This window comes from Mya arenaria, chromosome 12 (genome assembly GCF_026914265.1).
Source record: "Mya arenaria isolate MELC-2E11 chromosome 12, ASM2691426v1".
NCBI classification, from domain to species: domain Eukaryota; kingdom Metazoa; phylum Mollusca; class Bivalvia; order Myida; family Myidae; genus Mya; species Mya arenaria.
The window spans coordinates 12938259-13082437 of NC_069133.1; the positions used below are offsets into that span (position 1 = coordinate 12938259).

The 144179-nt window shown below is 36.9% G+C and overlaps 2 protein-coding genes across 3 annotated transcripts; one reads left to right on the plus strand and one right to left on the minus strand.

Annotated features, from left to right (window-relative positions):
- Window positions 1–17915: 17915 nt before the first annotated feature.
- Window positions 17916–81843, minus strand: LOC128212300 (uncharacterized). 2 transcript variants are annotated; one of them, XM_052917688.1, is made up of 5 exons: window positions 80624–81843; window positions 52545–52599; window positions 40121–40421; window positions 34408–34511; window positions 17916–21637 (listed from the first exon to the last, which is right to left on the minus strand). In XM_052917688.1, exons 1-5 carry the CDS (start codon window positions 80662–80664, stop codon window positions 21266–21268), a joined length of 873 nt encoding a protein of 290 aa, XP_052773648.1. In that variant the 5' UTR covers window positions 80665–81843; the 3' UTR covers window positions 17916–21265. The 2 variants fall into 2 exon arrangements, with proteins under 2 accessions (XP_052773648.1, XP_052773647.1); XM_052917687.1 differs by lacking the exon at window positions 80624–81843 and adding an exon at window positions 60956–61658.
- Window positions 81844–119120: 37277 nt separating this feature from the next.
- LOC128210457 (uncharacterized) lies at window positions 119121–120142 on the plus strand. The gene is made up of 2 exons (XM_052914807.1): window positions 119121–119528; window positions 119561–120142. The coding sequence occupies exons 1-2, from the start codon at window positions 119121–119123 to the stop codon at window positions 120140–120142; spliced, it is 990 nt and encodes a 329-aa protein (XP_052770767.1).
- Window positions 120143–144179: the final 24037 nt, after the last annotated feature.

Below are 144179 nucleotides of genomic sequence, written 5' to 3' on the forward strand. Positions count from 1 at the left end.
CGAAGAACATATGTCAAAATAATAGTTTTTTGAGGTTTTTTAAATTTATTTTTAATACGTTTACTGTCTCATCGTTTGTCATAAACAAATCTTACCGCTAATTACGGTAATGCTTATTCTTTTTTCAGTCATCTTCCTGAAGCTGAATGTGATCGAATAGATGAGTAACATTTATTTCAGAGAAAGAAAGTAATATCTTTTCAAACTGCATGCCTTTGTAACACTGATCTCCATTAACAAATGCTCTACCATGCAAACAACGTACCGAGTTGTGATATATTTTGCACCAATTTTTCTCCTTGTTAAAGCAACACTCTTACAGATTTACCGTTTTAACAACTTTTTTAGTTTTTTGTCTTGAAATGAGCAAATTTCTACGAACATATCTGCGATCTGATTTTCGTCAGTTGTCTTATAATTATGGTTTCCATACATTTTCGCATAATTTGGCTAGTTCCAAGACAAAAAATAAAGAATTTGTAAAAATGTTCATTCTACAAGAGTGCAGCTTTAAATCTCAACTGCTTCAAACACAGGGTCAAAAACTAGATCGAACGTAGCTTAGCATTGATTCCATCAGGTCTGTTAAAGATGTTTTGCTAAATGTGTTTGCATACGTTATGTGACGTTTGTTCAATGTCTGTTAGGTCCGATTTCACTTTTCCTTTCAATAGAATCAATTGATGTGTTCATATGACGAAATATACCCTGGGGAGGGAGAGCAAAAATGTGCATATAAAGGCAAATACTCACGGAGGTACATCTATTCTCGGTGGCAAATTTACCCAAAGTCAATATCTGTAGGTATTTTGATATTGGCAGGGTAAAATAATTAATAATTTACACATAAAATCAAATTAAGGAAGGCGTTTATAAAAACATTTTTCTAATATTTTCAACTTTGTTTTAAATTAGAATGTTTCTATAAGGGACTTAATGTAATTAATTTTAAACACAGTCTTGATTCTTATTACTATATGAATGAAACAAACATGAAAACGTACAGTTTAAATGATTTTTATCAAACAGAATGACACAGATCCTTATAATGTTCCTAAAATTACTGTAACATAGTATTGTTAAGTAAAAACAGCTGTATTAAATGCATATATTGATATCTTACGTTAGAAATATTACCTTCTTCATAATTGCCACTTTAATCAAAACGTGGGCCAGTTTCACAAAAAAAACTAAGACAAAAAATCAGTTTCTCGCATGAAATACTATAATTTGCTTACATAGTTATAATAACAATCCAACAGGTGGTTGAACACTCTTTGCTTATTTTGTTAAGCTTCTTTGGGACTTTCCACAGTGCATAAGTTGGTTTGAAGGACATAATCAGGATTCAAAATTTCCTGTTTTTATTTGGTTTTGAGGTTCAATATTTAGCAAGCGGTATGCATGCATCCTTTGCAAAATGTGTACGTGTAATAAGGAGTTGCTTATACTTTATGAAAACATATTTTTTTGTCAGAATTTGGCCTAAAAATCCATTTGTACTTTTCCCAAAATTTTAAATTAATAACAAATGTGTATTGTTCATTTTACAATAAAACAGGATTCAATGATAAATCAATTCAATTCTTGAAAAACTTTTTTGCCAGGAGCTGATGAGACTCTTACCACGAGTACGTACTTAAAGCAAAGGAAAGAGGGTTAAAACATTAATACATCTCGAAATATAAACAAAACAAAAACTGTATCTTTGTTGAAATCAATAAAAGACTGGATTATATTTCACTTGTCACCATAGAAACATAATTTGACAACTCTGGAATAAAACACAAAATTACACTGACATTAAAGTCAAGGCCAGTTCACAAAAAAACAAGACAAAAACATTTTCTCGCCTGAAATCAAATAATTTGTTTACATATCTAAAATACCATCCAACAGGTGGTCGAAAAGTCTTTGCTTAGATTGTTATGCTACTTATGGGATGTTCGCAGTGCAAAAGTTGGCATGATAACAAAAAAAAAGTTTTTATTTAGTTTTGAGATTAAGTATTAAGCAATCATTATTCATATTCCCTTTCAACATATGAAGGTGTTATAATGAGATGTGCAAATTAAACGAAATCTTATTTTATCAGATCTATCTATACAATCATCGATCAAATTCTGGCATAAAAAGTCAAGTCTTTCTATACAATGATTAGTTTTTGTATCTCGATTAAGAAGATTGTTCAGCAAATCTAAATAAAACATTTTAAACCTTCGAAACATTTTAGTTTTTAGCCTTCCCCGCCCACTTGTCTTCTTTGAAATGCCTGAAATAATATTGTTAAACGAGGCTCTGATGTTGTGCACATTAAAAGAACAAGTACTAGTTTCCATACCGAGGTTGCATGACTAGGTTGTTTACTTTTCAAGGTCTAGACATTTTAATTGAAGAATAAAACACAAGAAATGCACTATTTTAGAACTCCTTTTATTAAAACTGATATCATATTTACAATGAAATAGCTAAGCAAAAGCAATCTGCTTCTCCAGTTTCCAGTTTCATTGAAACGCCCTGGCCTTTTAAGTCGGAACTATTTTTGTGGAAAGTCGAGACTAGTTTTCAATATTATAAATGGTTGACGTCAGATGAAGACATTCTATCTTTTGTACACATAGTTTTTAAAATGTTTGCAATATTTAGATGGAAGGGTTATGTCTGATATTTTATGGTTTATTTTTAATCATAACGATTAGTAATTAACATATATGGTTTGTTTTTGAGATAAACCCTTTTTATATTAAAATATCATTATTAAAGTGATACTCTTATTCAAAATCAATACATACACATGTATAACAAACATTCATTTTGAGTGATAGACCTTAAATTGCTTACTAAATAATGCATTTATGGAACATATTAATTACTGCTAACAAGATTATAATCATGTATTTAACAGCTGAAAACGCAAAAATATTTAATGATTGGTGAATGCTAAAATATTAATTGTGATCTACTCTTGTCTCATACGGTAGAAATACTGTGATTTCTGCATTCTTCTTTCATATTAAACTCGGTATTCTTCGTAAGAACCATTGTTTTCGACATTTATTCACCCTCTTTAGTGTAATAAAACAATTGTATTAATGGTGGTACTTGTTACTTGGGAGTAAGAGTGCATCTTTAAGTAGATAATGGGATAGCCGCTTTGGAACGGTCAGTGTACCCACTGGGGATTTAAACCGAATTACCATATATGGTTTGTGTTTGAAATCAACACTTTTTATATCAAAATATTAGTTTTTACGTTAATAACTCGCAACCACATGCAGGTATCCCCAGCAAATATGTAAACCGTGTCGAAGCAACAGTGCCAACACCTCCGAAGAACGGTGCAAGCATGAATAGACAACCATAAAAGCAATGGTTTAACATAAAAGAGTAGCGGAGCGAACACCAACACTCGCATGTTTTATGCAGTCGGTAAGGGGGCATAACTTAATGAGTATTATGGCCTTGTTATGAGCCTTGCTATATATGTGAGTATCGTCTCTTACAACATTTGTACACCATAATAGTTGAATGTATTAAATGCGTTGTTAGATGAGAGCTTAGTTTAAGTTTTGGCAACACGGTCACGTCAACAATACCAAGGCCATTACAATCCCTTGACTGTTTCTTCTAAAAACATACATGCTGAACATTCTGTATTGATTGATGGCACTGTTGAAACATATGGGTGATAGCCATTTCGGGTACAGCACTTTGACTTCATGATTATTTATTGTTTGTGAGGAGAGTGAGTTGGAGATTTATCCATTTTGGAATTACATCGGTGCTATAGAAGCAAACAGTAAGAAAAACAGCGGCCGTCGTTATATTGGCCTTGGGTCGTCTTAGGTCAACTCACTCCAAGTTGCTAGCAGGTGCGAATGATTCCTAATTTAGAAAATTCTTAGAAATACGGTGAAATTTAATATATATTTAAGAAAATTAAATCTCATTTTAAAAGTATAATGTATTTTCTTTTTTATTTAGTGTTCATGTAGATCTTTTACTACAAGTAAACTAACTGAAGAAACCACTTTATTTTGTATTTATTATGAGGTAAGCATTTGTTTCCGCAATCACTCAAAACCATTTTAATAAGGAACTGATTAACTTCATCCATACTTTAATAATACAAAATTCAAATTGAATGTGAAACCGATTAAATTGAAATATTCTTAAAGCCATATGTTCATTTAAACGTGTATTTGTAATTTGATTGGGAAAAACAACAAATTAAATAACTTAATACAGAAAAAAGTTGTACACAATGAAAACAGAATTAAACATAAATATTTATGCGAAAAGCTACAGAAACAAGCTCAATAGCATAAAGTTTAAACATAAACCCTGTTTAATGGCACTGGGTAAACGCCAAAGACATATAACATAAAATCACAAACAAGAAACATGGAAGAACAGCACAAAACTCCACAAGCAGCACAGTGCATACATACTATATATATAAAACTAGGTATGTTTATCAATAAAACACAAAAGGCGATTTTTTGGTCGTGTCTTGATAGACGAAAGAAACCTTACACACTTGAATTAACATGTGTTTCTGGGAAGGCACTATAACTCCTTATACTTTGTCTACATTTGTCTATGTTTTTTGAGATATACTTAAGGTCTAAAATCTAAAGTAATATATTTTTCTGAAAGTGACGATCCTGTAAAGTTAACTACAATTCATTAATTCAAAAATCAAAGATTCATTAAGATGTATAAATATGCAATCTTAAGAACATAACATGTCTACACTTTGCCACTTTCATTTCGAAAGAATGTCATTACTTTTTACTTGTTTGTCGGAAAGCAACATTTTGCTTCAAATGAAAACTTAAAACAAAGAGTACCTTTCTTTTCCTCACCATTTTAAATGTAAAAGGGCAGTTTATGCGGCTTAAGGAGCCCCCCTTCCATATTATTACCGGAGTTTGATTAGGTGATTCGTTTCTTCACGCCGACAAAGCCTTTTCCAAAATACTGTTTTGTCAGTGCTCAATCTGGTGGCGGTTTTGTGAAAAGGTTTGTCAAAGTGTTTTAAAAAAACTACACTCAATCAAACTCTAGGAAAAGAACAAAAAAGATGGGGCTCTGTAACTGTCGTAGACTGTGCTAAGTTTAATTTAAAGGGCGAAAAAATATTATAGTTATGTTGTTTAAAGTCTGCGTTCAGAGCAAAATATTGCCTTTCGACACAGCATTTATATGAAGCAATTGATCACGTGGTATACACACACTGTAGTACAAAGATTTGTGTAACTGTCACTTGCTCTCCATACCATGTGACCTACGTCATTATATAGTTATATAGTCATGTAAAACAGAGGGTAGATGGGTGATTCAGACATTTATCAGCCGGACATGAGTTTGTTTTTACTTAATAACATGGTTTTTGGGATGACTTTCGAGGATTTTTCAAATTTTCTGTTCATTAATTTTACGAAGATCGATTCCGATGAATGCACGGAAAAAGTTTCATAGAGTTCATTTCAGTCAGTCACCAAGACTAATTTGTTAAACTATGGTCAGTAGTAAAAGGTAGCATATACACATAGCCATCACTACTATCAAACATGAGATTTTAAGACGTTATGGTTCAAGTAATAGGAGTGGTATTCAATATTCATCTTAAGTAAATCTTATGGTCATACATCATTGACTTCATTAACTCTATTGGCAAGTTATTTATAATAAGTAATCCGATTAGCTACATCGTTCTTAGATCCAATTAAGACCAATATTGAATACCAGCCCTGCAGGATCTCTCTATTGGTAACCCTCAGTAGGATTGACAATAATAAATAAATACTAACCCTGGTGTAATCCTTTTTATCCAAGTGATCATTTTAGTGCAAAAAGTCATGTAAGTACAGCTAAACATTTAGCCAACCGAACCCGTCTTCACTTACTATACGTACAAGTTTGTTAAAAGCATTTGAATATCCTCATACGGTATTATTTACAGATTGATTGCAGTCAAACCTTGCTGCCAGACGGAATGGTGAAATTTTAGTCCTCCGTTTTACTAGATAAATGATGCATTTAGACCAATCTAGAACATTATGTTGGTTATGACTATGTCACCTTGTGACCTTTGAGTGTCCGTTTTGGATGTTTTCCACTGCGACCAAGTCGTCCAATTATAAAGGCGATTTTAAGTCATACTTTGAATCCCGTTTTGAGCCAGGACCATAAATGGAATGTTAAAGGAGTTTGGATTGGGCGACGGTTACGAGGGTTTTTTCGAGCAGAAAAGTACGCCAGTTTCACCATTGTCGGAATGAAGCATTATGAGGTTTTCGAGAACAACATCAATGAGACAACAACCTTTCCAGTGGCGTGTTAGCAACTTGCAATGATTCCCTGTGGAGCCTCAAACACCACGCGAAATGTCCAGAGGAAGTGACTATTACATATCCCTGAATATTTATAATAACAATGGAGGCGTCAAATACGAATCACTCTTTGAATGGACTTAAGTCAATACACGGTTCCAAGGCGGTACTTTACAATCTTTGTTAAATATACCTTGTTTCTATTTAGTATATATGCACTGTGCTGTTTGTGAAGTTTTGTTCTGTTGTTTCATGTTTCGTGTTTGTGACTCTTTTGTTTTGGTGTTCTGTCTTTGGCGTTTACCCTGTGCCATTCAACGGGGTTTATGTTTGAATTCTTGGCTACTGAGCTTGTTTCTGTAGTTTGTCACATACATATTGTAAATAACAATGCAGATCAACGTCTTTTGATGTGCTCTTACCTAAAAAGAGAATATTTTACTTCAGAATATAGCACATGATGGTAACAGCCCATTGTCGGTGGTCCACAGACCTCGAAGTAGGCAGAACATTTCTCGGACAACCGCGAGCGTGACGTTGAAAGACAGAATACTTCCCGGACAACCGCGAGCGTGACTTTGAACGACAGAACATTTCCCGGACAACCGCGAGCGTGACTTTGAAAGACCGCCCAAACCAGCTCCCCGGTGATATTTGTTTCTAAAATGGAACGAGAACGCTTCTATTTCGACCTCCACCATCAGGGGACAAATATATTTTCGATAGGAAAATAATATGAATTAATTGCACGGTATTAGGCACTTTACTATGCGATATTAATGCTTCTTTGTCGATTTTTTCCAGAAAGTCACCAAATTGCTCTAACGTCTAATAATACCAAAAAATTCAAGCACTATAACTGCAATAAGTATGAAACTTCAATGTATAGTGTTTTTATAGTCACGTTAACAAATGACTAATGATTATAAACATTAAATGTTTCTTTTTGATGTGTTTGATAAATGTTTTCTTTTTATATTGACGTCATGTTTGACGTCAGTCCCCTTTTTAACTTCAGACTCAATCTCAGGAAAATATATTTTTTTATAATGTTTCAAAATAGCATTAATATACATTTGTTTGACAAATGGGTGTGCCTGCATGCGTGAAATGCAGGTTATGTGCAACAAGTACAACATTTTGTTATCAGAATCTTTTTAATGAGAGGTTTTACATTTTAAATTAAATTACATTTCGGAGGCCTCCCTTCAAAATGTCGAAGCTGCATTTTTCTGTTTCGGATTTTTTACATCACTAAAATCATAAAGGCGAGCCGCATCTAACTGCAATATACCAAGGTAATAGTCAAATGAAGTTGCATCATGTGATCAAAATGTCGAGCAATGATTGGACATCTCTCAGAGAAGCAAAAATGCAGAACCTTCAGAAAATGAAACTTCAAATAATGTCACTTCGGCATTTTGTAAGGGAAATGTGTGATCAAATTAACTTCATTAAATACTAAAAACGTTGCTACTAAAAACATGGGATTTTGTAGCCTCGACATTTGGAAGTGAGGCCATCGTATGAAACAAAGTGGAGTCTTGATTCGCAAACTTACCTTTAATACGTTAATGAATACGGACCCAGTTCACTTGATTCTTACATTTTTGAAAATATTAGCATTTTGGCCAAAACTGTCTGCCTAGAATATTGTTGCAAACGTATAAAATAATAGTTTATTTTCGAAACAACCATAATAGCTGCAAAGCAATTTTTTACCTCCGTCCTTAATATTAGCGCTTCACGTCAGATAGATCGTTGCGTAGTACCTGTACCAGTGCCGGTAAACACAAACAAAAACCATGTCATTTTTTAACGTAGGTTCTTTTCCTGATTTAAGTATTTCCTTGATCATATGGTATAATAATTTTGTTATGTCAATAACATACTTTATGTTTATAATATTCATCAAGTAAGTTCATTTAAATAAATACATATAATATATTTTAAATAAAAGATGAACATTTAAGTGCATCGACTTTGATAAGGGAAAATACTAAGAATAATTTTGGAATACTAGTCCAGAACCCTGGACAGAACCCAACACTACATAGTGGTATATAAAACAAAACAGAATTTTATCACATTACAAAAAATCAAAAATAGTATTGACATTTCCTTACCAATTATGTTTCGGCTGACAGCTTTAAGTTTTGTCAGCTTGAGGAAACAATTGAACAACAAACTCATGATTTTATAGCTTACGTCCCCCGAGAATCGAGGAAGTTTTAGAACCGTCTGCCAAAAAAACGAACGAACAACCGATGGGTAACCCAAATACGTATCACCCAGATAAGGATTGTAGCGTAAGTTGGGAAAGGATTTCTCCCAGGCACTTTCGTAAACAGGTGGGTGTCCAGAATAAATATAACCCAGATGAGGATTGTTGTGCATTATGGTTGAAAAAGTATTTCTCACAGGTAATCTCGGTTTACCATATTGCTCATCAGCTGAAGTCAAAATACGAACATACTGCCTGACAGGTCTATGGACGGGGGTATTGTCATATTCAGAACAAGCACATGTTTGCAGTTCCAGGATTTTGAGCGACAAGGAGCTTACGGTGTGCGCTCCCTTCACCAGAACCAAACCAAATATATGGATTTTAGAATGGTCAACTCTCAAGAAAAGTTCATATTCTATATTCTTTCTCCCATACAACGTTTGATATTAAAGCTTACTGTGACAGTTTGAAAGTGAATGTGGACCGGGTGAGTCCCCCCCCCCCCCATCGCACCACCACCAGAGGACAGACTAGTGTAAGCGTATGGAACGCCGGCACTGTCTTTCGTAGTCCAAAACCTTTATTATTGTGTTTGTTTCTTATTACATTATGTACCAAGTACTTTACATGGTGTACAAACATAGTTATGTTATGTCAGTTTATCTTTCTATGTTGTGGTTTTGTATTTATATTATGACAGTTTTTATTATATTATGCGGATACATCTTTATATCATGTAGACATTTTATTACGTCATGTGCATACTTTATTATATTATGTCCATACTTTATTATATTATGTGCAAATATCATTATATTATGTCCATACTTTATTTTATTGGGTGCAAATATCATTATATTATGTCGTTTTAAATATTTCAAGAAAATGTAAAAAAAGGATAAAAATAATAATATAAACAAAGAAACAAATTAATAACACATATATAAATTAAATAAGTATCACTACAGAATATTCATTAAGCAAATGAGTGCATACAATAAAGCATTAGAACATCGCAGAAATTGCGATATTCTCATTTTGCCAACATATGTCCATGTGATGAATGCAAGGTATCTGACCTTATAAAAAAGAAAACAGTGGTGAAAGTTTCTTTTTCAATTTGCTAAGTAAAACTTCCAACCTGTTAGAATGTCGAGATTTCAGTTTTCTGTATCCTGTTCAGCAGTTAGACAGTCGGTACCTAGTTCTGTTTCCTGTTCAGCAGTTAGACAGTCGGTACCTAGTTCTGTTTCCTGTTCAGCAGTTAGACAGTCGGTACCTAGTTCTGTTTCCTGTTTAGCAGTTAGACAGTTGAGCTCTAGTTCTGTTTCCTGTTTAGCAGTTAGACAGTCGAGCTCTAGTTCTGTTTCCTGTTTAGCAGTTAGACAGTCGAGCTCTAGTTCTGTTTCCTGTTTAGCAGTTAGACAGTCGAGCTCTAGTTCTGTTTCCTGTTTAGAAGTTAGACAGTCGAGCTCTAGTTCTGTAAACTGTTTAGCAGTTAGACAGTCGAGCTCTAGTTCTGTATCCTGTTTAGCAGTTAGACAGTCGAGCTCTAGTTCTGTATCCTGTTTAGCAGTTAGACAGTCGAGCTCTAGTTCTGTAACCTGTTTAGCAGTTAGACAGTCGAGCTCTAGTTCTGTATCCTGTTTAGCAGTTAGACAGTCGAGCTCTAGTTCTGTATCCTGTTTAGCAGTTAGACAGTCGAGCTCTAGTTCTGTATCCTGTTTAGCAGTTAGACAGTCGAGCACTAGTTCTGTTTCCTGTTTAGCAGTTAGACAGTCGAGCTCTAGTTCTGTTTCCTGTTTAGCAGTTAGACAGTCGAGCTCTAGTTCTGTAACCTGTTTAGCAGTTAGACAGTTGAGATCTATTTCTGTATCATGTTTAGCTGTTAAACTGTAGAGCACTAGTTCTGTATCCTGTTTAGCAGTTAGACAGTTGAGATCTATTTCTGTAACCTGTTTAGCAGTTAGACAGTTAAGCTCTAGTTATGTATCCTGTTAAGCTATTAAACTGTCGAGCTCTAGTTCTGTATCCTGTTTAGCAGTTAGACTGTTAAGCTCTAGTTCTGTATCCTGTTATGCTGTTAAACTGTCGAGATCTAGTAATTTATTCCGGTTACCTGATACACTCCTATATCTTGGTTGCCTGTTACACTGTCCAGCTCTTGTTTTGTATATATGTTTCACCTGATACTCTCCAACTCTAGTTCTGTTACCTGGTTACCTGTTCGATCTTTTATCATGATAACCTGTTACGGTGTCCAGCTCTTTTTCTTTATTTTGGATACCGTAACATTGTCGAGTTCCAGTTCCGTTTCATGGTTACTTGTTGCAGTGTGGAGCTCTAGTTATGTGTAATAGTTACATATTACAACGTTCAGCTCTTTTTCTGTACCTGAGTTACTTGTTACCCTGTTCAGCTCCAGTTATGTATCCTGGTTACCTGTTACACTGCCAAGCTCGAGTTATGTATCTTGTTTACCTGTATGATGTCAAGTTCTCCATTCTGGTTACCTGTGACACTGTCGAGCTGAAGCTCTTGTTCATGGTGACCTTTTACAGTGCAAATATTTTCTTTTAAATCATGCTGACCTTTTATATGGTCGAGTTCTAGTTTTGTATCCTTGTTACCTGTTACACCGTCGAGCTTTAGATCTGTATCCTGTTTACCTGTTACACTGTATCCTGGTTACCTGTTACACCGTCGAGCTTTAGATCTGTATTCTGGTTACCTGTTATACTGTCGAGCTTTAGATCTGTATCCTGGTTACCTGTTACACCGTCGAGCTTTAGATCTGTATTATGGTTACCTGTTACACCGTCGAGCTTTAGATCTGTATTATGGTTACCTGTTATACCATCAAGCTTTAGAACTGTATCCTGTTTACCTGTTACACTGTATCCTGGTTACCTGTTACACCGTCGAGCTTTAGATCTGTATTCTGGTTACCTGTTACACCGTCGAGCTTTAGATCTGTATTCTGGTTACCTGTTACACCGTCGAGCTTTAGATCTGTATTCTGGTTACCTGTTATACTGTCGAGCTTTAGATCTGTATTCTGGTTACCTGTTACACTGTCGAGCTTTAGTTCTGTATTCTGGTTACCTGTTACACCGTCGAGCTTTAGATCTGTATTATGGTTACCTGTTACACCGTCGAGCTTTAGAACTGTATCCTGTTTACCTGTTACACTGTATCCTGGTTACCTGTTACACCGTCGAGCTTTAGATCTGTATTCTGGTTACCTGTTACACCGTCGAGCTTTAGATCTGTATTCTGGTTACCTGTTACACTGTCGAGCTTTAGATCTGTATCCTGGTTACCTGTTACACTGTAGAGTTTTAGATCTGTATTCTGGTTACCTGTTACACTGTCGAGCTTTAGATCTGTATTCTGGTTACCTGTTATACTGTCGAGCTTTAGATCTGTATTCTGGTTACCTGTTACACCGTCGAGCTTTAGATCTGTATTCTGGTTACCTGTTACACCGTCGAGCTTTAGATCTGTATTCTGGTTACCTGTTACACCGTCGAGCTTTAGAACTGTATTCTGGTTACCTGTTACACCGTCGAGCTTTAGAACTGTATTCTGGTTACCTGTTATACTGTCGAGCTTTAGAACTGTATTCTGGTTACCTGTTAAACTGTCGAGCTTTAGAACTGTATTCTGGTTACCTGTTATACCGTCGAGCTTTAGAACTGTATTCTGGTTACCTGTTATACCGTCGAGCTTTAGAACTGTATTCTGGTTACCTGTTATACTGTCGAGCTTTAGATATGTGTTCTGGTTACCTGTTACACCGTCGAGCTTTAGAACTGTATTCTGGTTACCTATTATATTGTCGAGCTTTAGTTCTGTATTCTGGTTACCTGTTATACTGTCGAGCTTTAGTTCTGTATTCTGGTTACCTGTTATACCGTCGAGCTTTAGATCTGTATTCTGGTTGCCTGTTATACTGTCGAGCTTTAGATCTGTATCCTGGTGACCTGTTACACTGTCGAGATTTAGATCTGATTGTGGTTACCTGTTACACCGTCGAGCTTTAGATCTGTATTCTGGTTGCCTGTTATACTGTCGAGCTTTAGATATGTGTCCAGGTTACCTGTTACACTGTCGAGCTTTAGATCTGTATTCTGGTTGCCTGTTACACTGTCGAGCTTTAGATCTGCATCCTGGTTACCTGTTACACTGTCGAGCTTTAGATCTGTATTCTGGTTGCCTTTTACACTGTCGAGCTTTAGATCTGCATCCTGGTTACCTTTTACACTGTCGAGCTTTAGATCTGCATCCTGGTTACCTTTTACACCGTTGAGCTCTTGTTCTGCATCCTGGTTACTTTTAGCACTGTCTAACTCTTTATAGCTTTTTTAAACTAGTCACTGCCGTAAGTTCAGTGTAATTGTCCTGATTGTAGGTTGTATGTGACCATACCAGGTATTGCTGGAATAAGTTGACACGTTCTCGCTACAAGCCGTTTTATTATAATAGTTGTTATCATTTTATTTTCCATTGTTTCTTCCCAATGCTTCGACATAACATGTATACACTGTCCGAATATATATCAATTAAATTGTAATTCAAATGCATTACGAATCTTTGATATAATTGTTGTCGCTTCCATGACTCTGTTATTGCCTTATAATGTCAAAGAGCTTTAAATCATGCTGTCCAGCGTCGTCGTCGTCGTCTTCCAAGTTTAGTTACAGTGTTCATTCGCATAAAGTCATGACCGGGTTCGATCACCAGCCAGATATTTCAAATCACTTTGTTCGCTCTACAACTTAACTCTGGGGTTATATATAAAGGCCATGTTTTCATAATTTACCAATTCACTTTGTCCAACCTTTGGCGAGCATTTCTTATCCAGTAATTACCAAATTGTGGTTACAATGTTTACTTTAATCATTATATATTTTACAACGATTGTCAAGGAAGCCATGATAGCATATACTAAGTCACTCTCGTTGGCACGATGTTGCGCGAGAGTGTGGTCTTGTGTTGTGGGGGAAACCGGAGTACCCGGAGAAAACCCACTGGTCCGGCTTGGTGACCACTAATCGAACCCTGGTCGCCGGGTAACAATGTTTAGGGGCATACTTTCTCGATTGAGTTTGATAAACCGTCAGATCGCATCATAATCTCTTGAATCCCTTGAGGTTGTTGTTTTTACCAAATTCATGTTCACCTCTATCTTACTAGGGTATCTGTTATCCAAGCATTAATGCAATTGGTTATAATGTTTAAATGCATTATATCTCAGAAAAGTTTGATATGGCTTGTAAGTTATTACTACAGTTCAACCCCGTTGGCTCGAACTCCTAGGGACCGGCGAAAATACCTCGAGCCTCGTAAAATTCGAACCAAGCGGCAATTCTTACTTTCAGTATAATGAAATGAATTCTTAATATCCAGTTCGAGTCAACGAGGAATTCGAGCCAAACGAGTTCGAGCCAACGGGGTTCGACTGTACTTAATTTGGATCGGCAATGATGGGCGCTACCAATAGGCGACATATCCGATACGCGGGATTTATGTTATGTTATTGACTTTTTTGGTCCACCTTTTCATCCTCAACTTCCTGTCTTTTGTCCATTCAAGTTGGCTTCATCACTGTGCCTGGCTGTATTGCGGAAGGTTTCTTGACTGTTTGGGTGTTACCAGGTTGCCCACTAGGTTTCCCTAGCACAGCATGGGTCTGGTTCCCCTTGTAGTAGAAGATTGAAGGTCTTCATAGCCCTTCATAATCGTTCTACTTCTCCACCCAAAGCCGTTCTGGCCGTGTAATCAGTGAAAGGGTTTTGGCTACTCCGCAGGGAGTTTTCTAACAGAGAGGCAGCTATCTTTCTAGGTGAGGTAAGAAATAATATTGACTAACGGCAATGCCAATACATGGGTAAATGGGCTGCACCATATGTTCTAATCAGAGAGTGTCTGGAATTCACGCACGAGTCTTTTGATTTGTCTTAAACTGCACTCTTAAAGATGGACCGTTATGACAACTTTTATTTTTTGTTTTGGAATGAGCCCATTTTTGCGTAAAAGTCTGACAACCAGTGATATAGAATTGTTGACAAATGAACAGATCGCATCTTTTCATATTTACGTTCAAAAATTTATGTTTTATGCCGAAAATCTTATGTTTTGAAAGCAAAAGTAACGCTTTAAGCCACTGGTTTCAAGATACGGTTTACGCAAAAAAAATTGGCTCATTCCAAGACAACAAATAAAAAAATTGTTCAGTCGGTGAAATTGTGAGAGTGAAGCTTTAAATAAAGACTCCTTGAAGCATTTTAAGCGAATGAAAGTCTGAGAAACCATGACTTACAGAAACAGTGCTACGACTCGATGGCGGGGATGCTTATGCATCCTTCTAACCTCGAAATTACAACTGTGTTTGGGTGGTTCGGGGTCCACCAAGAGAATGTTGCAAACTAAATATATAAATAAGACATACTGCTTGGTAATTCCACTATGTAGAGCTTATTTGTTTGTAATTCATGAACAGGTCTATTTGATATTTTTGAGCACGATTGATATCGATCTGGAATAAATACATCAGTTGACCTTCGGCCTAGGTCAACATTCGTTTACATATCGGCGTTTTCATTTCAGGAAAAAAACAATCAATTCTATTATTTTTGACCGGAGGTTGTAGCACCGAAAAAATAAAAAAAAAATATCTCAAAGTCGATAGCAACGGGGGAAAAAGAATTATCAATATAAGCCTGAAACTAGCTTCAATTTCTTAATCAAATTCTGAAATCTTCATCTCGAATCCAAATGCATCAGTTGATATGCATATATTGTATTTATATAAACAAATATTGCATTGTCATTATTTTCGCCCTTCTCAAATAGCAAAATTAAATATAGCCTTATTAAATTACTAATTATTCACGTCGCCTCACGTTTTACTTCATGTACATGATTTATGTCCCTCGGGGTCACTCGGGGACAAGCTCTTTTTAGAACGTAGCCGATTAACTGCGTCGCATTGTTACCTCCCCAGAGTAGCTCTTCATCCCATGAAAGGAGGCGCTGTTTGAAGCTGTGTGAATCTGACACCTCTTCATTAATTTGACCGCGTTTTTTATAAATGGCTTTCTGTCGTGTTGTTATGTCCACTCAGTGGGTACTGGTCTGCTAACAACAAGTGATATATGGCTGAAATACCACGAAATATTTGAATCATAACCACATTTGATACATTTAAAAGGTTAGTTTTGACGTTTAATGCAAACCTGAATTGTTTTGTTCTTTTTATTTCACTTATACCGTTCCGCAAAAAAGAATCTTTAAGTAGTATCGTACGAACATATTAAAATGGCCAATATTCACTCACGTGTTGAGGTTGAGACTCAGGCTCAGATAAATGAATTGGTAAATATTTCAAAAGATCTATAATAAAGATTAATTTTGACAAAAGATGTGGGCCTGATTCTAGAACTGTATATCTGTAAAAGAGCAATGTTGACCATGTTTGCTTCTGTAATAGCATTTTGACATCACAATTCAAATTTGGATTTTCTGAGTCTGGGTCATGAACGAAAACTCCAGATGTAGGTGGAAAAAAAATAGAATAAAACTAAATAAGTAAAAAATGCTTTGTATTATACTACGCTTAGTGTTCGAAATTATAGTTTGTCCAATTAAATGACAGTATTTTTAAAGCTACTTACATTCATCTTGGAAAATCAGAAATCAGCCTTGATTGATTTCAATCATGTGAATCGGTAGATTTAATCAAGGGCTGGATCAGTAGACAAAATATAATCAAAAACACCAATATGGTTAAAGGGGGTTATAAGTACGAATTTACCAAATTAATGGGCCAAACGTCTGCAACACTCCAACACCTTTTATGTTGTTAAATGCAAACTAATAACCTTTCACCATCGCATACGAGTCACTCTTATTTAGTCAAGCTTATGTGTCGTACACTTAACGTTATACACTGGTCATTGACATTATATCCCATCCCATCCAATGTCATGCCATCCCACCCCATTCCATCCTGTCCCATCCCATCCCATTCAATACAATTCTATCCCATACAAATCCATTACATCCCATCCCATACCACCCTATCCCATTCCGACCCATCCAATCCCGTCCAATCCCATTCAATCTCATACAATCCCATCCCATACCATCCTATCCCATTCCGACCCAGCCAATCCCGTCCAATCCCTTTCAATCCCATCCAATCCCATCACATACCATGCTATCCCATACCATCCTATCACATACCATTCCATTCCATCCCATCCCATACCATCACATCCCATCCCATCTTATTCCATTTCATCCCATTCCATCCCATACCATTCTATCCCATCCCATCCAATCCCATTCCACCCAATCCCATTCCATCCAATCCCTTCCCATTCAATTCCATCCAATCCCATCCCATCCTACCCCATCTCATTACATCCCATCCCATCCCATCCCATCCCATCCCATCCTCACCCATCTTATTCTATCCCATACCATCCTATCACATCCTATTCCATGCTATCCCATCTCTTTATTTTACATGCCATGCCATTCCATCCCATCCCATGCCGTTTGATCAATCCCATCCCGTGCCGTTAGTGCCGTCCCATCACATCCTCCCTCCGCCTGTCCCTCACACTCTCCGTCCCATCCATCCTCATATTTATCGTGGTCAAGCTCTAGGTATTGCGTTAAACAATTACATATCATTTGTGTAACTTCATTACATGACGATAAATGTACATTCAATCACCAAATTGTGGTAATACACGGACGGGCGGTCATACCACCGTATTGATTCTTATACTAGTATTCCCCATTTATTTCGCAGGGGTATCGGTTTTAATAAAAGTCAGGTCTAAAAGTATGCATGAACTAGAATCATATGAACATTAAGGAGGTTAAACCAATATGTTTTACTATGTTCAAGGCCCTCCTTCACGCATAGACAGCGTCATTTTCAAAGTTCTTGTGGTGATAACATAACATGCCTGTTATGTGTTTGGATATCATCATCATCATCATCATCATCATCATCATCATCATCATCATCATCATCATCATCATCATCATCATCATCATCATCATCATCATCATCATCATCATTATCACAATCATCATCATCATCATTATCACTATCATCAGCATCATCATCATCATCATCATCATCATCATCATCATCATCATCATCATCATCATCATCATCATCATCATCATCATCATTATCATCATCATCATCCATCATCATCATCCATCATCATCATCGCTTGCGTGGCATTAACAAAAGTACGTAGATTGTGTATGTTTGCAATTGCTTCGACAGTATTGAATGGGAAAAAGAAGAAAAGCAAATGTCGTTATATTAAAGTTACAATTTATTTCATATTTAACGCGATACTTCGCCTTCGTATGCATAAATAAGTACACTTTTCGAAAAAAGAAGAACTATTTACATCTTGATTCAATAAATACTATCTTTGGCATACACAACAGAAATGGTCTGTAATTATTGTATACATACATTGTCCTTAAATACACTAACAGACCTATGTACAAAGATTTGTCTTCAATTGCAGAATAATGTTTATGTGACAAATATTCACAACTCAACAATGCACAACAACAGTTTTAACAACAAAACAACATTAACAATAGCAATAGAAAAACGATACTTTAACAAAAGTATTGGATATACTGGTATGTGTCAGAGTGGCTTTCGTGGTAGGTTTTGGAATATTCGGAACACGCCGGCCCTTTTCCACCGAAAACAACCTCGGATGTATATGGACGGTTTACCATGTCAGAAATCTTTACAGGTTTATCTACGCTGCACATAGATCGCGTAGTAATATCAGTTTAGCTGTAAAGCTTAATGAATTTACTCTTCGGAATCTTAATTACTAATGCATTGATACACTTTACTGGCAATAAATTGGAACTAGTTTATATAAATACACGTTAAAACACTAACGAACTATTTCACCAGATGTACCGGCATACATCCGAGGTTAATTTCGACGTAAAATGGCCGAAGTGTTCCGAATGGAAAATGGCCGAAGTATTCCAAATGGGTTTGGAAGTGTCTTGAACAGGATGACAAAGTTTCATTTGTTTGGTTGATATGGATCATAAATGAGCAGAGTAAAGACTTAACATTATTTTTTAGCTTGACGAAAAGATGATAAAATTACAAAACAAGATTAGTGATTTTATTAAAATAGTATGTTTTTATTTTATTAAATCAATATGAATCATTTAGTTCTCATATAGTATATGATTAAGAATATGAAGCAATATATTGTTTTATATTAAACAACATATTGGTAAAAAACAATAGAGGTTTGAGATTCGAAATGGTACATTTACTGTTCACATACGGATGTAACGAACCGCAAAGGATGAAGAAATGGCAACAGCATATTTCTGTTCAAATTAACACAGCTGTGGAATACACAATGTTCATTAAGATGTTATGACGTCATCGTTTCAAAATTTTAAAACTCTTATCTTTCTGCCTTAAAAATCAGTATACATAAAATGTAAAAAGTTTAGTATTGTTTTATGTGCCTGAACTTAAAAGCAATAGGTTGAAAATTGCATTAGATCGAAACCCAAAAGGCAGATTACACCCTTGGGACACAGGGTGTATTGAAAATGACATACACAGTTTAAATATTCCGGAAATACATAGAAATAAGTATAGTGACTTAATAACGATAAAAGCTACTGGCCTAGAATGATATAATTTAAAAATGGACATATGAACGGAATACTCCTTTGACAATAGAATATAAAATGAATTTACATGACGTCGCTGAAATTGTGTCCCAGCCCTATGTGCGCTGACGTTTGATTTGGAACTGAGAGCGGGTTAAAATTTCAAAACAGTTAAAAATATCAATCTAATATTTTCACTGCTTGAAACAGTGAAATATAAAATAAATCACTGATAAACCACCGGAAAGCATATAAAAATATTATATTAGCAAAAGTTTGGCGACTATTGTACTGGCGTTATTTTTTTTTTGAAAACTGGCAATATAAATTGAATAACTAAATAAGCAAAAACGATAGATAAATTGTCGAAAGTGACTGGCCACATTTGGACTTCAAAGGAACATTCCGCATATGTAAGTAAAAGCTTACCGAACGTAAGCTAATAAATAAGTTTGTAGACAAATGATTTGTAGAGTTTATGAGTCTAGTGCAATTAACTGACTGTCATGTCTGTTAAATAAGAAAAGGTCGATTTAGCGAACGGTCCTGACATTTTATATTGAGTCTCTTCTTTGCGTCTGGAATTTAGCTTCTGGTATTTAGATAATTTGTAGCAAACAATCTTTGGACATAAACATAAAACTATGGCCGGATCGTTCAGAACTTTGTTAAAGTAAACAACGTGAATTACGACATCGTTACGACACTTTTTCAACGTGAAATATTTGTTGATCGATTACATATAAAAATATAAAAAACAGAAACAATAAGAACAGCTCAAATCTTTTTAGAAATACAGTAGTTAGTACGTGTATCCATAATTATTAAAACGTTAACGATTTGAAAGTTAACAACGATGAAGTTAGCAACTTTGTTAACTATAATAAAGCTGTGAACAATCGGGCCAATTCTTTATAGATATTTCATAAATTGATCATGATCAGGAACCGTAAAATAGTAACGTTTTTTCTGTACGTTTTTGCCACTACCCTGTCCTAGCAGATCAACTTGAATTGTTGTAAGATTAGGATAATGCCATCAGATATCAAGCGACATTGAACTATCGAACCCCTCGATTTCACAGCTGGATCACGAGATATTCGAATGCCCTAGATTTTAATTACAATTATAAAAGATCCATTACTTTACAATTTTAAAAGATCCATAACTTCTATTTAAGCAATAAGTAAAAGTCAGGTCATCTTCGACAGTTATCGACCATTGCACATATATAGTTATACAGGGAACCGTACTAAATGCGCGTATTGAAGCACCATTATCATAGAGAGCTTGCGAAACACTATGTTTGGTGTACGTCTACGTGTAGCTACACGTACGTGTAAAAGTTGCAGTTGAATTTAAAAGTCGATTGCGAGATTTTACGGCTAGCTGACATTCGCAAAAATCATTTTTCTCGTGTTATTATACATGACATTCAAAAATTGTTTATAGTACACAATAAGCGATGACGTAGTGCACAGGAAGTAGTCCACACGTACACGTACCCGAACAAATAGTGTTTCACGACCTCAACATTGTAAGTTTTACTCCACTAGACTCGTTTTTGTTCGTAAAATCACATAAATTATAATAGTTACATCATGTACCAAATAATGAAGTGTTTTTTGTGTGTCATAAGTACGATATGTGTTATTATTTGCGTCCTTTCGTCCTCTCATTAGCACCTGTCTACATAATTAGACCATGTGTCAAATCTCGTGGACATTGATCCCACACAACGACCGCCGGCCCCATGTCAGCAGGGGCGGGCCAAGTTTCTTCCCCCCCTGAAAGCACTCCGTTACTGACCAAAGATCAACATCTCATTGACGCTGAGGTAATGTTGAACACGGTTGGTGATTACTTTGATCTCTCAGAATTGTCCCGCTGATGGGACGACTGAGGTCACCTATACATGTGTCAGGTTATTTCGTATTTAAACACTTTAACCCTAACAACTGAAAACCTAAATATTGCCTAAAATCGTTCAGCCATTCCGGTGCTTTTTGTGATGCCGTTTTCGCCGAATTTTATTTAAATCGAAAAAAATGTTTTCAAAGTTGTTTCTATCACAGTTATTCATTTCAAGGGGCCCTCTACCGGGCTTGGGCGTACACCGTTCAACGTTCGACTCTCTTCGAGGTAGGTCTACCTTTTTAAAGGTATAACAGTCTTTCTTTGAACGATTTTTCAATTTCTTAATGTCTTTGCCTTTTAGGGCCTTCCCAGATTTATGGAATCCGAGATATCGCTTCTGCTTCCGTGTTCCCGCTGCTACGTAATGTGTGTGCTCGCGATCTTCCGAATAAACCTCTTCCCATTCACAGGTCCGCAAGTTTTTCTTCTTTTTCAAATCGTACTGAAAATACACAAAAAGACATTCTTTTAATTGTTCTTTGTAAAGTCAGTCATCATCGTTACGAGTCTGAATAACAGCATGTGTTTGCACAATATCAAAGAAAACTTTAGGGACAAGAACAGCAGTTTCAAAGGTAACAACTAGCAGTATTTAGTGCCATCAAAGACTCCTACATCTCCTACATTTCGATTCCAAGTATTTAGTGCCATCAAAGACTCCTACATCTCCTACATTTCGATTCCAAGTATTTAGTGCCATCAAAGACTCCTACATCTCCTACATTTCGATTCCAAGTATTTAGTGCCATCAAAGACTCCTACATCTCCTACATTTCGATTCCCAGTATTTAGTGCCATCAAAGACTCCTACATCTCCTACATTTCGATTCCAAGTATTTAGTGCCATCAAAGACTCCTACATCTCCTACATTTCGATTCCCAGTATTTAGTGCCATCAAAGACTCCTACATCTCCTACATTTCGATTCCAAGTATTTAGTGCCATCAAAGACTCCTACATCTCCTACATTTCGATTCCAAGTATTTAGTGCCATCAAATACTCCTACATCTCCTACATTTCGATTCCCAGTATTTAGTGCCATCAAAGACTCCTACATCTCCTACATTTCGATTCTCAGTATTTAGTGCCATCAAAGACTCCTACATCTCCTACATTTCGATTCCAAGTATTTAGTGCCATCAAAGACTCCTACATCTCCTACATTTCGATTCCCAGTATTTAGTGCCATCAAAGACTCCTACATCTCCTACATTTCGATTCTCAGTATTTAGTGCCATCAAAGACTCCTACATCTCCTACATTTCGATTCCCAGTATTTAGTGCCATCAAAGACTCCTACATCTCCTACATTTCGATTCTTAGTATTTCGTGCCATCAAAGACTTCTACATCTCCTACATTTCGATTCTCAGTATTTCGTGCCATCAAAGACTCCTACATTTCGTTTCCAAGTATTTAGTGCCATCAAAGACTCCTACATCTCCTACATTTCGATTCCCAGTATTTAGTGCCATCAAAGACTCATACATCTCCTACATTTCGATTCCCAGTATTAAGTGCCATCAAAGACTCCAACATCTCCTACATAGTAAGTTTCAAGTAGGTGCTCCTACATTTCGACTCTAGTACTCAATGTCAAGTAGGTGCTCCTACATTTCGATTCTAAGTATTCAGGGTCAAGTAGGTACTCCTACATTTAGATTCTAAGTATTCAGGGTCAAGTAGGTACTTCTACATTTAGATTCTAAGTATTCAGGGTCAAGTAGGTACTCCTACATTTAGATTCTAAGTATTCAGGGTCAAGTAGGTTAGACTACTATCGGAAACAAGTAGAGCATAATAACGAAGCTATAAAACTCAGTCAATTATTCGGAGGGACTATGTTCTGTCTAGTTTTCACGTTTTTAATGAGGAATGTGTCAAAATTTGAACATGCACTTTTTCAGGACGTTAAACAAAAAAAAAGTACATAACCTCACTTCCTTCTGTCAGTTTACTATGCAAACTAAATCGTAAGAGTTTCCAACTATCGATACGTGTTATATTTCATTCAAATTTGAATATATTCATACCATGCGTGCTAAACCTTTGTAACGAAACACTGCATGTAGGTCTCGTCATAACTGATGGAATGTTCTTGCGTGCAAAAAATCATCTTTATCAGCAACTATGTAAATTAGAGAAAGGTCCCGAATTTGGTGTTAACTTTTAAGCGGTGAAACTCGAAAATTATCCTTATTTCTGCTCGCACTTCGGAACCCTGTGACAAAGCCGTATATTTATTTCGACCACACGCTTCGAACTTAAATAGGGATGGAGAGGCACAAAAGAGTTCGATGTAAATCTTCATTTAAAATACAGTTCACAGGTGTTGATGGCTTCGTTGAAGGTAAAAAACCGTTGACCATCTGGGAAATTACAGCAAATCTTAATTTGATAGTTTTCGTCACAGTATGATATTATTGCATAAGATTTTTATAAAAAAAAAACAATGAAAATTGCATTTGCATATTTGGTTATGGTAGTGGTAAGGAAAAAAAGCTATGTATATGAAATAAATTGTTTATTACCAATGTTCTGTTGTTTTTACCAGGGCTGGGATTCAATATGGGTATAAATTGGATCAAAGAACGATGTAGCTAATCGGATAAATTGTTATTATTAACTGGCCAATATAGTTATGTCCTGTTTTCCAGGGCTATTATTCAGTAACGGTTTTAATTGGATCTAAGAACGATGTAGCTAATCGGATTACTTGTTATTATTATTGTAACTGACCAACAGAGTGAATAAAGTCCGTGATGTATGACCCTAAGATTAACTTAAGTTGCATATTGAATACCACCCCTGGTCACAATTCCTCAAGCAATTTAATGCCCTTATAAACAGGATCAACCTATGCACACTAACTTCGTTTTGGTTTTATTTCTGTAATATTTTCGCTTGAATGACTTTTGAGATTATATAAAAAGAAAATCATGTTTAAGATTGTCACTATAAGCCATTTTTTGCTTTCAAAAATCAAGGTAAGCTTATAGAAATAAGATAAGTCTGTCACGCTTTATATCTTTGGAGAATTTTGTGTCTGATATGCGCAGGCTTCATTCACGTTTCTATTCTAAAGTGATACCCATAAAGGTGTGATATTTTCTTCTAGCTTAAAGGAATGCTTTATTAACTTAATTGCAATTTTATTGCTATATTTATAAAAATAACATACTTGTTGACAATGTGATAAAATATTATAATTTATTCTCTCACATTGAGCGTACTAAAATCTGAAACACGAGCCACATGGACATTGTATGAAGTTCGGTCCCCAACGCCGTAACATCAATTTGTCAGATTAAACTATTCGAACCAAATAACACCTGTGTTAAGATCGCAAAGCCGGTTGGCTCAAATGTGGCTTATAAGTCAGTTTTTGCTCTCATTGATCAATGAGGGAATACGAACTCTCTGATTACCGCAAACCGGCTTGACTACCCTCCGCGGTTTCAACAATTTTTACTAACCCTTTCAGAGTGGTAACCCCAACACAACTGTATTGATATAAATGAAATTGAAATTTCAACGCATTTTCACCGTTGTCTTATGTGCTTCATTTTTTAGTGTTCGTTTTGGTCATGCATGTTTTTGTCATTAATAAGATGATTTTACTCTGGTGTTTTGGACTTGAGAATATAACGTACATTTTCAGCCAATGAAATTGCAGATTGGCAATCATTAAGAATTTCATCTTTCGCGGGTGTTTTCGCTACGCTCACTCCGCCCATTCTTAATCATTAAAATGTTACTTCATGTCATCCAACTATTACTTAATTAACAAGCATTTTAAGTAAGGTAAACAAATAAGGGCTCACATTTTGGATCAAGGGAATACGAGCACAACATTCACTGTTGTACATTCATTGGACAGGTGACTTTTTACTGTATGCTGAATATGAGAAAAGCGTGAACTGTGTGTGTGCCTGGTACGTTTCTGCGCGGATTAAGAGATGTTTTAATATATCGCACACATCGCATAATATATGACATCTTGTGAAGTGAGGTTTGTCCCGACGGTAGGTGGCGTAGTGTTTTCTGTGCCAGGCAGGTTAAAGGCACTTGCAAGGTGTTAAAACTGACATATATTTGATAACCAGCAGGCCGCCGCCCAAATACTAAGTATTTGCGTGTATTTCGAAAGGTGAAAACGAAAATATTCCATCTGCCTCTACAGTTAATGTCCTTTAGAACCTCCTGCTTTCGTCCTCGGGGAAACACGCACAAATTGTGAGGTATTTAAAGCTGCACTCTCACAGACTGATTGCGTTAGAATATTTATGTTTTATGGCTAAATGCGTTACTAACACTTTAAGAAAAACGAATTTTATTGGCAGTTTACCAAACAATTGAAATCTGCTCTATTGTGAGTTATCTTATATGACTGAATTGAAGACACTGATGCAAAAACGAGCTGATTCTGAGACTAAAAATAATAATAAAAAAGTCAAAACTGTCAATTTGTGAGAGTGTTGCTTTAAATTATTTCTATTTAAAGCGAACACTCATTACCTTGTGTGGTTTGTCTAATTGATTATTTCAATGTCTATTTACCTGATATATGAAACAAAAGACAAGGCCCATTACCACCTTTATAACTAAGTTAATCTAGCAGAAATTATCTGTTCATATGGGAATTTCAACCTATTCCGTGTACTGCTCTTAGAACAAAGAAACTTTCAGAAAGTTAGAAATCAGATTGTCATATCAGCGCTGTAATTCAACTCATTTTCATAAAAATAATCTGACAGACAGATATATACGAGTGCAGATTGACAGGTGTGCCGATCAGACAGCACAATGGATTTACCCACGGACGGCTTTGGTTAGGTATACAGGTGAAATGAAGCACACACGTGTTAAATACACGCCTCAAATAGACCACGTTTTTTCCACTTTCATTGCTAAATAAATACGGGCTGATTTTCGAGAACGATATTTTTGGCAAAATTTTGACACAATTTTTCCAGGTGCTCAAAAAGAGGTGTTCTTTGTAAAACACACGATTGTAACTTGGTGAGATTATCGAATACATTAACAGCAAAACGACGAAAGAATTCACCCTGTCATTTACTGAGATTCAATACCATAATTAGCGACTAATTAACATATTGTCCTTAACAATAATGAGCCCATTTGTATACCCCATGACCCTAAATAGTAACCCTATCAGATAGAAAAGAATGATAGGCATTCGGGGAGGGTCGCGCACCCGACGCATTAGTGCAAGAAGAGTCAAGCATATTATTACTATTGCATGAGTTTCCGCATTACTTGGCAAATGAACTTTTAATTATTATTTGAATTATCAATATAATTGTTACTGGCTAATGCACGATGGTATTTAATTAACTCGTACACTAATGCATAAGGTATGTTTGAAAAAAGTGAGATTTCAAGATCAGAAAATATAAAAGTACTATTTGTTAAGCTGAAATTTGAACAAGAGCTGAGTTTATTTTCGCGTTCGAAAAGTAATACTTTACCCACGATAACACAGTATAATTTAAATTGTTCAATTATTTCGTGAGACTGAGTATAATTAAAATGCCATTAATTATTCGACTCTCAATCTTTTTGCATGACATTCATTATGATTATAATTTTAATTCGGCTGCATTTAATACAAATAAAAGCCACCTGCATGTTGGTCACACACCTAAGTAGAAATAATCACGTCAACATCAAACAGGAGTTTAAAACACACAAATCAAATGAAGGTTTTGTGTAGGTTAAAGCGACTCGCTAATGGTTGGTAAAATGTACTTTTTAAATACGAAATAAAGTGTGGCAAATCATAAGGAGAGTTGAAACAAAAATACCAAAAGCTGGAACACTTCAGTAAATGTTGATATTTCCTCGAATGTCGTCTTTGAAGACCACAAATTTCGTTAGCACGTGCTGTTAACAATGCATCCTTAAAAGGTCAACATATCCAGCATTTTAATTAAGTCACGGTGGCCGTGTGGACTAGCCGGCTGTTTTGCATTTTATTCTTGACTTAACCGGCGTGGGTTAGAACCCCACTAAAAACAAAAAAACACTTTCTACAATTTCGATATCATAGAGTAAAATAATGATAAAATAAGTGTTTTCAGATGCATTACACCAGGAAAACTAATTTTTGGCCCAAAAACATGAGCGAGTCACTTTAAAATATACTGAGACATGTAAATGCTCATTCGATATGATCAATTATCCCCTGATTGGTTCTGTGATTTAATTGCAATAAACCCAACAATTTTCTTTGAAGGACATGATTTAGTAATGTGATGAAATGAAACATTTTTAAGATTTTCAATTATGCAGATATTACAAAAACGTGTTAGGTGAATGTGCGAATTATATTGTGTTTCAGATTACAGCAATCCTTCGCTAAATCAAAGAAATACCAGTGAAACAGCGGTGTTCGTATGAAGATGGATAGTGTACGTCATACTGTTTTCATTTCATATTTTTGATATACGAAGGAGTTATTTCCAAATCCCAAGGTCAATATTCTCATTAGTATTACTTATTGCGTGAGTCATCGTTTTGTCCAAAACGAACAAACCCCTACATTTAGGAGTTCGTAGCTACTCTAGAAACAATGGTTTATGAACTTGTATTCCCTCCGGTAATGAGAGGAACATTTAAAGCTGCATTCTCACATATATGGAAATATGTGATATTTTGTCAGCAGTCATATGTTACTTTTTTCAGATATTTAATAAATTGGCTCATTCCTAGACATTTTTTTTCCAAAAATCTAAATCTGTGAGAGTGCAGCTTTAAAAAGAGTATCAGTCATTTATTTATCTTTATCAACGCTCCCTGCCCCACCCCACCGAGTATCAGTCATTTATCTATCTTTATCAACGCTCCCCGGCCCGTCCCACCGAACCCCAACCCGCCCCACGCCTGATTTCTTCAATTCCATATTAACAATGTTACAGCATGTGAGGAAAATCGTGTTAAATACCACCAGGTGCTGTTTTGTGAGGCATGGAGTCCCTATGAAATCTGGATTAAGACGTTATATTCAGTTCCATCTGTGTGTAAAATTGACAACAGTCGCTGTGAATTCGTTATAATATGACAGTTGTAGCAATGGTACAAACCCGGTCCATTAAACTCGATTTGAAATGCTCGGACCAGCACGGCACACAGGTAAGTACGACAAATTGTACGGCGCGGCCAAAAGGTATGCAAATTGAAATATTCTTAATTCCTATCTCTATTGATATCTTGTCATGTATTTTCTCGCCTCTCCATATTGTGAACTTAAATATGACACTTTCACACATTTCACAGCTAATACGATTGCCATTTGGTTCTTTGGAAATCCGCTGGGTCCCTGCTGTTGTGTTACGCCCAAACCTGATCCTGTCTTATGTTCATATGTCACAAACCCGACTTTTTTCTATTTTTCATCCTGCATGCTTTAACTATTAATAACAAGATTAAGCTTAAGTTTCATAAAATTTGTTTCTTATTTGTATACAAAGAATTTCAAAATGTTAAGAACAGATTCTATCACGGCCATGGGAATCTTCGCTAGGAATTCATTTATCAGCTTCAGCGTTTTCAGATAGAGTTATTGACCCTTAGTTAAGATTGTTGAACCAGAATTCTTTTAAAACTAGGTCAGGTAATTCAGACAATCATTTATGTTTCCATTTGATCCTATTTTAGTACTCTTTTGAAAGCTACGTCAAGTAATTTAGACAACCATTTATATATATATTTTTTTCCATTTGACCAGATTTTAGTATTCTTTAAAAACTACGTCACCGCCTTCATAAAAGACAACTCAGACTGAATAATACACTTCCATTTGCCCCGGTCGCCTAACAACATTTGTTTCAAATTATTTAACTTATGCAGGGAGACGTTTAACATGACACGTGCTTCAAGGGACATCTGATAAAACGCTTTTAATGTGAAAAGTTGTAAAAACTCGTCTGAAAATTACAATTTATAACTTATAACATTACATTACACAAATTGTTATTTACGACAGGCCAGATCCATTGTTTTGCACTTTTATGTGATGTTTCTAAATATTTACTTTTGCTTACAATCAATACACAATGTAAACAGAACAAGAGGCGTTTCTTATCAGGATTAAGTCTGTGACATATATCTTTATTAACCTTTCAACCGTTGTCTTACATTTTCATTTCAACTTTTGCACTGAACAATTTTAGTCCAGTCATCATTAAATATATTAAATTCAAGTGTTGTTTGTTGTTCTTGTGTATGCAAATTAAAGTTTAATGTTGAGTGAAACGAGCAAGCACGAGAACAAGCATTTAAAATTCTTATCTTTATATCTATTCAGACATATTAAACAGTATTTGTTTTGTACATTGCGGTTAATATATTTATGTTTTGCATTGCACTATAACAAGTAAAAGTGTTCAGGCCTTTACGTCCTCCGATGAGAATGTCGGAAATACTGACATTGAACCATTTAAAAGAGCTCTTGACAAACAAAAATCCATTAAGTAGGACTTCTTTTAAGTAACGAAAACAACCGCCAAATTCCCATTTAATCATTTATTGGTTTTATAAGGTGAGTTACTTAAAAGCTCGCGCGCTGACAAGTATAGAGACATTCGCGAGGTATTTGTTGCTGAACACTAAAAAGTCAAGTTTAATCTTCATGGTCTTCGAAACTATCAGTCGGCACCAGGCTGCGCCCGGCTTACTGACTTAATCGCTTAGAAAACAATAAAAATAAACACTAATTATATAACTTATTTGAGCTTATATGTAAAACGTAAAATATCCATTTTTGTCATAAATTTCAAGTTTGAGGACACTGTGTTAATCTATATCTAGTTTGTTTCTTTACAAATGGAAGAATTGCGATACATCTTTTTAAATGGCCATACTTGCCACAGAGGGACTATCTTTTTTATCGTAAATAGGCAATAACAGTTTATCATGTTGTTCAAATTACTGTTCTTGTAACGAACTACGTAATAATATATGGAAGAGATAATCACGTTCACGAAGACTCGTAATAATATATGGAGGAGATGGTATTCAACGTAATCACGTTCACGAAGAATATAAACATGTCAAAGAATTGGACAAAACTGGAATGGCATTATCAACGACAGATAGTATTATGAGTATACAACGTAATACATTGAAAGCAACATCATTACTGATAGTTTAGGAGAAAATCATGACTAAAAAATGTCATTTTGCGAGGGAGTATGAAACGGATTCTTGCATAGTTGAATACCTTAATTCGTCTGAAATTTGCTCAGGTCGTGTTTTGTTTATCAAAGCCGACCAAATTTGGTTGTAAAATGTATTTTGAAAGAACGAAATGATCAAAGTGGTGTTCGATTTCACAAAAGAATGAGCAACTTTATTTCCAAATACCTAAGCTGAAATACAGAAAAAAACTATACATCTCTCTTGCGGATCCAGGAGGAGGGCGCACCCCCCCCCCCCCACTTACCCATAAAATCGTCCAGGTTTACTTTTTATATCAATATAGGAGCGTGACAGTAATTTAATACGCCCATTATCCACCATGTCGGACAAGAAACGTTATCATTTTCTTGGGGGGATACCCCCCCTCCCCCCCCCCCCCCCCCCACACACCGTCTAATCTCTAAACATATATTTCGATTCGGAGGGAGAGGCGCAAGTCCAAAGCTTATTCTAAGTTTTGCCCCCTCTAACGTCCAGTCCTGGATCAACCCCTGTAATCTACCAATTACTTCCATACATTGGACAAACAAATTAGATATAAACTATATGGTAAAGATATAGTTCAGCAGAGAAATTGAATGATTTTATGGTATATAAAACTACTTTATATTTTATGGCCTTAAGCAAATGTCTATCTAAAAGTGGGCCACAATTTGATTACATGCGTATAAAATCCAACATAAAACAGGATAGGGAGCCTAAATGTCCGATAATTAAACCCATCCGGGGACTCGTATCTAAATTGAGCGACAGTAAATCATATATCTGTGTTTATTTTGATTAGATAAGAGACTTTGATCATATGCTTATAATTTATATTTGTAAACAGTTAATAAATGTCCGTATTGTTTTACACTGGTCTAACCAAGTTTGAAAAATACTTTTTTCTTATGAATTGAAGTTTAAAGCTATACTCTCAAAGATGAACCGTTTGAAACTTTTAAATAGCTGTCTTAGAATGAGCCAATTTTAGCGTAAATGTCTAAGGACCAGTGATATAAGACTGCTGACAAAGGATCAGATCGCAGTTTATCATATTCACGTTCGAAAAGTGATGTTTTATGCCGAAGTGCTATTTTTTCTTAAAACGTTAGGAACGCTTTCAGCCACACATTTTCAATTTTTGAACGTAAATACTAAAAACTGCGATCTGATATTTTGTCACCAATCTTATTTCACCATGTTTCCAGATATTTACGCAAATTGATTAATTTCAAGATAAATAATAAAAATAAAAAGTTGCCAAAACGGTCATTCTGTGAGAGTGCAGCTTTGAACAGGGAAACTTATTAATCATAACACTAGACAAAACTGATGCATTTATACACCTGATGATATATGTGTTTAAATTGATCATGCTGTAAGTTCATCTGCTGAAAAATGTTAATTTATCAACTATCACAAACTAAATGATCATAATTGTATTGCGTGAATGACATTTACTCCAAAAATTAAATACTTTCGATTTATCAAAAGACGACTAATTTTCGATGACATTTATTACTTGCCATTAAAAATATGAGCTATTGTACTGCTGTAATGGTAACACATATGACATAAATGGCATTTTGCATTTATATGTGAAGCATTTACATTTGTATTCACTTTAAAACCTACTTTTATGACTTAAAGGGACACTCTGTCAGATCGAGTCCTACTAAGCTTTGGAGGTCATGGATGAAAAGAGACCAAAAATCCCAAATCCGAAAATTTAGTTTGAATATGAAGGATTCCGGCCTTAAGGAACTAAACGCCCTGTGGACATGGTTCAATCATCTTTAAATTACTAAGATTGCTATTTATTTACTGTTTTTTCTGTTACATTATTTTTAAAACTTGAAAACAACTTTATAAGACATTTCATAACGGACTAAAACGAGAACTTGGGTAGGTCGAAATATTGGATCATTCGAAGGTTTTGCTCGGTCCCGCGACCTCGATCGGTCGTAGTTTACTGTACTTCTTACTAGTTTTAATGCAAATACCCAGCAAAAACATACATATCGAATTAACGATTCTTTTTCTTAAACCTTAATTCAACCATTCTTGACAGATAGCTTGCTTTATTGTGTCTACTGGTCAGAAAACGCTTTTTTTAAAGTGTATGCAAGCTTCAAAATCCCTTGAACATGAATACCATCAGACTGAACTGTTCATGCAAAGTTAAGTGTATTTGACAGAAGCCATGAGTTTTGCCAGTCCATTATCTTAAAACCAGTAGAAGATGACATACAACAGTTCTGCTCTTAAATACCCGGACAAGAGCACTAAGCAATTAAACTGGAATGTGTCGGTATCAGTGTTATATGACCGTACAAATTAAGAGGAACATTTTGGGTCACATACACTATACATAACTGGATCGTGTTATCAAAACACTGTTATCAATGTATCATATTTCCACGAATGCGGGGACGAAACAAAAAATAGCTGACAAGAGTCCTTACGTCTTTTTAAAATCCAAAACCCGAGAACAAATGTCTGTATTGTATAATTATGATAGAACATTATACGGGTCGAGTTTTCAAAATCCAAAACCAGAGAACATATTTCTGTATTGTAAATGATAGCACATACTAAGGGTCAATTTGTTTAGTATGGAAGCGTATTTCGTATATACTGATCAATTTGACAACATTTGGTGTAACTGTTATAACTCATCAAGTCAACATAAAACAAGCCGACACAACTGTTTGATCACATAAGCAGTTTATACGATGTATTATAAGCTTCCTTTCAGAAGTGTGATATGACTGTATTTAAGTAGTTTGGTGAGTGTACTTTTTAACCGTATTTTAACATTTATAATTATTTTTTCAAAAACGTTAAAAGAATGGCGCGAAAATGGGACAGGCACGTCACAGGAATCTATTTTTATCTCACACCACAGGGTATTATGGGATACATTTCCGGTTTAAGTACTTTCGATTTAGAAAAGGATCTCAAAATCAGAATATACGCGATTCGAGTGTATGCCGACACCAAATACTATAGACAAGATATTCAAAGCCTTGACGAAGCTTACCCGAAACCTACGTTTTGGCTACGTTCAGTCTCTGTAATGCTGGTCGAATACAAAGAGTATTGTCCATATATCGAGGAGTCAAGAAGAAAGGTTAAGTGATATCAAATAAACATGCATAAAGATCAGTTTGCTTTCAACGTTATAGCAAATAGGCAAGTATGCAGGCATGAAAAGACCTTGGCCTTTCCACCTTATCATATCTCAGCGTCGCCAACCTTTATTATACAAATTGGTTTATACGAATGCTATTTCAACAGTAATTCATAATCTTAATGATGTTGTAATGACGGAGATATTTTGAACGTAGGTGGGACCAATTACTATAGAACTCGACATTACATACATGTTTAAATCAGCTTTAGATCATTATGTTATTGCCATGGGTGAGTCTAAAATAATTCTTTGTAAAAGTCAAGCTCTTAGTAAATTTCAGACGACTTGGACAAATTAACCGATAAATTATTTGCAGAGGCAATTAAATTTCCAGTAAAAACTGACGTCCTAGGAGCACAATCAAGAATTACTGACAATTTGGTCAAAAATAGACCTTCGTAGAAGTCTAGAATAACATTAATCACTGACGACGATCAATTAGTTGTTATAAATACAAATACTATTTCTAGGCAAGACGCGTGAACAGATAAACCATTTTCCTTATAAGATTTTATGTCAAAAGATGATACTCTTAAAAACGTGATTATTTTAAGACAAGAAAACAATAAAAGATATTCGGCTGTATTCAAGAACCACCTTAGATTTCACTAAAATTTTGGCCAATGGATTGAATGGAATCAGTGAGGAGTATTGATCTTATCCTTAGACACGCCTCAGTGATTCCACTCATCCTATTGGTTAGCTAAATATACAGACCAATCAAAACACTTAGATTCTATTCTTAGATTTAAGTTCAATCTAGGATGGTTTTTGAGTAAACTCGGGTTGTAAATTTAAGATATGGTACTTACAACTGCGGTAGGCTTCCAACGTTTGTTGAAACAAAGGTATAGGCCGCTGGATTGCGAGAGGATATTGATGTGCCCGTTTGGCAACGAAACGAACGTAAGGTAACCTGAAAGTACAAACAAAATATATGCATATACGTTACACATATATCACACGTATGGTATAAACGTATAACACGTGTGTATGTAAAGCTGCGTGAAATTTGACACAACTCAGGAAAAGGTTAAACAAGTTCATCCAATGACTATTGAAGCATGTGAGTGTTTTCTTTGTTTTCGGCTATACATTATCCCCCTTATCGGAACGGTAATAATAAGGCGGAGCTTAACCGTGCAATAACTATTGTGTGGATAAATTGCAGCGCTTTTCAATTTTATCGCTGACTAGTTATTGAACGTTTCCCTTGACAACAGTGTACGAAACATTTACGTTACCCAACACCCTCGTGATTGTAATTACATTATCCCACTAAAGCACTCGTGTATACTTTCAATAACTTATGCTGTCGGAGCCGTTATACTCCTTATATTCATATAATAATAGATGAAGTATTATATAATTGCGTGTATATAATAACCCGTAAGTCGTGGCTATGCAGATAGCCATGCATATAATCATTTTCTTGTTTTCCTTGAATTGTAAATACGCCTACACATTTAATTACCATACGTATAGTTGTTTGATCCAGGTTTATATTATTGCTGACTTGGGATTCTATATAGAACACAACTATGCCATGGTGATCGACAGTTTACGGTCATATTGTACAGAATAAAAACTCATCAAACAATATTATGACAAAATCTTAAAGACATCATTGTGATTATTGACAGCCAGGCCAACAACTGTAGGGTTTCCAAACCGGGAGACTTGATCAAGATACTGTACATACGAACTATTAACTATGTCAGTGTCACTGAAAAAAGACACTAGGTGTTGTCGACTTTAAGGCAAACAGTCATTAAAAGCGAATAAACGCAAAGAAACGATTGCTTTCTGGCTTGTATCTTGAAAAAGCGTTATAAATTAGCGTTACTGCTAAATTGTAATGAAACGAGCGAACAACCTGCCAATAGACTTACACAGCATAGTTGTAGCGGTACATAATTGTTAGGCAATTTATATCCTACTGTCATAGCATGCTTGTGAGATCGTGGTAGTTTTGCTGTTTGCTTTCTTCGTTTAACAAACATTTATAATGCAGTAATGGGCATGGTGCTTCCATGTGTCTTTGCTATGTTTTGCAAAGATGATATTTGCGGAATGGCAAAGGACGCATAATTTTCTTTCTACTATACTTACAATGAAACATGAGCCTTTTCTGTGCCAAGTTTTACAAAGATGATATGGTTGAAGGGTCAAGGTCATGGACTATTCTTACTTACAAACTTACAGTGGAACATGAGCCTGTTGTGTGCCATGTTTTTTCTAAGATGATATGGTGGAAGGGTCATGGTCACGAACTGTTCTGAATACCAAACTAACAATGAAACATGAGCCTTTTGTGTGCCATGTTTTGCCAAGATGATATGGTGGGAGGGTCAAGGTCATGAACTGTTCTGAATAACAAACTAACAATGAAACATGAGCCTTTTGTGTGCCATGTTTTTCTAAGATGATATGGTGGAAAGGTCATGGTCATGGACTGTTCTGAATAAAAAACTAACAATGAAACATGAGCCCTGACTGTGCCATGTTTTGCTTAAACGATATGTAGGAAGGGTCAAGGCCAGGTTCTATTCTTAGTAACAAACATACAACAAAACATGAGCCATGTGCCATGTTTTGCCAAGATGATATGTAGGAAGGGCAGAGGAAATGGACCCTCTGATTTTTGCTATGTCCCAAATGCTGACCATCTACCAATCTGACAACAACACACATGAACTTGTTGATTGTATCCCTCTTTACCGTCTCCTTTTTTTATAACCTACGATGATTAAAATTATTTCTGTAAAAAAACATCAGCTTTCATTTCCTATTGGTATTTTTGGCGGAAAAAATTGTCATTATAATAAGATTATTAAACTGCCCCAATCGTTTTTGATAAATGCAAAGGTTCCCTGATTAATTAACAAATCTGGACATGAATGACTTTTGCTAAAGCCACTGTCATTATGAAACTATGTTCCGTTTTGACAAATCAAGGCATTGACATAGATAAATGTAGATGGAAATCCCAAAAAGCATTAAAATACCTGTACAAATACGCATGTTTCATTTTATGGCCTCGTTTAACTAGCCTTTTGCATGCAAATGTGGGTGTTAAGTGTCTTACAAAACTGCAAAATGCAATTGGAACGTTTGCGGCTTTGCACCGTGTATATGCCATGTTATATTTAATGACATACTTTAAGTATCACATTTAAAATAAATGGCGATAGTGTTGGGCTTGAATATTATTAATTCAGCACATTAAACTGACTTTTACATGCTGTTTTAGACAGAATTCTCATAAGTTGGTTATGATTACGTCACGAGCGCTAGAACGTCCATTTTGCAAAATTGTGTGAATCTAATACATTACAAATTTATCTTTTTAGATAAATCCTGATTGATTTCATATTTATATTACCACATATTAAGTGTCAATATCGTAATGCTAATAATATTGAAGGATAATGATATAACATGAGTGTAAACGAAAAAGCCACCAAGTCAAATATTTGTCTTCGCGATTTTCCGAATTAAGTTAATATTTTTAATTCCAAAATCATCAATAGCGGACTAGAAAAGGCCATTCACCGGGTTGCTCGGTCGGTGTTTTTTGTGAAACAAAATCTCCACATTAAAGAATAACATTGTTTACATCGGGATTCTATGATCATTTGATCCTGGTTTAAATCATAATGGGTTAACAAAGAATCTAATGAGCCATCTATAGGCAGAGGTTACGAACTGGGTATGTCAACAACTTCAATCGGATGACCTCGGCAATTATCGGACAGATATCCCGAAACTTGCCGGAGATGTCCGAGTTGTTACGATTGAACGAACTTATGTACATTTTCATTGACATGAAAGATGTCATGTGGTCTTTATAAGATTTAGATAAAACGATACGAAGCATATTCGATTTAATTTGTTGGACTGGCAAAAAAAGTACCGATGAAATGTTCTATACTCATCAAAAAGACTGGCGGAATTTTCATTTAAAGATTCGAGTCCTTACTTCAAAAGTCGTAAATCTGTAGTAACATCAAAAACGGCAAACACTTTAATTTTGTTAACATTGTGCTTTTTTTACTCAAAAACGGGCTAACTTTTTTATTATTATTTTTTTTACAAAATATCAAAAAAATTGTCACTCAGATAGTTTCAGTTTACGAACTGGCTCTTTAAAGGAAGCGGGTCCTACGTCAATGTGTGAATACCTAAGCGAGGCTACTTCCTTTGTAGGAGTGTAGCAGACGGATTGAACCTGCGCTAAGGTGAAACACCGACTGATGCTGAGCTTTGTTTTTAAACCTAGAACGTTATATAACTTAGCCTGAACATATCCTCAACATAAAAATAGCATGCCATTCTGCACTATACATTATTATGATAAGCTTAACCTTGTGAAGGATTAACACAGTATTAAGCTTGAAGGCTACAAAGGTATTTTTCGTCCACTTCAGTCTCTTGCCTAATCATTCAGTCAGTTGTATCTTGTCACTTTGTATATTTTGTCATTTCGTACAGTCGTCTTCCGAAGGCCATGTAATTTATCTACTGTTTTACATCGAGTAAATCAAACTACTGTCAATAAAAGACATTAATACCGCAGTTTATATGGGAAATGTCAAGATGCTTATATTGAAAATTAATGCGAAATGAACAACGTTCATTTATTACCGTAACATAATAACACAGTTTTACGTGACTTGACGCTAAACTTGCTGACGTTACGTTGCGTTGTTTGCCGGAGTTAAGCGTTGGATCTCATTGTTTATAACGTTTGAAATTGATGAGGGCTCAGTTATTTTTTTAAACTTGCGTAGTCATATGGGCAACTCTTGGACGTATTTCCTACAAACTAATTATTATTGTACTATGGCCCCTTTTAAAGCTGCACCGCACAGATTGACCGTTTTGACAACATCTTTAATTGTTTGTCTTGGAATGAGCCATTTTTTGCACAAATGTTTGGAAACCAGTACTATAAGACTGCTGACAAAATATTTTTTCATATCTAAGAAAAATGTTTTTCTATCAATGGAAATCTGTTCTATTGTTAGCTATCTTATATGACTGAATTAAAGACATTGACGCCAAAATCAGCTTATTCTAGGACAACTAAAATGTTAATACTGTTAATCTGTGAGAGTGCAGCTTTAATGCAGATTCATGATAAAAGATCACTAAAGTAGGCAAAACACAAATAATTATATAATTAAATATACTATTGGTGAACGACAGGCATTTTAACTGGTAGTTGATTTGACCAATGTCCTAGACAAGTTCATTTTGCCGCTCAAGATGTCTCGCCATGTTTGCTTTTCACACAGACGCTCGTCCGTGTGGCCGTCACCGATCAACGTGTTAATGAAGTTTTTATTTTGTTTGATCAATCAATGCTTTATTTGTTGGTATTCGGCGGTCAACCGTCTAGATATCTATTGATATCTACAGATAATTAGCCTAAGATCACACGAGATGACAAGATATCTGCCGTGAAATCATCTGTGTTTTTGCGAAATTTTACATATTGGCCTTCAAATAGATTTCCATTCGAAATCAAATCGTCAGAGATAAAGAAACTCGGTCTTTAATGTTATCATCAGGTAATTCAATTAAATAAGGGGATCATTTAGAAAGGCTTTAATTACATGACCAAGAAATCCTATTTTCATCCGCAGCAAATCTATAAAGTATCAAACAGACAGATGTGGTTTAAGGGGGCTTAAGTTGATTATTATAATGCCGTAAATGGTCTATTAAATTCAAACAACTGTTAGGATTAAGTCCGGTTTATGGCCATGTTTAGACTATGAAAATTGATGGCTACAAGCCGGACCCATCTCCGACCGCGGCAGCCGGGTTTGGGCGGCCTGTTTTATGACTCACCATATCAGACTTTTGGCCTGAATAGAGGTCACTTGAGCGAGTCGCGGTGAACAATGATCAAGTTTAAATCAATATTTTCATTTTTAAAATATTACCTCCATTGCTTGACATAAATCAACGCAGATACTCACAATTCAATACCCTCGTTATTCCAAATAATAACTTTTTGTAACTAAAGGTATCTGATGTACAAATAAGCTTGTTACTTTCATCGAACCATTGGTTCTAATTAAAATACAAAATTGTTTATGCCCGATGACCCCATATGATGTCGGTACCATTCAAAGAGTCTTGCTTGCTGCATGATCACTTAAGTATCTTGCGCATAGTGGTCACAAATTGGCTTAGGGAGAGCAATTTTTGATAAGCATATAGAAAGCTGATTTTTCTACCTTATGTACCTTGTACGTAGGAGTGAAATTCCAAAAACACATTAAAAAATAAGCTGTTTTGCAGTTATGTAATGTTTTTGTTGTTTTTATTTCATCTGAAATCGGCTATTTTTGAAATATTCTAAAGCCAAAAACGCTTGTTTTCGATATTGTTTTACACATTCTTTCTTTCCATATCAAACGCTGTCAAACTGATACCAACATCATATGGCATCACCAAGCACCTAATATTCAAACCAATTTTTTATCGAATACCGTAAACAAATATACTCACTGAAGTTCGTGCTTCGCTCGTCGTACGCTCCGTCAGCACGAATGAACTTCTTGCCCGGTTTCATAATCTTAACGAACTTTTTATTGCACAAGTTAATGAGTCTATGTTTCCGTATTTGGGTTGTGATTTCTCCTGTCGGAGGGTCTATCCCACCACCCTGTTTATGTATGTCAATTATTTTGTTGAAATTTAGAATGCTATGAATGGGGCTTGAACGTTTTTCAATCCTGTTGTCACTCTTTGATGACTCTGTTTCGTCTGATATCTGTGAGTTTACTCGACCAAGACTGGCACCATTCACCTGAAATGTAACGCAATACCTTTGTACATGTGACATCGGAATGCAGGGATCGCATAACTATTTTTGGAAAATGTGCATATAATAATGGAACTTATTCTTAAAGGAAGATCATTCGAAGCACACAAAGGAACCATAGCGGTTGAGAGGGTGTATGTTTGTGTGCGAAGGTGGGTGGGGGTGGGGAGGGGTGTTGCACCCTAAACATACATCACATCAGAATGCACTGTTTTAGTCTAAAATTATCCAGAATGTTTTTGCGAGAGGACCCCCAATCCCTCAAACCATGTTCCTGAGGAAAGGAGCTCACGAAAGGAGCTCACGTCCAAGGCGACCCGAAAGTACGCCACTTCTAGCGTCAGACCCGCCCCTAAGTACAAAGTGCGCTCTAGGTTTAACTGATACTGATATTTATCACCAATGGTAGACATAAACATCGCCCCTCCCAGCGCACCCAGCACCCCCTTCCCTCCCCCCAGCACTGTATCAATAATTTATTTTAAGAATCAGTCCGCGGGTGAACAGACGTGACATGCTCAACTGTCATCAACATCGTTGCGTAATTGAAAGTTTAACAATACGTTATGAGAAAATAAAAGTGAATAGATTAAATCAAGTATATAATTATAAATATATACAATGTCATAACTATATGATATTATGGCGCGACAAAAATAGGAGGGATGGAATTTATGATGATGTTGATAAAAATCATAAGTTACAAATATATTGCATGAATTTGAAGATGTAATAACATAAAGAACATATCACACAAGTTTTTTAATGTGTTTTTTTTAAGGTTATGTGAATATTATAATATGAAAGTTATATCCTTTTATAAAATTAATTAAGAACTATAAAAATAAGTACTCCATTTAAGAAATATTTGTTATGACAATTTATCGGTAGATAAATTCACCTGATAAAGTCAAACAGACGACTTTTCCACGGTTTTTGGTAATATTTGGTCAGAAGCTAAATGCGAATGTAATCGTCTGTAAGCAGACGACAATTTGAATTCTGAAACCGAGGCTTTGAAGCTTAATGGAATTTCATTAAGGATGGATATAAATTGTAAATTGGAAAAATATCAAAGAAGTACTACGAAAGCTAAAACCAATTAAGTTTCGGCATTAACCTTTTTTCATATCCCTTCATATAAAGGCCTTCAGCAATCTAAGAATCTACTTAAACAAGTTAAAGATTGAAATTATACATTGACAAATAAACAACATACAAAACAGAACAACCATTCGCGAGGAGGACGGTAAATGATACTGCCATGAAATATTTCGTTGATGAAAATGCTCAATAAATACAATGAACCCCGTTCGCTCGAACACGCTTGATTCGAATTCCTTGTTGGCTCGAAGTGGATGTAAAGGATCGCTTTCTTTATACTCAATGTAAGCATTTCCGTTTGGCTCGAATTTTCCAAGACTCGAGATATTCTCGCCGGTCCCTGGGAGCTCGAGCTTACGGAGTTAGACTGTAATACATTATTTACTTAGGAAAACATATCAATTCGGTCGCGGATTAAAAATATTCCGATGTTGCGGTCATGTCGTTTATCTTTACACACAAATGTCTGATATCAGCATTTAAATTCGGTAAACAATAATAGCCAGACACATCTCGGAGGTAGACGTTGTAATTGAAATATTTAATTTTTAGTTCGTACTTGACTCCTGTTTGTCTATTTATTGTATATCTTATGGAGTCATTAAAGACAAGTCGTTTGCATAATTTTGCATAAAGGCGCAAAGTGTTCGCTTCTTATTGTTAATGTGTAGATGCAGATTTTAAATACCAATTTCTGTTTATGCAATATCTTGGTGACTCAAAACGCATAAACGGCCTCTCTGTACCCTGATATTGCACGGTAAATCAAGACATTATGATATTCAAATAGTGTTAATCAATGGTCACTTTTAGAAAATATCTCGATATTAAAATATACGGTTATGATATAGAACTAATTTGCTGCCAAATATGTCCAAGGCCTTGTGGGGGTCAATTGAGACAGTGTTGTATTTAACTCAACAAAAAGCGTCCCGATTTCTACCCCCCCCCCCCCCCCCTCCCATCCATTCACACCCATTTAAGACGTTTCAGTATAATATTTAACCCCGTTTCGGTATCTTGAACAAAACGGAACCAGCGTACGCCGGCCTAGGACCGCCTAAGACCCATTTAGTGCAGTAAATGCATATCAATATAAAAAGTAAATGCATATCAATATAAAAAAAAAAAAATCTGCACTTTAAAATACTTGGCTTCTTTACCAATGAAGTGTCGTTACAAATGTAGCTCTCGTGTGAACAGACCATGTCAATGTTAAAATAGAGACAGTTTATTCATTTTTTGCTTACACAACCATTCTCCGTACGAGATGAGTATCTTATACAGTAATTGTAAAATGTCATTTTTAGGATGATAAGACATATTTTTCATATCGTTTTTATCTCGAGTAAAACTGCTTTTAAGGCAAATATTTATTTCCCATCAACCGAATTAAAAAAACTCGGTAAATGCTAGAACAATTAGACGCATTCCTCATTCAAGTATGGCAAGTTCCTAGTGACTTAGCCATACATACTCATTTATCATAATTTAAAGATTTACACTGCAAATATGCATACAGATTACTGGTAGCAGCGACTGAGCGGAGTAACTGTCAACACTCTAGTTATGCGACGTAAAAGTGTGTCTTTTAACTAGATTAAGTTTGCCTTTTACAACTATTTCTTTTACAACATTGTATATTTCAAGTCTTAGGTCTTAATTCACCATAGTCCACCATATCTTTAGTTGTATCATATTTCAGAGAAATTCCTTTAATTTCGTCCATACATTAACTCCGATATCGGAACGGTAATCAAGTAGGCGGAACTTAACCGTGCTATAACTTAGTAGCGTGCGGATAAACATTTATTCACTTATACGCACGGTAGTTATTGAACGTCGCCATGGACAACGCGGTACAACATAGTTAATTCACCCAGTAACCCCGTGAATGACATTACACTCGCCTGATAGATATAGCACGGTTAATCTGTGCCGTTTAGCTACCACTATGAAATGGGAGTTATTGTAAAGACAAAAAAAGAAGAAGAAATGCTCTCGTATATAGAAAAAAATATTCATTTATAATTTACCAGGAGAACTTTATGTAGGGCGTGAAAAAAGCGCAGTTGGGGAAACCTGCTCTATTGGAAACGTCAGAAAGGAGTGATGGTTAATTAATTCACCATTTACATATACAAACAAAGAGTAGCTCTTCTTTAAATATTTACTCGATTCATTCATGTCATTGTTTGGTTTACATTTTTGCCCAAGCCTTGCGTGACAAAGTACAGACCCCTTCCAAGGTTTGCTAGGCTATCGGAGGCTATCTTGCACCAATTAACACTTTATCAGAGAGCACAGAACTCCTGGAAAGGAACCAAAACACCTCGGTGTTAACAACGAATTAATGTCTTTAAATTAAGCAAAGATTTTCTCAATGAATTCAGGCATGTAATTGCGCCGTAACAGCCTGGGCTTGTGGATAAGATAGCATTATAGCAAGGGAGATTAATCCGATAAATTCAGATAGGACAGGTGGGCGGGCAAAAACATCTTTCCGACATCCATTCATGTCTTAGGAAACGGTGCAACCTTGATAATTAAAATGATTCAAAATGCACCAGTCTTAATCATAATGAAGTTGATATGTTATTAGGTACAGTCGACCCCCGTTGACTCGAACTCCTAGGAACCGGTGAAAAAAACCGATTGAGCATCGGAAAATTCGACCTAAGCGGTAATGCTTACCTTTTGAAATACAAGAAATCAGTCCCAAACATCCAGTTCGAGGCAACGAGTATTTCGAGCCAAGCGACTTCGAGCCAAATGGGTTCGACTGTACTTACAAGCAATGTGCGAGTAAAATGTCTTTAAAATATCTAATCAGTATGATATTGCATGCATGCGCCCACCTCATAGCAGACAATGACCTTGACCACCACCGTCACGACTCGTAGTTATTTTAGTCGGATCTTACAGCTTCAAACAGACTTGGAATGCCTGTTTATATTAGATATCTCATAAGATATAAAGTCTATGAATTTCTTACATTTTTGTCAGCGTCTAAGCGTTAAAACCATACAAAGCATCTAGACATATTTGACGACATGGTCTTGACTAATTTCATGATAAAAGCATATCATAAATCATAAATCATGTCTATTTACTTCGACATGCTATACTGAACGGAATACAATATAGATAAATCGACCTTAGTGGCCTGCGTTATTCATTATGCCGGGGTGGTTTCGAAGCAAGTGCCAAACTTGAAATACGATAGCTCCTTTTTGGAAACTTCATTAAGTGAAGAAACAATTATATCATAGACCCCCTAGGAGCAACCTTGTTTAAGGTGTTAAAATTGATTTCGCAACTCAACATTGTACGTAGTAATGAACATGCCATGCTGGTTGTTTTCAATACTAAATCAATCTGGAAAGAAGATCTATGTTCCGCATTTACGCCGACGGCAGAAAAGTCTAGAACCTAAAATATACCCGCAAGTTTAAGAGAAATTAGCCTTGTCGCGTTTTGAGCTAACTTGCAGTTTCTTATTTCAAGGCGATAGATGTAGGCAGGTGAAAACAATGATGCCAATAACTAATGTCACAACAGGGAATGACCCATGATAAGATAGACCACAGCCTTTATTTAAATGACAGAATTCTTGAAAAGGTTGTAATTTGTTACTAATGTCTTTCTTGAAAGCGGCGTCTTTATCTTGTGTTTTTTCCTATGAAACATCACAACCGATGTATATTTTGTGAGATTAGGCGTGTCCTTTAGCTTCAAATAAATTAAATTTAAAGTTTTAAATGCATAGATCTGCCTCCAGCAGTAGAATAAATCAAATTAAGCACGCATTTCCCCAAGTAATCATATTTGTACAATAATGTCGTTTATTCAAAGTGTTGTACACTCAACATTTGTTCAGCAATAGAAACAGATTGTTTAATTCATAAATTGTATTTATAACGATGAACGTATTTGCAGAATTGAGTAGGACGACAAACCGAAACATTTCGTCGCTTAAATACAAACATTGAAACGTCGGTAACTACATGAACAAAAATTGGTATACGAAACCTTAAATACTTCGTAGGGTTAACGCCATTAGGTTCCAAGCGACATAAATTGTGGAAGGTGTTGGTAGCTTCTGTAAATAACCCCTCATGTAAGGTGTAATATAACTTCATCGGCATCAGACAAACGCTCTGTTTGAGAATCAGATACAAGCTAAAGGATACCACGTACGACGAAACAACGTACGACGAGACCACGTATACGGAGACGAGACCACGTACTACGAGACCACGTACGACAAGACGAAACCACGTACGACGAGACGAAACCACGTACGACAAGACGAGACCAGGTTTGACGAGACGAGACCACGTATGACGAGACCACGTACGACAAGACGAGACCACGGAGAACGAGACTAGACCACAAACGACGAAAAGAAACGAGACCACGTACGACGAGACGAGACCACATACGACGAGACGAGAACACGTATGACGAAACCACGTACGACAAGACGAGACCACGTACGACAAGACGAGACCACGGAGGACGAGACGAGACCACGTATGACGAAACCACGTACGACGAGACGAGACCACGTATGACGAGACGATACCAGGTACGACAAGACGAAACCACGGAGGACGAGACGAGACCACGTACGACGAGAAGAGACCACGTACGACGAGACAAGACCACGCACGATGAGACCAAGTACGACGAAACACAAACATATTTCATAAATGGAGACGTAACAGTAACAAGCCATTAACTCCATCATACTCGTTTGGTCTAGATACCCGCTCAGTCCATTTACCTCTTCAAGCTGAAAACGATCTCTTAGCTCACTTTGCAATGCTCTTAAAATTAACAATCTCATCTAATACTACTAAACGTATAATTTTATGTCCACAGTCAAACAAGCATCCTAACAATCAACAACCTTCTGGCTATTGTGGTTAAAATCTTGTTACAATTTTTACACATACCTGTTATTGTCATCAGCCCCTTGAGACACTGTTTGAAATACAATACAATGTTTAGTTTGCCATTTTAAACCTTTATTTATTTCTACACAGGTATTATTAATCATAGCCACAATGGTTTTGCGGAATAAGTTTCTGATTTCCGCGGTAAGCGGAATCAAGTTTCAAAACTGTAACAAAAGAAGGAAAAAATATCTCATGTCGATCGTTTAAGGATATGGCTGGGCTTGCGATGAAAGAGACATTGACTATGGTTAAACCCGAGTACATTTTAGTGTTCACAATTTCTTCGCCCATGGAAAATGTGGTAGCACTTTTATTCATATAATTTGACAAAATACTACCTAAATGAGCTGCAGAATGTCTTTGTATAACATGATATCACATTGCAACATGATCGTTTCTATATAAGACAGCCCAAGCGCAACGCATCACATCGGGGACCTGGAACAAGGCGTTTTTGTCACAGTTTTGAACGAATAAATGACCTTTTTCTCTCTCAAGGAGCCGGATGACTTGCAATTCCTTTTTTAATCTACATTTTTTTCTATATCACTATTTAAATGAGCAACGAAACATTCCAAACTGATTTACAAGTTGCAGTTAGTCATACTCAATCGTTAGGTCAGAGAACAGCATGTATTGTGTAGAAAAAAACACATAACGAATTCCATTTCTCAAACCTACTAATGTTTCTAACGACAGTCATACAGTACCAAACCATATGCATTTTACGGCAAATTATGTCCGCACGTTCACATGGGGGCCAAAATTGCTCGTATATTAGTCTTAATACTGTCGAAAAGCCTCGGTATGCGATATACAATACTGTTCTAACGTTCCTTGCAAAGCTTATTTAAAAGTTAAAGTGGTTCCAATTTGCATTTTAATGAAGATGTTAAGAAACTCAATCTTGGCTTGTTGACTGAGAAAAGACAAATCTTTCTTTGAAGTCAAGAGGCCAAGCGACGAAGTCGGGCCAATGGCTTTGAAATCTACCAGCCAGTGACTAGAGGCAATCCATGTGATGTTTGTTTAAGAATTGAAGTCAATGTCGCCGAAGTATGCATGTTTATTGAAAGAGGTTGGTCAGAATGTCAGTCGAGGTGAGCATCGTGGTGGGACATCACAGGACGGCTTAAACAGCTATCAACAAACTGAGCCCGACCAACGTGGGCATTCGCTTTGCTGTATAAAATGTATTGTCATCAGGCGATCATATTGTCACAAATGTCAAATTAAAATCCAAAATGGTCTTCATTTGAGTTGTACACATTCACTCTCGTAAATCGTTTTAACAAATGTATGAATGATATGAGTCTAACGGTCATTGACTTATATGGACCCTCACAAATATCAACCTGGGAAATGAGATTTATGTTAATGCCTTAATGGTAATACAAGCCGTAAAACTCTCTTGGAAATGAACGAGTTTTGCACATCGATGCGTACAATTAAAATGTAAGATACGAGACATCTGTCTAGTTCAGGGCTAAATTAATCTTTTCCAAAAGTTGCACAAACTTTGACAGCATTTTCCAAGAATTTCTTCACCTGATGAACTTCTCAATAAATTATTTACTTAAAAACTAATCCGTTTACATAACAAGCCTTGTCAAGATGTCTTTTCACTGCCAGGATAATAACTCTATTAAACAATGACTGATCATGCCTTTTGTGTTCTTAGTTTGTAAACAAATCGCAAAACATCCAATTCATAAGTATGCGATTGTTTTGGCCTTTCTATTTTCAAGAATTTTACGAAATCGTTTTTCTTTAAAGTTTTTCAAAATATCTTTCTCAATTGAACAAAACGCCGTTGTTACTCGTTATATTTGAGTAACTACCTCATCAGCACGAAACATATCAATTCGCACTGGTTTGTAATGAAGGTGTTGAGCATTATGATTTTTTTAATTTGCAATTTGTCATCAATGAAAGATGGAAGTTTTGATAATACGAATGAATGATTGCCCGAGCGTCCCTTGAAAGAGATGCAATTTCACGACACATATTTGGTGCATGATTTAGACGATGTCTGCATGTGATGTCTGTACCTGGTCGATGAGTACGTGTTGTTTGTTTATCAGTTTACAGTCGAACCTCATTCGCTCGAACTCTCGGGGCTGGCAGTTTACAGTCGAACCTCGTTGGTTCGAACTCCCAGGGACCGGCAAAAATTCTTCGAGTTTATGGAAATTTCAGACAAGGAGCCAAAAGGAATTGCTAACTGTAGGGTACATGAAATCGGTCCTTTCGTTACAGTCCGAGCCAACGAGAAAATCGAGCCAAGTTTCATTATTATTCATAATCTTCAGTGAATAAGTTAGAATGTGACAATTTTATACTTAAAATTTCTACCAAAGTAATAAATACCCTGAAGTAGGTCGGTTTGGTACAAAATACCGAATCAAGTAAAAAATGGCCTTCTTACGAAAGTTTCCATCACTTTTTTCTACCCATACAAAAACATGACTTCATTTAAGATGACTATTTTATTGCAACATTTTTAGAGGAAATACACAATCCTTTCACAATGCTATAATACTTTATGGCAAATCATAACTTTGATCATATTGCATGGATTTTGACCGAATGATTTACTAACAGTGAGCAGTCGTAAAATACCATTATCATTCCAGTAGTTAAATACAAAGCTATGTTCTGGTTTGGGCGTACTCTGAATGTATAGAAGCTACGGGTACTACTACCCAAATTCAAACGTATATTAGGCTTTAAAATGAGGCTACGTGTTGAATGTAAGGCTGCTTGGTTTGTCCCTATCAGTGTTCATGGTATTAGTTTATATTTCGTTTATCCCGATTTTGACGACTGCTGGCAGCTTATAGAATGACGATCCAGTCCATTTCCTGGGTAGAAACCAGTACTAGTGTCTATTTCGAGAGGCTGTGTGAGAGTACCCCTGATGGGGATCGAATCCACAGCCTTATTTGAGAAGTTTACACGTATACCACTAGACCATTCACACAGTTTGCGCAGTGGGTAACGCACTCGTTCCTACGCCCGGGGTAGTCCGGTAGGCGCACTCACTTTTCAGTAAGGCGTCCCGGGCTCGATTCCCGGCCTGGGGATATGTGAGATTTGAAGGACCAAGTTGGTCAAATTAGCTCAAGCCGGGGGTTGCGAGTGGGGGGAGGGATAAATTGACACCGTGGGCATTTCATGTTATACAAACGCAACACATCACTAAGACAACCTCGTTCCCAACACTAATTCATATTTTAGTATTTAAGCCCCTTCACCAAACGTACTGTGTAACCCGACAACCTGCAACCGCAACAAACAGTACTACAAAACTCGTAAAATGATTTATTTTCATAATAAAAAAATCATTTTCAGTCATCAAATATATCCAAATTTGCATAGTAAAAAGCTGGAAATTGTACTCAGTGAAATAAATGTTTATTTCGTGAATTCAAGATTCAAAACTTTTGACAGGTTTATTTTCACATTCTTAATGAAGTTGAGTAACTCTTATTTCCAACTATATTCATAAGACGTGCATTATTAAAGCATGCATGATTTTTAAGGAAAAAAAATCCTTTGAAATGCACTGTAAGTAATAATTACTTGACAATAAATTGGTAATATAATAGTGTCATTTTGGAATGTATTAATGATGCATAATTAACATTTTGCAGTGTATAGCGACTATCGTTGGATATATAATTTCTATCACAGGCCAACTTGGTTTAATATGTTACAAACCGACCAACACCCACCTTCGTTCTACTACAAAATTCAAAATTAAGAAAAAAGTTATAATAGTATTCACAAATGCTTGTGGATTTGTGCTAGATAGAGCAATTTTCAACGAGCACATTTTTCACAAATCAGTATGTAAAATTCGTGATCACTTATTTCACAGTTTTGTGAAACATGTGATTCGTGAATTGTTTAGAAAACACACCTTTAAATTCATGAATAACAGACACCAATTGTGCTCTGTTTATGAATCATGATCTCTTATTTGATTGAAACAGTTGATAAACCTTTAATATAAGATGAAATTTTTAATGCGTTCATTTTGTCGTATGTTTTAATTCACACGAATACATCATTACTTCCCATTTGTTAAAAAAGTCAATGATGAAAACTAGCAACCAGTTCAAATCTTACGTTAAAACAACCGCAATTCGAAATGAATTTTTGGCATGTTACTTTTAGTTTGATTTCTATCTTAATATTTCATACAAATGAAATCAGATCGGACCAGCCTTGTAACCGTTAAACCACCTACGAATTTAGCATCATTTATTGGACTGTTCGTATGATTACCTATCAAAAATCAAATCAAATTATTTTAACATTTCATCTTTTCATAAATGTATACGAACCAGTGATTCAATACTCATGTTTTCATTAATCAAAAAGTAACCCTTACTTGTCATAACTCAAGACGACATTCTTTTCATATTTTAACAAAATGCTACGAGTTTTAGAGTAATGCCTTAAAGGGACTAGCTCGTGATTTTGTGAAATTCACTGTTTACGAAAAACTTATTTTTATTGAGCATAATTAAGTATGGCAAATCATTATGAGGGTTAAACTAAGATGCTGACGGCTCGAATCCTTCAGCAAATGTTAATATTTGCTCAAATATCTTTTTTTGAAGACCACAATTTTAAAGTATCGTCGCTAGCGAGGTTCAGCGATTCACTGTAGCGTGATTGGTTGATTTGATTGACATTATCATGTGATGTTATCAATCTATTATAAAAAGGTTAAAATATCCATCTACTAGTGTAGAACTGCTTCTTGCCTAATGTTCAAAGCCACGGTTAACTTTTTTCTTGACTTTACCGGCGTGACTTTGCACCCCACTACGACCAAAGTATATGTTTATACTTAAATATACTTGTTTCTGCGATCTCAGTATCAGAGAGTAAAATCATGATGAAATAAGTGTTTTAGATGCATTGACGTGAACACATTTTTGTTCCAAAAACATGAGCGAGTCCCTTTAATAATCTTATACAAATTTTATCGCAAAAACTATTCTTTATTAGTGTAAAATTCAACCCGATATGCATGACAGCCTGCTTTACACGAGTAACAAATTTATTGTAAGCTATGATATTTATGCAAAACGTATATATATTGTAATGGCTATGAAAATAAGCAATAGTTATCACAAATTTATATTCACATAGCACGGCTGATAACACGATTGTACACCGAAATATGGTACAAGTTGCAAATAAAAATGAAATATGTGCTCATTAAAATGATATTCGCATACACTTTGATAGGCTTCAAATACCAAAATATTTATCTTACAGCTTAATTTCTCTTTGAAGATGACACTGAATTAAGAGGTTTCAAAGCAAAACTATGATGTTGAAAAACGATTAGTTTTATACAATAAAAAACTCAGCGAGCTTTCAAATGTGCATTAATTGGTATTTAAATATGTTGCACGTATTGCGAAGCATACACATAAGGACAACAATTGCAAACAGTCGCAATGAATAGCCAAAAGAAGCGCCACTAGGACCGTGACATGAATGGTTCCTGGTTATCTTTTGGAATTAACAACATGAGAATTTGCGTTACTATCATTGTATATTGTGATGCATTTAAGGCCTTTCAGACGATTTGTTTACGATGTCAAGGCCATAGAATGAAATGTAACAGAAATAGCAGCTGAAATTCAGGCTATGTTGACGTAGTTTCATGAATACAGATGTAATTCTGTTGGTGCTACATACGAAGCAATACATTTGGGACGCGACCGGACGGGACGAACGCCTACATGTATACCTCCCAGATATATATAACAAAAGTGGATGGAAGTCTGAGACACAGATTGAAAAAAATAGCTTGATGACACAATCTATTTATAGCATTTTGACACAGCGCATGTCCGAAAGGGTATATGTCATAATAACAAACATACACAATCTATAATTAGCATTTATGGACTCCAGCATTATTGTTTAGAAGGGTGAGTAGGTCCAAGAGTGACATAAAGATGAACACATTCCAGACGATACCATTTTTCAAAATAGGGGAAAAGCCTACCTGATTAGCAGCGCTTCCAACACCAACCAGCACTATGAGCAGCAGCGTCAACAACCTGAAAAAGAAGAAAACCAATCGGTAAGAAATTTCATTAGCATCCATGTAATTAAGGAGACAGCTGTTCAACACAAAAATCTACGCATCGCCGCACACACTGTATTCCATTACACTCCATGTGCTTTATCATACATGTAATTGTGTAGTGTACACGGAATTTGCGCAGTGGACGCCGCTGGTCGGTTAGATGAGGCAGACTCGTGTTGGAGGTAAATCTTTCTTTTACAATATTATTCAGTTTACTTGATTAACGGAAAGGAACTTAGGAAATGCACTTTAGCAATTCAAATGAGGATGCAATTTTGGGCATGAATCCAAATAAGCCTTTAGGTATTCATGTTTGTGGTTTTTTACAGTAATGTCTCTTATAATTATCCTATAAAAGGGACATGATAAAAGCATCTTCAATCTGCACTAGGTAGCGTCTGTGGTAAGTTTTAAAATGTCATCGAATTCTTCATTCATAATTTATGGTTACATTTGTAATTCACAAATAATACGCCTTCTCATTAAAATCTGCCAGATACCGAACGATATTGTAAACACAATTAATTTAATCGTTTTTTTTATGAGTTTAATATTCAACCACTTTTATGGTTTAAAGGTATGCTGTTTTCGCTATACAGAAAATGACATAAATTCTAACTGAAGTCAAAGCAGTAAATGCTACCGCAAAGGCGAAAATGTAAAATTTAATGTATTATATATGAAAATAAACAAGTAAAATGGAACGTGCTGTCATGTGCAAGAAGGGTTCCCATCATCCAGACGTTAAAATTAACGGACTTCCTCTTGAGGAACCTTTGAAATGACAACCTTGAGCTAGCCCATTACAACTGCAATTATTCGAAGCCAAAAATTAAAAGGCGTCCAATTAACTTTCGTCGCAATTTGTGATAGTTAACAAATTTATAATGATGCATTTACATAGTTTAAACTCTAATGCATTTGTTATACGTTAACTAAACTTGATATGTAATTTATTTTTTGCTCCTGTGTATATTCTATCATAAGAAGTCCACTGACATATGTGAAAGAAAATAGTGAAAATTCATTTTACTAGGTCGTCAAGTATTTGTCTTAAAACTGACTTGTTAAATAGTTCTGAAGTTATATAAAAACAACCGAAATTTATTGTTTAATACTGTTGAATTGGAAGTGAAAATACACAATATATGAATAACCTTATGCAAGCAGTACGAAGCTATTTCCGTCTTCAATTGAATAATCACTTTAAGGTTGAAAGGTGTTTTTACAGCAAAGCGTTATTGTTGAATAATTTGTTTAACAACTAATCGAACGCATGTTATAAAAAGAAAAGTGTTCAGAGATTGGTATTTCGTATTATACACATATTGACGAATGAAGAAAGCAACCAGGTGTATTTTGTCATGCTGAGATGAAAGGCCATTTTAATTCTGAATGTGAAATTACAAAGCATTGGCTCAACATAACATCAGGAAAACCGGTCACCTCCGGCCCAACCGGTCACCTCCGGCACAGACACAAACAAGAGCGGTTCAAAAACCAACAACTTAACTAAGACATTTCTTGGAAACATTTAAAAAGCTTATATCCGCTTCAAAGATTATAGCTGATAGCAAAGGAAACTTAAAACATTCGTGAAAATAAGATAAATTGTCGGGCAACCGAAAAGAACGATCGTCACCTAGGGTAGGCGGAAACAATAATGCTGCTTTGCACAAACCGAGTTTATTTTGATAAACAGTGTGGTCATCGATTTGCAAGTATGAGTGACCATTTGTATTTTACACGTGTTGTCCTCTTCTATGCGTATTTACACTATCCTTTCTGTTATTTACACGTGTCGTAATAAACGTTAAACTATGACATGCTTTTAACAGTTCATTCTTTTAAATGTAGCCTGTTTATGGGGTAAGAGTAAGACATATTGGAATAAAGTATTATTCTGCCTGTTTTTTCCTGACACGACTAAGATATATGTGTATAAAATTACCATAAACCAGACCTTTAACTAGATCAAACAACCCACTATTGTCGTAAATAAAACCTTGGTATGTCCACATAATACAGTTTGAAGTAGACTCATTTTACACAAAATTTTCAGTGTTTATACATTTAGTAAGTATTTGTTTTTTATTCGGAACAGTTTTTGAAACTACAATCGAACCCGTTGGCTCGAACTCCCAGGGACCGGCAAAAATACCCCGTCCCTCGAGAAATCGAGCCAAGCGTCACTGATTACATTCAATAGAAACAAAATCGATCCTTTACATCCAGTTCGAGCCAACGAGGGAATCGATCCAAGCGAGTTTGAACCAACGAGAAAATCGAGCCAAGCGAGTTCGAACCAACGAGGAAATCGAGCCAAGCGAGTTCGAACCAACGAGTAAATCGAGCCAAGCGAGTTCGAACCAACGGTTAAATCGAGCCAAGCGAGTTCTAGCCAACGGTTAAATCGAGCCAAGCGAGTTCGAACCAATGGTTAAATCGAGCCAAGCGAGTTCGAGCCAACTGGGTTCGACTGTATAACTATTGAGAGAGTATGGCAATCTCGCACTAATTGACCACCGAACAAAATAGAGCTATCACAGAATGTGATTAATACCCATCCCTGCACGCCTAATAATGCCTAGATAGAACAGAAATGATAGGTGAACGCAGGAGACCAAATAAAGTGTACATATATATATATATATATATATATATATACTCTCTTGATTCAGCAATGTATACACGCTAATTTAGGTATTCAAATACCATCGTGCGCCATTTGAGCAGTATTTCATGGAGAGTTTTTAGTTACGTAACTAAATATACTTTTATCAAGGTTTTTTTTGGTTGCGGAAGTCAAAGTCGCATATTTGTTCAGTAACGCAGTCATTCTAGCAAGTTTTCAGGATATAAATTTACCGTAATTACACAACGCGATACCCTCGTTGTTTTTATCATGCACTAGATAAGGTAGCATGCGGCGTGCAACCTTAGCAATGGATTCAGTATTCGGTTGTCAATATTTTGCACATTTCAAAAGAAGGAAAGACTCCTGTATTTGGTTTACAATGGATAAAAGGAATGTTGATGATGATAGGAAGAATCTACACAACCGATGACAGAAGTTAAACCAGCATGGTTTACATCCGGTGCAGGCGACGTAGTGGCTTTTTGTGGAGACGCAGAGTTTGTGAATGTCGGTGAAAGTGTAAATGAACGAATTGACTGTCAATTGAACATGCATTTAGTACTTCGTAATGGTCAAGATTGTTAGTTTGTACTTACAATTATAAATGGTTTGATTCGACGCAGTACATACTAACATTCTTTAAGTATTTTAGTGGTCTACATTATATTGTAAAAAACTATCCACTTCTGGTTCAGCCACTGTTTAAATTTTCAGCTTCACCTGATTAAAATCAATACCAACTGACTGCTGGTTTACTGAAATAAATGTATTGAACAAATGAAAGCTACTAATAGTATATGTAAAAGGAAAACGGATATATACATTTGTTTAAGAAAACGCTTCTATGATCAAAACAATTTTGTTTCACACGAGAATGAAAACAGGGCCTTGGATTAAAACTCATGACATTGCGTATGTATTTCAAGGTTTAATTATGAATGTTTGAGATCATTACATTACATTTGTGACAATCCCTGTACACACCTGCCACTGATCAAGTGTTTGATTAGATATTTACCTAATACCATTAAAAGAATGCCAAAAAAAACAACAGGAAGGAAATGTCATAAGATTCATGTTCTAAAAAAAGTATGACACTGACATGGGTGCAGGAAAAAGAACTGTACATGCTGTGAGATTTTGAAATAGTCTGACCAAACGTGTCCACTTTGGCCAGCACCCAGCCAGGATAGCAAATATTTGAGAGGTCATTCTGGTCAGCTGTTTAGCCTCTCTGTGGTGATATAATCCGACTTATCTCTTTCCAGTTAATTAAGTAAGAAACGCTAGACATCTAACAATCCGCAATCTTGATAATGCCACAGATTAGCGATGCAGCGTTATTTTTTGGCAGATCGTACTTTTCAGAATTAAAATATTACCCATTCGCGTTTTAATGTATTCAGACAGTATATCATGTGTATATTGGCATAGCTTTTTTGAATATCACTGATCGTGGAAACGTGTCTCTTATTTGTGATGCAAATGAATGCACCTCCGTATTTAATATACCATGATGTCAACGCTTTGAACCCGAATGTAAAATTGTGTTGAACTATCTGCAACACAAGATGAATCTGACCCAGTTAGAATTCACTTTTAATACCAGTGTCTGTGTCCCGATTTAGAAACAATATTCTAAATCCTTTTTAGTACTAACCATTGCGTCAAATACGTCATAGGATGGATTTCAGATTATAGAAGATATTGATGATTAGCTAAAATCCTTTTTGCTAGATTAGGCAATATGTGTTAATCTGTATGCCTCGTGTTGGTAATTTTGAACACCTTAGGTTTAATAATCTTTTGCATGAATGTAACTTAAAGGGACTCGCTCAAGTTTTGTAAAATGCACTTTTTATGACGAAATAAAGTATGGCAAATCATAAGGGTTGTAAAAACTATGACTGAAGGCTGGAATCCATTAACAAATGTTGATATATGCTAAACATTATCTTTGAAGTCCACGATTGTAAAAAGCATAAGTAACACTTTCCAAGGTTTAAAGGTTAAATTATCCCTCAATTTATGCAAGAGCCTTCGTGGGCGAGCGGTTTGGTTGTCATTTTTCTATTTTTCTTAACTGTACCGGCGTGGGATCGCTCACGACTAAAACAAGGTTTTTTTTATACATTAATTGCATTTTCTTTCTGCAATTTTGGTATCAAAGAGTAAAAAAAATTATAATATAAGTGTTTAAATGCATTACCGTGAAAAATAATACGATAATGCGTTGTTCTGAAAATGTAAATGACCATAGTCATTAACTGAACAAGAATTACATTAATTACATCGAAGGCGCGTTCCTCGGTTCTTTATCGTTATTAAAACGAATAGAGGGCATTATTGGGCCACGTGACTATGGAGTGTTGAAGCATTTGTTGAACACTCTTATTGGATCGCAAACAACTATGTTTTGAGTTAAACATTATTTTAGAAAAAAATATGTAGGTTGCCAAGAATGCGCATAAGTTTTTTTGTATACTGTCAAGCAAATGGACGCATTTTTAACTAAATTACATATAATGCCAGGCATCTGTCAACTCTTAATTCCTAATCAAACACGCCACACAGCTGCTCAATGATATAACATGAAGGGCATGGTTTAAAGGGACACGTCCACAACCTTTAGGTTGGCAACTATCTTTTTGAAACTTTTTGAAACTGAGTGTTGTGAATAAACACCAAACAGCAGCCGGTAGATACTTGTTTGAGCAGGATTTTGTGAAATGATTTAATTTTCAAAAACTTTACAAACGCCTTTTTTCATATTTTTTTTACATTTTCTGTTACATTATATAGCGTGAGCGAGTCCCTTTAACCGTTTGGAACAGTTACCGAGTCTAAACTCGGAATGTGACCTGCTTTTTATATGTAATGATTTTCACACCATGTATTAGAATTTTGACAGCCAGATTTTATAAGGCACGGCAAGAGACTTTTATGAAATATCAAAATACTTTCGGTACATTTTAAACCGCTTGTTTGGGAATACGAAATCGCAGTCAACAGATATATACCTTTGAAAACCAGAATATTTATAAACGTTATGAATGATGAAACTTGAAACCAAAAACGACATATATGCACATTTTGTTCCGATTATAATAAACTGTATGGCTGAAGTATCAAATGTATTTATGTGAATGTTAACACACAAATGGGTGTGGATTTTCATTAATTCAAACGATGTCACCATCGATTAGCAATGCATGACCATCAACCCATTAAATAATAAGTATGCGGATATAAGACGTCTTTAAACGGGTGCCATCGCAGCCTCGGCCAAGTTCATGTTCTGCCGTCTCTCTATTATTCGTTATCTTGCTAAATATCTTTTTATCATGTGATACATTTTGTTCACAGCCAATTCACTACATTTTTATGCAGGTTTTATTTCCATATAAATTCAAGACTTTAGTAACTTAAAACTCACCGCAAACGTATCTAAGGCGACATATATTTCTTTTTCATTGTTCAGATGTCGTCGACTGCCCGTTAATTTAACATTTAGGAGAGGGAGCCCTTAAATGCTTTGCTATCCGAACTTAATTTCTCCATTTTAATGTCAATTTTACACATTTTTAACACATATATGTCATGTTTCGTCTACATGCGAAATTAACTATACAAATCTACGACAGGAAGAAAGACGTTGCTCATAATAAGCAGGCATTTCTCATCATTAGCGTATTTAAAACGGACTATGATAAGAATGTACTCAAGTGTCAAGAAATCTTGAGAATTGGGGGCTGTATCGAGCTCCGGTTTAAACAAAAATGGGGGTTCCTTAAAACCTAAGTTCCGCATTCTGATAGGATGGTGTCAAACCGCTATCAAAGAGGCTTTGCGAACTATGAAATTGATAACGTAGAAACTGATAATATCTATTTTTGTTTTAATATTTCTAAAGGAGTGTTGAAAAAAGGCATGGGATTATGCTAGAAAAGGAATTGTCTGATTGGTAGTTTACGTAACCATACAAAATGATAAAATGGTCATTTCGCGTAAAGGTCACTTTAATAATTCAGTCTGTTTATCACGATATTTGACTAGATATGCTCAAAATGTATGTTATGTTAGTTTGTTATATTATCTATAAAATATGTATTATAACAATGGTAATTTTGGCCACAAATAGTTGAATGGCCTACATGTGTGTGGTAAACTAGTCATCAACGTAGATGCACCTTCTGACAAGTTAAGGCTATTCTCGACTATGAGAACGCTTAACCATGTATCGAGATTTGACGAACGATGAATTTTGATTTAATGATATGAAAATAACCATAGATACGTCTTTGAGGTGGGAATAATAAACGGAGTAGAGACGACTATCAGAAAAGAAATATATGTTTGATCAAAACAGGTCTGTCAGTCTTGAGTGACAGCAAATTTAATGAAAATGGTTTCTGGCCATTTAATCAATTCTGACGAAAAAGTTTGAATGAATTTGGTTGAAAGGGACCTGCACGATGTATTTACATAATGCTGTTACAGTATTAATCATTTTCTTACGGTAATGAAGACATATGCTCATTATATATATATGAAGATACCAAAAAATGACAACCCATTAAATTATTTGAAATTGTGCATGTTAGTTATTCATATTTATATCTTGATAGAGCCTTAAGTGTATCTAGTACTGATAGTATCACAAGTTCACGAATAGACAAATTAAATCACTTTTAATTAACCTATATTCAGACAATATTTTGCTTATATTTTCCTTATTTATACCACAAAGCATTCCAAAGTATACATTTTAAATCAATCAACGTCATAGCAGCTTATTTTAAACAATTTATGTTTGATTAAAGTTAAACATATAGTGTGTGTGTGTGTGTGTCTTAGATCGCCACTATCTTTACATTTATATTGCAGCATGTATATAACTGACATATCATTTTAAAAATAGACATCAATTAAATATGAAATATTGGTGGAGTGTAAATAATGGCTAAGTCTCAATGACAAGGATGATATTTACATTAAACCAAAAAAATAAGAGCAGATATAACTGATATCCTGGTTTAATATTAAACCATATCAGTTGTATTTTTAAGAATTACAAAAAATCATTCAGACAATATATATGCTTCCTAGTTTGATTTTTTAGATCTCAAAAAAAGAAAGAAAAACAAATCAATAAGTTAAAGAAATGTATTGTCTGTTACACATATTACACATATTAATTGAAATAGCTTTTACAAATCACATTAACAAAATGTGTCAGATGGTGGATGTGTATAATTCTACCACATAACGCAGGTATACGAGGATAGTTCTTGTTATGGTTGGTGTCGTAGTTAGATAAATAGAATCATTGTAGTTGTTGGTGATTTTACATGAAATACTGCTTGAAAATTTATGTAGATGTTTGTATGTCAATAATGAGAACTTCAGTCCAATAGATATAGTTGTACTTGTTTTCACATTTATAGTCGAAGTGATAGTACGTTTATCACGCGTTGTGATGGTATTGTATTAAAGACACATCGTTCAATAATTATAAAACAAAAATGGCCGTACATATAGTATAATAAAGTTTGTCTTAAGTTGTGGATCTATTTAAAATATAAATCAGCCTAGTTTATGTCCTATGGGATCAATACTACATCTCTAAAACTGGCTAAGACATGGGAAATGAATCCGAATGTTTTTTATTGATAAGCCCCGTACGTACCTGTCACTTTCATGAAACCCCCATATATGATGTCCTCTTTTTCCGTACGTCAGCTTCATTAACCCGTTTGTAATCCAAACACAAACAAGAAACAGATATATACACACAAGTTCATTGCAATAAAATGCAAGACACTTTTGTTTAGTTTTCAAAGTTTAAAAATTATCCGTACAGTTAGTTATTCCACTGGTGTATTTTAAACAGATCCTATATCATACGTCCCAAATATGGTGTTCTGTTTAACTATACTCTTCCTGAAATAACTTCTAAAACTTATCGATAGTGCAATCCTTCCGCGCCTATCTATAATACTCAACTGTCGAAACTGTTAAATAAATGACCTTAAAGAATATTGACACTAATTTTATTATCAAACATTATGATCCATAGTGCACTTACGGCAGTCCTGTTTTGCTTTATACGTATCAATGAATCAACGGTATGTGCGAAAAGGATGCGAACCATCGCTTATAAAGCGCTTTCATATTTACACAACGTGTCATTATGAAATAAATTGTCAAAATCTTTTGCTATCACATATCGGTTATTTTTTCCAAGATTTCAGTGGTTATCCGGCGTAAAATCCCAGAAATCAAAATATGGAAGAAGTCAGAGATATCTCTGAAGTGCCGAGTGTCCAAAGAGGAACTATTTTAAAGTCACTGTTATCTTGTTCGTACTGAAATGCTGGAGTAACTGCATAAACACGCATCCGCTTCGATATGCGATTAGCTTTTTATAAGCATACTATGACATGGTGTAATAAATACCAAAATTCCTTTAGCGCAGTGTTATCGTTTTGACTACCCATCCTTGAAAGAAAGCATTAAAGACATGAGATTTAAAATACCGAAGTTATAACATCTTTTTTGCTTCGTTATTCAAAATGTTAATCATCGAATCCATTTTGTTACCATGACTTAAACACCAGTCATTATTTTTTATATTCACCATTCATATTTCTGGTTTGCGTTTAAAAGGCAGTAATGACGGATAGCTTTTGTACGCTTAATGCATTGATGAAACTTAAATTGTAATCAATGTTGCATAATAAAACAACATGCGGAAATTAGGAAAAATATCATAAAATCATTTAAAATGTCTGTAAATATCTCAGGATTTGAGTAAGAATTATGAAACACAGCGAGACCTGGACGAGCTCCACAAAATTGAGTGTATTAACTGACTTTCTGTTGAAAGATGTTAATGAACAACCCACCGGTGTTAATTTTCTGTAAAGCATATTTTTTCTTAGTTACTGCCAGCCATGAATCAGAATAATGACGATGCAGGTACATTTGAAGTCTTTTGTGAATGAGTAAGGTGTGTAATTTTGTGGTGTGAAAACATAAGCGCATCAATCATATATTAATTCCAAAATTTTAGGAAATGACAAACGTTGTAAGCCATCGAGTGCGTTTATTCTTTCCGGCAACATTTTGGGTGCAAATACATAATAGAAGCTGAGCGAAGGTTCAATAAAAAATCATTGTAGTAGTAAAATATTATTAACATAGTCTAGCTTGAAACATCCAAGTTATTAATTATGTCTCGTCGGAAATAACTATAGAAAATGAATTGCATTTGCACAATGTTACAACAAGAGCCGGTTAAAGAAATCTAACGGGGCCATGAACATTCCTTACCTACCTATGAACATCCGACAGCAAAGAAAGTATTAGGCGCCAAAATTAACCACTACTACAAGAAACACAATCATACCAGAGGGGAAATTATTTCTATCATAACCTAGAAACAACAGCATAATTTTCGGGACATAACTTTTTTAATACTCATTCCATAAAATTAATGTTCCTTAGTGTTCGTGATTATATTTTGTCCAAAACAGCCTTATATTTATTTTGTTAAAGCAGCAGTCAGCCATTATTGATTTAATCAGGGGGATCGGTAGATTTTAACAGATGCTGGGTCGGTAGACGTAATATACCCTCAAAGACTAAGTCTGTGATAGGTCAGGCCCATATATTTTGGACGGTAACTACTAAAAACCTTCAACCATTACATATTTATTAAATTATAATACTCATATTTGAGGAAACCATATTTGAGATTGAGGATGCTTTTTCACTATTTTTTTCGATACGATCTTCTGTTTCTGCCGTATCAGCCCGTCCCGTCTACAGTCCGTTTCTGTAAAACACTAAGCGCGACAGGGTCATCATTGTTATGTCCCTGTAGTTATTAACCTTGATGGCATGTAACAACAGTTGCACACTGTTACGTCGATGATGCAGGCGATACAGCGTTAACAAAGGGACAGGTTGACATCTTGTTTTCTTAAACCTCCGTGGTGGGCAGACGGAATGTTTGTACTTACAGTATCAATATCACAATATTTTGTTAGGTTTTTCTGCTTCGTTGTCTGCGCCCGTTCTGACTTAATCAGTTAGGATTGTTTACTAATGGGTTTAAATGTAATGTCACCGGTCCTTTTCAGTATAGTAGTAATTGTAACATATCCAATTTCGATTTAGTTAATGACAGCATGTAAGTGTATGATCGCCGTCAGTTTTGCTTATGTTTATAAACAGTATGGTACAATTTAAATTTCAAAGTATCACACCTTGTAGAGAAGAAAGAAAGGTTATATTTCTACACTTGCACAGCCTTGCCCTATTCTCCATTTTAATAATCTGTGTAAACATACAAAATGCAAAATGTTATTCATAAAAGTCATATAGAGATCGACCATTATTATGCAAAATTTTAACAAAACTCCAAGCCACCTTGCCATGTTTGATGGCGATAACAAAGTCGTAAATAAAAAAAACTTGCTTCGGTGTGAAAAATGACGAAAAAAAGACGTATTCAAAATAGGCATAGTAAAACATGCCGTATGTTTTGACTGCTCTATAAATTGTAGAATATTCGTTTGTTTGGAATCAGACTCAACTGCAACTGGTTGCATATAACGTCGCCTTGGGTCATAAACGTCAGAATTGAATTGTTTTATAACACTTTAATTAGTATAAAATACAAAATATTCCCGTCAAAACGAGCCTTACTTGTCACATCGGCTCCAAGTCAGAAATACCAGAACGATGTCATTGAGTGTTTTCCTTACTTTTACTGTTTTTGCAATGATCATACCGACTGGCACGTACCTATCCGACGTTGAACAAATGGTGTCAAGGGCTTTGGTAATAGATTTGGATTCTTTCAAGTTTATATCTAATATTATCTGAGATGTTCCATTATAAAAACACAGACCAGATCAAGAAAAAACAGTCAGCGTACGAAACATGACACTTAAATTTAAGAAATCAAGTGAAATATATACATCTTTCTCATAAACAGTATGAGGACATTAACCCTTCAAGCTGCACTCTCATAGATTGGCTGTTTTGACAACTTCTTTTATTGTTTGTCTTCGAATTAGCTATTTTTGCGCATTAAATTTTAGGCAGTTTTTCTAACAATTGAGATGTGTTCTATATTGAGTTATCTTATATGACTGAATTGAAGATATTATTGCTGAAACTCTAACCGTTGTTCTGAGACCAAAATATCAAAACTGTCAATCTTTGAGATTGCAGCTTTAAGCTACATCCGAACTACTTCATTAAGCCACATTAAAATGGTTTGTTTGGCCTTACGCAGGGGCAGGTGGGTGTGTGTGTGTCGGGGGGGGGGGTAGTTTTATGTCGTTTGTGTTTTACTTCCTTACTCATTTATTCCGTAACGAACATCCGTAAAAAAGACCAACGGGGAGGCTAAAATAACTTTGAAGTCGCGGGTCTGTGTGTGAGTTGATCCGGTAGGGAAAATTGGAAGATTCCGAATGTCGCACTATTCCAAACAATTCAGGTGATTCGGAATTAATAATGCTATATCATCATAATGATGTATCAATCAATATGAAGTACAAACGAGGACACACGATTCTTCCAAGGCTAAGGAAGGCACATGAAGTCACCGATGGTAGAAATACGACGCACGTTTGTTAACTTTTGCGCATGCATTTGAACCCTAGAATGAAAAATTCAGAACGTTAACCGCTAAACCCGATACAGCACCTGAACATGAGACCCCCTGTGGACAAATATGCAGACATTATTGGTTTCATCAAAGACATTCTGGATTGATGTAGCTAAATGCATTACTCCACGAGACAAGAGCTGGTTTACCGTATCTATAGCAATCAGGGTAGGTGCAAAATGCTCTTTGGTCACCATAATATAGTCATGAATAAGCGAAAGATTCCATTGTGACTTTATCTTAATTTAGCGGCCAAAGCTTTTTACAAGCTTAATTTATTGGTTAAAAATTAGACCTTATCTGCATACTTCACTTTTTAACCATGTCATTATTTTGAAGAATGGTATTTTGAATTTAACAACTACCAAATAGCACATATATTTATTGACAACGGTCGGGATTTGGAGTACAAGAGCATTTTGGCATTTGTTAGCGCCTTGGGCTGTAATTATTTGATGCTCCACGAAATGTAACCGTGTGAACTTTGCAGTGTGACATACTGGGACCTGTTAGAAGCCAGACAAGGATGACCATGGCTGAGTTAAGAGGCCATATAGTAACAGCTGGAGGTTGTATGTAATGGGTTTGACCTTTCGGTGTGGTCTACGCAATTAGGAATCTGTAAAAACCGTATATAATAAACAAGGTCTTGGAGTCATTTTATTGTTCATCTGCAACGTTAATAAAGACGTCTATCAGAGTTAATTCCAACTTCAATTTCCGAGGCATATGAAAACTGAGGTTAAACTCAGCGACCTTTAAAGGTTATGTCACATTTCCATTAATTATTGCTGAGTTAATTGTTAACTTTCGTGCCACTGCTGGCAAACATTTCTGCTACTAGAAGTGTTCGACTTAAATCGATTAACATGCTTAAATGGGGAACGGTGCAATACACTAAATTTCGGTTCGCTGTGCTTCTTTTTATCCTGTATGTACTTTTTGCTGAAATTACATTCAGGTGTGTGAACAGACGCATACTACTTGAACTTAAACAACAAAAGACACAAATTGCCTAATTTACACTGATTTTAGTCTTTGATTTTGAACGATCCAACGCTTTTTATAACATATTTAGTCATAAAAAGATGTGACGTCATTTTTATCTGAAGCATATTTGTTCTTTTTATAGGCAAACTATGTAATATAGTAAATAATTTCTCAAATATACCGGTCCATTGTTATGACTGTAGCGATAGGATTGTTAATGCCGTGCAATATCATACATCATTTGTTTATATTCTTAACATATAATTCATATAAAAAACCACAAAAACCACCGGACTTAACGTTATCTTTAAAATAAAAATATGTATGAAACTAGTGAATCATAATTTATCACTTCATGAGAGTGACACTCAGACTTTTTATCAGTTATTACAAAGCTTCGTTTTTATTTAGTGATCACCAAGAGGGTTTAGTTGTCAACTTTTAAAGGTATTAGTGTAATAATACAAATCGGTAAACATCGACTTATATCGCCACTCTCCGTAACAAATCGTGACAAGCATCGGACGTCTTCGGTGTGTATCGGACGTTGTTATTTTAAACGAATTCTAAATCAGAAAAAATCAAGACTTATTTTGATGCAAAGCATCAAAGACCCCGCGAATGATAAAAGAAAGTACGACTTCTGCACCAGTCAATTGTAACCACGCCCCAAGGGCCGGGAAATAGCGGGGACTTTGACTTTAGGTCCAGCCAAGCCTGGGCAAAATCCCCGCACTGCGGGGACTAACTGCTGGTAAACCCCCCGCCAAATGCTCCCGCACCCCAGGGACCATAAGTAATGCCCATTCCCCGCTAAATTTGGCGCGAAGACAAAACCACCGCTTTCACCCGGCACTGCAAGGCTACCTGGAAGGTAAAACACGGCATTTCCCCGGCTATCCCCGCTATACCCCCGGACCTTTGGGGGCCGTGGTAACAATTGACTGGTGCATAAGTCATATTACCCTTTTTATTTTAACATATATATTTTAACGATTGTGGGAATTTCGTAAGATCGTTAGACGGAAAACGAAACTGTCCTCTTATTAAACATGCGTAAACAAAGTGTTTGTTTTGAAAATAAAACCCATTCAAATCTCTCCACTTAGGGAAAGTTTATAATTGAACTTCTCGACAAGCGACAAAAATCTAGCCAATCAATCCATGTTGGAAAAGATGAAAGTGACGGACGCTATCTTATTCGAACTGACGAGTGTAATTACTATAAATGATACATAGATAACGCTAATTGCGACAATCTATACATACATATACATATTTCATTTTATCTCTATTTATTTGGGGTCACCTATATTTTCATTGTGGCAATAAAACATTGATTTAGGGCATGTAATAAGGACAGAGTTGATAAGACAGGGCCCATGTGGAAAAACATTGAAACCAGCTGAACATAAAAGAGCCCTGAACACTTATTGGAAGATAAAGAACCCGCTTTAAAAGGTACTTGATGTTTGAACAATGTTTGTAAACAAATGGGCGCACTGTATTTTATTAATCGGAGCGCATATGTTTATTTTGCGACATGTTAAATGCAAAGGCTCAGAAGATAATTTACCTGCCATAAAGTGTTTGAACCATATGTTTAAGTGCTCGATTTCATACTGATATATGGGGAAATCCTACCCATATATGGGTGTGTAAACAAGTTCATTTTGAATGTTAAGCTTTTTGTCAGGTTGTCGATCATTATGAATTTAATTGCAATTATTTAAGGTGTCATCACAAGAATTATAGTTTCATTTTCAAAAATCCCTTAATATATCATGTCCCAAATTGGCACCTGTTAAAACTGCTAAAATGATTTTTGTCTTTCTTTATTCATTATTTTCTTATCAATGCGAGCTTAAATTGCTTTTGATAAGTATTTTGATCAAAAACCAGAAAATGGCTATTTGACGTGTTTGATTTAGGACTGATTTCGTGCAATCGATTATAAATCTAGAATTTTCATTATACTGCTGCTATCAGACACAGGATCACTTGTTAGAACGGCAATTTAACAATTATTACAACAGTATTATATTCGCATTGTACCCTGTACATGTTTCAGTTCATTTTATCGTCGTAAATTATCCCCTCTCGTCAAAGGCTATGTAAGGTCATGGCTTGCCCCATTAGTGCAACAAACGAACTGAAGAAATTATGCGACAATTTTAACAAGCAAAAGAACCATTAAAACTTGGTGGTCTAAAAAATCAGATTTGCGACTTTTAATACTCATCGATTCGTCTGTTTACACTGCATTGAGCTAGGTTTATCTTAAACTTTAATGGCCAGAATGCCTACTTGATTTCATTTGCATTTGTAAATCCGATGCATTAACGCTGCAAACGATTAAAGTGCACAAAGATGTTGAACCTACATTGCGTATTTGATAATGCAGACGGAAAATGTCAAACAAGAATTTAAATGTTTTTAACAAGAACATAAACATGTGTTGCAATGACCCCCTCAAAGTTTGATGTGCAGTTTAACTGAATATATTTGCATTGTATGTAAACAGATTCAAACCCTGGAAGTTTTAATTATCAGCACAGGTATGTATATATGAAGCGCTTAGGCTGCAAACTATTCATGTCCAATTTTGATGAAATTGTATGTCCCGAAAACCCAAAACTTATACTGTCTAGTGGTATCGTGTAAAAGAGTTGTGTAATTACTAATTAATCAATCTTGGCTTATCATTTAAACACCTAACACGCTATATTGTGTAGCCCTTGCATTTTTGAGACATTCCTTAAGATTGTTTTAGCTAAAACAAATTTAGGCCTATGCATTTTGCCTTCATTGATAACATGTGTGTTAAGGTATGTGTGAGATTAGGCGCATGGAATCTGGTTAAACCCCGAGTAAGTTCCTCTAACCCTCCAGTAAATTCATCTAACCGTCCAGTTAATTCATCTAACCGTCCATTTAATAAATTTAAACCCAGTCAATTCCTTCATCCTCCAGTAAATTCCTCTAACCCCCAGTATATTCCTCTACCCCTCCCCCCCCAGTCAATCGCACTAACCCCCAGTTAATTCCTCTTACCCTAGTAAATTCTATTAAACCAAAGTAATTTTCTTTGCACCCCAGTAAATTTCTTTAACCCCCCCCCCGAGTTAATTCCTCTTACCCCCTAGGCGATAGCTCTTACCCCTAGTTAATTCCTCCAACCCCCAGTAAATTCATCTTAACCCTCAGTATATCCCCCTGTTTCAATTGGCCATTCCAATGCAGTAATCCAAACACTATCTACACACGATTCATTGATACACATGGTATGTTGTGTATTTCGTGTTGTTTAACAGTTCGGCATTTGCTCCTTGTGTCCGTGAGAACGATCAACAAGTAGGTTTTGTTGGCCGACTGTTTATTTCTGTATCTACTTTTTGACGATTCCACTCTCGTGTTTATATTGTTACTCATTTAAGTACATCCTAATCACGACTATCATTTCACTGTGTGACTGTGGCGACCCACGTCTTCGTCATTGCCACCACTGGGGGTAGCATTGGCGTCAAAACAGTGAGGAAAGAGAAACAACAACTGTGAAACATGGAAGTTTAACACAAATGTCAAAATATTTGTATGATTATAATATCATGAAAATGGAATCAAAATGCGATGACAGATCTCTTTAAAAGTGTAAACAATCATGATAGCGTTCATGAAAAGTGGCCAGTAGGATTAAACAACTCTCTACACGCCGCCTGCGACCATGGAATCTTGGACCTGTCAACACAGCGCTGACGGCACCTCCCCTCGGGGGTCCGCGGCCGTCAGTCGACGCTCTGGCACGCGGCCTGCATGTTCATCACGAGCGTCGCGGGAGGCAATAAGCGCTGTCAAAATGCTCTTGCTCGCTGCGGTATGTTATTTACTGCAGGAATGTGGACGACTAAGCGATGTTTGCCTGTGCCTTCAAAAGGTGCGCCCCGTTCTTGTCTTTATTTTTGTGTGTTTAGATTTTGCTTGCGTTGCGCATGCACCATCTACAATGCAAACTGGCCTCAAGCCGGTATTTAAACGTCCTTTAAAACTTCCGCTGGGTGTTGGCTTGGTATGTGGGAAATGCATTAGCTAATGCAAGTTTGTTTCAAACCATTCTTTTTGTAAACCAGTTTTGTTACCACAAAGCTGGACAATGACGCATTAAACTATTTATTTCTCTATTTAATGTCATTTATACTCTTATTGAAATATGAGTATTATACAATATGGCAATCATGTCTTAAAATATAACTAACAGTTCTCAAGATGGAAATGAAAGACACCATGGAATCAGTACTTAAAACACAAATAGCATGAAAAAAAAACATTTATTACGCGAACGTATGAATTCAAGCACTCATAATTGAACTGAATAAATATCTTGTTTTTCCAATCAATGATACACATATCGATATATCTCCATAGATTTGGTTATTACACAGGAAAATTACCGAACAAATATGTTTTGAGATAGTCATCAAATTTGAAAGCGTATCGAGAACCAAGGATAATGAGATTGAAAACAGCGAAATCACTGTGAACTTCTTCAATCAGAATGCAATCAAATACATATAGCTCTCGGATAAAATAATTTATTGCATCATATTTAATAACCGTTTCAAGTGAAATGAAATTCCATGAGTGCAAGTGCAACACTTTTGGATCTACAAGCGACAGAATAGTTTTCAAACCGTTGTTTATAAATTTAAGAACCATAACGCTTGACAGACGGAGTGAAATTTACAAAAAAATAAAGGTGCACAATTTTCCATGCTGACCGACATTCTGATCAAGTTTCATATGTGTAAAAGCACTGCTTTGGGAGCTTTATGCGACGCAATATACAACGAGACGTTATGTCACGTGATTTTGACGTAACTGGACGTAACGTGACTAACGCAACCCCTATATCCCTCCCGATATTATTCTGGAGGAATTATAATTAAGCCCTTATATAAAACCAGCTAAGTAATAACTACATATGGCGCGAAATGTACTGAACTGACAGTAGCCAACTTTATAGTTTTGACGTTGTCCGGTCAGTTTTCTCGATAAACGCCGACCACTGATGTAATTTGCTATGTAATTTGCTGTGAAATGATCGCTTATAAGAACAACAGTAAACACTTTCATACTAAGGCCATATTAAATCGTATCTACAATTAACGTCCGCGGACGGATTGGTTTTGGTCTTCCCGAAAAGAATACCACATTTTATATGATCAAAGATCGTGCCAAATATATTATTAATTTTCTTTCACTATAATTCCCACCCCACCACACAAGTGCAAACACCAGGTTTCATTCATTGCACTTGTATTCTTTGCCTTTTTTTCAAGGGGGTTGAGGTGGGGGGTCTCGGTCCTTTTTTCCAGGACAGCTTGATAGGTTTTCATACCAGGGGTTGACGCTAAACACAAGAACAATTTGGTTTGGCCTAATGCTGTACTCGTAATGTGATGGAATCCTCTTATAAAGCACCGTATCGTGCCATCAGTGTTTCAAATGAGTGGGCCTGGGTAGAAAGAATGTGTATTTCGAAACAAATTCTAAGAATAAAGACGCAAGATAAAGATAACTTGAACTTGGAAGTTTAAACTTTCGATTAGATCTTTAATAATACCATATTATCGAACGGAAATTCTTGATAATACGATATTATGGCGAACACTGGTTGATCAGATGACTGCGATATGTGTGTTAACATGCCTAGATATTGAACTTCGTAAACCAAGTCTGAGAGTGAGAAGAGGGGGAAACGCCAGAAATAATGGAACAGTGAAGCAAACGGCGTCACCGTCTTCTTATGGCCAAAACTGAAGAGGGATATAACGCCAGACAGTTCGAAACAGCCTTGGAGTAGCAGTGAGGCAAACGGGGATATCGTCTGCTTATGGCCAGAACTGAAGAGGGGTATAACGCCAGACAGTTCGAAACAGCCCTGGACCAGCAGTGAGGCAAACGGAGATATCGTCTGCTTATGGTCAAAAGGGAAAGGGGTATCACGCCAGACAGCATTGAACAGCTCTTGAACATCGGTGAGACAAACGAGGATATCGTTCAATTATGGCTAAGGAGATTGAAAAAAAAACAACAATGACTCTGCTAAGCGGCGGAAAAGGGGTATATCTACTATTATGGCCAAAATGCCTGCTGCCACGCTGATACGTTTGCAGGGGAGGCTTATATTCACCATGGGCGGAATGATACAGCAGTACATATCGTTATTCGACAAGATATACAAATAACACGATAATAAATTTTATATAAGACGCCAAATAATCGTAGAAATTAAACTAATAGTTAGTGAAAGGAACCTTCGACCTGGGACCAATAACAATTAACAATCATACTCCAAGCTTCGACCTAACACGACCAATCAATGAACCTCTGTCAAATAAAATCCAACACTGACATTCCAAAAATGGTTTGAATCCGGAAATTACCTTGATGCTTACGTGACCATAGCAGTAAAGATGTCCTATAAATAATATTCATTAGAAATATACAGCGGTTAGAGTCTGCATTGAAATATTAAATATATGCATAGCTGTATATATTCATAATAAAAAGATGATATACAACAATAGTAAAAGTCTCGAGATCTCTTTCTTGTCCATAATTTACGATTTGATTTTCATATAAATTCATAACAACCAGTAATTAAAAATTTGAAACCGATGTTTAGCTTCGTCGTTCAAGCACAGTAAGTATAGCAAGTTCAAAACCATGGTATGTTTGTATAAGGTAGGCAAATACCGATTTATGTAGGCAGTATGGTCGCCTGGTAGTCTCTTGAGTGAAACACTACCAAGATCCCCTAGTAGAAACTGTAAATTGCCTTACTTCAGCCAATAAAATTTCAGGTAGGCGAACATTAGGTATTAGGCTTAATATTTAAGAATGTCAACTTCCGCGGGTGTTTAAAGATCCACCTACTGCAACTCATCCGATACATACTCCCTGCGTCAGATTTTGCCTTTTAAAATGTGTCAGCCAACGAGGTTGTATTTTAAATCAGTTGACTTGAAGTAAAATCTTAACGATTAAGAAGGGCTCGTTCGATAAACTCAATCCGTCCATTCTGAATCGATTATATTTTACTTCATGTCACTTAACTATTGCATACATGGCGAGTGAAACACGTCCCCAAACACCGGCTTCTGTGACGCTATTTCCAGAATAAACACTATGAGGAAGTCATAGTGGACGATGCTTAACAATGACAGCAATTGACGAAAAGGCAAAGGACCCACCATACAGAAGAGGTCAACAGGGAAACTGGAAACATGCTGATCCAAGGGCAAAATTAAGTTTGGTAGAGTCTACGAGCGCATGATACGTAACAAATCTGATTTCAATCGTTGAACGTCAAACACTTGCACCTTCATACCAGATATATAATCCCATCAATAGAAGGATGACTTTTCCTACATTTTAAACATACAGCGATTTATGAGGTAAGTCAGTATCTAATATTACCTAGCTAGTATCATATATATCGGCTTTGTTGCATAATCTACAGGGGAATACAAGCGAAGTTAGTCAAATGTATGAACAGTTTCAGAAAAGGTACTAAACGGTGATGTATATCTCGCCCATTTATCATCTGTTTGTAGCCACCAAGAGCAAGCAAGCTATGATAGAAATCAGTATTGAATACTCTTAAATAGATTTACAGGCACATTATGGAAACCACTAAATATAAATCTTACATTGAATAACTTTCAAACCGGCCCGAAAGTAATAAATAACTCATCCTTTAATATTATTAAAAAGATATCATGTACACTGTCGAAAGAGAATGCTTATGCTTAGTTTCAAACATTTAAGAAATGAAATAATACATATTGACAGCACTAACACTCACACGGCTCTTTGTTGCACATAAGTTATATATAAATATGCAAACTATGCATATTTATATAAATAGATATATATAGTATGGGCACACATTAACAACCAAAACTGAAATTCTACCTCCAGATCAATGAATGTACTACATTGATTGATTGATTCAATGCTTTTGATTGGATTTTCGGGGAGACTTACTGTGAACAGGACATTGAAACTGTGTTGTTTTAATGCATGCTATTCTTTGATCAATTTATAATGTAAATCAATAAATGACATAACTTTTTATTCATTTTTTTCTGCTTGAAAAGTATTCACTATAGCCAATATTACCAATATCCAGTAATACATGTACATGTACATACTAGAACTCTAATGAATTCCACCACTTGACCATTCACAAACCTAATCAGCACAACCTCAATAATGAGACCACCCCGGTATTAAGACCATTTTCTCAAAGTCCCATATATATAGGTGGTCTGAATAGAAGGGCTTTACTGTTTTAAAATATGTGGGCGAGTCCCGACGTCATGATGTAATATTTTAGTGCTCGTGGTTAAACCTTACACAATCCTGCCATTATAGAGAGTTTTCTGCTTTATTTAGGCAGCAATATATCAACATGAAGAGGTTTTGTGATCGCGGGGCTTACACGCCAATAAAAGTCAGGTTGCTATTAAACTTGATATCCTGTTTTCAAATCAAATGATTACAATCTGTATGTACTATATTGAATAAAACTCTGTACCAGTTCTTGGATATTATCGCGGAGCTATTCAAAATGGTTTAACTTTTTCATATACTTCCGAATGGCTTTTAAATGGTAGCCGTTTGCATAACCTATTGTTATAGTATAAACTGATCTAGATCTTTCTCCTCCTGATGTATCACCTCAGTGAGTTCCTATGTGATATTGTCGACCGTTCCAAGGCAGCACCTTTTAATGTATTATAACATGGTGGTATCCTACCCCTGTCATTGGTCCTTATTCACCAACATCCTTAGTCCGAGTTTCTGACACAGGCTCAGAAAACTTAATTATTTAATGTTTCACAATATCTATAATATAAGTATTAATTTCGACAGAAGATGTGTTCCTGATTGTAGAACAGATCATTTGTAACACGTAAATAAGTTTTTACCATCTTTTCTGCTTTAACAGCATTTTTACAACAGAATTAAAAATGAGCATTCCTGAGTCTATGTCTCATACTTGTCCTGTTTTTTAGTCTTCCATGTGATCATTATGCCACTAAATAAGATCATAGTATGGTTTAGGTTACTGAGATCGCACTAGCGGATTGAGGGGGCCGTCGTTCTGACCCCACCCCGTCCTCCTCTGTGAACCTTTCACGTTACTATGGCAGAACAAGCATGTAAAAACCACATCTAAATGTTATGCTGTTACCATACAGTTAGCCAAAAATTCTTCGGGTATGACCCCCCCCCCCCCCCATCATCAATACATCATTTGGAGCGCATTCTTATTTAGTTCCTAGACGAGGGGGCATATGCCCTATTTTCATCCCCTCATTATGTAACCTCTACCGCCGAAGCATGGACCCGTCCCTGTATGAACTATTTCATTGATATAACGATGAATACGACCGCACTAATCATCAACAGAAGCAATGGTATCACCTTTAGTTTTTTCAATACTCCGACGTTCGTTGGTGTTCTCCACCTCGTGCCCTTGTGACTCCGAGGTGACATAGACCTTCAACCAGATCGTCAAAATTTTCATTGACACTTGCTGTCTTATGAAATTGTAAACCCTCGCTCTTCCAAATGTCAATCCCAATTTTTAATAATTTTCTGCTCTATCGTTTGAGCTGCCACTGATATGTTTGACTTACTGATCATTTTTTTCTCTGGATCAATACGACTCGAGTATAATATATAAACAGAAGTTCAGACTAGCGCACTTTTTAAAGATCTTGAACCAACTGGAGATGAGACTCGATATCATTTGCGACTCTTTTGAATTGATTTCGCATGGAATGTTGTATGATTATTTACATAACATTGATTAAACCAGATTGGTCTTTTATCGGAGCAGATATGCTTTTAATTATTATATTGTATTTGGATTCAATTAGTCCTAGGCGTTACGGTGCAAATTTACGAAAACTTTGAATGGAGGGCGAATGCAATGTCTAATTAAGAAAGAAATTCATGTTAAATTATCAAAAGAGGGATTATAGCTTAATGCTTTTTTATTGTATTTTGCATGAAGCATTTAAAGTTCGTAACCAACACTGGCTGTGATTTCAATTTCGTTTAATTTAAAAGAATTCCATTTTGCATTTTCACACCGCAAGAACATGTAAATAATACAACATCTGCGGTTTTAAAACATGGACACCGACTGAATGGTATAATGAGTAAACTACATATTTCAAATATTTAAAATTATTAAAATAACTTTTAACATGTAAACTGATAACCCTGGCCATTATTTGCGTGCTCGCCATTGTTAGAGCTGATCAAACACACTAACAAGTGTTATTGATACATATTTCAATTTCATAATTTCTACATGAAATGTTTTATCAGCCATGTGGGATTTAATCACATTAGCCAATAAATATTTATCTGTGTATCCCCCCATGGGTCGTGATATGTCTTGATATGAATAGATTAGGACCACTATCAAAGGTACCTGTATTTTATACAAGTGTTTTTCTTTCTCAATCTGAATTTGTATTGCATATGGTCAGGTGTTTTTTTTTCCTGTAGTTGCATGCTGTTTAGTGTTCATTTAAAGATATTAAGACCTTTTTCACCGAACCCATTGATCCAATACTTTACTTAAGACTTGTAAGATACATCAGTAGATGGAGTTAGCCCTTCGAACGATCTTTGTTCGTATTTTTGAAAGCACTTGGCTTAAAAACGTGTACTTTACGTGTACGTGAACGTGAAAAACGTGTTCTGACGTTAATCTGTCTTGATTGAAATCACTTGAACGCACATCTATCTCAGGTCGTATCCTGACTTTAACAACATTTTTTTCTGCCTTTTAACCTTCATGCTGTTATGAAAGGTGTTAGATTGATATATTTCTTAGTAACACTTATCGTGCCACCTATTGCATAAAGGGGAGTGATATATTGTCCACATGTTTACCAAGAAGTATGAGCGTAGATATCAGGGAAGTTTGTGTACACATTTAGAAGACGAGAGAGCGGGATATTTACAGCACATTTGAAGGTCAGCATGGACTAGCATTGGGTACTGCAGGATATAGAACATAAACATGACATTTTCTCGTCCTAATACAATACTGTACTAACTCCACGCTCGAATCAAGGTTGGTATTTCCGTGTTACGTGAAATAAAACCTTACGGTTTTGTTTATAGTTCCGAATAGCAAAAAAAGTATAATATCTACACTTTGAAAATAATAGTGTTAATATGAGTATGGAGTACAGCATTGAAAAAGACCAATGAAAATGCATGTCTCACTTTCACTTCCAGGAAGTACTAGTTTTCACGTCCTTAAATGCAGCTGACTTTGCGAAGTGCGTCAGGTTTGGAAACGTGTTGTCATTAGAGACGTGTGGGTATTGCTTCTTGGAAGAATTAAATCCTTAAATAGTCATGAGATTTTATTGTCTTATTTTATTGTTATAATTATAGTGCAGACGACAAGCAAGATACTCGTAACTAAATAGTAGTTACAAAAGTGATATCATGTGTATATGCAGTGACCTTTATTGTATATTTTCAGTGATCTGTAGAGATTTATCTGTGAAATAAGAGCATATTTCTATGCTGAGATAACAATTATATCGTTTTCACTGTGATGATATTTTAGTCCTCTTTCATTTCCACATCAAACGTCAGAGTACACTGAGCTGGGACACATTTCCGAAATGACGTAACGACCGCATACAATTTGGCGCGCTTTCGTGATAAACTACAATGATCTGTCATTTTTTTATCAATTTAAGGCATATTATAAACAGAAAAAGGGGGGTTCTTTCAGTGTATGATCGCAGCATATTTCACCTCATGAACACCTAAAGTAAATACGTCACTGGCTACGCCACTGGTGAAATATAGCTTTTGGTGCTTACGAGGTGAAATATATTATGATCTTTCACTGAAACAAACAAATCTAAAAATAGACGACAATGAACCCACATGTAGATTTATATAAGATATTTATCTTGTTATGTTAAATCATTCTTTGCTGGCTGTTCTTCGTTAATATATTTTATATTTTTTCATAATATATTTACTTTAAAACAATTATTTTCATACACGGTTAAACAACAGAGCAATAAATTACAAGTACCAAATCGCTTGAATAAGTTTTAACTGTCTTATTTGTCAAGTTTATATTTCGTATTGTATCGTGTATGCTCTGTACTAATTATAAGGTAATACAACAGAGGACAAGCGGAATGCAACTATTTAATATGCACGTTGCGAATGTATTAATCTTCCCCTTAGAACACGGGCTGCGGAAGACAAAAAGCCCAGATCAAATAGTACTGCATTTTATGCAAAACAAGTTTTGAAACATAAAGTGATTAATTGTAACTAATACTCACTACAACCTCTTAATGTCAATTTAATCGTCACCGAATTCATTTGTCTTAATTTTAAATCGATGATAGCTTGTCTCATGTGTTAAGTCACTTGCGGTAATAGTGTGTTTTGACTGAAGTCTAAAGAATGCAATTCCTGAACCAATATATCAGACGCAGCATTAACTTGAGACGGACATATTTAAATTTTTCGTCGACTTCAGATAAAAAGACATACTTGAAGGTGTTGATGTAAACAATTTGCCTGTTGATAAAGGACTATATCAATGTTTCACGTGTGTTTTTTATCCAGTAAAAGACAAGAGGGGGTTCAGGGTCGGTATTCTTAAAACATCTTAAGTCATTTCCTTGCTTGAGTCATTTCCTACTTAAAGTACCTCACTTATCATACACTGTACGCGCTTCATAATACTTGATTGTTTTGGATTTTTTTTTAATTTGACAAAATCGAATTAGGTTAAGAGTTGACTTAAGATATCATCAGATTACCAGCCCAGGATTCCGCAATAATCCTAAGAGTAGTTCCTCACCTAGGACACCTTTTCAACAAGAAAATCTCTCTTAGATACGAAATCATCCATTTAACGGCTCGAGGAAGTCAAGACTCATTGATTGATTGATTGATTGATTGATTGATTGATTGATTGATTGATTGATTGATTAATTGATCGATTAATTGATATGTTATGATATGCTTGATTGATTGAAGGCGGCTTTAGTCCAACTGAACATTTTGATTAAACTCGATACTAACACCATGTTATCGAAATTGTAAAAAAATGAAGTATTGGACAATCTTGACAATATCAGTTTAATGTAGTGATTCCAAATTTCGGTAAAACCTTGCTGTTTTTTTCTTTAAGAACGATCTATGTCTGGTGTACATCGGTCTGATCTTTTGTCAGCAGTCTTTTATCACTGGTTTGCAGATATTTACGCAAAAATTTGCTCGTTCCAAGACAAAAAGTAAAAAAGTTGTCAAAACGGTAAATCTGTGAGAGTGCAGCTTTAATGGTTAGTAACCCTTAGATTCAACATATAATAAATGTGAAAATCTTGAGTCAGAACCGCGTTGCTCAGTTTGACGAAAGAGGTTGTAACGTTCATTATAGAATAAGTCTTGTTTCTGTCAGTATATGGTGACAATTATTACCATTTAATAAACCAGCTGACTTGTTCGTAAGACATATACACTAAGTGAAACTCGAAATTGTGGCGGTTTCTGGTATTTATGCGACACTTTGGGATATAAAGAATTTAAATTCTTTACACGATCGGCTACAAGACGACATTGTTGTTCGCTTGTTTGCAAATAATACGGGCCCGTTCCGCACCATAAACTGTTTAAATGTCAGACTTATTAAAATCTGAAAACATGCAAAATAAAAAGCGAGATGCGTGCACCAAAATCCTTTGTGACAAGGCCCAATGACGATTTTTGTATGTATAGCCCTGTGTTATTCTAACTTGTTACCGATGTTTTCTGAAATGAACAAAATTCTCTAAGCTTTATGGCAAAAACTATTCCATCTGTGTTTCAGGGAAAACTGCGTGTACTTTTAACAGCCTTATTGTATTTAAGTTATGAATAGAATTTCAGCGGTTATCGAAGTAGTAAACTACTGTCTAGCTGAGAAAGCCACAAAACCACTAATTCGTTATAAAACGAACTAAATCCACTGGCGTTGACATTGTTAAAACGTAAATTGAACACAATTCAAATTTAACTGATGTTAGATTACGTAATTCTGGTTATTTATGTTTAGTTCTTAAGATGATAAAATTAAACAAAGACTATAAAATCATTTATCCACGTTTTCATGTTTCGGCTAGATACGCGCTTTTCGTTTATATTTCGTGCTTTAAACTTGTATACCTATACTCACTTAAAAGTTATTATACTGAAGGCACGGTCTGTCAGACACTCCCAAAATACACACATTAAGCAGCACTATGTTTCAAATTAGGGTCCCTACTTTAAGAAGACATAGGCAACATTCAGGGAAGATCGGCCACACACCCTGTAGAAATCTGTACAACCTACGTGGGGTCATTCCAAATGAGGGTGGTCACCAGTCAGGGAAACATTTTGATCATATTGACGTATAAGTTTTTTTCAGAAACGAGTATGTCAATGCCATAGGTGGTCGTATCAGTCAGAGATCTGATACTGACACCTGTGGTCAAACAAAAAACAAAATATCACGCGGTGTTTCTATAAGTCTAATGGTTGACTAGAATTCAGGGAATATGTGAAAGTTCCTACCTGCAAATGGTAGACCTGTAGCGGAGTTCCTTTTCCCTCATACTTCATAAGGCGACTGTACGCGTACGCGATTGGCCATTGCACGCCTCATGGGCGCTCAATTCCTGGCACACGTACGCACGCACGCACGAACAGACACTTTACACTTGCACACTGATATTTATGTAACTTTTACCACACACAGTAACACAATTTAACTTTATAATTATATATATTGTACAAAATATTAACCAAGTTTTAGTTGTTCACAGCACTATATTTAACAATCTTTTCTACACCTTTAATTTAAACCGTACACGTATTGTATGAAATGCCTGAACATCCGAAACCAGTATTTTTTGTCTATCCACTTTGGTAGCATGTCAAATTCCGCGATGATTTAAATATCAGCTCACACGAATTTTTATGAATTCGTAATTTAAATTCGCTTTGCAAGTGATACATTTTCGACACATTTGAATGGTGTAAGTAGCAACATCGTTTGAAAACCTACATTGAAATGCATGCGGCTTTCATTCTAAAATTTCAAACATGTCAGATATTAAAATTACATATTGTAAAGCGACGATAACCTCTAACCGCGTGTAATGTTTGAAGACAATTATAAATTTGGTTCAAAATATCCACTTTCAAATGAAACTATCAAATTTCCTACAAAAACATAGCAGTTGTTCCGACGCTTTCAATGCATTGACTTCGCATTAAAATAAATACAGACCGATCTATGTGGAACTGAGCATTAGCTGTAATATTCTACCCCCTCTCCTCTGTAATATTGAAAGTAAAATGTGCGCCAGCCAAACAACGATTTGGTTTTCATAGTATATCTGTTTTTCCTTTTAAACGTAGATATATATACTTGTAATTCTAACCGAAGGGAACACCTTTAATCCACGTGACCATCTGAACAAGGAAAATAGATAAAATCCATAGTACAATAGTTCCTGTTTAAGGAATCAATCAACTGCTTTGCTTAAACACCGAAAGATTCAATCCAGCTTGATATAGCTTTAACACTGCCTTTTTTGCAGCAAATGGTTTACGCTGTACACTTATACACTCATATCCTATAATTAAAGCTACATGCAAACAGCGCGCTTTAAAATTCAGAAGAGAAGAGATAAATGTAAACTTGCAATATATTTTAATGAGATTTTTATACTATTTCTAATCTATTATTTCTCACACAAAGTCTTAATAGATAAGTACATCCAAAATGCGCCAGCTTTGAAATCTAGCGTCCTTTCCAAATTCTGTTCACTTTACCGTTCAGCGATATGCCGCAAAAGGCCCGCTCTGATTGGTCCAGCCCGTATAGTTAAAGATATCGCGGTGATATTCAGTTTAACACTTCAACCCAGTCTGCGCAGCGAAAAGGATCGTAGCGAAACGAGTTCTGCACACCCTAATAATTTATGGTCATTATTATTTTTTAAATTCCTTTCTTCATTCATTATATTTCATACCGTTTTTTTCAGACAAGGGAGAGAAATCATTGTTTATAAATTGTAAGCTACGAAATTTGCGTCCCATTAACTCCTACCGCGGAAAGGACTGGATACATGTTAAGAAAATAAACTTAAACTTAGAAAACTTAGCGAGGTCTTGCAATACAATTTCATGAAGAAAAGGACCTTGGATTTTCTTGGTTTTTAGTTAGCTTAAAGTATTATTGTTGCGACAATATGCGTGTTGTACATTTCCTGTGATTTTCAGGTGCGTTTTCAGAATTAGGCTATAGAGGATGTGCACTTTGGGAGCTTTATCAAGAAAGGACGCCCCATTTCCTAAGAATACAAACACTTCTTGGTTTTAATGGGTTAAAAGGAGCTTTGGGTCGCTCTTTAGGAATTAGTTAGCTATTTTAATCAGATAAAAATAAAACAAGTGTGTTCTTGTCATATTTTTACTCGGTTCTTGTGTATAGACAGAAAAAGATAAACTGAAATACATTTTAGAGGTGGCTCTTGCCGGCTGCGCCACATCAAACACCGCTTGTAAATTTGCTGAGCTGGTTTTCTATATTTGAAAGAACTGTCACGTTTGTGTGCAAATGGGTCAGGGAACTTTTACCGCTTTCTTAGTGTACAAAATAAATTTCCTTATAAAACATAATAACATAAAATGACTGAACACCACAAATACATAATTCATGACAGTCAAAATTCTCTTTTAACACTCAAACTCAGTCTCAACTAGTTTGTGAATACAGTTTGTTTTTTTCCAATAAAGCTAATCATGATCTAGTTAAATTATGCTTAAAGTAAGCTCTTTTGAAATTATTGTGTTAAGGGGATAACCTTCTTACAGAACCTGTGTTCTTAAAATCTCATTTTAATAACCTATGCTTCAAGGAATTTAGTTCGAAACCTAACGCCGCAACTAGATGCGTTTATATTAACTGCTGGAAGTATAGTTTTAACTGCTGAAAGCATATGAAAGTGGATATTAGCCAAATAACCATACGGGTGCCAAAACCGATCCTTTACCAATCTCCATTATTTTTTTTCAATTTAAAATTAAGGATCATTTAAGTGAACGCCTTCCCAAGTATAGAGTCTGCCTCATATTGCCTTAAAACAAATTTATTTGGTATTAATTAAATTACAATCCCAATTAAGCCTTGATGAGTTAAAACTTCGAAAGCACCAATGTACTCGACACGATTGTTATACAAACATTTCAATGAATAACATGGAAAGACTTCCGACTAGACAATGTCAATAATCAAACATAGGTAAGATCACTAGCGGCCTCTTATTTAAAATTCCTTAGATTAATAAAAAGTGCGGGATAGGTATTTTAGATCAGTCGTTGTTCATAGATAGCCCTCATGATTAGCAATACAAAGCTAGGATCCGCATAGCAAGATCAAGTACGGCCGAATTGTTTCAATTCCGAACATTCCTGGATCGAAATTATTTTTGCAGTATCATTCAAGTTGTTTTGAAAAAAATCATAAGCCCCCTTTGATAGTAGAAGTCCCATCAACTTGATCAATGTGATGTTTTAGAATGCCACAGGCGATAGTAACATATTGGCTGGGGCCCTTGATGGGTAGTTTGGACCCGGTCACACAACCGTAAATTACCCGCGGGAAACCGGATACCCGACCGTCAATTACCCGCGGGGAACCAGGTACCCGATTGTCAATTACTCGCAGGGAACCAGGTACCCGATTGTCAATTACTCGCGGGAAACCGGGTACCCGATTGTCAATTACTCGCGGGAAACCGGGCACCCGATTGTCAATTACTCGCGGAAAACCGGATACCCGACCGTCAATTACTCGCGGGAAACCGGGTACCCGATTGTCAATTACTCGCGGGAAACCGGGTACCCGATTGTCAATTACTCGCGGGAAACCGGGTACCCGATTGTCAATTATTCGCGGCAAATCGGGTACCCGATTGTCAATTACCCGCGAAGAACCAGGTACCCGATTGTCAATTACTCGCAGGGAACCAGGTACCCGATTGTCAATTACTCGCGGGAAATCGGGTACCCGATTGTCAATTACTCACGGGGAACCAGGTACCCGATTGTCAATTACCCGCGGGCAACCGATTACCCAACCGTCAATTTCCCGCGGGAAACCGAGTACCCAACCGTCATTTACCCGCGGGAAACCGGGTACCCGACAGTCAATTCCCCGCGGGAATCCAGGTACCCGTATATGCATTTCAAGCAGCAGATTACTCGCGATTAGCATAGTAAACATATGGTTTCATCATTAAGATAAGTAACGATTTCGTCCGAAAATAAGTACGGTTTGGAAGTTGTTTTTTTTATCGTCTATGAAGTGAATCTTAGCATAGTCACAAAGATGGGGAAACGTCGTCCCCGAAAAAAAACCACACATTGACAAGAAACACCCTTTCCATACATCAACCAGCAGCAAAGTTGACCTAACTACAGCGTAAAAACAACACACGTTAGATTGTTTTAGTCGAGTACCTGGTATCAAAACAAAAACACCCCGGTAACCCACAAGCGGATTGAGGGGAATGGCGGGGGGTGGCACCCGATTTGTGCACCGCACCGCCCACCCTCCCCCTTCCCAAGATATTTAATGTCAATATGGTAGAAAAAGTATGCATAGTCCACGTCAAATGATCCATTTAAGTCTGAAATTTGCCTCTTTTGCCACCAAACCATACTTGCCATGTTTACAGTCTATTTGGGGGGTTCCTGGCGAATAGGACTCATGTCGCCAAGATGCGTCCCTCAAGTGCGCCCCCTCTAACGCTCAATGCTGGATCCGCCTCGGGTATCCGTCGATGCCATTCCTTACATTGGCAATGAGCCTTTTGACATTTAGTTCTTGCCATGTTTGCCTTACTCGTTTTTCGGAGTTACGAGACGTATGTCCTCAATAACACTCCAATTTTCCAGGTTTTTTTATAGACATCTTGTAAGAAACAATTTATTTTTGCTAAGTTTATCAACTTACATTTTCTAAGAAATGTTTGATAAGGTTAATGGTGCCAATACAATGTTACCATACAAAACGGTTTTTAATGAAAGCATTTTTTCCCGGTGGATTCATTGGTCTGTTTGTGGAAAATATGATTTATCATTGAAACACAATCTTTATGTGCGTTTCTGAGCGTTCTCTTTATCCATTTTTGGAATCCAAATTAAAACATTTTAAGAAAAAATGAAAAATAGTTGAAAGAAATTTCATTGGCATCTCACAAAATTACGATTGGAAAGTAAATATCATATCATATAACTCTGAAGACTTTGACCAAAAGGGCATATCGTGAACCATTTTAACTAGCCAACACCATAGACTCGCAAATTTGTTAATTGTTAAGTAAATTATTATTTTCAAACTGTGTGAACGAGTTATGAGAGAAATGAACACGATGAAAATCACATGATTCAAAAGAGTTTTACCGCGTTACCGGTAAACTTCATTTATTTTACAACACAAGTGAAGAAAGTTATATAAACTTATGCTATGTCGCTCTCGTTGGCACGATGTTGCGCGGGAGTGTTACATTGTTGCGGAAACCGGAGACACCCCACTTGTCCAGCCTGCTGACCACCAACCGAATTTACGGACGCCAAGGTCGGGTTTCGAACCCTGGACTTCAAGTGCACTAACGACTGCTCTAACCGGATATACGAGGTGAATGTTTTCGAATCTCAATTCGAAATCCAAACTCAATACTTAAAACTGAAAATCACATAAGTATAACAACCTGCCATCTTCATTTTGAACTTTGCTTAAAGCATGATCAATTTTCAAGTTTTAATGATTCAGTCGAATCCCGTTTGTTCGAATTCGCATGGACTGGCAGAAATACCTCGAGCCTCGGGGAATTCAAGCCAGGCTGCAATGCTAGCATTCATTTAAAGAAATTTCGAGCGTACGAGAAATTCGAGCCAAGCGAGTTCGAGCCAACGGAGCTCGACTGTGTTTACTTTAAAAAAGAAAACGATTCGAACAGAAATAAAATAAAATAAGTTATTTAAAAAATATGTGAGATCGAACTCGAAGACATAGCTAGGAAACGTCAAGGAGATTTGTTTAATAGACAACTTCATTTTAAGTATGTTTCCTTTGAAGAAAGGTAATTATGGTTGTTTATGAATGCTTTATAGAAACTAGATGGTTGACCAAACTGAGGTTGTTGTTTTAATAGTGCGTATTTTGAACGTTCCACAGCAAATAGTTGATCCCAAAGAGGATGCAAATATTTAATAGTGGATTTATGAAAGCTGAGTGATATTTTAAAACAATCTATGCCACAGCACACCTCCGGGCCAATGACCTCTGGCGTATATTTAAAGATGCACCCTTACTCCCAAATAAGATTTACCGCAAATAATACAATTGTTTTAATATACTAAAAATGAAGAATTAAAAGCGCAAACAATGGTTCTAATGAAGGATTTCGAGTTAAATTATAAAGAAAGGTACAGAAAACACGGTATTTCTACCTTATGAGACGAATAAAGATCACTGTAAATCTTTTAGCACTCACCAATCAATTAATATTTGTGCGTTTTCAGCTATTAATTACACGGTTACAATCTTGTTATCAGTTATTATTATCAGTATTATGTTCATATGGAACAAACTTTTTTTGGAATTTAAATTAGCGTTTTTTTTTAGAATGCTCAGTTCTCATTGGTCCTTAAATTAGCGATATACACTAAGACAAGATTTAAGAATTGGACTTTTTTTTAGTATTCTCGTCTATCGGTACTATTTAGTCAGTGCACCCAAATTTAGGTCCGATAAACCGCAATTCTAAAATATTTCAGGTTTATATTCAACTAATTAGTACCAAATTTCGCTGGGATCATTCAGCTACAACATTGAAATATAACATTCCCATGACAACTGAATGCAGTAAATAAAACAGCGGCAGCGGCAATGGCGTCTCATTTCATCGAGATCACATACATTTTACCGTAAATAAAACTTCATATGACTGATCACAAGCGTCGTCATTTTTTTGTAAATCAGAGGTATTCCGAAGATGTTCCTTTTATTGGTATATGAATTGTTTTGTAAGAATATGCGTTCATACTTAACATAATATTATTTACGTATTGTAGCTACATTTGTTGTGCCCATATATGGCAGTGGAGCATTTTAAGACAAATAAGGTAAGGTTTATTGTTGCATTGTGTGTTGCTACGCAATAATTAGTGTTTAGTTTTGGCCTTTTAAATGACTAAATGGGTGGGCCGGGCTGTGCCCGGCGCCGGTGAATCGTTTAGAATACCAAAACTAAACATTCAGTGCGAAATGGCAGTGGGCATGCGTTAGTTTCTAATTAATGCACTTAATAAGGCCAAATAATGACTTAGTGGTAAATTGGCGGTTATTTTCGTAAATATATGGAAATGTTGCGGCTTTGTAATCTGCTTAATAGATTTTCGGTTGTTAGAGTTGGCCTTAATGATTATATGAGAACTATCCGGTGATCCAATCGACGGGGCTATGAGCCTGAACGTTAAAGGGACTAGACACCAGATAATACAACTGTAAGAAAAAATAACATCGTTGTGTACAACGCATTGAATCGTAATTACTCATGTATCTCATCGCTTGCGACACCTGTTTCTTTCAAAGCTTTTGCGTATTTTTCCAATTCGAAAATTTACTTGGTTTGTGAACCACGTAAGACCAAGTTGATTAAAAATAGTGTCCGTATATGTATCTGTACTAATCACGTGACTTTCGCATGCTTAATATACACACTATAAACTGGGAAACCTTTATGTACTTTATATAAACGGGTAACGTCAGCTGAGATATCTACATAATATTATTTAAATCATGTTAAATGATGCTTTATCGGCAACATAATAGCTTGTATTGACAATTCTAGCCTTGTTTTAAGAAAATACTGTATTTGCCGAATTTGGAACGATCCGGTGTCTAGTCCCTTTAAGCTAAAGAATGGTTTTATCCTAATAAATAACAAGGATATCCTTCCTTATACATAAACACATTCCGGCGTGCAATTCAATTGAATACTCAATCATTTTGCACGTAACATCCCTTGTACAACAATAAGCACGAACAGTGTGTTAAGTGATCACAATTATAATAATTTTTTTTTGTTCTGAAACAAGCAAAAGTTGATGTGACAAAACCACAAAACCACAAACTAGGTACCACTTTAGTGCAAAGTTGGTGCCACTATTTAGATATATGCTGAATTTAGAACTCTGATACTAACGCAGCAAAAAGAATCACGTAGTACTACTATATAAACATCACAATATCTATATTTTGCCATGCCACAGGCTGTCACACTCTTGTCCAGAAATACAGTTGATATAAATACTTAAAAATGTTCAGTATAAACATAACACTTATTTGTCCAAATCACGCAATGGCTTTACCTAGTAACCTTCGTTTGAATCGGGATAGGAACACTTCTTTTAAAAACAACAATATTTATTGTGTTCAGTATTTGAAATATGAATGAAATGTGACTTTATTTATACACACTTTAACAGTCATAACCACTAGCGGTTTCAGATGAGGGGGGGGGGGGCTCATTAGGCACCCCACCCCACCTAAAATCATTCATGTTTAATTCTTATTTCAATATAGGTGAAAATCGTAATAAAATACGCCCAATATGCACCATTTCGGACTAAAATTGTTAACATTTTCGTGTGAGAGAACCCACTGCCAAACTTTTAACTAAATAAATTTCGATTTAGAGGGAGAGGCGCAAATAAAAAGGTTAGGCCCCTAAGTTACGACCCCTCTAGATTTAAATCCTGGATGCGTCCCTGATAACATTAAAACACTATTTTTATGAACAAGATATGTCCTTGCGAATCATGGCATGCGTTTTGAAATGAAGAACTACTTTACATTAGTAGAAACTAGAATAGAAACACCCTTAATTGATCAGATCAGGGGAAAGCTTTCTGCTTTGAAGAGATACGCCAAACCAAATTGTCCTTAAGGCCGTGGATTCTGTATTATTTTCAGTATATTGTCATTTGCAAAATCTATTGCTCGTAAGGGGAAAGTATTTTAAATATATTTATATATTTTATAACATTAATATTGTTAAATGACTTCTATATAAAACAATTACGTGACCTTTACTAAATACGTAAATACATACCATGTTAAGTATCAATCAGCTATTGTTTTGATAAAAATACAGCAATATCTTCTCAATAAAATACATTATACTTTGAACTCCACGTCCCGAACCATAACCACGTGGTTTAGACAGGTTACAACTTTACAGCAACACTTGAACACAAGATTCACCCCCTAATGAAACCTTGGGGAGTAGTATTTAAAATTGAATTGATTAAATTATCAAAAAAATGTCACATAAAATGTGTCCCCCTCGGATGGAGTCAACAGTTTTTAAACTGAGTGAATCACTTCCTGTCATGGAAAGTGCATGCAGGAGATGCACAGTTGATAACAACGCATGAAATGTAAACACGTCGAGTAGGCTGATGAAACGAAGAAAGATATGAAATCCCCCTGCGCAGCCCATGAATAACGACAGATGAACAGCTACAAGTGTCCTTGAAACCACCTCATACAAAGCCAAAAGTGTCCGTCCGTCCGCAAGCAGAGACACTCAGTGGGTAAGATAAATATTGACACAAAGATTTGGGGTAAGTTAAGGTGAGGACGGATGATTGAGGCTGCCCTGAGGCTGAGACATTCATGAACTTGTCATTAGATAACGCTATCATTGCACTGCGATAATGCGACTATCCTATGAGATGTTGTATCTATCTTGACATACTTAAACTACAATTGTATTTCAGGGTCTTCCCCAGGAAATATTTCAGGCTAATACATAAAGTTTCTTAGAAGGAATTGCATTTTCCCTATTTTTGCATCATTACTGAAGTTTTATTGTCAGCGAAAATTAAGATGCATTCCCATCTAAAACATAGGGTTTTTAAAGGATAAGTAAAGTCCAAATACCTTATAAGATGCACTTGACGAAATTCGACCGATCTAATTATACCCTAAACACGTATATATAAGATTGAGTGTTACAAAATTTCGATTGTTCAATTGATAACCCAAACTGTAACATGCATTATACACATATAACCATAAACAACTGAAATACTTTGTATGCTGGACAATAGCTTTGTAAATGAAGCTATAGACGCATTACTTTAGAATAACGTACAAAAGTAATGTACTAAGATCGAAACATACTACAGGGACAAGAGCAGAGCCATCTATAAGAATCGAATCATTATAACTGGGCTTAGTACACGAGCCATCTATTAGAGTCGAATCATTATAACTGGGCTTAGTACACGAGCCATCTATTAGGATCGAAACATTATAACTGGGCTTGGTACACGAGCCATCTATTAGGATCGAAACATTATAACTGGGCTTAGTACACGAGCCATCTATTAGAGTCGAGTTATTATAACTGGGCTTAGTACACGAGCCATCTATTAGAGTCGAATCATTATAACTGGGCTTAGTACACGAGCCATCTATTAGAGTCGAATCATTATAACTGGGCTTAGTACACGAGCCATCTATTAGAGTCGAATCATTATAACTGGGCTTAGTACACGAGCCATCTATTAGAGTCGAATCATTATAACTGGGCTTAGTACACGAGCCATCTATTAGGATCGAAACATTATAACTGGGCTTGGTACACGAGCCATCTATTAGGATCGAAACATTATAACTGGGCTTGGTACACGAGCCATCTATTAGAGTCGAATCATTATAACTGGGCTTGGTACACGAGCCATCTATTAGAGTCGAATCATTATAACTGGGCTTGGTACACGAGCTATCTATTAGGATCGAAACATTATAACTGGGCTTAGTACACGAGCCATCTATTAGAGTCGAAACATTATAACTGGGCTTAGTACACGAGCCATCTATTAGAGTCGAAACATTATAACTGGGCTTAGTACACGAGCCATCTATTAGAGTCGAAACATTATAACTGGGCTTAGTACACGAGCCATCTATTAGAGTCGAAACATTATAACTGGGCTTAGTACACGAGCCATCTATTAGAGTCGAAACATTATAACTAGGCTTGGTACACGAGCCATCTATTAGAGTCGAAACATTATAACTGGGCTTAGTACACGAGCCATCTATTAGAGTCGAATCATTATAACAAGGCAAAATACAGTGGCCATCTATAACGATCGAATGGTTATTACAATGCCAAGTACAGTGGTCATCTAGCAGGATTGAATCATTATTACAGGGCCAAGAACAGTGGCCATCTACTAGGATCAAATCATTATTTCAGAGCCAAGTACAGTGGCAATCTTCCAGGATCGAATAATTATGACAGGGCCAAATACAGTGGCCATCTACTAGATTCGAATCATTATTACAGAGCCAAGTACAGTGGCAATCTTCCAGGATCGAATAATTATGACAGGGCCAAATACAGTGGCCATCTACTAGAATCGAATCATTATTACAGAGCCAAGTACAGTGGCGATCTTCCAGGATCGAATAATTATGACAGGGTCAAAAACAGTGGCCATCTACTAGAATCGAATCATTATTACAGAGCCAAGTACAGTGGCAATCTTCCAGGATCGAATAATTATGACAGGGCCAAATACAGTGGCCATCTACTAGAATCGAATCATTATTACAGAGCCAAGTACAGTGGCAATCTACCAGGATCGAATAATTATGACAGGGCCAAACACAATGGCTATCTACTAGAATCGAATCATTATTACAGAGCCAAGTACAGTGGCAATCTACCAGGATCGAATAATTATGACAGGGCCAAACACAAAAGCTATCTACTAGAATCGAATCGTATTTACCGATCCAAGTGCTGAAGCCAACTATTAGGATCGAATCTTCATTACAGGGCCAACAACAGTGACCATCTACTAGTATCGCATCGTTAGTACAGGGCCTAGTGCAGTGGCCATCTATTAGGATCGAATCTTCATTACAGGGCCGAGTACAGTGGCCATCTACTAGTATCGCATCGTTAGTACAGGGCCTAGTGCAGTGGCCATCTATTAGGATCGAATCTTCATTACAGGGCCAAGTACAGTGGCCATCTATTAGGATCGAATCTTCATTACACGGCCAAGTACAGTGGCCATCTATTAGGATCGAATCTTCATTACAGGGCCAAGTACAGTAGCCATCTATTAGGATCGAATCTTCATTACAGGGCCAAGTACAGTGGCCATCTATTAGGATCGAATCTTCATTACAGGGCCAAGTACAGTGGCCATCTATTAGGATCGAATCTTCATTACAGGGCCGAGTACAGTGGCCATCTACTAGTATCGCATCGTTAGTACAGGGCCTAGTGCAGTGGCCATCTATTAGGATTGAATCTTCATTACAGGGCCAAGTACAGTGGACATCTATTAGGATCGAATCTTCATTACAGGGCCAAGTACAGTGGCCATCTATTAGGATCGAATCTTCATTACAGGGCCAAGTACAGTGGCCATCTATTAGGATCGAATCTTCATTACAGGGCCGAGAACAGTGGCCATCTACTAGTATCGCATCGTTAGTACAGGGCCTGGTGCAGTGGCCATCTATTAGGATCGAATCTTCATTACAGGGCCAAGTACAGTGGCCATCTATTAGGATCGAATCTTCATTACACGGCCAAGTACAGTGGCCATCTATTAGGATCGAATCTTCATTACAGGGCCAAGTACAGTAGCCATCTATTAGGATCGAATCTTCATTACAGGGCCAAGTACCGTGGCAATCTATTTAGGATCGATCTTCATTACAAGTCGTAGTACAGCAACCATCTACTAGGATCGAAATATTATAACAGGGCCCAGTACAGTGGCCTTCTACCAGGATCGAATCTTCATTACATGGCCATGTAGAGTGGCCATCTATAAGGATCGGATCGTTATTACAGGGCCAAGATCAATATCCATTTAAAAGGGATGAAACAATTTACCAGTGCTAAGTTCAGTACCCATTTATAGGGCCAAATAAATTACGGTGACAATTATGGAAGTTTTCTATTAGGACAGGGCCAAGTATAGTATTTAACTATTAGGATGGAAAAATAAATTAGGGTCTACTAAAGTAGCAATATATAAGAAAGAAAACAGTATTACCGGGCCAAGAATAGTAACCATATAATAAGGACGAATCTTTATTACAGGGTCAAGTACAGTGGCCGTCTTCTAAGAATGACTAATTATAACGGAGCAAGTACAGTAGCCATCTTTTACAGTCGAATCATTATTACAGGGTCAAGTACAGTAGCCATCTATTAGAGTCGAATCATGATTACAGTCAAGTAAAGTAGCTATTTTTTAGAGTCGAATCATGATTACAGTCAAGTAAAGTAGCTATTTTTTTAGAGTCGAATCATTATTACAGGGCCAAGTAAAGAAGGCATCTATTAGGATCGAATAATAATTACAGGGCCAAGTACAGTAGCCATTTTTTAGAGTCGAATCCCTATTACAGGGCCAAGTACAGTAGCCATTTATTAGAGTCGAATCCTTATTACTGGGCCAAGTACAGTAGCCATCTTTTAGAGTCGACTCATGATTACAGGGTCAAGTAAAGTAGGCATCTATTAGGATCGAATCGTTCTTGCAGGATCAAGTACAGTGGCCATCTACTAGGATCGAATAGTTATCACAGAGCCAAGTTCAGTAGCCATCTTTTAGGATCGAATCGTTATTGCACCACCAACCAAGTTCAGTGGCCATCTACTTAGAACGGATAATTATTACAGGGCCAAGTACAGTAGGCATTACAGAGCCAAGTACGATAGCCATCTACCACAATCTTGATAAGTTGCTTGGCCATCAAATCCAAATGACAAACGTACAAACACACAATTCTTTCTAAAAACAACACACAGGACAACACACCACCAGTTTATACGTAGTTATCTGCCTTGACAAGCAGAGATGCGAACATAGCTGAATTTTAGCAATTGCGTTTTAAAATACCATATTTTATTTCAAATCATATTTTATCGTCGTGTAATTTTTGTTGAAATCTTTTTTATATACAAAAGTCAAAACATTTTTGAATAAAAATAAAATAATTCATGATTCGGAACGATCTCTTCTTGAATTTGGTCATCAACACAAAATAACATAACTAAGGGAAATAATGACTGTGTGGAGTTGAACATTCACAGCATTGGAAAGGTATTAAATTGAAGAGAATAACGCGTGTTCAATGAGAGTTTGGCATCAGACTGTGGTGTATTTTAAGCTTGGACTGACAATTGGAATATAAGAATTGTACTGATGAATAAGGCTTTCTTAATGAGAATGCATGACATCTTTTGATGTTAAATATAACAAAAGCGCATTTAAGGTTCTGTTTAATTTTGATAATAAAACGGCTCCTATTTTCATTACGTTGTTGCATAAAAGCGAAGCATCGCAGTAAATCTAGAGTAATTGTCGAATTAATCTTTAGATAATAAACGCTTACATTTTAATTTAAGAATATATCTTATCAAAGTGAAATAAATGAGTTTATCTGTTATTGAACAAATCTTAGAAACGGAGATATGGCGGCGACAGACTTTTCATTGATGATTTTGTGAATGAAACGAGATGAGAAAACACAAAACAGTCATCATGCGCGTGCTTTTGAAAATGTTTTGAAAACACGCATTATTAAACAATCAAGTTTAAAAGGCAAGATGTCAAAACACTCTGTCTGCATCACACTACAGGAATTTAGGCCTCCTATGGTCGAAACCGTGCTTATATCAGCGGGATTGACAATGCAGACAGTCGGTGAAATTCACATTATCTCTATGACATGATTTATATTTATTTTGATATCTCTTTATATATGCTAGACGCTAAAATGCTAAAACATGTGCACGAACTGTTAAAGACCAACATTTTAAACAATGTACATTCAATATTGCTCTGAATGCGATTATTTTCTAACTACATGTATACTGTTGATTGCAATGGTGCATGTTGAATAATCTAGCCTTGAACGGCACTTGCATTATGTGAGTGTAAGATTATTAGTACGAAGAATCGTAAGGATCCTGAGGAAAACCGCCGACGAGTAAACATATTAAAGGGACCCAGTTGCAAAACATAAACTCATTGTGGCCAAATGCAAGGAAGACAACGCCATACACATGTATACTCATGACTCATCCCTTCACTCCTTCAAAACTTCTCCGAGCTAATACGGACATGGGCACAACCAGGATTGGTTTCATGTATGAAGATTAAAGCTACACCTTTGCTACAACGGCATTCCTCTGCCAGACATTGCCAGGGACGGATCAAGGATATGGCGTCAATGAGAGCGGAACATGGGGCTTAAACTCGAGACGTGCCCTCATATACCGTATATAGAATATACGGCATATATAGCATATAGTGCCCGTATACCCCATATAGAAACGAAACATCTTAGGTGTGCTTCTCTAAATACGCTGTTAGTCTGGGCTCCAAGTCCTCATTGTTGAGAAAAAGGTCTCCGGGATGTTATACAAAACTTTTTTCATATTATGTGTTAGGTTAATGTCCATTGTTTATGAAAAATGACTTTGGCCACTTGGTAGCTTTTGCGTATTTACTATATTCAAGATGGCGTCCAAGATGGCCGCCAAATTTTGTGATATGCGAAACTATAAAATAATGGGCTGTAATGATGAATAAAAAGTAATTATTAAACCCACAACAGCTTTAGATATATATTAACACTAAACCGTGTTCAGATTCAAGTTTATATACATTTTATATTTTCAAGGTCAAGGTCAGTTTTTAGGTCAAAATGTTAATTTTGCGAAACATACACTACCGGACTAGCTTCTTTGTTTAATTAATTAAACGATATAATGTGTATCCAGCTTATATATGAATACATCAAAATCAACGGCTACCTATGTATTTTCAATATGTTTTTGAAAAAATCAACAACTATATGCTGTTACCCTGATGATATTCAAAATGGCGTACACACAGTCAATACTTAGATTAACCTTAAAAGTGATACTAACAGATGGCTGCAAGAAATTGCCAATTTAGTAAAAATGTAATGCATGAATATAAGGTTAAATACTTTCATAGATCTAACTTCTCTTATAATGTCCTTTATATTGACATTTCACCTTAACTACTTCAAGGTCAAGGTCAAGTTAATTTCATTTCATGGACGAAGAGAATATCGTCTGTGCCAGTGAATGCGTCGGCAGTGTTTTGAACATTTTACTATACCACTGTTCGGCTTGAAGCGCGATCGCCGAGGATATAGTCAAACAACGGATTTTACACTTCAAAGAGTTTCGTTTGTCGCCGCGCCGTTCTTTTGAGCGAACTTTCAAAGCTACGGTTTAATTTGTACATGAATGGATGTTTTTTTTTCGGTGTACCAGTCCGCCTCTTCAGAAGTTGGTTCCAAGTTTTACGTCAAGCTAGCGACAATCCTTTTCACCGTGAAGCTAGTTAAAGCTAGTGAATCAAGTTTCACTTGTGATTGATTGCGGTAAAGTTAAAGTCATGACCACTTAATGCTTCATAACCCTGCGATGCTAGGTTACTTTGCAAACAGTGGTTTAAAAATGTGTTAATTTAGCCAAAGCTTATGGCTGATATTTGAATACCATGCATGTATTTTGTGCATCGTAGATAACTATTGCAGAATGCATTTCTGATAAGTGGGGGATTAAAGATCCATTAGCTCTAACAGTTTTGAAGTAATAACATATAAACCATTTTTGAAAGTGCTTAACTACAATCACAAGTACCTAGTTAAAAAAATATCTTTAAAAAATAGTAACAAAGCATTAGAAAATATATTATATAAAGTACTAGAACAGCCGAACCCCGTTGGCTCGAACTCCTAGGGACCCACGAAAATACCTCGAGCCTCGGAAACTTCGAGCCAAGAGGGAATTATAACGATCATTTTAAAGAAATGGGTCCTTAACATCCAGTTCGAGCGAACGAGGAATTCGAGCCAAACGAGTTCGAGCCAACGGGGTTTGACTGTATGTAACGTTTCCATCGTTAGCCAGAGTCTGTACGAGGACCTGGATTTGTAGAGTCAATTGTTATCATGATTTTCTGATTGGCTGTTGATCCTTGTACCATTAAAATGACACTCTCATTGAAATCAATACATACACAGGTATAATAAATTAAATTTTGAGTGATAAATATTTTACTACTTACTAAATAATGCATTTAAGGAAAACAATTACTGATAACAAGTTTGTTACCGTGTACTAAATAGCTGAAGACGCAATAATAATAAATGATTGGTGAGTGATAAAATATTTTCCATGATTTTCTATCGTCTTATAAGGTAGAAATACCATGTTTTCTGCACCTTGATTTCAAATTAAACTAGGAATCCTGTATAAGAACCATTGTGTTCGACAGTTATTCATCCTTTTTTCGGTATATCAAAACAATTGTATTAATTGTGGTAAATATTATTTGCGAATAATAGAGCATCTTTATATCACAGTTATGTGTTGGCTGAAAGGCGCGTCTCTGTGGATTCCATTGTATTATTTATCGTTTTTAACCTATCTAGGAAGGGGTGGTCGGGTGAAAGGAAATAGACTTTGAACGCCTTGAAGTTCAAAAATTGGGTTTTGCATCGTCATGTACCACAAAATTAGAGACAGCAATTTGTCAAGATAAACCAAAAAGCCTTGGTCCTAATATTTATTACAAACTTATATAATAAATCATAATAAATAATAATAAATTCTTTCGGCTGAATCTCGTCTTAGATAAATACTTTTATTACATCAATGTTTAAAGTTGCACTCTTACTCCCGAATAAGATTGACCACAATTGATACATTTTTTTTAAATATACCAAAAACGGTGAATACAAGTAAATTAAATTGGTTCTTATGAAGAAAAAAAGTTGCAAAAACACACGGTATTTCTAACATATGAGACGATAGTAGATAACAGTAAAACTTTTAGCACTCACCAATCATTAAAATACATGGCTAAAATCTTGATACCAGTAATTAATATTTTGCATTAAATCATTATTTATTTAAAAAGTTAAAGGTTTACCACTCAAACTTCATGTTTCTTATGCATTTGTATGTATTGATTATGAATGAGAGTGTCCCTTTAAGAGGAATCAACATTTAGACGCACCCTTGCATTTGTGATAGCTAGCAACATGAAACAGCACTTTTGTTTCATATACGAGTATACTGGGTCCTGGTTTACTGTATTTCTTATGATTGACTGGTTTAATACCAATACATACGTAATAGAGTCTCGTTCACACGTCACACATTTAATGGAATTTATTTAGTAAACAATATCCTCTCGAATGAATTCGGTGGAGTATCATGATGTTGTAATCTAATCAGAACATGATATACAATGGAAAGTCCAAAGTTCTTCCTCAACCGAAAAATAATTGAAATCTTTGTGGACAAGAGATTTGGGATAATACTTGTGTCGGTGTACATATAAATTACAAAGTTGCGAAGATCATTATACTACTATATATAAATTTATGGTATTACAGTTCAGAATATTTCATTTCTTTCATCATGGTTTAGCTTTCCTTTACTGTTTCATTGGTCAAGTTTATGGTACTAGACTATGTGCCCCCACGCCCCCGAAGCGAAAAAGATGTGGTTTCAATGCAGACAATTTTAGGATTGGGGTGGGGGGGAGCCTTATCACAGACAATGTCCTTCATTATCAAGACGATTTTTAACGAATCGTGATTGTGATGTTTAATATTAAAGAAATGGTTCGGATCTAGAATGTTGTTTGTCATTATCGTCTATTTTCTATTCTGAAATTATTATATATATATTGTTTTGATGTTTTACTTGTGATTTTATGAGCTTTAAAATAGAAAACGAGCGACACGACTTTTATGAAATAAAAGAAACACACACGATCAAAACATAATTTTGCTAATTCATTTTCATATTTTTGTTTCACATAAATTCAAAACAAGTAATCACGTTCAAGATTTCATACCACAGCTTATCTTAAAAGACAATCAAGTGTCATCGCAGAACACATTATTATCACGAATTCAATTATATACAATATAGAAATGGAAATATTTATTATACTAAAACTCAGATCTAAATCATATTGTTTTAGTTAATTGACGATAAACTTCTCCAGAGGGATGTTTTAGTCCTATTTTGGTTTTACTGTTTCATAAGGCATTCACTTACACTATCATCTGAAATATAGGGTAAGTAGGGCTATCGTCCTTGAACACCGGGATTTTGTACCAAACCCACAAGATTCAGGGTATATCACTATTGTAGAACACCGGGGTTCTGTACCAAACCCACAAGATTCAGGGTATATCACTATTGTAGAACACCGGGGTTCTGTACCAAACCCACAAGATTCAGGGTATACCACTATTGTAGAACACCGGGGTTCTGTACCAAACCCACAAGAATCAGGGAATATCACTATTGTAGAACACCGGGGTTCTGTACCAAACCCACAAGATTCAGGGTATACCACTATTGTAGAACACCAGGGTTCTGTACCAAACCCACAAGAATCAGGGTATATCACTATTGTAGAACACCGGGATTCTGTACCAAACCCACAAGATTCAGGGTATACCACTATTGTAGAACACCGGGGTTCTGTACCAAACCCACAAGAATCAGGGTATATCACTATTGTAGAACACCGGGGTTCTGTACCAAACCCACAAGATTCAGGGTATACCACTAATGTAGAACACCGGGATTCTGTACCAAACCCACAAGATTCAGGGTATACCACTATTGTAGAACACCGGGGTTCTGTACCAAATCCACAAGAATCAGGGTATATCACTATTGTAGAACACCGGGGTTCTGTACCAAACCCACAAGATTCAGGGTATACCACTATTGTAGAACACCGGGGTTCTGTACCAAACCCACAAGATTCAGGGTATATCACTATTGTAGAACACCGGGGTTCTGTACCAAACCCACAAGATTCAGGGTATACCACTATTGTAGAACACCGGGGTTATGTACCAAACCCACAAGATTCAGGGTATATCACTATTGTAGAACACCGGGATTCTGTACCAAATCCACAAGATTCAGGGTATACCACTATTGTAGAACACCGGGGTTCTGTACCAAACCGACAAGATTCAGGGTATATCACTATTGTAGAACACCGGGATTCTGTACCAAACCCACAAGATTCAGGGTATATCACTATTGTAGAACACCGGGATTCTGTACCAAACCCACAAGATTCAGGGTATATAACTATTGTAGAACACCGGGGTTCTGTACCAAACCCACAAGATTCAGGGTATACCACTTTTGTAGAACATACCACTATTGTAGAACAATTCAAATACGAAATGGTCAAATTTTAACATGATTTATTAAAAAAATTGCACATTTTTTGGGAAAAAAATACGAAAATAAACACTACGGCATTTTTAACGCATCAGCTGGTATGTCATTTTCAAAGAAAACTGAACGAGGTATTACAATAGCATTACAATCGTTGTCGGCGTCTGAGTGTAGGCTCTATGTGCAAACACTACTCTTGGCCATCACTTAAAAGCGTTCAATTTAAAAAAAAAATGAAAATTGGAAAACATGTTGCAAGCAATAATACACACATGTACAGCGATGCCCATAATTCCGGCTTTAATAATTGTCGAGAAGTGCCTCTTGTTCGACTAAAACATACAGGCAAACGATGACATTCATTACGCGGCTTTCTTATATTTATTTCTAACTTATATCATTTTCTTAAATGAAATATCTCACTTATCATATGATATAATCGCGTAGTAATATCTGAAACACTTTATTTTCATTTGCTTGATTCAAAATACATAATTTTATGTAAACAAATACCTTTCTTTTAAGTTGATTACGATAGGAAACTGACTTCAGTTAGGAAATGACTCAAGATGTTTGATGAATACATCCTCAAGACTTGTACGTTTAATCTCGCTGATATTTTCTTTAACCACTTTCCCCGTAATATTGACATGCCAATCTGAACGTACAGTATATACACATTGATGACGTAAAGCCCAAAAAGGAGCCCTTACGTTTAACTACCGGTACTAATAGTGGATGACGTAAAGCACAAAAAGGAGCCCTCATGTATACCTACCCGTACTGATAGTGGATGACGTAAAGCACAAAAAGGAGCCCCTCATGTATACCTACACGTACTAATAGTGGATGACGTAAAGCACAAAAAGGAGCCCCTCATGTATACCTACCCGTACTAATAGTGGATGACGTAAAGCACAAAAAGGAGCCCCCCATGTATACCTACACGTACTGATAGTGGATGACGTAAAGCACAAAAAGGAGCCCCTCATGTATACCTACACGTACTAATAGTGGATGACGTAAAGCACAAAAAGGAGCCCTCATGTATACCTACCGGTGCTAATAGTGGATGACGTAAAGCACAAAAAGGAGCCCCCGTGTATACCTACCCGTACTGATAGTGGATGACGTAAAGCACAAAAAGGAGCCCCCATGTATACCTACCCGTACTAATAGTGGATGACGTAAAGCACAAAAAGGAGCCTCCCATGTATACCTACCCGTACTAATAGTGGATGACGTAAAGCACAAAAAGGAGCCCTCATGTATACCTACCCTTACTTAAAGTGGATGACGTAATGTACAAAAGGTAACCCTTATGTATACGGGTACTAATAGTGTTTCCTAACCTCTTTATTAGCAGTATCGAACCACACATTTAACGTATTTCACCGTCAATACAATAACAGGTGTATTTGTAAATCTGAGACTTGTTAAGGTAAATTGTAACACTTGACATCATGTCATGACAAATGGCTTATTTCTTATCTTGCTTCTTCTGCGAAGTGCTGCCGAGCAGTGGCCTAGTTACACTGTGGCAGACCGATAACTGCCCCGCGAACACAACAATAACTTAACCTCATATTATTCTTGTTGATTGTAAAGAAAATTACACTAGAGCAGAACAATAACCTCTCTGCGTAAAACAACAATAACTTAACCTAAATTCGGACAGCTATGTGGAACGCATGGGCACTGATAGTTTGCGTTGTGATCGGTTGAAAAAACATAGCCATGCCTTGAGATTTATGCCTTGCTTTGTTTTGATTTTAGTTTTAAAGTGGCCATGCTAAGGATCCGTGTGTGTGTGTGTGTGTGTGGGGGGGGGGGGGTGACGTGCACCCGGCGTCCTTACCAAAAATCGTCTAAGTTTTTTTATTTCAAAACAGGAACATTTTTAATTTCGAACTGGACTCCCGAGCACACCATTTAGTATACATATTGAGTAACAAGTCCCTATACTGCCCCTTTTAGTATGTCTGTTTAAATATTGGCTTCTCTGGTCATTTCACACGCGTACGTGCATAAATATGTTGGCACGGCATGGTACAGGTCCGGGAACATTCATATTGAAGGAAGCGTTTTCCGGCGAAATTAAGACAACTAATACATATTTTCTGGTATTGAATGCCAACGTTGAAACATATTCCAAAACAAAGGAAGAACTATATAGCATTACTAATACATTAACATGAATATGAAGATCTAATTAATACAATAATAGTGATATTTTGCGACGAAAGGTTTGTGCATATCACACTTTATCATAACTATATACGTTTACTGCTAATTCAGTCTTTATTGAATTTTAAAGATGTGATACACTAAAGCCGTTATCGGCACGCCGACCTGCATTCCACGCACCATACCATAGCCTTGAGGTATTTACAAGAGGGCCTAAATTCGCTGCACCATACCTCAGCCTGGAGATATCGAAACGCGGGCCTACATTTCACGCACCATACCACAGCCTAGAGGTATCGACACGTGGGTCTATATTCCCCGCACCATACCTCAGCGTAGAAGTATCGACACGCGGGCCCACATTCCCCGCACCATACATCAGCCTAGAGGTATCGACACGTTGGTCCATAATACCCGTACCATACCACAGCGTAGAAGTATCGACAGGCGGGCCCACATTCCCCGCACCATACCTCAGCCTAGAGGTATCGACACGTGGGTCTATAATACCCCTACCATGCCACAGCGTAGAAGTATCGACACGCGGGCATACACTCCCCGAACCATACCTCAGCCTAGAGATATCGACTAGCGGGCCTACATTCCCCGAAACATACCTCAGCCTAGAGATATCGACTAGCGGGCCTACATTCACTGCACCATACCTCAGCCTAGAGGTATCGTCAGTCGGGCCTACATTCCCCGAAACATACCTCAGCCTAGAGATATCGACTAGCGGGCCTACTATCCCCGAAACATACCTCAGCCTAGCGGTATCGTCAGTCGGGCCTACATTCCCCGAAACATACCTCAGCCTAGAGATATCGACTAGCGGGCCTACATTCCCCGAAATATACCTCAGCCTAGAGATATCGACTAGCGGGCCTACATTCCCCGCACCATACCTCAGCCTAGAGATATCGACTAGCGGGCCTACTATCCCCGAAACATACCTCAGCCTAGAGATATCGACTAGCGGGCCTACATTCCCCGAAATATACCTCAGCCTACAGAGATATCGACTAGCGGGCCTACTATCCCCGAAACATACCTCAGCCTAGCGGTATCGTCAGTCGGGCCTACATTCCCCGAAATATACCTCAGCCTACAGAGATATCGACTAGCGGGCCTACTATCCCCGAAACATACCTCAGCCTAGCGGTATCGTCAGTCGGGCCTACATTCCCCGAAATATACCTCAGCCTAGAGATATCGACTAGCGGGCCTACATTCCCCGCACCATACCTCAGCCTAGAGATATCGACTAGCGGGCCTACATTCCCCCAAACATACCTCAGCCTAGAGGTATCGTCAGTCGGGCCTACATTCCCCGAACCATACCTCAGCCTAGAGATATCGACACGTGGGTCTATATTCCCCTTACCATACCACAGCGTAGAAGTTGACATACTTTCTCCGAACCATGCCTCAGCCTAGAGGTATCGACACGCGGGCTTACATCCCGTGCACTATACTTCAGCGTAGAGGTCACGATACGCGGAACTACATTCCCCGCACCATACCCTAAACCCTACCCTAGATATTCCTCCACCAAGGAGATGGGAATTGAAGCGATATCATTTATAGAATGCGGCGAAGTCATACGCTTCCATTGATTTTAAAAGATATGTTTACTCGCTAACCCAGAACAATTATACATTGTTTAATATTATTTGTAATTTGTCGCTGCTATTGTATTCTACCTTGATACTGAACAGCAGCAGATCATGAATTTGAGTTTTGGCGTCGTCGGAACCAGCACATTCTCTTGAGTTGAACAATTATAGGTTTTATTGTGTTACGATGGGTTTGGCAAGTCACCCACAAAAAATACGTGTTTAGAAACATATTGTCAGATTGACAGGTTATTTGTAAGGAAAGTATTTTTTATTTGCTGTCATGAATATTGCTTGTTTTGTTACGCAATATCATTTAAGTGTGATCTTGTATCCGACGCACCAAACATCGGCATCCGGAACAAGGCCCAGATGGGCCGTTATCCGGCGCACCGAACATCGGCATCCGGAAGAAGGCCCAGGTGGGCCGAAATCCGGCGCACCGAACATCGGCATCCGAAAGAAGGCCCAGATGGGTTGTTGTCCGGCGCACCAAACATCGGCATCCGGAAGAAGGCCCAGATGGGCTGTTGTCCGGTGCACCAAAACTCGGTATCCGGAAGAAGGCCAAGGTTGGCCGTAATCCGGCGCACCGACCATCGGTATCCGGAAGAAGGCCCAGATGGGTTGTTGTCCGGCGCACCAAACATCGGCATCCGGAAGAAGGCCCAGATGGGCTGTTGTCCGGTGCACCAAAACTCGTTATCCGGAAGAAGGCCAAGGTTGGCCGTAATCCGGCGCACCGACCATCGGTATCCGGAAGAAGGCCCAGATGGACCATAATCCGGCGCACCAAACATCGGCATCCGGAAGAAGGCCTAGATGGGCCGTGATCCGGCACACCAAAAATCGGTATCCGGAAGTAGGCCCAGATGGGCATTATTTAGGTTCATCAAACATCGGCTTCCGGAAGAAGGCCCAGATAGGCCGTAATCCGGCGCACCAAACATCTGCATCCGGAAGAAGGCCAAGATGGGCCGTAATCCGGCGCACCAAACATCGGCATCTGGAAGAAGGCCCAGATGGGCCGTAATCCGGCGCACTAAACATCGGCATCCGGAAGAAGGCCCAAATGGGCCTCTATTTGACGTACCAACATCGGCATCCAGGATAAGGCCAAGATTGGCCGTTATCCCGCGCACCAAGAATGTGTCTTCTTGTGAAGCACTTAAAAGCGCACAATATAGGTTGATTCAATATATATATATTTTGAATTTTAATGCATAATCATGTTTAACTCATTTAAATTTAAAGATAAAAACCAAAAAAACGTATATGATTTAGGTGAAGATAAAAATATTAGCCGTTATAAATTGGTTTATAGAAAAAATAGCTACGTGGCCACTTATTTCCCTCTTAAAAAGCGTCAAAACATTGCTTGCCTAATATATTTATTTTGTCTGTACCTTAAGGCTGCACTTTCACAGATTGAACGTTTTGACAGGTTTTATATTTTTGTCTTGGAACGGGCCATTTTGCGAAAATCCATGGAAACCAGTTATATATGACTGCTGACAAAACATTAAATCGCATTTAATCGTTTATATTTAAGTTCAAAAATTGATGTTTTATACAAGCCGTAAAACATAAATTTTCGAAAGAAATATGAATAACTGTGTTCTGATCTTTTGTCAGCAATCTTTTATCATTGGTTTGCAGACATTTACGCAAAAAATTTGCCCTTTCCAAGATAAAAAATAAAACAGTTGTAAAAATGGTATATCTGTGAGAGTGCGGCTTAAATCATATGCACTTTTTGGTTCTGATCATTTAAGTATAAAAAGGAGTTAAACACGATAATGCATGCGCATTAAAATATTCTTCGCATCAACCTGTATGGTACGCCTTTGATGTATGCGACTGGCGTCAAACAGCATTACAATGAACATTCGTCCAAAGTTGCATGACATAACAGATTTTGTCCGCTGCCACGAATACGCCGCTTACATCAAGTCTGCGACACTGCCTTCGAAAGGCTGATATCACTTGTATGGACAGGGAATTACAGATTAAATATACCCTCATGGTAGAAAAACTAAATATACAAAGTCAAGTACGAAGAAATCAAAACAAACAATCACATCATCAAACAGTAAAAATGAATTTACAGCTTACAATTTACAGCTGGGGCTAGCTATATCTATGCAATAATAATCTGAAATCCCCAAGTACTCCACGTTGTAACTTATCAGCAAAAACAGAAAGATAAATTGAACACTCGGATTACGTTAATATAGCTTTATCCTGTATATCCGTTTTATGAAACGCAATAACGAAACCAAGTATGACTAGCTTAAAAAAGCGATTTCGCAAAGTCTGGGCAATTTGTTGAATTTTAACAATGATGGCTTGATGTAATATGTATCTATAAGATTGCTTCAATAAACACTTCTTCAACGGATTGCGAAAAAGCTACTAAAAATAAAAACATTTTAATAAAAGCCAACAGTAACTTATTGGTTATTACGTAATAAGGTTTACCTACCTTTCTAGTTTGTACTGAGGCATTTTGTCAGATGTTTCTCTTTCAAGTTTCTAGGGATGTCATTACTCAATCCACCAGTTTCCATTTTGCTATAAGTAATCTCGTCAATAGCTATCCTAAAACTGTCCAAATTCAAACAATGAAAACATACAAGTAACCGGGAATTAAACCATTATCAGTGATGTTTGGAAAAAAATGCAAGGTGCTTCCCCGATTTGTCGCAAGTCGGACAAGAGAGTGCTGGTTTCCTGACAGCTCTGCCTGTTATCTGGAAAAGCCAGGACAAGGTTACGCTGGTTACTACCAAGAAACTTGTTGAACTTGTAAATGATAGACCGCAGACAAATCAAATTGATTTGTAATTAGCCTAGTCTAGAGTGTTTACATTGTTTTGCTCGCAATAAAGATTTTTATATCAATTGTTATTCGGTTCAGTTGTGTTTTGAGATTCATATCACCCGTCGCTATCACCCGTTTTTCAAAGATGCTGACAGCTCAGACCGGTCTTCTACGATGCGGGGTAGAATGTCAATAATCGAGCACTCCGACAAGGGTACTCGATTGATAATCGCGCTCGATTCTACCCCACGGACTAGTGACCTTAATCGAAAATGTTTGATAAAAGAAGCGTAATTTCCGCAGTTGCGACTGCTATTCCAAGCCATCAAAATAACAAGAGGTCGTTAGAAATTTAATAAAACAAAACTTACGATATGATTGGCATGTATTGTACGCTTTGTTTGCATTGTAGTAAATTATACAATTAATTAAGACAAGGGAAATATGATATTCATAAACAAGTGTGTACAGTATGAAATGTGCACATTTTAAACAACGACATTTTGAAGGAAATAACAATGACAATTGTTTTCAAAGAGTATGATTAACCATAGGACAAACCTAGTACCATCTCTTTATTGTATTTAAGAACACTGACACTGTCTGTGAAACCTTGGGCGGGGGGGGGGGGGGGTAAGGAAGTGTGTGTGCGCTCAATTCCACACTTGTCCCAAACAGAACAGCGTAAAATGGCCGTGGTTCTGGACGGACAGCGTAAAATGGTCGTGGTTCTGGACGGACATCATAACATGGTCGTGGTTCTGGACGGACTGCGTAAAATGGTCATGGTTCTGGACGGACAGCGTAAAATGGCCGTGGTTCTGGACGGAGAACGTAAACTGGTCGTGGTTCTGGACGGACTGCGTAACATGGTCGTGGTTCTGGACGGAATGCTTTACATGGTCGTGGTTTTGGACGGACAGCGTAAAATGGTCGTGGTTCTGGACGGACTGCGTATCATGGTCGTGGTTTTGGACGGACAGCGTAAAATGGTCGTGGTTCTGGATGGACATCGTAACATGGTCGTGGTTCTAGACCGCGGGACAGGATTGTCCAGCATTATAGGAATGGTGGCGCAATACGTCAACGAAATCGAGATTGAATCGTGACGTTAACGAAATAAGTAAAGTCTGCAAAAGCAAATAGGCACCAGCATGACTAAAGTACAAAAGGCCTCGAGATGTCACGAAAAGTCACGAATTGTCATACACAAAATTAGAAATAGCTTCATCTCATCTATTGAAATACTTCAAAATATTTCAATTACATCCTTAAATATGTTTTACACAAATACATATAAAAATATTGTTTTTTTTTTCGTTTATATAAGGCTCTTCGTGGAATTTCGTGACATGACTAGGCTTTTCATGGCTTTTCGCAATTGAGTTCGGTTGCAATAATCATGGGACCATAGATGTGTTTACTCGGGTATTGTTCTAAACTGTTTGATTACAAGCCCGGTAAAAATGTTTGTTTAACTTGATACAGCAGGTGTTTAAATCCTCATCCGACCAATAAAAGTTAAAATGAAATCATTGTTGAATTGTTTAAACACTTGAGAAGGAAATTTAGTATTTACATTTACTATTTATGAGGTCTTGAATAAATATGATAGAATGAAACAAATTGTTTTTGTTCGATAAAATTAGATAAGTACCAATCTGTTTTAAAACGATCAGCAGTAATCACTTCTGTCAACGAAAAACATATTGAGTCTTTTAATGTTCGTTGATTAATAAATCTCCGATTAGGCGAGTGTTATATTTCAATACTAGGCGATTGAAAACAAACTCCAACAAGGTTTTAGTGGTCAACATTATACTTTTGGTGCAAACATTTATCTCATAGGCAACAGCTATATTCTCAACGCCCTCTAGCGTTGGTGGAGACAGTTTTCTCCCACCTCAGATAAGTAGATCCAAAAATTTACTCGTATGGAACTCCTTTTAAATGGTCATCACATTGTAATTACCTCCCTTGTTGAAGACTGTCGTCTGTAGCATCAAAGAAACCTTGTCTTGTGGCAAAATTTAAAATTTCTCGCTTCAAATGTCTCCATAAAAAAGTTTTCATGCACCTTTCAAGGAATAATGCTCCACTCTCATCAGATCTAGTTAAAGACCGAGTTGACTATTAACATAATATGAATCACTGCGCGCATATCCATGACAACCACGAATTATCGCATATCCATACACATTTATTTTCAATACGCACAAAACAGTTCCAGCAAACCTCGTTTCCGCAAAACACGCTACGCTCGGGTCGGGATGAACCTATCTTACACTCTCGGCCATGGAAGATACTTATTATCTATTATGAAGGACAACTCAACTCCACTCAAAAACTGTTGAAGAATAGCTTCTGTTCAAATTTAACTGTAGACCCAGCACGGAACGACTCATTCGGACCACATCGGCCATTTTTCATAGAAAACAACAACGGATGTAAACGGCATTTCACACCAATTCGGAAATGCCTACTCATCGTTACATGCACTATTTCTTTAAAGTAAGCATGAACTTGAATCAAAGCATGGTTTTACCATCTCAGAACATTGGCGACGTTTCACATTTATAGCTTTTGAAGCTGAATGGTTTGTGATTTCAAAAAATGCTAAACATGCTGGATCTACTTGATCTACTTTTTATTGTTTACATTTTCACCGCATTGTTTGTCCTCGTACACCGGATATTGTCATCTTACCGAATATACAGTGGTTGCGTTCAACCAATTTGATTGTTTTTCTTAGGAGAAACGTCAATATTTTTCTAATGTTGCTAAAGATGCACTATTATTCCCAAATAAGATTTTTCACAATTAATATAAGTGTTTGAATACGAGTTATATACGTTTAATATTATATACGAGCTAAGTTTGAAGAAATGTGCAGAAAACACGGTATTTCTACATTATGAGACTATATTAGGTCACAGTTAATATTTTAGCATTCACCAATCATTAAATATTTTGGGTGTTCAGCTTTTAAATTCACGGTTACAATCTTGTTATCAGTAATTAATATTTTCCATAAATGCACTATTAAGTAAGTAGTTAAAGATTTATTACTCATTTTTTTGTTATAAATGTGTATGTATAAATTTTAAGTAAAAGTGTCTCTTTATATGTGTAGTACACAAGTGAAGTTTTAACCCCATTTATTTTGTTGAGGTGGTGAAACATTAGAAATTAGCGTTATCTTGCATGCAAATTGGCCAATTGACTATCATGCAGGAATTTTTTTAGTGGTGTCTGACCTATATGGACTGTTTAAAATGTAAAAGATCTTTACAATGGACATTTCAATACACTGCAAGTAAGTCGCGTAGTATTCTTGACTTAGCTGTAAACTTAATAACTTTTCTCTTGTGAATCTTAATTGTATTTTTTTTTAAATATAAAACTTCACTGGCAATCAATTTAGACTTAGATATACAAAATAAACGTTAAAACATTACAATTATTAATATTGTTATCAAAAATTTAAGAACTACTTCTTCCGGTGAACCGGCATACATCCGTTGTTGTTTTCTATGGAAAGTGGCCGAGGAGTTCCAAAAGAAAACAAGGGACTATGGGGGTGTAACACCCTTTTTGGTTCAGTCTATATAGTGGAAGGTTTGGGAGTAATCTCGTCTCAAGCAGCTGGAAGGCAGTACACACAGTAAATACAGGACATGGATGTCACACCCTCCATCATGGTAGAAAATACTTTCTGAAATAGCGATGCCTCTGAGTAAATTAAACAAAACTATGAAGATGTGACTGCAACTGCCAACTGTCATTTCATCAGACAAGGCATTGTTGATTATTACTTTTCTATATCTTGCTGGAGTTGGTTTTACCGCATCTGAATCTAGTTTCCTCTTAATCGCCCAACTCACCATAACCAACTGGAGAAGGTAAGATTTCCTCTTTAGACTTTCAAATATATCACGGAAACACTATAGGTTTACAAAGAGCAAAAAACATAGTATCCTTTATAAACGTGGTTTCCTATAAAAAGTTACGTGGCCATGTTATATGTATACAAATGATATGCGTTTGTTTGTTTTGATTATAAAAGTCAAATGGTTTAATATAGTAATGCATTAATATAAAACCTGCCAGCATCTATCAAGTGAAACCTATATTGTGCCCGTTTAAAGGCCTAGTTTCATTGACTTGATGTTATAGCCTGGTGTTATAGCCTTGATGTTACAGCCTTGGTGTTAGAGCCTTTTTGTTATAGCCTTGATGTTATAGCTTTGATGTTATAGCCTTGGTGTTATAGCCTTGGTGTTATAGCCTTGATGTTATAGCCTTGGTGTTATAGCCTTGGTGTTATAGCCTTGGTGTTATAGCCTTGATGTTATAGCCTTGGTGATATAGCCTTTGTGTTATAGCCTTGATGTTATAGCCTTGATGTTATAGCCTTGTTGTTAGAGCCTTGATGTTGTAGCCTTGGTGTTATAACCTTGGTGTTATAACCTTGATGTTATAGCCTTGGTGTTATAGCCTTGGTGTTATAGCCTTGATGTTATAGCCTTGATGTTATAGCCTTGGTGTTATAGTCTTGGTGTTATAGCCTTGATGTTGTAGCATTGGTGTTATAGTCTTGGTGTTATAGCCTTGATGTTATAGCCTTGATGTTATAGCCTTGATGTTATAGCCTTGGTGTTATAGCCTTGATGTTGTAGCATTGGTATTATAGTCTTGGTGTAATAGCCTTGATGTAATAGCCTTGATGTTATAGTCTTGGTGTTATAGTCTTGGTGTTATAGTCTTGGTGTTTTAGTCTTAGTCTTATAGCCTTGATTTTAGAGCCTTGATGTTATAGCCTTGGTGTTATAGCCTTTGTGTTAAAGCCTCGATGTTATAGCCTTTGTGTTATAGCCTTTGTGCTATAGGCTTTGTGTTAAAGCCTCGATGTTATAGCCTCATTGATATAGCCTTAGTGTTATAGCCTTTGTGTTAAAGCCTCGATGTTATAGCCTTGGTGTTATAGCCTTGATGTTTTAACACCGTGTTATTAGCTTGGTTTTAGCCTTGGTGTTATAGTTTTTTGTCTTCGCCGGCATTATCGGCGTTGTTCAAGAACGTTAATGCCGGCCATTTCGCAAAGAAATACAAGATAATTAATATGAAATTTGATACACCTTTTTTCAGAGACAATATGTACGTGCCAAGCAAATAATTGTATTCTTCTAAAGAATCTTGTAATACTTTTTCACACCGAAATACGTTCACAAATGACCTATATGAAACCTGCATTCTGCCTGTTTTTTTTCAATTCCCCGATGCGAAAGGACGAGAAATGAACTTGTATTGAGACAACGATTGCTCGCCTATGACAAGGAAAGAGCATGAAAAGGAAAAGGTACTCGTTTTTGTAGCTGATCGGTCCAATGCAAGATGTTGATGATGACCGAGAAAAACAAGAGATGGCCGTCAAATAGATGTTGTAGATGTAGATAACAGTGCAGTGCAAGATGTTGTAGATTTAATTGACAGTTCAATGCAAATGTTAATGACCGTGAACTGCAAGATGTAGATGACCGTGAAATGCTAGATGTAGATGACCGTCCAATGCAGGATGTAGATGACCGTCCAATGCAAGATGTAGATAAATACCGCCCAATGCATAGTTGTTGATGACCATCCAATGCGAGATATTAATTACGACCCAATGCATAATTGTTGATGACCATCCCATGCGAGATATTAATTACGGCCCTGTGCATAGTTGTTGATGACCGTCCAATGCAAAATGTAGATGACCGTCTAATGCAAAATGTAAATGACCGTCAAATGCAAGATGTTGATGACCGTCCAATGCAACATGATTATGACCGTCCAATGAAAGATGTTGATGACCGTCCAATGCAAGATGTAGATGATGACCGCCCAATGCAAGATGTTGATGATGACCGTCCAATGCAAAATGTAGATGACCGTCCAATGCAACATGATGATGACCGTCCAATGAAAGATGTTGATGACCGTCCAATGCAAGATGTAGATGATGACCGCCCAATGCATAGTTGTTGATGACCGTCTAATGCAAAATGTAGATAACCGTATAATGAAAGATGTAGATGACCGTCCAATGCGAGATGTAGATAACCGTCCAATGAAAGATGTAGATGACCGTCCAATGCAAGATGTTGATGACCGTCAATGCAAGATGTTGATGACCGTCAAATGCAAGATGTTGATGACCGTCCAATGCAAGATGTAGATGACCGTCCAATGGAAGATGTTGATGAACGATCAATGCATAATGCAAGATTTTGATGACCGTCAAATGCAAGACGGGGATGATCGTCCAATGTAAGATTTAGTCGACCGTCCAATGCAAGATGTTGATGACAATCCAATGCAAGATGTAGATGACCGTTCAATGCAAGATGGTGATGACCGTCCAGTACAAGATGTAGATGACCGTCCAATGCAAGATGTCGATGATTGTCCAATGCAAGATATTGATGACCGACCATTGCAAAGATGTTGATGACCGTCCAATGCAAGATATTGATGATGACCGTCCAAGTCAAGGTGTAGATGACCGCCCAATGCAAAGTGTTAATGACAGTCCAATGCAATATGTTGATGACCGTCTAATGTGAAGATGTTGATGACCATCCAATACAAGATGTTGTTGATGACCGTCCAATGCAAGATGTTGATGATGACCGCCCAATACAAGATGTAGATGACCGTCCAATGCAAGATGTCGATGACCGTCCAATGCAAGATGTTGATGACCGTCCAATGCAAGATGTAGATGACCGTCAAATGCAAGATGTTGATGACCGTCAAATGCAAAGATGTTGATGACTGTCCAATGCAAGATGTCGATGACCGTCAAATGCAAGATGTTGATGATGACCGACCAATGCAAGATGCTGTTGATGACCGTCCAATGCAAGATGTAGATGATGAACGCCCAATGCAAGATGTAGATGACCGTCCAATGCAAGATGTCGATGATCGTCCAATGCAAGATGTTGATGACCGTCCAATGCAAGATGTAGAAGACCGTCAAATGCAAGATGTTGATGACCGTCAAATGCAAAGATGTTGATGACTGTCCAATGCAAGATGTCGATGACCGTCCAATGCAAGATGTTGATGATGACCGCCCAATGCAAGATGTAGATGATGACCGCCCAATGCATGATGTTGATGACCGTCCAATGCAAGATATTGATGACAGTCCAATGCAAAGATGTTGATGACCATCCAATGCAAGATGTAGATGACCGTCCAATGCAGGATGTTGATGACAGACCAATGCAAGATGTTGATAATGACCGCCCAATGGAAGATGTAGTTGATGACCGCCCAATGCAAAATGCAGATGACCGTCCAATGCAAGATATTGATGACAGTCCAATGCAAAGATGTTGATGACCGTCCAATGCATAGATGTTGATAACCGTCCAATGCAAGATGTTGATGATGACCGTCCAATGCAATGTGTAGATGGCCGTCCAATACAAAAATGTAGATGACCGTCCGATGTAAGATGTAGATGACCACCCAATGCAAGATGTATATGACTGTCCAACGCAAGGTGTAGATGACCGTCCAATGCAAGATGTAGACTTCCGTTCAATGCAAGATTTTGATAACTGTCCAATGCAAGATGAAGATGACCGTCCAATGTAAGATGTAGATGACCGTCCAATGTAAGATGTAGATGACCGTCCAATGCAAGATGTAGATGGCCGTCCAAGGCAAGATTTAGACGATGACCGTCCAATGCAAGATGTAGATGATGACCGTCCAATGCCAGATGTAGATGATGACCGTCCAATGCAAGATGTTGATGAGCGTCCAATGTAAGATGTTGAAGACCGTCCAATGCAAGATGAAGATGACTACCGTCCAATGCAAGATGTTGATGACCGTCCAATGCAAGATGTAATCGACCGTCCAATGCAAGATATTGATGACTGTTAAATGCAAGATGTAGATTACCGCCCAATACAAAGATGTAGATGACCGTCCAATGCATGATATTGATAACCGTCCAATGCAATTTGTTGCTGACCATCCAATGCAAGATGTTGATGACCTTCCATTGCAATATGTTGATGACCGTCCATTGCAAAATGTAGATAACCGTTCAATGCAAGATGTTGATGACCGTCCAATGCAAGATGTAGATGACTGTCCAATGCAAGATGTAGATGACAGTCAAATACAAGATGTAGATGACCGTCCAATGCAAGATGTTGATGACCGTCCAATGCAAGATGTTGATGACCGTCCAATGCAAAGATGTTGATGACCGTCCAATGCAAGATGTTGATGACCGTCCAATGCAAGATGTAGATGACCGTCCAATGCAAGATGTAGATGACCGTTCAATGCAAGATATTGATGACCGTCCAATGCAAAGATGTTGATGACCGTCCAATGCAAGATGTAGATGGCCGTTCAATGCAAGATGTAGATGACCGTCCAATGCAAGATGTAGATGACCGTCCAATGCAAGATATAGATGACCGTCCAATGCAAGATGTTGATGTTGCAATAAGAACTACTTGAAAAATGTGTAGCCTCAAAAATACAGTTCTGTTGTTTTTTGGCACATTTATAGTGGGCGTGTTGTAAGGCACCGTTACAACGTTTAGTGTCCAACTAAATTGGCCTTGTTTTGTGGCACACATACAGTGAACTAGTTTTGTGTAAAAGAGTTATATAATTGTTTTGTGGCACACATATGGTGACCTCGTTTTGTGACTAACCATAACAGTCGCCTTGTTTTGTTTCACAACTATAGTTGAACTTTTTGTGACTAACCTTTATTTTCTTTTTTTTTGTTGCACACCTACATTGGCCGTTTTTGTGGCCTACTTCATTGGCCTGTTTTGTTGAACACGTATGGTACCCTTGTATTGTGGCATACTAACAATGGCCTTGTTTTGTGGCCAACCTACAGCGGCCGTCTTTTGTGTCACACGTACAGTGGTCATGTTTTGTGGCACGTTTTATGTTTCTGTGGCACACATTCGAAGGCCTTGTTTTATGGCACACATACAGCTCTCTTGTTTCCTAGCAATTGCTCGGTGCTCTTGTTTCGTTACACAAAGACCATGGTGGTATCTCTATTTAAATGGAAATTCGTCAGCATTGTGCTTAACGTTTAAAGTTGTAGGTTTTCTGAAGGCGTAGATAATTTTACAACAGCTTTATTCCATAATTTCGTAAATTAGTCTATTTCATATTAATTGGTTCATAGCTAGTTGTATGGAGTTGGTCAAGGCGAAAAATGTGAATGTCTTTATGGCACAACATTGGATATAAGACCTTATAAAATAGAATATTGGACATTCAAAAAATGAATATCGCGCTGACACGGTATTGGACGATGAAAGAAGTTTGTCGTGCTGCCTAAAATGTTTAAAAGTGCTGTCACTTTTTTACACATTTTCTTTAAAGGCACTTATATCATGGCCTATCAGCTCATGTGATCCGATCGTGTAAGCGTGTAAGGAGCCAACAAGATTATGTGATTCCTGACAAACACAATACTTGCAATGTAGTGTAATGTTTATTGTGGCGTCGCATATCGCTCGTAGATTGCATGTTTGACATTGGTCCTTGTGCCTTTAAAACAGGTCCTGATTACATGCATAGGCTACTTGGGTATCTGCGCAGTTGTTCATGTTTTTCCAGCAAACCAGATATATGTGTAGTGTTTTCAAGGTTTCTTCAATGCCATATTACGCCAGTGCCATCTTTTGGACATCATTTTTAACAAATCCAGTCGCAGTACTTAAGTCATGGCTTGCGGTTTAATATAAACTAGACGATTCATAATGGATTGATATTAGCGACAGCAATTGTGCTGTGGTTGAATGAATGATTCACTATTTGGTTAAATCTCACGCAGGTGCAGCAGACTTGTGGTTTTCCTTATTATTGCAACTTAATGTAAATATTAATATACACACCTATGATATGAATCGAAACACTGTGTTATTCCCGTAAAGATTGTTTTGATATCTTGATTTAATTCGAAGGAACCAATGACATACAACGGAATTCTGGTAAATTCCTGAAACTGAGACAACACGAAGTCGTTTAGAATTGTATTACGCCATTGCTTCGTTTATTGCTTCTCTAAGCTCCGCTCCTTTGGGGAACCTACACATTGAATGCGAAATGTATCCATACTAGCCGCTGCGTGAATATCTGAACAGCGTAGATACAGAAGAAAAAGGAGGTATAAGCAGTTTTAGAGCATTGTGTCCGCTTTATTGCTTACATTGCCTAGCGGTTTGAAAGACTCATTAATTACCTTGTATGCGTCTATGCATTGAAATACATTTTCAATAAATGAGATAACCAGTACGTGTATACACACACATACTTAATCTTATGTTATGACATAAATTTGGTCCTTGCAAATGGTCTATATGATTAAGCAATCTATTTGAAACAAAATGCAATATGCCAGCATAGTTTACGTTGGTGTGTCATCGGTAATAGTAGCAAAAAGTAGGCAATTCCGTTAACATCTAACAACAGTGCAAACTGGCTTTTGCACAAACCACCATGATCCGTCCTGTTTTGTTTCATTTAGCTAACCCCACCCCCCACCCCCCCCAAAAAAAAATAAAAAGAAAAAAGGAAAAAAGTTTCCAATATTATCTCCAAAAAAGTAGGTAAGGTTGGTTACATAATTTTTTTCTTTCTTTTTGTTTGTTTTTGAGAACCGGGTTCTGTACCAACCCATCCTATACCTTGGAATACCACTATTATTAGAAATTGTAGTTATGAAACGTTTAAATTTTAACATGTTCACTCCAAAAATGCAATATTGTAAGAAATTACGAAATTGATCCATAATCCGGCATAAAATATGTATGATCAGGAGAAAAATAATAGGATTGGTCGGGTAATGCCCCCATTTCACCAAGGATTGTTTTTTCCAATCGGCCCAATCTGTACCAGATTATCCCCGATGATTTATTTTTTTGATCGGCCAGATTGTCGTCCTGAATCGCCTCCAATCGTCCCCATTTTTAAGCCGATTGAATCCCGACCAATGAACCACGGCGAGGGACGATTCACGGACGTTCTTCGAGCGATCGACACGTTTCAGGGGCGCAAGTATGCGAAAGTATGCGCAAGTACCCGCAGGTACAAGACAAAGGCCCAGTAGAAACCCGCATCTCGTGCGCACGTGAGCGATGTTCGCGCGTTGTTTGGGACCGAAAATGGGCGATCCCGGCTCGAGAGAGGACGCTTTCGGCTGCTCTGCGGCCGATGTCCGCCGTTCTTATGCCGTTCTTCGCGCGAGAGTGGCCGAATGTAGGCTTATGTTGACGCAGGTAGCCGCAGAAACCCAAAAGTTAACGTTCTTCGGACGATTTAAACGATCTTTGGCCGACTAAATTTGCCCAGATCGGCGAGAGATCGGTGTTTTTGTGTCCCGACTATATAAATCGAGCCAGATCGAAGCCTTTCACCATTTTCTGACAAGCCAGTGAAGGTCATGGACCAACAAGCAGTGCTGGGGCTTGTTGTAGCTTTACAACTTCGTACTGCTATAGCACAGCACAATGTTACAAGACTAGAAAGTATGCTGAGGAGGTGGAACAGGGTCAAGAGAAGATATGCTAAAAAGAAGTAAGGTTTTGTGAATTGTTAAAGTTTTTCACCTTTGTTTTGTTTCAGTACCTGTTCTGAGAATAGTTTGCAGTTTATTTTTTAATTATAAAGATTTATAGTTCTCTGGCATTGGTATCAATTTGTACATTTATCATTATTTATAATTACATTGAGTAAATATATGCGTTGCTGTTCTATTAAGTAACAATTAATTATTTCTGACATTTAAAAGGATTTCTATATGTGTTTTGATTCATTACAATTCTCTTGTATTGATATTGTTCTGAATAAATTTCTTATATTTCGTATATTTCCAGGTGTTGGTGTGCTCTCTGGCTGGGTGATGACAGAAGGCTACACTATGGCCAATACGATGCACTGATGCAAGAGATGAGGGTCGGTGATTCTGTTCCTTTCGAAACTTTCTACGCATGCCTCCAGAGATGTATGATGAGATGCTGGATCGAATTGGCCCACGTATACATAAGATGGACACCAACTACTGGCTGGCGATAGATCCTGGGGTGAAACTGGCCACAACTTTGCGATACCTGGCGACTGGTGATAGCTACACAACAGTGTCCTATTCTTTCAGAGTGTCACGCCATACAGTTGCTGCCTTCATTCCTATTGTGACCAAGGCTATTGTCGAAGATTACAAAGATGAAGTAAACCCCTGTCCTGTAACTGCTGAAGAATGGAAAGAAATCGCTGATGAATTTCAGAAGAGGTGGAATGTGCCACACGCCCTTGGAGCTCTGGATGGTAAACATTGCGCAATCAGGAAACCTCCTAACAGTGGGTCGCTGTACTATAACTACAAGAAGTTCTGCTCTTTGGTACGGATGGTTCTGGTTGATGCCAACTACAGATTTCTGCATCAGAACTTAAGGAGAGCGTTAAACAAGGTATGCTGAATCTGCCTGCTCCAGCGCCAATGCCCAACGACGACGTTGAATTCCCCTTCTTCTTTCTGGTTGATGATGCCTTTGCTTTACGTAACTACATGATGAAGCCCTACTCAAGAAGAGGTTTGAGCAGAGAGGAGGTCATCCTCAACTACAGGATATCCAGGGGCAGACGTGTTGTGGAAAACGCCTACGGGATTTTGGCTAGCCGGTGGCGGTGCATGCTAACGCCTATGCAAGTAATCCCTGAAGTAGGCAGACTGAATGTGGAAGCAAGTGTGATTCTTCATAACATCATGAGGATGAGGTACCCACAGATGCAGAATGCAGAAATGGATAAGGAAGATGAAGACCATAATCTTATCCCAGGAGAGTGGAGAAATGGAGCTGCGATGCATGACCTTGCCCAAAACCTTGGCCACAACAGGGACAATGTTGAAGGAAAGAACCAGAGGGACTATCTCAAGCACTACTTCAACAGTCCAGCTGGGTCGATTCCTTGGCAGGATAGAACTCTTCAGCCCAGAGACAACTTAAGATATTGACATTCTGTTCAATGTATATTTTAAAATTTCCAGTAAAATACTTTTGTATACTGTTTTGACTTTGTTAATTGTAAATATCTTTGTACTTAATAAAGCCCTATTCTTCCAAGAAATTGAACTTGTGTGTGTTTTTCATTTCTTTTTTGTCAAACACCAAAAAAGAAGAAAAAAAGTGCAACTCATTTTTTTGCCTCATAATGATTGAAGTTCCCCATTTATTTGGTTTCTTTTTTGGTGTTTGACAAAAATTATCAACACATTTTTTAATAGAACAAAGACATTTGATAAACATTTTCAAAAGTTTAATAATGAACATCAAAACAATTTAATAACATATTTACAACATAAAGTCTCTTTTGGAATCGAAAGGCAATGCTTGATCAAATAATCCAAATGTCAGACAGATTGTTTTTAACACTACTGGTCATCAGAGGGCGGCTGGTCATCAGAGTCATCAGACTGTTAATTGGTCAGGCTGATGGTCGTCGACAATTTGGTTTACCACGCTGTCCTGCGAGTCTCGGTTCTGTTTGAGCAAGGAGCTGAATGAATCGTTGAAGCTAATCCGGCCAAGGCTTCCCTGGGAAGGAAGCTGCGGTGTGTTCATAGTGGCGTGGGTTTGTGTCCTAAACGGTGGGCAGCTACGTGACCTGGGCGACGATCTGGTCACTGTCTGTGCAGGAACCGTGCGCTGCACCCATTCGTAGTCCATGGAATTCCAGGGAGTCACTCCAGGATACGTTTGGGTGCCCCACTGGCTAGGGGGAGGCTGCCACTCGTTGTGGACATACTGTTGCTGCTGGAAAGTCTGCTGAGGCTGCTGCTGCTGTTGCAGATGCTGCTGAGGCTGTTGCTGCGGAGGCTGCTGCTGTTGCAGAGGCTGCCGTTCTAGAGGCTGCTGAGGCTGCTGCTGCGGAGGCTGACTCTGACGTTCGGCGGCGTTGGCTGCATCATTCTCCGCTACCATCTCCTCGCAGAGCAGGAAGAATCTGGCCCTGTAACGTTTCCAGATCTCTGGGCGTACCTCGTTGAACTGACTGGACAGGTAGCCGCACATGTGGTGCATGTCTAGGCTGGTGGTCGGCCAAATAGTCTGCAGCAGGTTCCTGGAGAGCTGGGCGAGCTCGCTGCTCTGCTCCCTCTGAGACTGCATCTCATCAATGGCGCGCTTGTCAGTACTACTAGAGTAGACTAGTTCTCTCGGTGTGAGACGGGTGTCGCAGCTCAAAAGACTCCGACGTTGGTTGAATGGGTGGAATGTCGGGCATCTCCTGAACGTCCAGGATGCAGTCGTCAGGGATCACCTCTACGGAGGTCGAAGTAGAGGCCGCGGCCAGGGGTGCTGTAGTTGCAGCGGTTGCCTTCGCGTACATAGATACAGTGTTCCTCCTTGGAACCTCTTTCATGTGGGAGATCAGGAAGGAGAAGTTGTCTAGGATCCATCTGAAAAGACACAAATTAAAAGAAATATTATATAAAGAGCAAAAACATATTTCCACACATGATCGATACACTTGTAAACTGAACCAAATTCCGACGCAGCACAAGTTTTATGTAAATAAGATAGAACGGGTCAAAATATTTGATTGATAATTCGTACAGTGAATATTGACCATTGTATTGATTACAATTTGCGCCTATCACTTATTTCAACAGTTTACATTACTGCAACATATGAAAAACATTGCAAATACAACTGTCAATAAAGTAATTGTAGATACTTACTGGTCTCTGTCTGTGATACGGACTGCTTTCTGGCCGGATTTGATTTTCCCCAGACGAGAGAGTCGGATCCAGATGGACTTGTACCAGGGAGTCAGCTCTTCTCTGGGACGTTGCATCACTTCCGCCTGGGTCCTCCACAGCTCATCTCTGACCGTTTTGTTGAGCCACTTGTCGTAGAGGCAGGGGTTCTGTTGGATAAAGTCCACCATATCCTTCTCTTCAGTGGCAGACATGGTGACACTCTTCCTTGCCTTATTTTTCTGAGGAGCTGTATTTTCTTCGTCGAGGGGAGGCAGAACTCGAGCGACAGGAACCTCGAACGGAACCTCGACCGGAACCTCAGGAACCGGCGGCGTTGGAATTCGTGGAGGCATAGTTCTGGCATTCTTCCCCTGGCCGGTCTTTTTTCCCTTGGGCATAGCGTTGGTCTGAAGAGGTGTTGCGCGTTTGGTGTCGAAGCGGGTTATGGTCTGCTGCTCTTTGGGACCCCTTTTTATATAGGTCGCCCTAATCGGCTTGTCTCGGTGCTTAATCGGCTACTCTTGGACATCCTCTGCCACTCTCGCGCAAAGAGTGGGTGAAAGTCGGCTAACTGCATGTGTGATCGGGCACTAACGAGCATTTACGGGGCCATGCGGGCTGGTCGTCCGAGGATCTGGTGATGGTCGGGTGCTTACACTCCGACCACACTACGCACGACCCTCGGAAGAGAGCGGCAGAGGCTAAACGAAAGCTCCAGAAGGCTCCAGAGGGCTCCAGAGGGGGGGGGCGAAACAAGTGGACCTTTAGAGATCCCTGAGATGACCAAGGCGACCACGGGGCGACGGTTTTTGATCGGCTACTGGTTTTTAACTTGTTTAAAAACAGTAGCCGATCACTTTTTAGGTACCAGACCCTCGGGGGACTAATGCGATCGCGCCAGTTCTTACCCCGAAGGTATAGGTTAGTGCACGTAAGTGCACGCAGGTTCCCGACTTATTTTGCAAAAATAGGGCCGATCGACTAAAAAAGAGATCCGGAACTCTCGGGACCAAAACAATCCTTGGTGAAATGGCCCTATAAGTGGGAATAAACATTTCTTACGCCATTTTGAAATACTAGTATATGAATATCACATTAGTTATTACATACTTATTTTCGGTATCATGTTTTGAATTGTTTTCTTTATTGTGCTACTCGAAAACAAACACAATATTATCCTCTATTCTAGGTTGTGTTAAATAAAATGTTCGGTCAATGAACTGATTTAGTAACTTTATGACAAAAACGGAATAAGAAAATTGAAAACAGTGTGACATCGAGATAAGCAAAGCCTGCTTTGTCATTTCCAAAATATAACTCTCACTATTAAAATATCAAAATGAAATTTGATATGTTTTTATTGTCGTCAGTGCTTGACAGTTGTTTTTCTTAAGGCATCTTTTCTGGGTATCAAGTGACACAAAAATCCGGTGTACTGGAGAAGGAAGTGTCAGCTTTCTTTCATAGAATGTGGAAGTGAGTTGTTTGTCACGTAAGGCAATGGCTCTTTTACCATTGGCTCTTTTGAAGAAAAAAAACAAAGGAAGGAAATATAAATATAGACTGTAAGTTAGTCATTAGCTAGTTTTGTTTTTTTTGTCTTTGGTTTTATTCAAGTTTCAAGTTTCTTCAGTTATATCATTGCACACAGAGAGCATTCAACTCCTTGCCTGGTTCTCTATATCATGTCACACAGAGAACATTCAACTCCTGGACTGGTTCTCTATATATCATGCCACACAGAGAGCATTCAACTCCTTGACTGGTTCTCTATATCATGCCACACAGAAAGCATTCAACTCCTTGACTGGTTCTCTATATCATGCCACACAGAGAGATATCAACTCCTTGACTGGTTCTCTATATCATGCCACACAGAGAGATATCAACTCCTTGACTGGTTCTCTATATATCATGCCACACAGAGAGCATTCAACTCCTTGACTGGTTCTCTATATCATGCCACACAGAAAGCATTCAACTCCTTGACTGGTTCTCTATATCATGCCACACAGAGAGATATCAACTCCTTGACTGGTTCTCTATATCATGCCACACAGAGAGATATCAACTCCTTGACTGGTTCTCTATATCATGCCACACAGAGAGCTATCAACTCCTTGACTGGTTCTCTATATCATGCCAAACAGAGAGCTATCAACTCCTTGACTGGTTCTCTATATCATGCCACACAGAGAGCTATCAACTCCTTGACTGGTTCTCTATATCATGCCACACAGAGAGCTATCAACTCCTTGACTGGTTCTCTATATCATGCCACACAGAGAGCTATCAACTCCTTGACTGGTTCTCTATATCATGCCACACAGAGAGCTATCAACTCCTTGACTGGTTCTCTATATCATGCCACACAGAGAGCTATCAACTCCTTGACTGGTTCTCTATATCATGCCACACAGAGAGCTATCAACTCCTTGACTGGTTCTCTATATCATGCCACACAGAGAGCTATCAACTCCTTGACTGGTTCTCTATATCATGTCACACAGAGAGCTATCAACTCTTTGACTGGTTCTCTATATCATAACACAGAGTGCTATTAACTCCTTGACTGGTTCTCTAAATCATGTCACACAGAGAGCTATCAACGCCTTGACTGGTTCTCTATTTCATATCACACAGAGAGCTATCTACTCCTGGACTGGTTCTCTATATCATGCCACACAGAGAGCTATCAACTCCTTGACTGGTTCTCTATATCATGCCACACAGAGAGCTATCAACTCCTTGACTGGTTCTCTATATCATGTCACCCAGAGAACATTCAACTCCTTGACTGGTTCACTTTAAATCAAATGAAAGCAGTAGATAAATGCCAAGCTTAATCAATTGGTAAAAATGCACACAAGGACATTGACTTATTTACTATATTACACCTCCAACATAAATGACGCAACGCCATTGGTCAGGCGGTGACCCCATATTTTTCCATATTGGGTCACCAATTTTATATCGTACCAAAATGGCGTCTATTTTCCGATTCCGATAAATAAATGATACATTTAAAATATGTAAACAGGTTGTCGACGTGATATATACGTTACGGGGTTAGAAGGTGACCCGATATGGGATATACGGGGAGCAGGAAACCGTTTCCTTTGCCCCATATATTCCATATCGGGTCCCCTACTAACCCCGTAACTTATAATATCCAGCAACACAATAGAATGTGATGAACAGGCCAAACTTCCAGGAGTGGAACTAGATTACATGTTAAAATTTGAAACACAATTAACATTCCTGTGCAAAAAGGTGTGTGGAACTCAACTGAACATTCTTCAGACTAAGCAATTGTCGGAAAAAAACGAACTTCTTATTTTTAAATCTTTTATCAGATCAAACTTTAACTTTTGTTCTATCATTTGGCATTTTTGTAGTAAAAACAATTCTGAAAAATTAGAAAAACTTTAAGACAGGGCCCTTCGAATAGTCTATAATGGTTTTTACTTATCGTATGAAGATTTATTGAATCTCTGTAATTTGTCTACCCTTCATGCTGGAAGTATTAAAACTATTGCAAATGAAACTTTTAAGTCTTTACACGGAATTTTAACAGAATCTTTACATGATCTTGTTAAATTTAATAAAACACCTACATACAGTTTCAGGTTTGCAAACACAGTTAATATTCCTTGGGTAAGAACTTCAACATATATGGCAAGAACTCATTTCGATTTGAGGCTGTATAAGTGTGAAACAACCTTCCAAATGAATTTAGATAAGCAGACATTTTAAAAGAATTAAAAATACTTATAAACACCTGCTGGTCAGGACCAAACAGGGAATGTTCAATGTGTCGTTTTAATAATCCTGTACATTGTTTTATAAGCTACAATTGCATTGACGCTAATCTTTAACTCTTTTATGTTACCTGTTATAATTATATCAGTTATGCTTCTCGCAAAATTAACATTTTGAGCAGTAAGTTTCTTCATTTTCATTGCAATGGTCGAATGGCCCATAGGTACAGTCGAACCCCGTTGTCTCGATCTCCCAGGGAAAATACATTGAGCATCAGTTCGAGCCAAGCGGGAATGTTTTTATTCATTATAAAGAAATCGGTCCATTAAATCTAGTTCAAGTTAACGCACTAACACAGATATTTACCTTTTTACAATAAACCGATGTTACAGAAGCCAAAGTGAAGTAAAAAACAAAAATAAAATTTAATATTAGTATTTGTTTTGATAGCCTTATTTCATAGGCGAGAACGCTGTCAAAAATGTTAAGAAAACAAACACCCTCAGGCCAAACGAACACAGCAATACTTTAACTTGTACTCTTAACAAAAAAGTAGTTCGGTGTCAAACTCCAAACATTTTACTTTACACGGTAAAACTTTGGTAAAACTTTAAAAAGTTTGGCACAGGTTTTTGCTTTAATTTTCCCGCGATACGAAATGATTTGTACTCGAAAAATACCCCCATCGTACAAGGTTGTGTTTTGGGAATAGAAATGAGTATATACCAGAAAATGCTTTGGTTTATCCCCATAACGTTTGCATTTAAAGCGCCCTGCCAACGAGCAGTGAAATTGACAATAATAATGCCTAAATAAGATTGACAACATTTTTATTCCCAACGAATTTGCAATCATATTACTAAATAATTTGATTTATTTTTACTCCGGAAACCATTCCATAGTAGTAGAAGTTTAATAATATTAATAAAGTTTTCAATACATATTTGCGTTCTCTGATCCGTAAATATTTTTAGAAACCCCCCCACACCCTAAACATGTAAATATTTATAATCATGTCTTCAATATTGATCAATAACGTATTATACCACTCTTCATATCCTATATTGACCACGAAATTGTCAATTTTAGAGATCGTGGATTAGAGATCGTGGAATGGTCCCTAAGCAAAATAAAGATGATAATTATGTGTTAAAAATAACTAAAAAATAGTAAATAATGTTCAAGGTTGTCGGTGACAACTGGTCGCTACTGACCACTGGTCACTTAGTTCATCATGTCACCTGAAGGGTTCTCGAAACATGTTTGTGAAAAGATAGCCCGTAGAAACATACGCAGGAGACATTCGACTGAAAGTTGACGGAATGATAAACAGCCGTCTTGGTAAATATACCCTGAATGCGCTTCATGACAACAGCTGAATTATGACATCAATTAAGAATCTTAAAATATACAATGAAAAACACGTAGTTCGTGCCCTTGTCTTGATATAAGGTCAGCTTCACTTAAAGCAAAAGGATCATGAAGAAGACGATAAGTCTTGAAAACCTTCGCGCGGGCTCACACTTAAATGCTATTCTAGTTCCATATAAATCTGAAAATGCCTTAACAAACATTTCTAATATCAGTAGGGGGCAATACCTGCCTTATACCAGATCCTCTTTGTTCATAAAACTCGACATGCGGACGATGTAAGCGCGTGCCCGAGTTTAACCGGAGCGGATTATCTATAATATTATCGATAAACACTGAGGATATCCGTATTACAAAATTGGCATGTTTGGAATGTAAGTGACATTTGAAAATGTCATAGCTAATTTTTTGCTGCGAAAGTTTATTTGCAAATATTTAACGATCTATTTCAGAACGATGCACTTTAATTTGTATGCAACTAACGCTGCTCTTATCTATATTTACGTTCCGCAAATATGTGTATTTAGGTGAAATACATTTTGCACAACTTGATCAAACAATATAAAAGCTTAAACAAGAGTCTGCAATTCATTTAAAAGCTGACAGTAAGTCGGGTAATGCAATGTCACTTACTTTAAAGCTGCACTCTCACAGATTGAACATATTGACAACTTTTTGTCTTGGAATGGGCCAATTTTTGCAAAAATCCATGGAAACCAGTTATTTAAGACTGCTGACAAAAAATAGATCGCAGATTTTTATATTTAAGTTCAAAAATTGGTGTTTTATGCATTTTTCCTAAACTGTTAGTAACGGTTTAAGCCATAAAACATGAATTTTCGAACGGAAATAGGAATATCTACGATCTTAATTTTTGTCAGCAATCTTATATCATCGGTTTGCATATATTTACGCAAAAATTTGCTCTTTCCAAGACAAAAAATTAAAAAAAAGTTGTAAAAATGGTAAATCTGTGAGAGTGCAGCTTTAAAACATGATTTACATTCTAGATCGAGGTGATCAGCGAGCAAATCGTGTATAATTCATATTTGCAATGTACAATTCTAATTCGAGTTCAACACTAGTCGAGTATTTACCTGGATTTCTTAATGTCGACACCTTTTTTTAGAAACACAGATACGACGATTATTATTCTTCCATGGGTCGGATATCTTAATCCTAATGCAGGGTTTTCTACAGAAGGAAGATTATGGAAGGTTGGTATCCATCTCGTACCCTTCATTCCGACCCATGAAAGATGCCTTTTCTTCCAGCCCAAAATATTTTAATATGTTTTATTGCTAGAAGTCTTGTAACGTCTAAACGTTTGTCATGGAAGGGCGTGAACTAGCTCCTAACATCAATATTTAAATAATGTCACACAAAAACATGATTTGACATCTTTTTACCAAAAAACTACACCTTTAAAGTTGATACAAAATGTTCTATTAGACATACAAGGAAGTGTCTGGCACCTTATTTAGTAGTTTGAACCGTTCTACAGTAAAGTTTTTTTAATTTTAGTAAAATACTAATTGGTTATACTCACGCGAGTATTGGTGTATACCATTCTATTAAATTATATTATATTTGTAAGTCGACTGCAAATCAGATATATTTTCAGTATTATTATACTGTCCGAACGCATATCCGAAATACATCTACACTTTCGTTCTTCCGAAGTTGCACAATAGGGTAAAATAAACAGGCCGAAGAATACTATAAAATTACTAGTACAATAATTTAATTTCAAGTACACACGAAATATGGCGTGTGGCAAACTTGGAAAGTAATTTAAAACAATGAGAGTGACTGCCATTTATTTTCTATGGATATTACTTACACGAGCGTGTTTAATTGGTAAAAAAATACTTTAAATGGATACATATATGGAGAAAATTAGAGATAAATCATTTGTGACATTTTCGTGTTTCATCTTTTCCCGTGGGTAAATTGTTTGTCGTAATATTATATACATAATAAATATTTCAACGGGTAAACACGAACGCAGGGGTAGTATTCAATATGCGATTTTAGTTTTCTTGTATTTTAGTGATGCAATCCTTGGCCACAATTCAAACTTTTGTAGAACGATGCAACACTGGCATTTTGGCCAAGGATCATTAAAATACAAGCAAATTATTTCACACGTGAAGCATTAGAAATTAACAAGAAATATTTTTTATATATTTTATGTCAAAAAATGTATTAGAAAATAACGTCACTTGTATACGTGTTTGTTTACAGCGGTTGTAACCCACGGTGGCCCATGTGAGAACCCCTTTAAGTCACGGGCTTCCTCAACCTGAATATTCTACAGATGTTCCCGAGGTTGGGGCTGTATTTCCATGGAGAATGAGTTCTACGTTTACTTCTGTAATTTCTGACATGTCATGAATGCGTGTGTTTCTTATGTTCGAGTATAAAGATCATTGTTAAAAAAATGAGTGTTTTCGTCTTTCCCACAAGTGCATAGTAGCGAATTCGCATTTGTTATAGGCAGAAAAGGTGGAAGGGCTCTAAACTCAGAACGTTGTCTAGCATGAATGACACGCAGACGTCTCCTCATGTGGTAAAAGTAGAAAGTGCAAGTGATAATTTGACTATAAAGAAAATTTTAAAATATGAACTTGAAGGATTTTTTCGGGCGTGCTCTGGACAATAATTTCACGCTCGTACACAAAAGGCAAGAAGGACAAATAATAAGAACTAATACTCGAACTTACCGTTTTGATTTTAGAGGCATTGTGGAGAGCATACTTCCTAGAACTGAAAGGTGTCAGGGAGAAATGTAGTGAAGGTTGAATGATACTTTGTGGCCATACCGTTAAACACTTTGTATTTGTACTTTGTAATTCATGATTAAGGTGTCTTTTAGACATAGTGGACCAGCTTAGTTCGCTATGAAGGATAGACTAGATACTTAAGTGTATTTTAATGTTGTCATAATGCATATCATTTTACGAGCTCTATAACGGATATTCTCAACGTGCTCAGGAACAGCCACGTCAAAGAATTATGCCAAGGTGTATGAGTCTGTATGATACATATACAACCCTGGATAGATACGTGGTTGTCGTTTTCTAGAAAATGCTAATGAACATTATTTTCGCTGGATTAAAGGGTTGTCGACCAAAGCACCTGTGCTATCGATGTCTCTTTTTAAAATTCCAGTAGCCCTTTAGGGTTTCTTCCACAAGCATAAACCGATTTGTATCATCTGCAAATAGTCGGATGTTAATTCCAATGTAAACAATAATGTCGTTTACGAAAATCCAAAATAGTAAGGGACCTAAAACGCTCCTTGCAGGTCTTCAGCCTCAAGAAAGATCCATCTTGATGTTAGTGCCGGAGAGAGGCGGAGAGAACGATACGTTTTCTGGCGAGATAATCACGAAAGTATGACAGAAAGTTACCACGAACACCAGATTTGTTTCACTTGTTACGGGTTTGGTTCGCTTTGCAGAAGATTATCAGCCTTGTTTTAACCTTGTAAGCTTCTTGAAGGTTTCCCCTGGTTCAGCTATTCCCAGGGTCTTTTCTCATTCGCCTTTGCTTGTTTGACGAGGGGTCAATCCGAGTAGTTCTTAAAGATTGTCCTACTATTTCAGAAGTGTACAACTTTATTATCCAAAGTCATTCTGGCCGTGTCACAAGTTAGCAGCGAGTTGTTTTTCTGCTACAACGCAGGCAGTTTCCAAGTTGAGAGGCAACTTTTACTATTCCGTAGAGGTGGGAAATACCAGAAGATAGTCCAGACCTTTGCGAGGCCAGACCTGATTCCGGGTCCCCTAGCATGCTAGTCCAGCGTCGAACCACTAGACCAACTATCCACCAGATTCTTTGAACTTGGCAAGCAGACCATTATGGGCCAAACGTTACCAAAGACTTTGCTGAAACAACACCGTTCTAACTTCAAAACCGTCATCTAAGGCCTTACATAAGTTTCATAAAGGAAAGAAAGTTGATTGGAGGCAAAAATACGTGTGTAAAAAGTTCTTTCTACTGCCTTGGAAAGATATCAGTAGAGAGAGATATGTTCAAAAGAGAGCACACAACTGTTGAGCTAAAGAGGGCGAACATTCGTTCAAGATGCTAGTGATCATACCGACAGGAACCTTATTTAACTTGCAGCGTGGTAGCGATATTTAAAAAAAAATGTCCATATTAAGAGAGTTCGTGACAGGTGGAACGTCAATATCTTTATTGCCTTCTAAAGATTAATTTTAAATGAGTGTTTAGAATTTTAGCTGTACCAGAATCATCCGGAAAGAGCTGACCGCTTGAAGGTTCTAAAATTGCATTGAGACATGGCCTAATCTGAGGATTAATGAATGATCTTAAAATAAATATCCATCATTTCTTAAACTGGATTGATCCGGAGCATATTTTGTCTGCGTGATTTGCATAAAAGGTGTCTTAAATGTCCCGAATAGCCGAAGTAGCTTAATTTCAAAGCCATCGAAATTTATCCCAAAGCCGGCTGAGTTAGGACTTCTAGCATTTTAATATAGTTTCATACGATAACACTCATGTATAATAAAATAAACTTTTTTGTTGGAATAAATCTCTTTGAATATGCAACGATGATGTTTAAAATATGTTCAGTGTATGTATTAATATATGCGTTGTTGAGAGAATTCCAATCGGCAGCATCAAATTGATTTCGTAATTCGTCGTAATTACCCCTTTCTTAGTACCATATTTCTCTCCAAAACGAATGCGACTTTCACTTAATGAGCTCTAAGATGCCAAAATTGGACAGTACATGTGCTGTATTTTCGACGGAAAGAAGGATCTCAAACGCATAACAATTTTAAGCTCTCAGAGTTGGCAATGAATATCGAGTCCAAGTGTTTTCAGTAAAATGAGTTGCTGAGATATCACCTGTGAAAGTCCATATACCAGTGTGGACATACCACGTGGTTTGTGACGTCACATTTAGTTATAATGTGAAGTAAAATACCGCTCGACTCAAAAAGGATTATCGCTGTGTGTTATTTTAATATCAATTTTTATAAAACCTAGCGGAGGCTAAGCGGAAAAATGTACACTACACACGGTTACTAAGCGGCATGTTGAGTAATTTATAGTTTTTTCAAAAATCGTGGGCAAATGCTGAAAATGGACAAAATATTGTTTGTTATGACGAGAAGCAAATTACGTTTCTGGTCCAAAAAGTTGTTATATATATAGAAATATCAAATGTTTGTATTTTGTTATGACGAATAGTAAAACCTATTTGGTTATGACGAAAAGCAGTTTTTAGGAACTATAAGATATACTGCCTATGAATTTAGAATCATAGATACGTATTTGCAATGCATTCGATAAGTTTCTAGCGCATAAGCGTTTAAAATACATCACGTGTTTGCGTAATCGGGTTTGAAACGTTTTATAAGAGGAAAATATCAAAACTTTTGAAAGTGGAAACACACATTGACAAATTAACACAGATATATGGAATTATCTACTTTTGTTTTGTTTTAAATGATGCAAAAAAAAATTTCGCAGCTCGGAAAAGACAAGAAAATTCATGGTCAAATTAATTGTATTTTTATCCGTTCTTTGTTAACCACTAAGTATTCAGAAAAGACATATCCTGATTATCCTATTACTTAATAATGATTATTACTCTATGTCTGCCAAATTTATATGAACAAAGCAAAACTTGCAGTCATTATGTTGGTGGAATCACACTAAAATTACAGAATTAGAGGGAATGTTTATCTTTTAAATGGCGTTGAAAGACAGCATATGTCATCAATGATCATAAATATCAGATGTCTAGTTTTAGAAATGTGGAAATGTATTTTCCTGTTTCAAATTATGTTAAATTAATCATGGAAGGGAAGGTAGAACTAGGATACGTCCATCAATGACCAATGTTGTGACGTTCATCAATAAACACGTCGGTGAAATACTGCTAAATCAGAACCAGAAACAACTTGATGCTGGAAACGGGGTATGAGCAAAAGCAGAAAAAACTGCGATTACTCGAACATGCGAAAACTCGAATCGATGATTAGGCCATAAAAGAAATACCTGTGTTTCCGGTGACATGGCGAAAAAAAAATAGGGTCGGTCGGTCGGGATTTTTTTTTTACAGTTTCCATATCATGCAAGAATCATAACAATAATATTATATCTAAGCGTTTCATAATTTACAAAAAGTCACAGAAAAACACCTTTGACTACCGTATTTTCCCGCCAATTTTCCCCATGAAATCTGGTGTATTTTGTATACAATACTCGTTTATAAGACGCGATCGGTTTTTAGAAAACAAATCCAGCACTTCAATTTCTACAGATCTGTGATAATGTTCTACCCAGTCAATTATCAACTAATTTGTTAATTTGCATGAGGAAAATCGCCGATTTTCTTGTCAACTGTGAGCTCTTTAAACTAGGCCTTCAAGTGGAGGTAGGTTAAAAATAGAACAAGTAAACGCGGATATGGATTTATTTTACTTATCTTATTTTCGTACAATCAAAGTTTCATTCATATTTATAGTGAATTCAAACATTTCGGTCATTGTTATAAGATTCCCAGACGACGATTATTGATTATTATTTTTTCGATGGTATGGTATTTTCTTACCAGTCTAGGCGAAATCTTGGCAATCAAATGGAATCGTACGGTATCCGACTGACCGAAATACAAACCATAGCCATGCGCCTTTGATATTATCACCGCTCGTGCACTGACGTCACAAATAGTACCGTTTAATCTGCAGCCGACACATTCCAACAAATGTGTCGTTAACTTTCGAAGGTTTTTAATTGGATTCCAGTTGACGGGACGTATTTTTAATAAGGCGAAATAAATAACCATTGATAATTGCGGATAAATTAATGTAACGATTAGTGAAATGTGTATTGGAACCTGGCAAGTAGCCTGCATTAGATGGAGCAAAGCTTAATCGTAAGAAGCCTGCATGATATACGCAATGCCTCATCGTAAAAAGAAAATTTTATTTTGGACATGAATAAATAACACCGCGAGCTATAATCCTAAATATTTTCATTTTAAAGACTGCAAAATATGTCTCTTGTGATTAACCACGTGTTTGGACCGTAAACATGCGTTTGCCAATTTGAATATATCGGGCAGGGTTCGCCGCCCTCCGCCATTTTGTATTCCTGTTGACATAGCGTCTCGGTAATACATAATAAGGAATGAAAGTTTATTCTCCGGATACATAGAAAGACAAAGAACGAAAATAATGACGATACATTTAAAAAAAAAATTAACAAAAATTACGATACATATTTTTTTTTTACTTTTATGTCTAAACAAAGATTAGGGTCGGCGAGGGGAAATAATAGGGTCGGTCGGGTCACCGGAAACACAGGTTTTTTTTTTATTTTGGCCTTACTGACGATAACTCGAGCATGCGATAGCTCGAATCGGTGATTACTGGCGATAAATCTAACATGCGATAACTCGAACCGGTGATAACTGACGATAACTCGAACATGCGATAACTCGAATCGGGGATTACTGACGATAACTCGAACATGCTATAGCTCGAACAGATGATTACTGACAATAACTCGAACATTCGATAACTCGAATCGAGGATTACTGTTGATAACTCGAACATGCGATAACTCGAATCAGTGATTACTGACAATAACCCAAAACTGTTCAGTCACTGACGTTAAATATGGTCCAACTCTCTTTTTTCCACGGAAACTCGGTTACCAAAGTTACAGTAAAAATTATGTTCTGAGGTTGACAAAAGTATAACTTTTACTGAAATTAATGGAGGATAATTTCAGTATGATTTTACCCCAAAAACTAAATCTGCGGAATTTTACTGTTCTAAGAAAACCTTTTTATGAGCAGCAATCTAATAAGAACTGAAGCCTTGGTTTGGGGAGATGAAATATTACTTGGAATACAGCAATAATACTGGATAAGGCATTTATTATATCCAATAATATATGTTTCCCAGTAAAAGAAAAAAAGTTAAAAAAATCACACCACTTTCTTTGTAAAATAATCTATCGTACCGGACGGACCTCTCCAGCATCGGGATAACACATCCAAAACCAGACGGAAACCCCCAGCACCGACTGTACATTTTTTTAAAAAATGATTGAGTTTGAAAATCCGGTGCTAGTGCCGAAACCTAACAGCAGCTAGTACTGAAATGTTGTCAAAATGCTCGAACTCTTCCATTACATGAAGTGTTTGAGGTGTCCGTGGAGCAGGTGTGACATAGCATTATATGATATTATATAAATATTGACTGCCTTGAGGGTGACAGCGCATATTGTCAACCTGAGGTAAATACTGTTGACCAAGGCGAAGCCGAGGTAGACAGTGTTTTCCGAAGGTTGACAATATGCACTGTCACCCTCAAGGCAGTCAATATCTATTTTATTATACCGAACAAAAACTGTAGTATTTTAAAGACTAAAAATACCATTTTCACTGACAGCTGCGAATCTTGCTGCCATTTTGGCAAGAATTGTCGGCTGGTAAACAAAGCGCTCAGGTGATACAGACTTTAAGTAAAATATTATCAGTAAATCCCGTATTCGTACCGTATTGCCAATTTCATATGTTCTATAGAAGTGAGGTTTTATAATTCGTGCATTTTAAAGTTGCAATGCCAGTTTTATATTAATCATAATTTTTCAGATACAAATCCAACATGGCGGCGTATTCGTAGCGTATTTTCAATTTCATGACGTCAGAGGGTGACAGTGCGGCAGAGGGTGATAGTGCGGGGTGATAGTCGAAAATATTGCCCTGGCGTTTTTACTATATGTTCTATAGAAGTGAGGTATAATAAACATAAATACGTCCCTTCTTTGTATTTATATAGTCGACCGGTCCGTGTTGTATTTTAATAAAAATATGACGTCAGCGGTCCATAGAATATTTCGCTGGTCCGGTACTGTCTTAAAATAGTTTTCTCATAAACTTTTGAGTTCGGCTTAACGAATTTTACAACGACTAGACACTCTCGCAAGTAAGCATTGCTTTGTCTAAAAACACATTAAAATATTAAATGGTTATATAAAGTGTTTGGTCATAATAGCATAAATATAACACACCACTTCGGGACATATGGCATTAAAAGGGACCGACCAATCACCCTCGAGAGCAGACTTTTCGGTCCGTAAAAGTCATATGACCCTGAATGTAATTTTTGTTTACTAAGTCATTTTTATGTTTAACAATAATATACTCTTTACAAATGGTCAAGCACATATCGGCCACATATTACTTATTATCAAGACAACTTTTTCTTTTACCGCGTGGGCGGCTTTTCTTAGGACTAGTTTGTTTCCATTTAACCCCGGATCTTCATGGAATCTTTTTCTCACTTGACTGACTCGTTCTTCATTTATTTCCATTGGCAGCAGATAAGATACCAAGCAGGTCTTGAATGTCATTATGTTGAACCTCATGTTAAATAATTTACAAAGGCTTTAACATTCGACATTGTGATGTGCTCATGCTGGCTTCAAGGAACACCCGTTCTACTAACCGTTCTAAGATAGCGAATTTAACACAGTGGGGGTCTAGCTGATCATAAGCGCCCGTGCCCCCCCCCCCCCCCCCCCACAGCCATTCCTCAGCCATTTTCGATCGAAATCAACCTCAGAAGTGGTTCGTAAATAATAAATAATATAATTCTAATTGTAGTGTTTTACTTGTATTTTGTATGTCTAATATCAAATGATTGCCAATGAAGTGAACCATTGCATAAAGAATTAAGATTTCTAAGAATAAAGTCATTCAGTTTAACTGCTAAATTGAAATTACTATGCGATCTACTTGCAGCGTAGTTAAAATGTAAACAATCTGACATTATAAACCGTCCATATACATCCGATTGTTTTCGATGGGATATGGCTGAGGTGTTCCAAATGAAGAAATGACCTGTATGTCGGACAGAAGGACAGCGTTAATCACATTCCCGTTTGTAACGTGTCGACCAAATGTTGCGCAATCCACAAAAATACTGACATTCAGCCATTTCAGTCTGATAGAACAATCCCCTTTATCCTTAAACGCGAATATTTGCTGGATAAGGAAAATAGTTTCATGACAAAAGCTAGTTAAATTATGTGTATATAAATATACGTACACACAAGGTTGAGACAATTCGCGACGCTATTATATCTGGCGTCAATAACAAAGTGAATGATGTAGTTACACGAGAAACATAACTGGAATTATATGGGTTCGACGACCTTCTAAAATGCTGCCTAACCTTTTCCAAAACGAAATTGCGTATTAAACTAAAAGTGCATCTAAAGATGTTTGCGCCCCTAGTCCTGTCGCAATTGTATGAATGTGCGAAGTTTCGAAATATATAAATTTACATAAAAACATTTTCTTAAAAGATGCACTCTGCATTACTCCCAAATTAAATTTACCACGGTCTTTTAATATACCGAAAAGGATGCATAAATGTCAAAAACAATGGCTCTTATGAAAGATACCGAGTTTAATTTGAAAGAAAGGTGCAGAAAGCACGTACATCTCCCTAATGAGACGATAGTAGATCACAGTAAATCTTTCAGCACTCACCAATCATTTAGTTGTTTTTTTTTGCATTTTCAGCTATTAAATGCGGCTATAATCTTGTTCTCAGTAATTAATACACACGAAAACACAAACAAACAGACACGACACACGCACGCAAGCATGCAAAGACGCACGTACATGCGTACGGTAGAATACACGCACGCATGCACGCATGTTTGCATACAAATGCTTACTACTATCTACATTTCAATCAAGTGAAATTAGGGCGTTTTTGTTGATACCAAACCAGTTTCAGTTTTGGTGACAATGGTTTCAGCAGTTTCGAACTCGGTTTTGATAGTTTGGCTTGAAGTAACAAATGCATGGTTTTGTGTACAGTTTAAACAACATGGCGGAGCTACTGCATGTAGCCATTATTTCCAACTATAAATATAACCTTCAATATTTAGCTCATTTGCCTATTCCAAGGCATTGTTATCAAAAGGATTGAGTTTCAACAAACGTGGTTGATCACTTTCCGCCATGTTGGTTTCAAAGTAAACTAGTTTTCGGATGGAACGAACCGATGAAACCGCCTCCGGTAGGGGTTTCAATAGTTTCGAAAACCGGTTTCGGTTTTCGTTAAAAAAAAACGATAAAACTGGTTTTGGTTTTATTTGAAACTGTAACAACAAATGCACAGTTCGTGAAACCGAAATAAAACCGAAACCAGTTTATAACCAACAAAAACGCACTATATATTGGAGCTACGCGAGAAACGAGATTTTCACAAAGGGCCATAACTAAAATCCAATAGGGACATTTTTCTGCATATTTATACGTTGCTTCGAAGGATTTAAATATAAAGCCAATAATACAATTTAAGCGTAACAGAATATTTACACCCGCACTTGATTTTCTCTAAGACACAATTTGTGTTCATTTTAAAAGAGCCGGTCGACCTTTCTTGACCTCTGTAGGTCAAGGAGTGTCGCAAGAATGTCCTGAGTCATGCATATGTAAAACAGGAATTAAAAAAATCTCGATAATATTCTTGAAACACGCAAACAATATTGTTTTCAAAGGCGTTATTACCACATAACAATAATAAAAAGAGGAAACGCAAATATAAGGATTGATTCTTATTGTTCGTGCGTCCATGCAGTATGAACGCTCGGCAATTAAAATATGCAACTCTTCCAAAAAGCACTATGCGCGCTTCATGGATTTGCAAAACCGCGACCGGGTGGTCATACTTCATAAACGCACGAAACATTTTTTTTATTTTTTTTTGTCTTGGAAAAAGCCATTTTATGCGAAAATCCTTGAAACCAAATTTGCTCTTTCCAAGACAAAACATAATAAATTGAATTAGTAAAAACGATCAATCTGTGAGAGTGCAGCTTTAAATAAACTTCACAGCATTAAATGATCTATGTTATAATTAGATGACATGAATTTAAATTTTAGAGATTTAGAATGGGCGGAGTGAACGTAGCGAACGAACCCGTCTTGGTCATTACAATTTTAGTCCAGGTCATCTGAATGACTTAGAGTACAACCTCATTGGCGGACACATTGTCCATGCAAAATCTGACGCAGATATTGTGTATCGTATGAGTGACAGTGGGCGTACCTTTAAACACCCGCGAAAATTGCAATTTTTAATTATTAAGGCTAATACTAAATGATTGCCTATCTGCAATTTCATTGACTATAAATGTAGGTTGTTAACTAAAGCTTGAAACTACTAGTGTTGCGGTAGCGCCGTCGGAACCCCCAGTGAAACATTACTTTTCATGATAGAATGGCTTTATTTGATCAAACCAAATAGTTGCAGGAACCAATCGCTTAAACAATCACTGGTTACAATGTTAGAAGGCATTCACATTTGAAATGAATTGATTTGTATTTGTTAAGATACATCTTGAAATAGATAATATATATTTAGGGGAATCCGTAACGATAAAAAATACGTCAAAGAATACATTCCATGCAGTTTTTACGAATGAAACGAATTAACGAATTTTATTCCAGTCTGTACACTAAATAAAGAACCCGGAAATAATTAAGCTTACGTAAACGTAAAATAGTTCAATAATTATAGCTTTATAACATTTGGACTGCTGTTTTAATGTGTTTTAATTCCAATTCTCAGACAGGAGTGATTATAACAGCCTCGTAATAGCAGCTCTAATACTTTGCAGTTTACTGGAAATACTTTAATTGCCTGTTTGATCGTATTGTGTATGTTATATGATGTTTTCTTAATGCAAAGTGCTGTTATTTATTACACAATTGGCTGAATACTTATGCCCTTACACAGCAGTTTTACCTAGAATCAGATTTGTTTCTAAAGATAAATGTTTAACAGTAACCAATTACCCTTCGCATAAATCCAGCGCAGGATTGTTTACCTTGGTTTAATTGTTTCTATAAATCATAATCCAGGCTTTGTCTGGTTTGAGCACCCACTCCGTTCCAGTATTAGGGAATTTAATAAAATATATTTCTTAATAAAATGACTCCACGTGGGGCAAAAGCCCCGAGACCATCGAAGAATAAATAACCTGGCATAGATTAGAATAATCCCATTGTTATCACTAATCTGTTGTTACTGTGAATAAATTGGCTCAATACCCTTTGAAGTGGACTCTTAATTCGTCCGCCATGTTTGTTGATGGGTTTTCGATTGCTTATGTGGACAGAAATTACTTTTTACGCAAATTTTCCTCCAAAAAATGCTATGCGAAGAATGCCTTTATCGTTGATGGATTGTAGTAGTCCGCAGTTAAGCCTTACTGGTCTGCACACCTTGATCATCATAGATCTCTGCTAGCCATGGGGTTCACCGCCACTGCACGTCAACCAACATATTTGGTAATTATCATCATCATGATTGGACATCTTTTGCCAATGCAAATACACTTTTTTCCGGCAGGTTCTTTTATCATCTATTATACCACATTCCACTGAATGTGGTTTTAATTTCTGAAATCATAAACAACTTTTTATAGCTTTATATTTAGAAATCAAGGGAAGTGTATATTTTTTATCTAGAAGTTTGAATAGAAACGGTAAAAGGTTTAAATTTATGTAATTATCTGGTACAAATTGCTTTCTCTTCAAACATTTCTCTTTTTCAAGTAAAAAAACTACTGAAGTGATATCACAGCCTTCTAATTTGACTGCGTCTTTTGAAGGCAGCCGAGTTCATGCTTCTATGAAGCTAATAAAATTCAAATTAGAAATAATCTACTTCAACTGTATAGATCATAACATAATCATTGCTGAAGTCAGGCGCGTAGCTACGGCCAATTTGGGATTACGCAGATCGAAGACGGACAGCATTTTTACCCTTATCCCCCCCCCCACCTTCGGTTTACAAAATCTTCGACATGTAAAAATTTCATTACGCAGCTGCTCGTTTGCGTGCAGTCAGCTACGCGCCTGAAAGTTGAAAAGTATAAGTTTCAACTTGCAAACTTAAGCGACAAAGAATGAAACACTTTTAAAAAAACTCAATTGAAATGCAAAGTGTCATGTTTTTACAACGAATATACTACACAAACTGTATGAACTATATTCAAATGCATCTTAAACTAGTTCAGTTCGATCTTAGCGGGATTCTGAATGCGTTTTGCATGGAGGAAATTTGCCGGTGATTCGACTGAAATACAACAAAACACGAGTGTTGGCGTCGGTTTGGGAAAACTATTGGTTTAAGCGAACTATCGGTTAGAGGGAACTATTGGTCTATGGGGAACTACAGGTTAGAGGGAACTATTGGTCTAGGGGAACTATCGGTTAGAGGGAACTATTGGTTAGAGGGAACTATTGGTCTAGGGGAACTATCGGTTAGAGGGAACTGTTGGTCTAGGGGAACTATCGGTTAGAGGGAACTGTTGGTCTAGGGGAACTATCGGTTAGAGGGAACTATTGGTCTAGGGAAACTATCGGTTAGAGGGAACTGTTGGTCTAGGGGAACTATCGGTTAAAGGGAACTATTGGTCTAGGGGAACTATCGGTTAGAGGGAACTATTGGTCTAGGGGAACTATAGGTTAGAGGGAACTATTGGTCTAAGGGAACTATCGGTTAGAGGGAACTATTGGTCTAGGGGAACTATCGGTAAGAGGGAACTATTGGTCTAGGGGAACTATAGGTTAGAGGAAACTATTGGTCTAGGGGAACTATAGGTTAGAGGGAACTATTGGTCTAGGGGAAATATAGGTTAGAGGGAACTATTGGTCTAGGAAAACTATCGGTTAGAGGGAACTATTGGTCTAGGGGAACTATCGGTAAGAGGGAACTATTGGTCTAGGGGAACTATAGGTTAGAGGGAACTATTGGTCTAGGGGAACTATAGGTTAGAGGGAACTATTGGTCTAGGGGAACTATAGGTTAGAGGGAACTATTGGTCTAGGGGAACTATAGGCTTGGGATAACTATCTGTTTGGCAGAACAATATATTTTGGAGAACTAATCTTTTGAGGAAACTGTTGATGCGAGGAAATTATCGTTTGGGAGAACATTTGGTTTGAGAGAACATTTGTTTGAGAGAACAATTGGTTTGAGAGAACATTTGGTTTGAGAGAGCATTTGGTTTGAGAGAGCATTCGGTTTGATAGAACATTTGGTTTGATAGAACATTTGGTTTGAGAGAGGATTTGGTTTGAGAGAACATTTGGTTTGATAGAACATTTGGTTTGAGAGAACATTTGGTTTGAGAGAGCATTTGGTTTGATAGAACATTTGGTTTAATAGAACATTTGGTTTGAGAGAACATTTGGTTTGAGAGAGCATTTGGTTTGAGAGAACATTTGGTTTGAGAGAGCAATTGGTTTGAGAGAGCATTTGGTTTGGGAGAATATTTGGTTTGAGAGAACATTTGGTTTGAGGGAACATTTGGTTTGAGATAACAATTGGTTTGATAGAAATTTGGTTTGAGAGAGCATTTGGTTTGGGAGAACATTTGGTTTGAGAGAGCATTTGGTTTGAGAGAGCAATTGGTTTGAGAGAGCATTTGGTTTGGGAGAATATTTGGTTTGAGAGAGCATTTGGTTTGAGGGAGCAATTGGTTTGGGAGAATATTTGGTTTGAGAGAGCATTCGGTTTGAGAGAGCATTTGGTTTGATAGATCATTTGGTTTGAGAGAGCATTTGGTTTGAGAGAACAATTGGTTTGAGAGAGAGAACAATTGGTTTGAGAGAACATTCGGTTTGAGAGAGCATTTGGTTTGAGAGAACATTTGGTTTAATAGAACATTTGGTTTGAGAGAACATTTGGTTTGAGAGAACATTTGGTTTGAGAGAACATTTGGTTTGAGGGAACATTTCGTTTGATAAAACAATTGGTTTGAGGGAACATTTGGTTTGAGAGAATAATTGGTTTGAGAGAGAGAACAATTGGTTTGAGAGAACATTCGGTTTGAGAGAGCATTTGGTTTGAGAGAGCATTTGGTTTGAAAGAACATTTGGTTTGAGGGAACATTTGGTTTGAGAGAGCATTTGGTTTGATAGAAATTTGGTCTGATAGAACATTTGGTTTGAGAGAGCATTTGGTTTGAGAGAGCATTTGGTTTAATAGAACATTTGGTTTGAGAGAACATTTGGTTTGAGAGAGCATTTGGTTTGAGAGAACATTTGGTTTGAGAGAGCATTTGGTTTGAGAGAGCATTTGGTTTGAGAGAACATTTGGTTTGAGAGAGCATTCGGTTTGAGAGAGCATTTGGTTTGATAGGACATTTGTTCTGATAGGACATTTGGTTTGAGAGAACATTTGGTTTGAGAGAGCATTTGGTTTGAGAGAGCATTTGGTTTGATAGAACATTTGGTCTGATAGAACATTTGGTTTGAGACTGATAGAACATTTGGTTTGAGAGAGCATTTGGTTTGATAGAACATTTGGTTTGAGAGAACATTTGGTTTGAGAGAACATTTGGTTTGAGAGAACATTTGGTTTAATAGAACATTTGGTTTGATAGAACATTTGGTTTGAGAGAACATTTGGTTTGATAGAACATTTGGTTTGAGATACCTACCGGTTTGAGATTACTTTTGCATCGAATTTGTATCAGAGACATACGAACATTGTAGTAGCTTACACTACTACTCGTACAAACTTTGATAGTTTAACCAACTAGTGTACGGTATTAGGTGATAGGGGTTTGGTACATATAACACATACATGTGTTTGTCCTTTTGTTTACCTGGTCTGTATTGGATTTCTGATCAGCACGACAATTATGAATAAATGACGTGCCTATAAACCACCAATCAAGTTTTCCAAGGAGAAATGATAACCTTGCGAAATATTAACAGTATACTTCGCAATTAAAAAATAATATGGTGCTATATTTGAGAGCATTTTTTGTTTGTTTTCGTTTCAACATTTATTCTCGAATCAGAAAGTTAATCAGTCTGCGGAGCTGCACGTGCCAGTTTACTGTTCAATAAATAGCGTGTGTATATAATTCAGCCACACGCTACTTCATATGTCATATATCAAACTTGCAAGGAAATGATTACAACGGAGTTATAGTATTTGAAAAGCAAATCATATAAACTCAAATCATTTTACACTGGAAAATGTTCAATATAGTATAGATCCCACTTTAGAAGTTTACAGTTAGAAGAATATGTTTTGTACTATGTTTGAGAAGA

What these genes read in the sequence shown, in the direction of transcription:
- LOC128212300 (XM_052917687.1), bottom strand. Translation starts at nt 61,014, where the DNA reads ATGAAGCTGACGTACGGAAAAAGAGGACATCATATATGGGGGTTTCAT. An exon ending in GGGTTTCATGAAAGTGACAG is followed by an intron (nt 52,600 to 60,955) that starts GTACGTACGGGG and finishes CTTCTTTTTCAG; the next exon opens with GTTGTTGACGCTGCTGCTCA. An exon ending in TTGGAAGCGCTGCTAATCAG is followed by an intron (nt 40,422 to 52,544) that starts GTAGGCTTTTCC and finishes GTTACATTTCAG; the next exon opens with GTGAATGGTGCCAGTCTTGG.
- LOC128210457 (XM_052914807.1), top strand. Translation starts at nt 119,121, where the DNA reads ATGCCTCCAGAGATGTATGATGAGATGCTGGATCGAATTGGCCCACGT. An exon ending in ACAAGAAGTTCTGCTCTTTG is followed by an intron (nt 119,529 to 119,560) that starts GTACGGATGGTT and finishes TGCCAACTACAG; the next exon opens with ATTTCTGCATCAGAACTTAA.